The sequence below is a fragment of the Cervus canadensis genome, chromosome 4, assembly GCF_019320065.1.
Source record: "Cervus canadensis isolate Bull #8, Minnesota chromosome 4, ASM1932006v1, whole genome shotgun sequence".
In the NCBI taxonomy this organism is placed as follows: domain Eukaryota; kingdom Metazoa; phylum Chordata; class Mammalia; order Artiodactyla; family Cervidae; genus Cervus; species Cervus canadensis.
This window is the reverse complement of record NC_057389.1, coordinates 37,667,557-37,807,473: the sequence shown is the minus strand read 5'-3', so window position 1 is coordinate 37,807,473 and position 139,917 is coordinate 37,667,557. Positions and strand designations below refer to the sequence as shown.

Below are 139,917 nucleotides of genomic sequence, written 5' to 3'. Positions count from 1 at the left end.
TTCCAGCTACCCCACCTCCTCTCAGTAGATTCCTTCAGGACCATCTTCACCCTACCCCATCAGCCCACAAAATCTTTATTTAGGCTGGCCGAGGGTGAGAGTGAAGATATGGAGAAAAGTCATGTCACTTTAGAAGAACTTGCATCCTCTCACAGTCCTCCCACCTTATCCCTGGACCTGCCTTCTGAAGCTTAACAGCCAAGAATTGGACATGTTTGTCTTCCTGTTTAGTTCACTGAAGTGTGTGCGTTGGGAAGTGGGGAGTGGACAAATGTCCAGTCTGCTCTGACGTTCTCTCCTAGGCCCCTCCCCTCCCCTCTCTGTTGTTGCCACACTGCTGTTCCTCTAACTGGGAAGCCTTGCTCCCTGCTCAGGGCCTTTGCACTTGCTGGCACCTCTGCCTAGTTCCCCTCCTGTCCATGTGGCTTCCTCCCTCATCTCCTTTGCATCTTTCCTCAAGCATCACCTCTCAGGGGTCATCTGATTCCTCTGGCTGTCCTATTTAAAACTGACCTCTTCACTGCCCACATCATTCAGCACTTATTGATGCCTAGCATGTTATATGACTCCCTGGAAAAGACCCTGATGCTGGGAAAGATTGAAGGCAGGGGGTGAAAGGGACGACAAAGCAAGAGATGGTTGGATGGTGTCATCAATTTAATGGACATGAGTTTGAGTAAGCTCCAGGAGATGGTGAAGGACAGGGAGGCCTGGCATGCTGCAGTCTATGGGGTCACAAAGAGTTGGATACAACCGAGCGACTGAACTGAGCATGTTATATATTTTTATCTGTTTTTATGTTTTGTTTTTTGTCTTCCTATGCTCACTAGAAATACAAGCTTCGTGAGGGTGGGTATTATTGTCTGTTTTGTTCACTGTTATATCCTCATCATCTAAAGTAGTGCTTCCCATACAGTAGGTGCTTGAATATTTTTGAGTGTATGTTACCTCCCATGAGTGTCGGAATGCTCTCATAGCAGTGGAACAGAGTGCTCGGGGACCTCATGGCAGGGGCCCCTACCTCTAACCTGATTTTGGGAGCTGGGTCAGGGGCAGTCCTGGTCAAGGAAGGCTTCCTGTAGGAAGTGGCATCTGAAGAATGTCAGCTGGATCCTGCCTACCCAGCATCCCTGTGTTTTCGTAGTTAGTGCTTTCATATACCCCTCAGTGGAGGCAGGAGTCTGAAGGCCAGGCATCTGGTCATAGCCCAGCCCCCAGGTCCCCACCCCTCTCTAGGCTTCTGTCTATTGTCTGACAATCAGAAGCACCGAGTCAAAGACAACCCCTAAGCTCTGCCAATCTATGATTCTGCTTTTGTTCTCTCCTCAATGCACAATCCTCAGAGACAAGCTATTTTTGGAGACAGCTTCATTGGGATTAGTAAGATAAAGAGCATTGGCCCTTGCTGGTGGCCTCATTCAGAAAAGCGGCATCTGTATACGAAGCTTCCAGAACAGCTCAGGAGCAGATGAAAGTGTAAAAACCTGGTGACTGTTCTCACGTGTAGTGCCAGCTGCTACTGCTGGAAGCACGTTTGTGTTTCTGCCAAACACCACCTGAAACCCAGCAACCACTCACACCTGAAATTCACTCCCCAACTTGTTCTTTCATTTACTCTACAGGTGATTGTTGAGCACCTACACAAAGCCAGGAGCCAAAGAAACAAAAGCAAATAAAACACAGGCTTTGTCTTTTGAAAATTTCAGGCTGGAAGAGGAGATAGGACATTCTCTAAAGACACAGGAATTTTGGAAGGACACAGTGTCGTTGCCATTGGAGGCCAGTAGATAAAGGGCTTTGGGAATTCCAGGGAGAAAGGATTCGAGTTGAAGCCCTAAACTTCGATGTGATGGTGTTAGGAGGTGGAGCCTTCTGGAGGTAATTAGGTTTAGATGAGGTCGGGAGGGTAGGGTCTCCATGATGGGATGTGTGCCCTTATAAGAGGAAGCAACACCAGCACATCCTGTCTCCGTCATGAGAGGACGCGGTGAGAGGGAAGTCACTTGCAAGTCAGGAATAGGGTCCTCACCGAGGACCGGGTCTGCTGGTGCCTTATCTCAGACTTCCAGTCTCCAGAACTGTGAGAAAGAAACGTCTGTTTTTTAAGCCACCCCGTCTGTGGAATTTGCTTGGCAGCCCAAGCTAATGGATACAGGAGGCTCTAAGAGGCGACAAATGAGAACCTGGATGAAGAGGCATGTCAAAGAGGTGAGAGGTGACAGGGTGGGTGTCTTTAAAGGACTGGCCCAAGCAGTTCCATGTCCATAGTGTTGCCAGGGCAGTTTTCCTAAGACAGGCTGAGCAGGTACAGGAATCCTCACCTGACAGACTGGGAAGCTGAACCTCTAAAAGTTCCTTTCTGGGGTCACATGGCTGATAAAGGGGAGAGTCAGAACAAGACTAAACACTGCCTGGCTCCAGCCTAGAATCTGTCCTCTCCTACAGGTCTGTCTGTGTGATAGACGTGTTTCAAGCCTAGGTTCCAATCAGAACATAGCTTGGGAAGTGGCAGTATAGGTCATTAGGCTGAGTTCAAACCCTAGCTCTGCAACTGACCAGCTGTGTGGTCCTAGTGAAGTGATTTAACCTCTCTGAGCTTTAGTTCCCACACTAGTAAAACTTCCATGATAGAATCTTCTTCACACAGTTGCTATGAGGAAGAAGTGAGCCAATGCATGGAACTGAGAAGTGTTGGGTTTACAGAAAGTGTTCAACTAAGTGATTAGCTAAGTATGAGGACACAGGAAAACCAAGGGTCTCAGAACTGGCCAACACGAAAGTGAAAACCTTCTGTCTGAACCAGGGTTAATGGGTGTTAGAGGGTTCTCTTCTTGCTGCTCCGCGGCAGCATGTGGAGTCAGAGTTTCCTGACCAGGGATCAAACCCAAGACCCCTGCATTGGAAGTGCATGGTCTTAACCACTGAACCACCAGGGAAGTCCCAGAAGGCTCTCTTCTGAAGCTACTCATGTCCACACTCCAACTCTTCTGGGAGAAATCCTATTTGGGAAGGTCTGACAATAAAGACAAACCAGAAGAAAACAAATAGTGCATTCAGATCCTCTGAGCAGGGACAGATGCTATTAGGGCCTGGTGAGCAAACCTCAGTGGCAGAACTAGGTTTAGGAGCTGGACTTCCAAGAAGTCTTCTAGGCTAGGGGCTCTCAAGCTTTTTGACTACAACCCACAGAATGGAACATTGCACACGGCACCCCAGTACACGTAGATATCGATATATAGGTATCCATATACCGGGGTTTCTTATTCTCTACACTGTTGAAGGTTTGAGTTGGATAATTTATTCCTAAGGGAGTGGGGAGAGGGACTCTCTTGTGAATTGTAGGATACTTAGCAGCATCCCTGGCCTGTACCTGCTCAATGTCGGAAGCATTTCCTGTCCTGCTTTAGTTGTGACAATCAAAACTGTCTCCAGACATCTCCAAACATCTCCTTGGGAGACAAAATTGTCCACAGTTGAAAACCAATGAGGCATATAGATATAAGGAACAAGAGTTTCATAAAGTTTATACTTGCTTACAGAATGTACTCTCTTTCTCAGTTTGTATTAGTAATTAGATGGTCACTTAAAATCGTGCTAACTGTGGCCCACTCACTCAGCTTCACAGTGCAGGAACCGCGGTTTAAGGAATGCTATTCCAGGTAAGGGTTTCTACTTATCTCGGGCCAGAAGCTCAGTTGTAACTGTTTTCCAATGTCCCCTGTCCTTCCTGGAGAAGAACCTTTGCTAAGAATTGAGAAGGTGTTTCAGTTGGGAAAGTTTTATATCATCTTAGAACCCCTGTCCCACCCTCTGTAAAATGGGGGTCAAATGCCTACTTCAAAGGCTTGGGTGGATGGTAAAGAGATAATCCCTAGAATAATCATTACCTCTGAGCAATTGCTATGTGCCAGGCACTACGCTCAGGGGTTTACACACATGCTCATTTAATTCTCATAACATTCTATGAACAAGGTTACCATTACTTTATAGATAAGGAAATTGAAGCATGAAGAGGCTAAGTAACTTGCCTAAGGATACAGATTTTAGAAGATGTGGTGGTTTTAAAAAAACTTCTACAGCTGCTTCTTATTAAGAGGCAAATAGAATGCAGGGTCCCAGTGACCCTGTAGGACTTCCAAAGTCATGTAACATAATTCAGTTTCCCCATGTCTTGCTATCTTGGGATGCTTGCTCTTAGAACCCACCTGTCATTTTATGAGGAACCCTAGGCCACATCAAGGGGCCACAGTAGATGTTCTTGCCAGCTGAGGTCTCAGCCAACAGCCAGCCTCAATCACCAGACGTGTAAGTTACCCTTGAGTAAGAATCACCCAGCTGAGCTCAATCAACTCCCAGACTCATGATAACAATTAATGACTTGCTGTTTTGTATCACCAAGTTTGTTTTATAGGAACAGATAACTAGTAAGGAAGGGAGGACCTAAGATTTCTACATGGACAGTCTGATCCTGGAACCCACACTCATAACCATTACCCCTAGCACCAGCAAATGCCCATGATATGTTCATGCTGACATATATAGGGAATGCTGGGCAAGATTTAACTTACAAAGGAGACAGAGGGCACGAAAGGAAAGAATAGAGAATCAGGGCAGGAAGATTTTGTACTTTGTGGTTGGTTTGGTTTTTTTTCCCCCAACTTTACTAAGATGTAATTGAAGAGTAAAAATTGAATAAGGTGTATACATGATGTTTGATATAGGTATACACTGTGGGATGATTACCACAATCAAGCTAATCAACATATCTATCACCTCACATGTTTCCTTTGTGTGTGTGGCAAGAACACTTACTCTTAGCAGATTTCATCTATACAGTACAGTACTATTAACTAGAGTCACCATCATGTACATTAGATCTCCAGAACTTACTCATCCCTCATAACTGAAACTTTGTACCCTTTGACCAACATCCCCCCATTTCCCATCCCTCTCAGCCCCTGGCAACTACCATTCTACTCTGTTTATATAAACTCAATGTTTTTAGCTGGTCACACTCAGGGAGTAAGAGAACTACTCCTGTAAATGTAACACAGACCCACGCTACCACCTCTGGCCTCTTCCAGCTGATTTAGTATGTGGAAGTAAAACCCGATAATCTGCATTTTTCGCAAATGATTCCGCTGGTGGGTAGACCACATTTGGAGAAGCACAAGCACCCCGTCAGGAAAAGGATCAGGTTTTACTCCCCTTCCACATACACCAGAGTCTACTGTTTTCCAGGACCTGCTTGGGTAAGCACTGAGTTGGCCATCTGCCTTAAGCCTAGGTGGCTTCAGAGAAACGAAGCCTCTCCTCTGATCCTTCTGTTCCAAGTTGTTGACCTCCCACCCCTGCCTCCAGCGAGTAAGAAGCCAAACCTGGCCGGGGGTAAGGACGGTGTTGTAACAAGCTCGGGGAGCCAGTTCCCAGAAATCAGACAGCAGTTGTTACCATGTCTTTAAATCACACCAAGAGGTTTCAATTTCCTTCTCTAGCAGGCTCATAAATAAGTGGCGTTAGATTTCTGTGTTTTCTGCCACTGCCAGAGTTGCGATCGCTGTCCAGGGGCGCGGGGCTCTCCTGCGGGGCTGGCGCCGCGCGTCTCCAGCTGCGCACAAGCAGAGATGAAGCCTCCCGGGACCGCTCCTCGCCTCCCAGAGTCGGGCTTCTTTCCTGTGTACGTGCAGAGACTGGGAAACAGTACTTTAGACACCGCAGTGGCCGACACCGCTCCAGGGCTCCTTCTCCGGAGCAGGTGCTGGGAGTGGGACAAGCTCGGCGGCGAGGCGGACCCGGGCGCCACCTGTTGTCCAGCGCGCCTAAGCGAGAGGAGCGTGAAGGCACGAAATTGCTTTCCAATTCCCTGACCTCCCCAACTGACAAGTCGAAGAGAGGGAAAGTGCACCCAACAGTGAGTGGATTTACTGAACCTCCCTGTACCAGACAGGTGAGCCTACATCTGAGTCTCTTTTGGAGAACTCTGGGAGTAGTGAGGAAGATCAAACTGAGATTGCATCTTTCTACCTGGGTATACAGATGTGCCAGGGACTTCACAGAAATGTGGGACTGATGTGGGGCATCCCCTGAAGCACCAATTTTATGGGGTGAGACATGTATTAAAACATTTTAAATATAAAACTAGAATCTTAAACCGAGGGATTTGAAAGAAATTTTCCTCTCCCTGTGCTATGTATGCTCAGTCATGCCCGACTCTTTGAGACCCCATGACTGCAGTCCACCAGACCCTCTGTCCATGGGATTCTTCAAACAAGAATACTGGAGTGGGTTGTCATTTCCTCCTCCAGGAGATCTTCCTGACCCGGGGATGGAACTCACGTCACTTGCATCTCCTGCATTGGCAGGCAGATTCTTTACCACTGAGCCGCTGGGGAAGCCTTGCAATTGTGCTCCCCAGACATGCCAGGTTCTGCATTCACTCTCTCCTGCTGGTAGAGAGATTTTGGTGGGTAAGCCTGAAAAGCTCTAGATTAAGAAACAGGCGCTGTTGAAGAAGCAGTGGAAGGTGCAGTTAGATAGGCCTTGACTCCATAGAGGCCTCCAAGCAGGAGGTGAGGCCCAGGTGTCCAGGGAAACTGCTGAAGCAGGGGAGCTACAGCCCACCTGGAAGGATTTGGAAAGGCGAAGGGAAAGGGACTGGGGGTAGTGGGGTTAGGGAGGACATTCCTAGAGAGAGAGAGAGCAAGAACAAGACCTAGCTGGTGGCCACTGTGTCAGTGGAAAAAGTGGGCCATTTGGCTGGGGTTCTGGGGGCTTCTGAAAGCCCAGCAGGAAATATTTTTAAAATTGATAATCTAGTGAGAGTGTGAAGACAAGGCAACATCATGCAGTGGTAGGCGGTGGTCTTGGTGAAGATGTTTTGGAAGGCAGTTTGGCAATATCTGTAACATTTTAAGGGAATGTTCCTTCAACAGAGCACTTGTAGGCCTGTGACCCACAGGGAGACTCTTACAAGCCCACAGGGATGTACAAGGATGTTTACTGCAGCTTTGTCAGGGGAAGGGAAAAAATGGAAACTATGTAACTGTCCATCCAGAGAAAAACGCTTAAATAGATTATGCACATCACCGCTATGAAATGCAGTGTGATGGTTAGAAGGAATGGGGTCATTGGCTGAATACTGACATAGAAAATCTCTAAAATGAGGTGGACACTGTGGAAAGGGCAGGTTACCTAACCGTCCGTATAGTTTCATTCCATTTATGTACGTTTTAAAGCTATATGTTTGTGTGTGTGACTCTAAACAGGAAATGGGAATGAGAGTATGTACTAGAGAGAAAAAAGGAACAGAGAAAGGTTTTTCTTTTTATTTCATATATTCCCTGTCTTGGCTTTTTTTGTATATAGGATACACACAAACACACACACACGCACACATTCCTAAAGTGCTCTAAGGTTTTTTTTTTGTTTTTTTTTTAATTGCAGTCAAATACACATCACATAGGGCTTCCATGGTGCCTTAACTGGTAAAGAATCCATCTGCAATGTGGGAGACCAGGGTTCGATCCCTGGGTTGGGAAGATTCCCTGGAGAAGGGCATGGTTGCCTCTTCCACCTCTCCAGCATTCTTGCCTAGAGAATTCCATGGACAATATATTTACATTGTTGTGTACCAGTCTTCAGAATCATCTTGCAAAACTGAAGCTCTGTACCCATTAAACAGCTCCTAATCCACCCTCCACCTCCCTGCCCTGCCCCTGTCAACCACCATTCTGTTTTCTGTTTCTATGAGTTTGACCAGTCTAGACACCTCACGTACAGTATTTGTCTTTTTGCAATTGACTTATTTAACCTAACATAATTTTCATCTATGTTGTAACATGTCAGTTTCGTTTCTTTTTAGGGATAAATAATATTCCATTGTATGTATATACCACGGTTTGTTTATTCATTTATTCTTTGATGGACATGTAGGTTGCTTCCATCTTTTGGCTTTTGTGAATAATGCTGCTATGAACATGGGTATGTGAATACCTCTTCAAGACTCAGATTTCAATTCTTTTAGATATGTATCCAAAAATGGAATTGCTGAATCATCTAATAATCCTAATCTTTTGAGGAACTAACATACTGTTTTCCATAGTAACTGCACCATTTGACATCTGCACTAACAGTGCCCAAGTATTCCAGTTTCTCCAAATCTTCATCAACAGTTGTTAGTTTTTTTTTTTTTAACAGTAACCATCTAAATAGGTATGAAATGGTATCTCATTGTGGGGTTTTTTTTAAGATTTTTTTTAAATGGAACATTTTTAAAGTCTTTATTGAGTTTGTTACAATATTGCTTCTGTTTTTTGTGTTCTGGTTTTTTTGGCTGAGAGGCTTGTAGGATCTTAGCTCCCCCAACAGGGATTGAACCTGCACCCTCTGCATTGGAAGACAAAGTCTTAACCACTGGACCTCCAGGGAAGCCCCTCTCACTGTGGTTTTGGTTTGCACTTTCCTAATGGTTAGTGATGTTGAGCATCTTTTACATGCTTGTTGGAAGTCCTTTGCCCATTTTTAAGTTAAATTATTTCTTTTTTATGGTTAAATTTCAAGTAAGTGTTTAAGTCAGTTTTACTGGGTATAGTTTATATAAAAAATATTGGAGATAAACTAGGAGTTTGTGGTTAACATATACACACTACTATGTATAAAATAGATAACAGGAACCTACTGTATACCACAGGGAACTATATCCAGTGTCTTCTAATAACCTATACTGGAACAGAATCTGAAATATATATATATATATATATATATAGTTTACTCCACTGTACACCTGAATCTAATACAACATTGTAAATTAACTACTTCAGTTTTTTTAGTAGTTTAAAAATCTTTTTAGACTTACTCTTTTTTTTTTTTTTTTTTTTGCCCTCTTCCAGGTGGATCATGCTGCTAATCGTACCCAGTTTGGGGAGAAAATTCACAACTTTGGGCTGATCCAGGAGAAGCTGGCCCGGATGGCTATGCTGCAGTATGTGACTGAGGTGAGTGCCACCCCCTGTCCCCAGAGCCCTTCTTCCCAGATGGGTCAGACTACAACTCTAGACTTACTCTTTTTTTAAGTGTATGGTTTGATAAATTTTGACAACTGTATGCATTTGTGTGAGCAATACTGAAATCAAGATCTAGATTTCAACACCCCCAAATTTCACTCATGCCTGTATGTAGCCACTCTCCTCCCACTTTCAGTCCTAGAAATCACTGATCTTCCCTACAGTTTTACCCAGTGTCATAGATGTGAAATCCTCCCTAGAGGAACTAAATATGGGAAAAGTGAAAGTCACTCAGTCTTGTCTGACTCTTTGCAACCTCATGGACTATACAGTCCATGGAATTCTCCAGGTCAGAATCTGGAGTGGGTAGCCTTTCCCTTCTCCAGGGGATCTTCCCAACTCAGGGATCTAACCCAGGTCTGCATTGCAGGCGGATTCTTTACCAGCCGAGCCACAAGGGAAGCCTGACTCTTATTCCCCTCATCAGACTCTGTGTTTCTCACAGTGGAATCTTATGAGCTACTTGGAGGTTTTTCTAGTGTCTGAAACACAAAGCCTATATAGCGTTTTTATCTGGCATTTTTGAACTTCATCCCCTGGAAAACTCCGTAAAAGCAAAGGCGAGACGGATGACTTAACATCTTATACATCTCCTTTGTGATGGCTGAAAATATCCTGTAAACACATAGCAGTCGACCTCTGCTGGGGAGACCTTTTCAGCACAGCCAGCAGCTGAAGATCTTTGTGTGTGAACATATGGATGTTTGCCTTCTGTGGGGTAAATAGCTAAGAGTGGAATTGCTGTGTTGTATGATAAGTTTATCAAAACTGCCATACTGTTTTCCAAAATTGCTGAACCATTTGCATTCCTGTCAATGTGTAAAATCTCTAGAGGCTCCACATCCTCACCAACAGCTGATAATGCTAGTTTTTTCAAATTTAGTCATTCTAGTAGGTGTGTAGCTTCTATTGTGGCTTTAATTTGCATTTCCCTAATGACTAATGATATTGAACATCTTTTTATGTGCTTACATTTTTGGTCATAGGTCTAAATTGCTCATTTTAGTTTTAAATCTTACTGACTTTTAAGAGTTCTTTATATATCTTAAGCCCAATGCTTTGAATATACATGTGCTTTGCAAATATTTTCTCCCAGTTTGTCTCATCTTTTCATTTCCTGAACAGTGTTCACACTTCTTATTGTCCTATAAGTGTTTTTTGAATTTAAGAATCGAGCAAACCCAGCAGACAACCCTGCATGCTTGATGAGGTTTTGAGGAAGGGAAAAGTTGCTCTTTGGGCAAAGGAATGCAGAGAGAGGAAAATTCATCCTCCTTCGTTGGGAGGACTGAATGGAAAAGGGGAAAGACAGTTGCTGCAGGTTCAAGGAGTGTCCAAGGCCTCATTGCTGACTGTTCTGCAGAGTGAAGGTGGAGCTCTCCAACAGGACCAAATAATGACATGAATAAATATATAACTACAAACAGGGGAAGGTCTTAAAAAGGCGAAATGCACAGTGTTCTGAGAACTGAGGACAAGCCCCCTGGCCTGGTGGGGGTGGCTTTCCTGAGAGAATGAAGCCTGAGCTAAGCTTTGAGGGTGTGGGAAGGGAGCATTCCAAGCAGAGGAACTCCATGCTCTGGCAAGAGGATGCTTTCTGAAAGGCCCAGGTGGAATGGTGCTGGCTGAAAGGCAGACAAAGACCAGGTCAAAGTCTGGAGGACTTGGGATGTTTTTTGTCTTCATCCTAAGAGATTGGGATCAAAAAAGCAGATGATGTGATCAGATATGCATTTTGGAAAGATTAATTTGGCTGCTGAGTGGAGAATTAATTAGAGAAGAAATGAAGAGTTATAGTGTTCAATCAAAGGTAGTTGGTTCATCTCTCTAAAATGGCTACAATTTAACAAACAAAAACCCCAGAAAATAACATGTGATGACAATGAAACAGAGAAATTGGAACCTTTGTACATTGCTGATTGAAATGCAAAATGGTATAGCCCATGTGGAAAATAGATAGGCAGTTCCTCAGTAACTTAAACATAAAATGACCATTTAACCTGACAATTCCACTCCTAGGTATATACCCCAAAGAACTGAAGACAGGGACTCAAAACTTTGTACATGAATGTTCATAGCAGCATAGAGCAAAAGGTGGAAGTAACCCAAATGTACCTCAGTTTATGAATGGATAAACAAAATGTGGTACAACTATAAATGGAATATTACTTAGCCATAAAAAATAACTAAAAGTACTAATACATGCTACAACATGAATGAACCTTAAAAACATCATTCTAGGTGTAAGAAGCCAGATACAAAAGGCCGGATGTTGCATGATTCCATTTATATAAAATATCTAGTGTGAGCAAATCCATAGGAACAGAGATCAGATTAGTGGTTGCCAGGGCTAGGAGATGGGGAAGTGAGGAAAGACTGATAATGGGTCCAGGGAGGCCTTTGGGGATGATGCAGGTGTTGTGGAACTAGATAGCAGTGATAGTTGCACAACACTGTGAATATACTAATGTCACTAACAGTAAATTTCATGTGTATTTGGCTACAATAAAAAATTTGGTTTGTCCTCATCTCCCCTTATCTATGCAAGAAGGAAACTGATTTCATTATGACCTTCTGGTCCTTATTTAAAAAATGTTTATTTGCCTGTGCTGGGTCTTAGTTGTTGCACTCTGACCTTTGATCTTTGTGGCATATGGGGTCTTTAGTTGCAGCATGTGGGATCTAGTTCCCTGATCAAGGATCAAACCTGGACCCTGCTTGGAACACCAGGGAAGTCCCTGATCTTAACTTTTAAAGATCCTGTACCTGCTCAGTTAGTGTACTTTGCACGCTGACTACCTATAGGATGACTTAAGTAGAACACTGAATAGGCAATAATATTAGACCATAAAATGAGAAAGTACTCTTTTCAGTTTCTTTTAGTCCTTCTGATTACATCATATTGAAAGTCTGACTTTGATGCTAGTAAAGCCCAAACACCGCTCCAACACTTTCCCCCTCTCTGTTTCTCTCTTCCTCCCGCCCTCTCTTCTTTAAGTAAAGAAGTACCATACCTTAGGCCCTGGGCTTTAGGCAGGCAGCCTCAGAGCTCAACTTTAATCATATTGTTTCGTTTTCATTGCATTTACTTCTGCTGAAAGCTTCTCTTTAGAGCAAGTGGCACTAGTATTTCAGCTATGCAGATGACATAAAATTGTTTCTTTTAAGTGGTGAAGTTATTTTTTGTTCAGTCAGAAATTATTTTTAAATATACATAATGTATTTTTATTATCTTAAATATACAGAAATAATAGAGGACCCCAGAAATAGCAAAAATTACATTGTGACTGTACTAATGACGGAAGTTTGGGAAACAATACACTGTTCAAATACTGCTGTTACTTTTCAGGAACTGGAGCCCATCAAACCTGTGGAAATTCTAGGCTGCGGACAAAGTTCTGGCTAAGGCTCAACTTGTAGCAGCCCCCACCCACCCCTTACCCTGTCACTGTGTCACTATAAGGGAATAAGTGAGTGAGCCAGGGAGGCCTGCGGCTTGGAAATTAAAGCTGGGGAGGCAGAATCTGGCTTTCCTCCCAAGGCTCTTGGAGCTGATCTCGAGGGTAACTGGGGACTCAGCCATGATTCTCTCACAGAAGTCCTCAACAGGGGAAGGATGGATGCGTGGTGACAAGAATCAATCAACTTGATGTGTTTCAAGACTATTAATTTTTTTTTCTTTTTGCTGTGCTACAGAATGTGAGATCCTAGTTCCCCAACTAGGAATGGAACCATGTCCCCTGCAGTGGAAGCTCAGAGTCCTAACCACTGGACAGGGAAGTCCCCAACAATCAGTCAATCTTGTCAGTCTCACTACCTCCCAAACCCCAACTCATCCTCCTGAAGTGAGAGGATCTTCAAGAAACAGGTCTTCACGAGTTATGTTCACAGTGCTGGTCTAGCTATCCTCCCACAAGGATGCTGCTGGCAGAGTCCACTCCTCTCTAAGGAGCCTCCATAAGCACTCAGACTTCTTTACATCATTCGTCCATTCAAGGAGCCCCTCAGAGCAATGATGACTAAGAAGCTCCCAAATGAGCACTATTGCTAAATCTAAGACCTAGAAGGCTATTCATTTTAAGATATAATAAAAGCAGCTCTCTGCATTTTAGTTCTTAGAAAAATCTTCCTAGATAAGAAAAAACAGTCTGAGGAGTTTCTAGTGTCCTTCAAACTGATGCCTTGAGAGCCCTGGGACTTTAGTGTAGACAACTGGATTAAATAGCACACCAGCTCTGTAGCTTCCTGGGGGGAAAAGGAGTGGAGCGGAATCTATAAAAAATGCTAAAACATCGCTGGCGTAAATAAGTGGAAAAGTTAATTGGTCCCATTCCTGCTCTAAAAGACAGTTCTTGATGTGGACTTTTTTTTTTTAATCCACTCTTTCCTTACACAGACCTAACTTTGTGCAATACATGTGTTTGGTCAGAGTCAACAAAACATTAGTAATCACAGCAAAGAGAATATTTTTAAAGTTCTACTTCTGCCTGTGCCTGGGACCATTCTCATACAAATGTTTGTTCTCCCTTTAAAAACAGAATTTAAAAGAAAAAAAAAAGATGTTCAAATAGTGATTATATTTTGGCACAAAGTGTATTGCAAATCAAGATATAGCTTTGTATAACTCCCCAGCAGAACCTAGCCAAAAGAAGCCCTCTCCAGCTGAACTCAGTTCCTAGGGTAGAATCTTCCTGTTTACAAACATGGAAGAGATGGGCAGTAGTTTAAGGGACAAGATTGGAAGGTCAGGCATGGAAGGGGTCCTTGTTGGACCCCAGAACTTCTCATATGTATCATTAGCACATAGCCTCACGAGCAGCTGTGTCCTTGGGCTTTCCTAGACACAGGAGGGGGAGGCCCGAGTTCTACACTCTGATCCAGAAGGAGCGTTGACTTTGGGTAAGAGATTTCCACCTAGGAAATAGGTCCCGATCTTAGGGTATCCCCTGTCCCAAAGTCAGGAGAGAGAGGAGTGGAAGGTAGACAGCTGATGTTGCTTCTTTCTTTTCCTTTATGCCTACGTGAGAGAATAAGTAGTTTTCTTCCTAAGTGCCTGGTGGTAAAAAGTGATAAATTCCTTTGAGCCAGGCAAATGGGATAGAACTAAAGCATGCCAAAAATAAGTGAAGTTAGCCTCACCATAGCTGAAATTTTGACACTAAATAATGCATAGTGTGGACCTGTTTATGAGGTCTGGGTAATTTGTTAAATAGTCTTCATTTTGCACCCTTTAACCTGCCTCCCCAAAATTTGTCTGCTTCAGAAAAATCACAAGAGAGAGTTAACAAGAAAATAAATATGTGGGAACAATAAGAGATGCTCCCCTGAATTTTTTTCTTAGAACATTAATTTTGCTTTGCCAGCAGAAGTGGACCCCACTGGGTGGTTAATCTATTTCTATGCATTTGTATTTCTATAAAATCAGTTCCTTCTCATCCTCACTAAATCAAATCTAAAGGGGGAAGTTTGACAGTATACTTGAGGTGATAATGTGGGCAAACATTATCACGTAGTGCTCCTAGGAATGGAAGTGAAGAAAATCTCTTAAGGGGGAGGGTACTTCAGCCACCCCTAAGCTAAGGAATAACAAAAGCTGACTCTCCTTGGTAAAAGGAGAAAGGAATAGAGAAGTTGAGTACAATGAAATATTTTGATAAATTGTCCAGCTCATGGATTTACACAATGAAGTATTAGTCAGCCCAGGTGGCCAAACCACAGACTGGGTGGCTTAAACAACAGAAATTTATTTTCTCATAGTTCGGGAGGCCAGAAGTCTAAGATCAAAGTGTTGTAATGTTGGTTTCTCCAACGCCTTCTCACCATGGCCTGATGGCCTTTTCTCTGGCCTGCACATCCCTGTGTCTCTGCCTCTTATAAAGTCATCAGTCTTATTGGAGTAGGGCCCTACCCTTATGATTTCATTGAACCTTTATCACCTCTTCATAGGCTCTATCTCCCAATACAGTCACATTGGGAGTTAGAGTTCTAACCTATGAACTGGGGTGGTAGGGGGTGGGGTGGGGGGGACACAATGCAGTCCGTTACAGTGTATGGAAATTTTCTGGAAGGATACGCAGCAAATTGTTGTTAATATCGCTTCTGGGGAATGGTGCTGGGGTTCCAAGTTAGTCCTATTTCTTCTATAGGGATTTTTTAAATGACACTATTTTAATAGTTGGTGATGATGATAAAAGGATATTAATTGGAAGAGGTGCCAAATTTTAGCCTGCCCATTACACATACAGAGCCCCAACTAGCCCTGAGTGCAGAGAAGTGCCCCACGGCTAAGAAAGCCTACTTGGAAGGCATTAGCATCCCAAGTGGTCCCCAGTCCATCACTGCTGGGGCAAGTGATGTCTAAGGAAAGAAAGGACTGAGTGGGGAAATAGCACCATCCTGTTGTCAAGACCCACAGGCAAGAGTACCATCCATAGGACCCCAGCTCCGGTGGTAAAGGCCCAGCAGAGGAGCCACAGGAGCGGGGTGGAAGGGGCATTTGGGGTCTGAAGGTTCTTCACAACACCCTCCAACCTCTCCACTCACTTCTCATCCCACATTCTTCCTGTGAAGTCAGCATTGCTGGTTGGAAATAACATCTCCAGGGCTTATGCAAGAAATCTGAGGAATAAATGAGAAGTTGCTTTCATTCCCTGAATTTGTATAAACCTCCTAATTGCTTCCATGTCTGTGGTTGTTAGCCACTAATTATTAGGTGTTTTGCTTCTGTCAGCATTTACACAAACTATTCCTTTCTGTGAGACATGATAAGCATTTAATCAAGGTTGAATTAGAGGCATGTGTACCAGAGGGAGGGGGAGAGGGGTTTTGAGGGGGTGGGAGGGTGGATGGGAATGGTGAGGCTGTGTGTGTGGTTTTGAAGCTGTGAGCCAATATAGAAGAAAGAGCACTGAACCACAAGACACTAAAACAAACCACAAGGCACTGAAACAATAATAGTAACAGCAGCTGCCTTTTTAAAAAAAAAAAAGTTGAAATATAGTTGATTTATAATGATTTACAATGTTGTGTTAATTTCTGCTGTACAACAGAGTGCTTTAGTTATATGTATATATTTTTTATATTCATTTTTATTATGGTTTATCATAGGATATTGAATATAGTTCTGTGTGGTATACAGTGGGACCTTGTTTTTTATCCCTTCTATATAATAGTTTGCATCTGCTAACACCACCCTCCTACTCCATCCCTCCCCCAACCTCCTCCCTGCTCAGCAATCACAAGTCTGTTCTCTATGTCTGTGAGTCTGTTTCTCTATAAGTTCATTGGTATCATATTTTAGATTCCAAATATGTGATATCATATGGTATTGGTCTTTCTCTTTCTGACTTACTTAGTATGATAATCTCTAGGTCCATCTGTGTTGCTGAAAATGGCACTATTTTATTCTGTTTTATTTTTTTGTTGTTGTTCTTTCTTATGGTTGAGTAGTATTCCATTGTATATATGAACCACATCTTTATCCATCCATCTGTTTCCATGTCTTGGTTAGTGTGAATAGTGATGCTAGGAACATAGGGGTGCATGTATCTTTTTGGATTAGAGTTTTGTCTGGATATATGCCCAGGAGTGGGATTGCTGGATCATATGGTAATTTTGTTTTTAGTTTTCTGAGGAAACTCCATACAGTTTTCCACAGTGGCTGCACCAACTTACATTCTCACCAACAGTGTAGGAGGGTTCTCTTTTCTTTACATCTTCTTCAGCATTTGTTATCTGTAGACTTTTTAATGATGGCCATCTGACCAGTGTAAGGTGGTACCTTACCGTAGTTTTGATTTGCATTTCTCTGATAATTAGCAATGTTGAGTATCTTTTCATGTGCTCATTGGCCTTTTTTTTTTTTTTAAGAAATGTCTATTTAGATCTGCCCATTTTTTTTATTGGGTTGTTTGGTTTATTTTGTTGAGTTGTATGAGCAACAACAATTGCCTTTAACTGTGCACTTGAAATTGAGCCAGGCACTGTGTTGAGTCCTCTGTATCCTCTGATGCTCACCAGAAAACCTTGATGTTGCCCTTACAGATGCAAAGCTCAGAGAGTCAGCCACCAACCAGCAAGAGGTGTGTGTCAGTGAGTGAACTGACTACATATAACAGAACACAAGTAGCAGTGGCTTGAACAACTCAGAAGATTTTTTTTCTCATGTGAGAAGTTTGGGAGTAGTTAACCCAGGGCTTGTGTGGCTGCTCCTTACCACTGGGGATGGAGGCCCTGTGTCCTTTCTAGCGTTTGCCTGTGTTGTCCTTCTAATGTGGACACCAGGTCTCTCTTCTGGACAGGAAAAGGAAAGGGACAAGAACAAAAGGCACATACTGCTGACTCTGCCCCCCTTTTATATAAGGAGATTTCCAGAAAGTTCTATCTTTATGTGCTTCTACTGTATCACGTGGCCTTTTTTTTTTTTTTTTGCAAGATGGCTATTTGTGTGCCTGATACTGTGCCAAACATTCACATGTATGTATTCTTCATAACAGCCCTGTATGAGGGCTCTTTACAACCCCTGGGCTCTGGTTTTATCCTTGCTGTTTTATAGCTAAGCAATCCAAAGTAATCACTTTCCGTCTCTGACCCCCAGTTTTCTCATCTGTTTTATGAAGGACCAGACAAGAGAAGGAGTTTTTAAAGTCTCCAGACCCTTACAGGGACCATGGATAAAACCCAGGAAGAAGGGTTGTGAATTTGGATGGGAAAAACCATTTCATTCTTATTTTCTCTAACCTCTAGTTGAAATTTAGCATTTCCTTCTATTATGACTGTAGACAACAGACCACAGTAATAGTAGCAGATTCTGTGACTTTTTTTTGCCAAAGGAAATCACATATATTTTAGAGCCTATTATAGTTGTTTCAGATATGTTAAGATGTAATTTATGTTCATCACTACCTAAAATTGTGGTCATTATTAGACCTCCCATATTTGATATGTTAATTAAGAGGCATACATCTATATAGATCTACCTTACAAATTTTGTTTTTAATGTTTTAGTAACTTTAAAAAATGGGGCTTCCCTGGTGGCTCAGTGGTAAAGATTCTCCTTCCTGTAATGCAGAAGACACAGGAGACTCACATTTGATCCTTGGATTCCGAAGATCCCCTGGAGGGGAGGGCATGGCAACCCACCCTAGTATTCTTGCCTGGGGAATCCCATGGACAGACAAGCGTTGCAGGCTAAGGTCCATAGGGTTGCAGAGAGTCAAACATCACTGAAGTGACTGAGCATGCATATTTCAAAGTGATTTATTTTCTTCATAATTGTGTGTATTTTGCTTTATGCCTTTAAAAACGTTTTCTGAGAAGGGATCCATAGGCTTCATCGGACTGCCAAAGAGCCCATGGAACAAATAAGACAAAGCTCCCGAAATATGAGAACTCTGCCTCTCTGGCTGTAAATGAGACTATGCCACCAACTATCATGGTCATCCTGAACAACTCCCTTAGGTGCTCCATTTCCTCAGTTTTCTCTTCTGTAAAATGGGAATAATACTAGCCTTATCTAGTTAAGAGCTACTAAGAGAACAAGAGAAATCTGCATGTGAGTACACACAGATGGAGAGCTTATGCCTGTTCAGTTGTGCAGAGTCAGCTTCTGAAGTGGTAATAAATGAGGGTTATTAAGTTGTTCAACTTTAGACCTATTTCCCAGAGATGCTGATTTTTTTTCAATCACTTCTAGATAAGTGTCCTGAGATAGTCATATAGATTGGGATTGAACTAGGAAAAAACTCAATAATAAGGGAGAAATTACATCTTTATTGCACTTGGATAGAACTACTTAAGAACCCAGGAGGTAAAATGAGATTTTTCCCAATCAGTCATATAACTCCAATTATCCTAGGCTCTGAGAAATTAGGAGCCTATGAGCCATGGAATTTTCCAGGCAAGAATACTGGAGTGGGTTGACATCTCCTTCTCCAGGGGATCTTCCCGACCCAGGGTTTGATCCCAGGTCTCCCACATTGCAAGTACACGCTTTTACTGTCTGAGCCACCAGGGGAGCTGGGCTTCCCTGACAGCTCAGTTGGTGAAGAATCCGCCTGGGTTGGGATGATCCCCTGGAGAAGGGAAAGGCAACCCACTCCAGTATTCTGGACTTCCCTGGTGGCTCAGATGGTAAAGCGTCTGCCTACAATGCAGGAGACCTGGGTTTGATTCCTGGGTTGGGAAGATCCTCTGGAGAAGGAAATGGCAACCCAGTCCAGTACTCTTGCCTGGAAAAGCTCATGGACGGAGAAGCCTGGTAGGCTCCTCCATCCATGGACTCGCAAAGAGTCAGACACACCAAGCCACTTCACTTCACTTCAGTCAATAAACCATGGCTAAAAGAAAAAAATCACAGATCAATCAGTTGTTCCCTCTGTAATCTCTAAATACAGGGGTAATTGGACAAATGACTAGAAAGTTGAGAAAGTTGGTTTGTTTCTTTCATAGTCTGTGCCTTTAAAATATCTGAGTACTTACCAAATATTTATTCATCCACGAAATCTGCTGAGGTGATTATAATTTATGTTTTAAGTAGCAAAGTAAATATCTACAGATATCTTGTTTGTTAAACAATATTTTAGAAATGAGCTAAAATTATGTTCAGGGTGTTAACTTCATGCTTTCATAGTCTTAAACTCAAAGACACAGTGTACTGGGGGGTAGTCAGCTTAGCCAAGAAAGATGGTTCCTAAACAAAGTGATATTTTGATCAGTTTCCCCAAGGACTTTTGGAAATACCCTGGGATGTTTTTGTTGAAAAGGCTCTCTGGTTTGAACAGTGGAAGTTGCCCTTTTTTTTCTGGCTTTGAGAGAATGGAAGTCTGATTCTTCTGTCTTAACCATACAGAGAAGGACTCAAAAAAAAAAAAAGGACTCAGCTAAAAGTTAGAATTGAGGAACATTTTTCTACTAAAATAGAAAAAAAAAAAAGCCTACTTCTATATTTAAAAAAAAAAAAAACAGAAAAAACTCTGGTTTTCTTATCTTGATATTAATGAGAGGTCATTCACTCATTCATTTACTCATTCATTTGTTTATAAGTGTTCCTTGATTGCCCACCTTTAGCAAGGCACTGTGCCAAGCACAACTGATGTGGCCCCTGCCCTCCTGACACTTAAGACTAATGTTGATAACATCAAAAATTTTAAGAGACAGGCTCTGTGCTAAGTATTTTACTTATGTGAATTCACTAACGCTTCCCAGTCACCCTAGAAGGAAAATGCTGTTACCCCATGTTACATTACAGATAAGGAATCACAAGTGTAAGGAGCTTGTTCAGGGTTACAGGGCTAGTCAGGGACTGAGCTGGGATTCAGTCTTGGCCAATCTGATGCCACAATCTGTGCTCTGAAACGGGGGTTGGCAAACTACAGCCCACTGGCCAAGTCCAGCCCAATGTCTGCTTTTGTAAATAAAGTTTTATTGAAACAGACAAGTTCTCATTCATTTACATGATGCCTTTGGCAGCTTCCATGCAACAGTATTAGTCCAGTAGCTGCAGCAGAGACCACATGGCCCATAGAGCCTAAAATATTTACCTGTCCCTTTACAGGAATGGAGAAGGCAATGGCGACCCACTCCAGTACTCTTGCCTGGAAAATCCCATGGAAAGAGGAGCCTGGTAGGCTACAGTCCATGAGGTCGCTAAGAGTCGGACACGACTGGGCAACTTCACTCTACAGGAAAGAGACTGCTCTAAAACTCCAACTCCTGCTGCTTCCTCTCCCACAGAAATAACAGGAGGTAAGTAAAATAATTGAAAATAATTTTTTAACATACCATGATTAATGAAATGGAACCCTGTGAAAGAGAATCACTGGAGTGGTGGGGCATGAGCTCTTTAAAATGTGAGTCCCCAGAGAGGGGACCTCCAAGCTGAGATCTGAAATCTGGGACAGAGCTTCTCACTGAGGAACGAGTAGCTTATTTAGCTCCCCCTATATCCACTACATCTGCAAAGGATGACAAAGAAGCCAGTCTCCTTTCTGGAGTTAAAAGATTGCTTCCCCCTTTAAATGGGAGCCTGGGAGGATTCAGTGAGGGGAATGATCGATGAAAATGTTCAGCATGGTACTTGACACCCAGCTGACACTTACCAAACAGCCCTCCTTCCTTCTGTCTCCCATCCTTGCCACCTGCTGAACCAAAACTGGTCTGCTGCCTAAACTTGCAAAGGTTTATACATCATGAACACAGTGCTTTATGCTTTAAAATGGACATTGACATTTAATATAGTAAAGTGAGGGTTGGAAGTATGTGTCCTAACTCAGAATAAATTGTTTGGTCCAGTGGATGAGTCCCAAAGGGGAAAAATGTGCTAGCTAAGTCATTCCATTTGTGGTTGGGGCACAGATTCTCTTTCTTGATCCAAATGGCCAAGGCTGAGGGCAGAAGGGGGGTTGGGTGAGTGGGTGCAGGATGCTTGCCTTGGCAGTCTTCTGCATGAGTCCCTCCAAGACTGTCAGTCTCCATTTTATATGGTACCTTCATCCATCCATTACCAACATTAAAGGCCTCATCTTTAACCGGGCTCTGGGCCATTTGCTTGACAGTGAAAAACTGCTGAGTTTTCCTGCCAAGTGTATATCCATATATTTTTTATAGATATAAATTGCCTTCAAAGCCACTTCTCCTCTTTAACAGTTAAGGTTACTATATCTGCCCACCCCTTTGGTTCTTTAGAAAAACACAGACTTTGTGGTTAGACCTGGCTTTATGTCCTGTTCTGCTCAACTAGCTGTGTGACCTTGGGGAAAACTTTTAACTTCTCTGATCCTCAGTCTTGTCATTTGTAATAATAATATATATTACTGTCATCCATTTATACAATATTTGGGCATTTCTTATGTGCCAGGCACTGTGCTGGGCTCTATGGATTTCACAGCAAACAAGACAGGTGAGATCTAAATCCTTGTGGCTCTTACAGTCTAGTAGAGGGAGTTATTATAATCAAGTAAATAAATGCTTAAGATTGTTACAGATGTCATCAGTGATATGGAGGGGATGGGGTGATGTAATAGAGTGAGCTACTTAAGTGATACTGAGGCAAGACCTGCAGAATAAGAATGAGCAAACCATGGGAAGAGCTGTAAATGACATCAGGCAGAGGGGAAAAGGTCTGGAGGTAGGGAAAATGTGTTTTAGGAAGACAGAGTAGTCAGTGTCCAAGAGGGGCAGTGGTACAAGACAAGGTCAGAGAGGTGGATAGAGACCAGCTCACATGGGCCTTATGGGTCATGACAAGGAGTTTTAGGTTTTATTCTAATCAGCCTGAGAAGCCAATGAAAGTAATTGAGACATGTATAGGATTCACGTGTTTAAAAGATCAGTCTGGTTAACTGCATGGTTAAGGGATCATAGGGAAAAAGGGTAAAAACAGGGAGGCCAAGGTTGTAAGGATTACCTACAATTACAAAGGTAAAATAATGAGCACATCTCCTGACACTTAGAATTTCTCTATGAATGTTAGTTAGCTGTTTTTCTGAAAAATCTAAGCCTGTCTTATCTAATACGGTAGACAGTGGCTTCATGTGGCTATTGAGCATTTGAAATGTGACTAGTGCAATCATGCAAATGTATTTTATTTCATATTAATTAAATTTAAAAACTAGTATTTGACTCAGTCACTTGGGAAGTACTTTTGAAAAACTTGGATATATGAGTCTATATTTTAGCTGTAAATTTTATGAAATCTGAGTACAGATTCAACTATTTTTGATGAAAATTTAATGTCCAAATTGAGATGTTCTATAACAGTAAAATGCACACATGATTTCAAAGATTTAGTATGAAAAACAAAATGTAAAATTCAGTTAATAATTTTCATATTGATCACATGTTCAAATTTTGGACATACTAGGTTAAATTAAATATTATTTAAATAAATTAATTTCACTTATTTTACTGTTTTTAAAGCTTTAAAAAATTTTTAGATTAACATATGTTACTGAGTCCAAGATTACTACTTCTTGCCATACAACAAGCTAATAAATCAAGAGGTGAGATGTTGGGACAAGAAATAGAGACTTTATTCAGCAATCCAGCAGACTGAGAAGATGGTGGACTAGTGTCCCAAAGAACTATCTTCCCTAAGTTAGAATTCAGGCTTCTTTTATGCTAAAAGGAAAGAGGGTGTGGCTCGATGTTGCAAACCTTGGTGCCAGAATCCTTTGTTCCTGCCTTCCCTCTGCAGGTCTGTTTGGTAACAATGTGCCTGTAAACCTTCAACAAAACAAATGTCATTCTCTTCTGTGGTCTTTAGAGGAGCAGTGTTATATCTTTAAATGTCAGAGCCTTGAGAATGGGTTCTCCTGTATACTGCAGGCTATGGGCAACATTCTTTTACAAACTGCAAAGTCAGAATGACTAAGCATGGGCCACAGAGCACACATGGGTTAGAGCTAAAGAAATAGATCCAATATGGAGCCAGGTTTGTTCTTGTCTGTTACACATAAGTGTCTCACGTCTATTACTATTGGACCATGCTGATGAAACAGACAGAAATCTAGAAATTTAAACACACAGGATGTTAACTCTTGATTATGTCTCCTATCTAGAAATCTCAATTTGAAGATTAGAACTGGGCAAAAATAAAAAGCAATAGCATCTTTTGGAAACACTAAGAATACAGGATCTGCATGTTGATTATATATTTGATGTGTATCTCATCTTCAGGGAATTCTTTTGGCTTCCCTGACTATTCCTGGATATTGGACCTTACTTTAGCAAATTCAAGTACTCCAACTCTGGGAGAAGGAGCCCAGGTCTTAGGGAACCTGCAGGTGTAAAGCTTAATCCCCAGAGCTGGGCTCAGTAACCTTGTGATATTAATATATCCACTTTGAGCAGGAAAAGGACCGAAGCAGTCTAGCATAGATTGAAATCTCTAGCTCCAGGGAGCATAGATGCATAGAGCCTCCTAAAGGTTCAGGACAGTGTGTTCATAGTAAGTCACTGGGAGAGGTAGGACTGATTTCCATCTCTTCCTGCAGATTCTCCACAAAGCAATTAAATAAATTGCTTTAACTTAAAGTATAGTTAAAGTTTGTACCAGGGTCTGTATGTAGTGCTTTAGGTTTGTTACCCCATTTAAACTTCATGAAACTTTCTGAGGTAGGTGTTAAGGTTTAGTGACTTGTCCAAGATCATATCACACAGCTGCTAAGAGGCAGAGCAGGGATTCAAACCCAGGCAGCCTGACACCAGAACCTACACTCTTAGTCACCACACAGGCAGCAATCCTGTTGACATACCAGTGACCCAAGGGACCACCCTTGAATATAAAACTTCTCTAGTTCCATCACTTGTAGCCATTGCTGAGACTTGCTTACCCCTTGCTAGTCCCTGCTCTGCTCCTTATGATTGAGAGATGGGTGTGTGCCACTAAGAAATCACCCAGTTGCTCCCTCCAGAAAGAAAACCAAAGAGTAAATGATTATTTTGCTATTCTCCAGATTTATCACTGTACCCACCACAGGGTCTAGTATGCTGCCTAGCATTCATTCACTATTCATTCATTCATGTTCAGCTTTCATTCTTTCAACAAACTTAGGTGATCAGTTCCCTGTCTTGTGGGATATGAATGGAAGCTTCACAAATACTATCACTATTAGTAATATTACGGGTCATCATTAGTAACACTAATAATCAAGTTATATTACTATTAGTAATTGGTCTTAATAATGGTAATACTGTAACACCTTCATTAATAATAATATTTGTGGAGCACTTGCATGCTAAGTACTATTAATATTAATATCACTTAATTATCACTTAGTAATTTTTTTTCTATCTTGAGCACTTAAATTTCTGTGTTTAATTCTCTCAACAATGGTATAAGGAAATTCCAGAAGCCTCAAAATACCACACAGCACATGAGAGCACTGGGTTATTCAGTGTTTTGGCCATAAATTCCTGAAATAGGGTCATTCACCCATGTGATAGCAGGATGTTCACTGACCCCTTACAACTGTAAACAAAACAGACATGGTCTCTGCACTGGGAAAATCACAACAGAACCACCCTCTGGATGGAAAACACTTAGTTTCCTTTTACAGAGCAGGGTTACTAGAACGAAGAGACAAAATCTCTACAGTTTCCGGAATTGATTGGTGGGCTTGCATCTCTAAAAATGTTTCTTGTCTCATGCTCTATACCTCTGCAACAGCCAACTCTTTCTCATTCCCCAAAATGCTCCAAAGGTTTTCATGATGTCCTCCAACCTCTCTTTTTTGGTCCTTTTTATCCTCTTAATGAATTATTCCTCCTCCAACAGACTAACTCAGATAGCTTCTTAGGGAAGATCTACCAAACAGGTCCAACTGCTTGTTTGTTCTTGGTATAAAAAGAAAAGAATGGAGTGCTTCTGCCTTTAGGCCCAGTAGTGCCTTCCTTCATCCCCAGTCTCCCAGGCTTCGCCTCTAGCCTGTGAGCTCATGAGGATGGAGGAAGGCAGGGACAGTTTCTTATTAGGTGTCCTATACCCAGCTATTGTCACAAGGCCTGTCACATATTATTATTGTCTCTAATGTGCATTAAATATTATGTGCCAAGCCTGTGGGTCCTTGTCTTCTAGATTATATCATTTTCTGCCAAAAAACTGAAGAGGGAGTAACCACTGTTTTGTTGTTGTTCAGTTGCTAAGTTGTGTCTGACTCTTTGCGATCCTATGGACTACAACACGCCAGGTTTCTCTGTCCTTCACCATCTCCCGGAGATTGCTCAAATTCATGTCCATTGAGTCAGTGATGTTATCTAACCATCTCATCCTCTGTAACCCCCTTCTCCTTTTACTTCAGTCCTTCCCAGCATGAGGCTCTTTTCCCATGAGTTCACTCTTCACATCAGATGACCAAAGTATTGGAGCTTTAGTTTCAGCATCAGTCCTTCCAATGAATATTCAGGGTTGATTTCCTTTAGGACTGACTGGTTTGATCTCCTTGCAGTCCAAAGGACTCTCAAGTCTTTCTCCAACACCACAGTTCAAAAGCATCAATTCTTCGGTGCTCAACTTTCCTTATAGTCTAATTTTCACATCCATACATGACTACTGGAAAAACCATAGCTTTGACTAGATGGACCTTTGTCGCAAAGTGATGCCTCTGCTTTTTAATATACTATCTAGGTTTGTCATAGCTTTCCTTCCAAGGAGCAAGTGTCTTTTAATTTTGTGGCTGTAGTCACCAGCTGCAGTGATTTGGGAGCCCCAAAAAATAAAATCTGCCATTGCTTCCACTTTTCCCCCACTATTTGCCATGAAGTGATGAGACCGGATGCCATGATCTTAATTTTTTTGATGTTGAGTTTCAAGCCAGCTTTTTTCACTCTCTTCTTTCACCTTCATCAAGAGGCTCTTTAGTTCATTTTCTGCTATTAGAGTGGTATCATCTGCATATCTGAGGTTGTTGATATTTCTTCCAGCAATCTTGATTCCACCTTGTGATTCATCAAGTTCAGTTCAGATTGCTCAGTCATGTCTGACTCTTTGCGACCCCATGGACTGCAGCACACCAGCCTTCCCTGTCCATCACCAACTCCCAGAGCTTACTCAAACTCATGTCCATTGAGTCAGCGATGCCATCCAACCATCTCATCCTCTGTCATCCCCTTCTCCTCCCACCTTCAATCTTTCTCAGCATCAGGGTCTTTTCTAGTGAGTCAGTTCTTTGCATCAGGTGGCCAAAATACTGGAGTTTCAGCTTCAGCATCAGTCCTCCCAATGAATATTCAGGACTGATTTCCTTTAGGATAGACCACTTGAATCTCCTTGCAGTCCAAGGGAGTCTCAAGTCTTCTCCAACACCACAGTTCAAAAGCCTCAATTCCTCGGTGCTTAGCTTTCTTTATAGTCCAACTCTCACATCCACACATGACTACTGGAAAAACCATGGCTTTCACTAGACAGACCTTTGCTGGCAAAGTAATGTCTCTGCTTTTAAATATGCTGTCTAGTTTGGTCATAGCTTTTCTTCCAAGGAGCAAGTGTCTTTTAATTTCATGGCTGCAGTCACCATCTGCAGTGATTTTGGAGCCCCAGAAAATAAAGTCTGACACTGTTTCCACTGTTTCCCCATCTATTTGCCACAAAGTGATGAGACCGGATGCTATGATCTTAGTTTTCTGAATGTTGAGTTTTAAGCCAATTTTTCACTCCCCTCTTTCACTTTCATCAAGAGGCTCTTTAGTTCTTCTTCCCTTTCTGCCATAAGGGTGGTGTCATGTGCATATCTGAGGTTATTGATATTTCTCCTGGCAATCGTGATTCCAGCTTGTGCTTCATCCAGTCTAGCATTTCTCATGATGTACTCTGCATAGAAGTTAAATAAGCAGGGTGACAATATACAGCCTTGACATATTCCGTTCCCGATTTGGAACCAATCTGTTGTTCCATGTCCAGTTCTAACTGTTGCTTCTTGACCTGCATACAGATTTCTCAGGAGGCAGGTGAGGTGGTCTGTTATTCCCACCTCTTTAAGAATTTTCCAGTTTGTTGTGATCCACACAGTCAGAGGCTTTGGTGTAGTCAATAAAGCATAAATAGAGGTTTTTCTATAACTCTCTTGCTTTTTCTATGACCCAATGGATGTTGGCAATTTGATCCCTGGTTCCTCTGCCTTTTCTAAATCCAGCATGAACATCTGTAAGTTCACGGTTCACGTACTATTGAAGCCTGGCCTGTAGAATTTTGAGCATTACTTTGCTAGTGTGTGAGATGAATGCAATTGTGCGGTAGTCTGAACATTCTTTGGCATTGCCTTTCTTTGGGATTGGAATGAAAATGTATCTTTTCCAGTCCTGTGGCCACTGCTGAGTTGTCCAAATTTGCTGGCATATTAAGTGCAGCACTTTCACAGCATCATCTTTTAGGATTTGAAATAACTCAACTGGAATTCCATCACCTCCACTAGCTTTGTTCATAGTGATGTTTTCCTAAGGCCCACTTGACTTTGCGCTCTAGGTGAGTGATCACACCATCGTGGTTATCTGGGTCATGAAGATCTTTTTTGTATAGTTCTTCTGTGTATTCTTGCCACCTCTTCTTGATACCTTCTGCTTCTGTTAGGTCCATACCATTTCTATCCTTTATTGTGCCCATCTTTGAATGAAATGTTCCCTTGGCTCCATCCCAATTTTTACATATGAGGTACATTTATATATTACGCTTAGAAGCATTAAGTAATTTGCCCCAATGTCACACAGCTAGTCAAATGGCAGAGCTAGAATTAGGATTCAAATAATCAAATCATCCACCTAAAGCATTTTTCACAGCATATAACACCTAATAAGCATGTAATTAATAAAGGCTAGCTACTAGAACTATCATCCAAAATTGGACAGCTATTAAAAAATGTGTAATGTTTCTGTTGAATTTATTTACGTACTTAGTTTGCTCTGAAATTTACAGTCTATCACACCAGAATTTAACAGGACTTCTTAAAGATCATAAGACCTAACCACTTAACTTTTTTAAGGGTTACTGTATTTAAAAAAATATTAAAAGGTTTCTAAAATTCTGATACATTTTTAATATTTACTTTTGGCATATTAAAACTTTTGATTTACTCAAAAACATAACCGTATGTATAACCTCATTCAGACATAAATTCAAAAAGCAAATGTGATACCCTTCTTGAAAAGGTCACTTCCAGCTTACTCTGCAGTAGGTTCTGTGAATTATAGAAAACTAATATTCTGTTGTTATCATTGGTTATGTATCTGGCTACCTTAAAGGAATATCTCAGTTCTGTATTCCTAGCGGGCAATGCGTGGGGTCTAATTAACATTCAGTAAACATTGGTGATGGACAGGGAGGCCTGGCGTGCTGCGATTCATGGGGTCGCAAAGAGTCGGACACAACTGAGCGACTGAACTGAACTGAACTGAAACATTGGAAAAGACCCTGATGCTGGGAAGGGTTGGGGGCAGGAGGAGAAGGGGACGACAGAGGATGAGATGGCTGGATGGCATCACCAACTCGATCGACATGAGTTTGAGTAAACTCCGGGAGTTGGTGACGGACAGGGAGGCTTGGCGTGCTGCGATTCACGGGGTCACAAAGAGTCGGACACGACTGAGCGACTGAACTGAAACATTTCTTTAATGAATGTATAAGCCAACAGTTCGCTTTTGGTTCCAGGACTGCTTAACACTCTCGAATATTACTGAGGACCACAGAAAGCTTTTATGTGGGTTCTATGTATAACTGAAAATATTGTAATATTAGTTTATTAATTAACTTAAAATAACAATACACCCATTATATGCTAACATAAATAATCTTTCTATAGATAACTAAGTTTTCCAAAACAAAAAATGTATATACAGTGAAGAGTGGCATTGCCCTACATTTTTGCAAATCTCTGGCTTAATAAAAGACATCTGGATTCTCGTCGCTCCTGCGCTCAATCCATTGCACTATCACAGGACACATATCCTCTGGAAAAATTCATTGTATATTCATAAGAGGAGGATGGAGAGGGCATTAACAACTTATCAACACTGTTTTGATCTAGCTGTAGACCCCTTTCGACAAAAATACACTTTGAGAAACATTGTAAGGAAAACTATTTTTGAACAAAGTTCATGCTTCAGGACTCTTCTGTACACAGCACAGCTGGCATGAGAGAGGTCAGAGCAGAGGAGTAAAAGGAACACCGTAGAAACAGCCTTTCTCTTTTTCTTTTTTCCTCCAGAGCCCAGTATTGCGGAGTCTTGCCGTAACCCAAGATGGCAACCATCTCTCATTTTCAGTCCGTACAATGACGTCATAGAGCGACAATGCCGCACCCTCTCACTGAGGTTTTACAACATTTCCCAGGATGCTTTGCCAATGGCGACGCTATTTACCGGCGCCGACGGAAGAGCACCTGACTGAGCGGAAGTAGAGATCTCTGAGGCGAGGAAGGTGAGGACGAGAGGTACTGTGAAGCTGTGAGTAGCCACATGGGTCTGTAGTCTTGGCGGTGAGGGACACAGCCAGGGGAGGAACGTTTGGGAAGTGTGGGGGTGGCCCTCCTTAACTCAGGAGCCTCAGACCCTTCGTTCTTATACTAGTCCTGGGAGCAGGGAAAAACAAAACGTTGCTGTGGAGGCACAGTCTCCGTATTAAAATCGTATTGTTTTAAGTTTTCTTGGGACGAGATAGGGGCGAATTCGGGTTCTGCCGCAACCCAAGGGTCTTTGGCGTGATTTTACTGCGACCGGAGGAGTGGCGCCGCTGAAGGTCTGACTCAGCTTCTACAGCACTAGTTCTCAATTGGCTGCACCTGAAAGTCACCTGGGATGCCGTTTTAAAACTACAGATGCTCTGGCTCCACGCCAGACCGGTAAATCAGAATCTGTGGAGTATACAATCTGGTCAACAATACTTGCTAAAGCGTTTCGAGTGTTAACGTTGTGCATACAGGGTTAAGAACCACGCTTTTCATGGCTAATTCTGACTCCTTCGGGAATCCTGATTAGGGCTACCTGAGCCAAGGTCTCTCTTCCACTGTAACCTGCGTGGACTGTATCACATGCAAGTGGGTGAAGTTGATGATTGCTCTGTTGGCACGGATTGTATTTTGAGGTCTACCAGAAACTTATTTTTGAGCTTCGGTGCGGTGATGCTGGAAAGACAGGTCACAGTTTCTTATTTACGACCTGGTTATTCATTCGGAATAAAAATTAGAAACGCGTTGTTTTTCTTGCCATTGTTTTCGCTTCTACCATTTTTTTTGCAACCTTGAAAAACTGGGAGCAGTAGAAGATGGAGGAATCACATTAAAATCAGTGTCTCTTATTGGCTTGTAAGAAGTTCTGAAAAGGGTAACAGAATTACATTTGGCATTATTTGTGGGCTTATGAAAGCCTTTATATATATATATATATATATATATATATATATATATGACTTTATAATTGAATCAATGAAAAGAAGTTAGGATGTGATTTGAATTTTGATGCAGAAGTTTGTTTAAATGTGGTAGTTAGGATTGGATAGGCAGGTAGATAGCATTACCTAACCTATTTTCTCTTTTGCAGTTTCAGCTTCACCTCCCTCACTGATTCAGCATGGGGGATAAGTCAGAGAACTGTAGGGTTCCAGAGGATCTGTTAACTGGTTTGAAAGTTACAGATCCCCAGGAAGCAGAGTGTGTTAACCCTTCAGTATCCAGTGCCAAAGAGCATCATTCCCGGAGCGAGCTGCTCAAGGATGTCGAGGCCCAGCCCCAGGAGGACCAGGGAGAGGAGGAGTGCTTTCATGACGCCAGTGCCTCATTTGAGACGGAGGAGCCAGGAGTGGACAAGATTGAGAACAAACCTGAGGATGATATGAATTCCTCTGAACTAGATGAAGAATATCTAATGGAACTGGAAAAGAACATGCCAGATGAAGAGAAAAAGGTAAATATTATGTATTGTGCATGATTTGCCATGTAAACTTTTTTAAAGTGCTAAATTTGATTGATACTATATCATAGATTGTGTCATTTGTGGTAAAAACTGACTTGCCCATCTGTGTCCTTATTGCTTTAGTAATGATGGATCTGAGATAAATCAGTGACATGGTGGGGCTGCATTGAGTGTGTCTGCTTAGCAAAGAAGTTTCTACTTCTGTGAACTTTGAGTTCTTATGTTCATCTTGTGTGATTATTATATATATACCTTTTAACTTTAATGACCTTATCGATGGTTGGCTGCTGAAATTCCTGTCATAGATATTTTTTGGTCAGACTTTAGAATTTGGCATGTTGCCTGTTTGTTAATCCTTCATTAGCAAAAAAAATAACTGCCTGAATATCCTGGTGTTGATTTACTTACAGAGGGCAGTGACTGGGACCTGTGTCATTTACATTTTGTTCTTGAGGAACAGAATTGTGTGTGATAGTAGCTCATTTGTTAAGCACCAATAATATGCCAACCACTAAGCTTAAAATGTTGCTTGTGTTTTCATTTAATCTTTACTACATGCCTATGAAACGTATACTGTTAACATCTCTATAAGACAGCAGTTTAGGGTAGTACAGTAACTTGCCTGAAATCACGTATCTATTAAGTAGCAGAACTGTTTCTCAATCCCAGATCTCTCTGATTCCAAAGGTAAAATATAATGCTGAATTTAATAACAAAAACAATTGTCTTCCTACAAAGCAGATGCACTAATAAAATGTATACTATCCTGCTACTTTGCCCTTGGACTAGTGACTGAGCAAGCATTTATTTTGGGAGACAGAGGCTTGGGGTCTTCCATATATTCTTCCTTCTGATCTCATAAGCAAGGTGGCTTAAAGAGGTACTGTAACATCTGAGTTTGTCTGCAGAGAAAATGAGTGAGACTTGTAGCTTATGCCTCTGAAGCACTCACTTGCTGAACAGGTTATGATGCATTGGTGATGGGCTGAGATGGTAAACATGCAGTGTAATAATGCGAGGGGGGACGTGGCAGGAAGTGAGGAGAAGCATCTTAGGCACTTTTCATGATCAAATCTTTTGGTTTTGACAGGCATGCATTAGCTTTTGTGCTAGTGTGTGCCACTAGAGAAGAACGATAAAGGGCAAAAATGAGCCAAGTTCATAAACTACCTCCAGCAGAAACGGCTCAGAAAATTAAATCAAATACTATTTCAGTAACATTAGAGAAATGATTTTCCAGAAAGTATTTGGCTCAATTTTCATAACACTGGTGTAGATATGAAATGACCATGTTCAAATCTAAGCAATGCTTTTCTGATACCTTAATGTAGTTTGCCCTGCTATGGTGAATTTTCTCCAATGCCATTGGTTTGGTTTGTTACATACTATGCTTCCCATTCTCGTTATAGCAAAACATTTTTTGTCTCCTGGCCAGAAAATTTTAAGTTCTATAAATATTAGAAATAATTCTTTTTATTACTTATAAATCAAATATTCTAAACAGCAGAATACTTTTAAACTTTTTTCCTTTTAAAAATTAAGATATAATTTACATGTTGTATAACTGTTTAAGTTCTAATGTGTACTACTCACTGAGTTTTGACAACTGTGTATACCTGTGTAACTAACACCAGTTGAAGTATTCGCTTTCTTTTATGATACTTTGATAAATATCTTTGTGAAATTAGTATTAGGAAATCAGCTAAACAGATGAAGAAATGTCTCTGTTGCACATAAGGTTTAGTTTTATAAGTCATTGGGAAAAGGATATATTTAAGCTTGATTCTTTTAAAGTAGATGCAGTTCAGTTGATTCAACAACAAAAATGAACACAAAGGGCCACATGGGAAGATGTTCAGCCTCAGTAATAATTTTTAAATGCAAATTAAAGCATATCTTATTTCTCAGAGCATTGTTCAGATGTTGGCAAGAAAAGGAAGTAGGAACTAATGTACTAACAGTGAGAGTTTGAATTGCTACATCATTTCTGTGGTGTACAGATAGCAAATTTTTATATGAGCATTTCTTTAGATCAGGGCTACCATGGAACCTTCTGCAGTGATGGGAATGTTCTATATCTCCACTGTCCAATATGGTAGCCACTGGCTACCACATTTTAACAGTCATCTGGCCATTAAGCAGTTAAAATGTGGCTAGTGCAGCTGACAAAATGAATTTAAAAATTATTTTTTAAATTTTAGTTAATTTAAATAGTCTCACATGGCTGGTGAGCACCATAAAGTACCACGTTGCAGGATCATGCATAATTTCAGAAAACTAGAAATAATGCTGAACAGACGGTATTACTTTAAACAGTTTTGGCATGTTTATGTGTGGTGTACAACGTAGTCATTAAAAAGAGGTAAATCTTCATATTGACATGGATTAATGCCTGAATGTTAAATGAATTAAGCAGGTGTTATAATATGATTTGTAATAAATATGTATTTGGTGTTTGTCCGGTTCCTGACGCAGAGATCCTAAGACCTTTGAAACTTCCTAAGTGAAAAGAGATGAAAGTTTATTTTGTTATTCATAGCAAGGCTCTTTCAACCACACGTGACTTAATGTTAATGAGATGACTTTGGGAAAACCCCTAAGGATGAGGTCTGGTTGTCACTTTGGAGCTCTCAGCCCCACCCCCACTTCACCCCACCTCTGGGGAGGGAAGAGATGCTGAAGGTTGGATTAATCACTAATGATCAGTGATTAATCAATCATGCTTACTTAATGAAAGCTCCATAAAAACCCCTACAGGATGGAGTTCAGAGAGCTTCAGAGTTGGTGAACACGCATAGATGCTGAGAGGGTGCACATCCATAGAGCCTGGAAGCTCAGAGTGAAGGGTTGCACAAACCTTGCCTTATGCATCTCTTCCATCTGACTGTTCCTGAGTTATATCCTGTATAATAAAGTGATAATCTAATAAATGAACTCTTTTTCTGAGTTCTCTGAGCCCCTCTAGCAAATTAGTTGAACCTGAGGAGGTGGTCGTGGAAGCTGTCCATTTATAGCCCATGGGCCAAAAGTAGAGGTGACAGCAACATCATGGATGGGCTTAGAGGGCGTTATGCTAAGTGAGAGAAGTCAGAGAAAGACAGATACTGTATGATATCACTTTTATGGGTAATCTAAAAAATAAAACAAACTGGGGAATATAGCAAAAAAGAAACAGACTTGCAGATACAGGAAACAAACCAATGGTTACCAGTAGGGAGAGGGAAGGAAGGAGGGGCAGTATAGGGGTAGAGGAGTAAGAGGTACAAAGTACTGTGTATAGAATAAGCTATGGGGGTGTACCATACAGCACAGGGAATATAGCTAATATTTTATAATAATGCTAAGTGGAATATAACCTTTACAATCATGGATCACTGTGTTGTACATCTCTATATATAACTTGTATAATATTGTGCATCAGCTATACTTTAGTTTAAAAAATATATATATATATATGTGTATATATATACACACACACCAAAAAAAAAACCCAGCAGTGACAGCCTGGACTTGCAGTTGGCATCTGAAGTTGGGATGGAGCCAGTCTGTGGGACTCAGCCCGTAACCTGTGGGGTCTGGCACTGTCTCCAGTAGATAGTGACATAATTGAGTTAAAGTGTAGGACACCGGCTTGTCCACTATAGAGTCGGAGTTGCTCGGTGTGAGAGAAACTTCCACACATGTTCTAAGTGAGTGTTGAGAGTAGAAGACACATGCAGGTGTTTTCTTTATCAGAGGTTATAGAACAGTGATTTAAGTTAAAAACCTGTGTGAAAATAGTTTATACATGAAAATGTGCTTATACAGGAATGCTTGAAAGCATATACACCAAATTATAAAAAGTGAGTAGCTCTGAAGGATGTGGTTATTGGAGAATTTTCTTTTATATTTAGTACAATTTTATAATGTTTGCAGGATTTTTTTTATGGTAAGCATATGTTACACTTATGACCAACATCAGAAAAAGTAACTCCAGTTTGAGTATATAAATAAAATTTCAATTCTTTATAACCAGGGCAGACTTTTTACTAAAATAAGCACATAAAGCTGACCTTTGGGGATTTGGGAAAGATTTGCTATCATAGGATCTGTGTATTGCCAAACTTATCAAGTATCAATACCTGAAGTCTGTTATTCAAGCTGACTTGACTTGCCCTGTGGCTGAGAAGATCCAGGCTCAAGTGGGTGCCAATTCTCAGCAGAACTCATAGATCAGGAGTAATGGAGGAGGGAGAGGCAGTTAAGGTTTGTTTAAAACCAGCAAAATCTCTTCAAGAAAGCACTGGTGTGTATATTTCAGAAGCAATCTTGACTAATTGTGAAAACCTAAATGTAGACATGACTACCCAGAGGGATGGGATTTTAGCTCACATTTGAGATGTACTAGATCTGCAAAACAAATAAATGATTTTTAAAGGCTTGACTGAGGTGGACTTACCTGGTAGCAGATGAGAATTATTACTATAATAATATTATGATACAAAGATGCTTATAGTTTGGAAAACTATAGAATATATTTCTTTGTGGTGGTATTGATGTAAGAGAATCATTTTTTGTGGGCTGCTTATCAAAATGGAGTTCTCTGGGTGTTCTTACGCACACGCTAAAAGACCACTATCATGGAACGTTGCACACTGTCTTCATTAAATAGCTGAGTAAGTAAGATTTTCTGTCTCCCATGAGGGCCAGTAATTGGTCTTACAGATTTCAGAGATTTTATCATTCATTTATTCAAGAAATATTTTGCATTTCTTCCACATGCCACGCATTATTTGAGGCATTTAGGAATACAGCGGTGAATAAAACACTCATCTCTCATATTCTAGTTGGGCAGTATGGGTGGAGGTGGGGGGAGTGATAAGATGAGAAAGGCAGGGGCCTGGAAGGGTGGGCCCGACTATTTTTTTAATTGTAATATAATTGCTTTACAGCATTGTGTTAGTTTCTGCAGTGCAGCGGGAATCAGCCGTATGTGCACGTACACCCTCTCTCTAGAGCCTCCCTCCCACCCCCCACCCCTCCTCTGGGTCATCACAGAGCACCAAGCTGAGCTCGCTCTGTTCTGCAGCAGCTTCCCGCTGTTTCACACACGTCAGTGCTGCCCTCCCAGCTCGTCCTGCCCTCTCCTTTCCCCTCTGGGTCCACAAGTCCGTCTGTATGTCTGCGTCTCTATTCCTGCCCTGCAGGTAGGTTCAGCTGTACCATTTTTTGCATATATGTGTGTTAATATACAGTATTTGTTTCTCTCTCTGATGTACTTCACCCTATGTTACAGATGCTAGGTTTATCCACATCCCTACAACTGACTCAATTTCACTCCTTTTTATAGCTGAGTAATATTCTGTTATGTACCACATCTTTTTTATACATTCATCTGTCAGTGGACATTTATCTAGGTTGCTTCATGTAGGCAGGACTACTTTAAATTGGTTGGTCAGGGAAGACTTCTCTGGGGAGGTGCCATTTCAGGAAAGACTTTGTGGGAGAAAGGAGTCGAGTGTGTGAGGATCTGATGGGAAAATATTCCATATAAAGGGAGCAGTTAGTGTAAAGGTTGTAAGGTAGCTGTAAGCTTGATGTATTCTTGGCACGGGCTTCCCTGGTGGCTCAGATGGTAAGGAATCTGCCTGCAATGCAGGAGACCTGGGTTCTATCCCTGGGTTAGGAAGATCCCCTGGAGAAAGGAATGGCAACCCACTCTAATATTCTTGCGTGGAGAATCCCACGAACAGAGGAGCCTGGCGGGCTACAGTTTATGAGCATGCAAGGAGTGCAAGGGCCAGGAGCTGGAGCAAAGTGATCAAGGAAGAGAATGGGGTGATAAGTTAGAGTCTGTTGATGGAACACCTTGGGAGCCATGAGTAGGGAATTTTAATTTTTTTCTGACTGCAGTAGGAAAACAGATGGGTAATTTTAAGCCAGAGGAAAGATGAAAGTTATTAACATTTTATTAAGAGTATTCTGTTGGTCATGAGGACAGGGATGGTGCAGAACACTGAGACCAGTTAGGGCCTAATCTGTAGCCTGTGAAAGATGATGGTAACTTGAACTGTGGATTGAGTGAAGATAAGTGAATGCTTCAGGATACGTTTTGGAGGAGGAGTTGACAAGACATACTGAATTCCGTTGGGAGGGCTGGACAGAAAATAAGCATGATTCCTTGGCTTTGACTCCTGGGTAGCTGGTGATGCCCATTAAAACTAGGCAGATGATGGAGGGCTTTTTGAGTTTGTCAGGTCTCTGGTGATTTCATTTTTGTGTGCAAATGAAAAAGGTTTTTTATTTTTAAGCCTGAGTGCAGATTGTATCCTTTTAACGGATTTGTTCCCTGTTGCCAGTTGGTTGCACATCGAGTTCATTTACAAAAAGTCTGTTGCTTGGTGAGCATGGACTTGGCATGTTGTTTCTGCAATTTTAAAACATTTTTCTTAGGTTCTGAAATTGTAAAGGATTGTTTTTTCCTTTAGGGCTGTTTAATCTTTAACCAGGAACAGTTAATGGTTTAGTGCTGAAGTTCTTTATTAGTCTTTGCCCCGTCACTCCCACATTACTTTATCCTTTTGATTACCATGTTTCTCCTGCCTCATTGCATTATTTTTTTTAAATATTATACTTGTTTTACTTATTTGTCTGTGCCTGGTCTTCGTTTCTGCATGTCGAATCTCGTTCCCTGACTCGGGATTGAACTCAGGCCCCTTGCATCGGGAGCACCGAGTCTTATCCATTGGACCACCAGGGAAGTCCCCATTGCATCGTTTTCATAGTCTTATCAGTGTTGTTCTAACCGTGGGCATGTTTACCAGGAACAGTTCTCTTGGTTGCTTCCAGAAAGTTTTCAGTAACTTTTCTATAGTGCCCTGCATATTCTGTTAACCTCATGAGAAAACCCTTTCTGATTTGTTCTTTCCCTTTTATTTCATTTCTAATGGGCATCCTTTTGAACTAAGGTTGCCATATTTATTAATTTTATAGCGTTTACCAGTATTAAGTTTAATGAATGCTGTTGACAAGTGATTAAATAAAATCCTACAATTTAAGAACTGGAAGGGACCTTAGATTTCTGATCCTGATGTTAAACCAGGGGAAATAAGGGCCGTTTACTCTAAAACATTTGGAAGTTATTTGCTGATCAAAGAGTTAAAATGGCATTCAGTGTTTCTTTTGTTTACTAAGGAAGATCTCATTGTGTAGATCAGTGGTTCTCAAACTGAATTGTGTCTGAGAGTCACAGGAACCTTGCTAACCATGCAAAGCCCTGAGAGGTGTCTGCTACCACAGAATTGTGAGGTAGCAGCCAGGAACCTCCTTTGTTAACTATTGAAGTTAGTTGATTGACAGTGTTGTGTTCGTTTCAGGCGTACAGCATGGTGATTCAGTTGTACTTTTTCTCAATTATATTTCTTTATAGGTTATTACACGATATTGAATGTAGTTCGCTGTGCTATACAATAAATCCTTGTGGCTTATTTTCTATGTCATTTTGGTTCAGGTAGAACTGTGACTGCACTTTGGGAGACAGCTTAGATGAATGCAGATGACTAAGCTTCCAAAACAAGAAGTATTGACTAACCAGTACACTGACTTCATCTAACATCAGAAGAACTTACTAATAGGATTTTTTTTTTTCCTTGATCTTGTGCTCAGGGTTCTAAAAGATTAAAAGAGTGGACAGAATTTAAGCAGTACCAAAGTAAGAAAATTTTTTCTGTTGAACTGAGTTTTGGGAGATGGGATTTTCTGAGTTAAGAAACAGGAAACTATTTCCAAGATCAGTTGTCTTTCCTCAGAAGGATAAGACTTAGTGAGAGGTTCTAACTACAACTGCAATCTAGAGATTCTCCCTCCAAGCTCCTAGTAAACTAATAGGAATGACTTGTGGAAAGAGCAAATGTGTAAAGCAAATGATGTCTTATTTCAAAGAAAACAAAACTGAAGCTTCTGTTTCCTTTTTAATGATAAACCATTCCCTTCGGATAATTTGTATGTCGATGTATCTAGCCCTTTCAGGGTAAGGTTTCCTCTTAACCATATAAATAGGGCTGAAGCAGAAAGTTTTGTTGTCTCTGCTTCCACTTTCCAGCCCTTTAGCAAGTATGTAACTTTTTTTATTCCTCTTTTTTAGCCAGATAAGATTGATCTCTGCTTACTGTGCTTTAAAAGTTTGTACTGTTTTATTTTGTAGCAATTACTTTACAAAGCTGCAGGGGGAAGCAAAGAGCTCCTGATAGATTTACAATAGGGAAATTAATCTGCAGATAGTGAACCTCATGTTTTTCTCCCTGTTGTCTATAAACACATATTCACTACAGAATTATTTAATTAAGAGAAGTTTTTTTTAATGTACTTAATGCAAGTTTTTATCATTTAATAATGATGGAAGGGATATACACTTGTAAATTCCAAGTCAAGGATATTGTATTTATGTTTTGTTCACTGACCTAAAGTATAGGAAATATCCCTAGCCAGCCACTGCATCAAGAAGGTCTCTGGTGAAGAGTGGTGGTTTTGTGATTAATAAGGGAATGGTTGAACACCTTCTGATATTTTTTCCAGGTTACACCAATATCTAAAGTTGTGTCAGTTGGAATTTTGTGGATTCTGAGTTACAGAAAGCCATTCCCTACACTGAGCTTAAAGAGGAATTCACCTGTTTTTCCCCCAGTAGTTAATAGATTTTTACATTTAGATCTGCAGTCCAGTTGGAGTTTATTCTTATGTGTAGTGTGACATAGAATTCCAAATTTTTCATTTTCCAAATAACTACCAGCTTGTCCCAGGACTGTTTCAAAAGTCCATCTTTGCCTCAATGATCTAGTTATATTTTAGTGTTAACTGAGTTTGTTTCCTTTCCCAAATGCTTACCCTCTTCCTGTTTGTCAGATTATCGTTTAAATTTAGGTTATAGTGGCATTAGAACCTCATTTAGACTCAGATTGGATTACCAGAGATCTAAGTAGTAATACAATTTAAAAATAACTGGAGAATTAATTATTTTAAAAGTATAAAAACATGCTGTGGAGATGGCTTTCTGCAGTATAATATTTCAGTTCTTTCATAAAGGACGGTGCCCCATGTCATGAAATTATTTTACCCTATGACCCAAGAAAATAATTTTCTAGAAAACAGAGTAAAAGATCCCATGCATCTATATATTTGTAAGGGCTAAGAATAAGGGAGACCTGGATTCAGTCTCTGGGTTGGGAAGATTCCCTAGAGAAGGGAAACCCTCCCCACTCCAGTATTCTGGCCTGGAGAATTCCATGGACTGTGTAGTCTGTGGGGTCACAGAGTTGGACATGACTGAGTGACTTTCACTTTCAAAGAATAAGTACTTGCAGATTGAATTCATCCATCTTCCAGGAATCCATTTTGCTAACTTACTGGAAAATGAACTTGGATTAACTGTAGAAGAAAAACCCAAGACCAGTGGTACAAGTCCCTGATTCACAGTGAGGTAGAGGTCTATTTTTAACGTAGGTCTCAGGATCTTTATAGATCAGATCTCTGGGACTTGATGACATGTTCTGAAGTAGTGTCATCTTCCTTTCGGGTGCCCTAATTCTTGGTAGCAAGGGAATTTAAAGTCACTTTTTCCTCAGGACAGTGAAACGTGTAAACTTTGTGCTTATTACCTTTCCGCAGCAGTTTCTGTGTCTTGCTCAGTTATTCCTTCCTGCAAACAATTTGTTATTTCCATACAGTGAAAGACAATATACTCTTGTAGTTAAAAGTGTGAAGGGTTAAACAGATCTGTCTTAGTAGCTCCATCATTTAACTTGGTATAAGGTGGGATAATAATACTACCTTTCTTACAAAGTTGTTGTAAGGATTAAATGACTAGCACATGAAAGCAATCAGGAAGTGTTAGTTGTTAGCTAAGTTGTAGCTAAAATTCAATGTGAGTGTAGACTGCAAAATACTTGTCCTCTTTATGTATTTTATAACTACTGTTAGGTGCATATCGATTTTTATAGCTATTATATTTTCCTAACTTGACTCTTTTATCATCATGAAATGTTCCTTCTTTGTCTCTAGCAGTAATTCTTGTTTTTAAAACTATTTAGTCTGATACTTCTATAGGCAGTGCTATAGACAGTGTTTTCATCCCTCCCAAAATTTATATCTTAAAAGCTTACTCCCAATGTGACGGAATTAAGAGATGGAGCCTTTGGGAAATGATTAGGTCGTGAGGTTGGAGTACTCATGAATGAGATTTGCGTCCTAATAAGAGATCTAAGAACCCCTGACCATTCTGTCACATGAGGCTGTAGTGATCCTTATGATCCAGAGAGCAGGCACTCACCAGATATTAAATCTGCCAGCCCCTTAATCTTAGACTTCCAGCCTCCAGAATGCTTGTTGGTTATAAGCCCCCCAGTCTTTGATACTTTTGTGATAGCAGCCCAAACTAAGACATCCACTCTCTTTTGTGGTTACTGATTGATATATTTTTGATATCCTTAAACGTTCACCCTGTTTGCATGTTTGAATCTGAAGTGTGTCTTAGAGACAGCATGTGATTGGATCTTCTTAATTTTATTCTGACAGTCTCTGCCATTTCATTAGTGTTTAGTCCATTCACATTATGCTTATTGACATGGTTAAATATATATCAGACATTTTGTCTTCTATACGTCTCATGTCTTTTTTATTCCTTTTTCTTTTACTACAGTCTTTTGTGTTAGATAATTTTTTTAATGTACCATTTTAATATTTCTGATTTTTTAGCCATCTGTTTCTTAGCTAAATTTTCTTGAAAGTGAAAGTCTCTCAGTTGTGTCCAACTCTTTGCAACCCCATGGACTATACAGTCCATGGAAATCTCCAGGCCAGAATACTGGAGTTGGGTAGCCTTTCCCTCCTACAGGGAATCTTCCCAACCCAGGGATCGAACCCAGGTCTTCCACATTGCAGGCAGTTCTGTACCAGCTGAGCCACAAGGGAAGCCCTAAAAGAGAAAATAATGTATTTATAGAGCATTTGGTGTATTTCCCATTTATAATACCCTTCATTTCTTCATGAACTTTTACTGTCCGGTGACATCTTTCAGTCCAAAGGACTTCCTTTAGTTTGTCTTGTAAGGCAGGTATGATAGCAGCAAATGCTCTGTCTTTATCTGTGAATGTCTTTATTTAGCCTTTATTTTGAGGTGTGGCTTTCTTAAATATCTAATTCTTGATTGACAGTCTTTTTTCTTTTACCATTTTGAATGTGTCAGTGTGTCATTTTACTGCCTCTGCCCTTCATTGTTTCTGGTGAGAAATCAGATATTGACAGTTTTGTTGTTCCCCTATACTTGATAAGTTGTTGTTATCTCGTTGCTTTCAGATTTTGTCTTTGAGCAAATTTGACTCTGGTGTCTCTAGAGATAGATCTGTGTACTTGGGGTTCACTGAGCTTCTTGAATCTTTAGATTAACTCTGTTCACCACAGTTTTGAGATTTTTAGTCATTTTTTCAAATACCTGTTCTCATTTCTGGGATTCTAATCACATAATATTGTGACGGGTCCTTTTTTTTTTTTTTCCATCTTTTTTTCCTGCCCTTAGTTCTTCAGATTGGATGTCTATTGCTCTAACTTCAAGTTTTCTTATTCCTTATGCCAATGCAAGTCCGCTGAGCCCATCTGAATATTTACAGTTACTGAATCTTTCATCTTTGTTTTCATTTTGTTTTTCTTTGTAAATAATGTCTGTCTTTTTTTCATGGTTCTGTTTTTTAATCATTGTCATCATGCTCATTAAGTCTTTAAACATACTCCATTTTTTCAACAAATTATAACTTTTTTGTTTTTTTATCATCTTAAAATTTTAAAAATTTTTATTGGAGTGTAGTTGATTCATAATTTGGTTAGTGCATATATAAAGCAAAGTGAATCAGTTGTGTGTGTGTGTGTGTGTATCCATTCTTTTTCAAATTCTTTTCTCATATATGTCACCACAGAATATTGAGTAGAGCTCCCTGTGCTATACAGTCAGTCTTTGTTAGTTACCTATTCTGTCTTTAGTGGTGTGTGTATGTTGATTCTAATCTCCCGATTTATCACTTCCCCCCTGTGGTTTTCCTTTGGTAACCGTAAGTTTGATTTAGAGATCGGTGGGTCTGTTCTGTTTTGTAAGTAGATTCATTTGTATCATTTTTTATTAGATTTCACATGTTAGTGATTTCATATGATATTTCTGACTTAACTTCACTTAATACAATCTTTTGATGATGGCCATTCTGACCAGTGTGAAGTGATAGCTCATTGTAGTTTTGATTTGCATTTCTCTAGTAATTAGTGATGTTTAGCATCTTTTCATGTGTGTCTTTTTGGCTATCTGTATATCTTCTTTAGAAAAATGTATATTTATATGTTTCACCCATTTTTGATTGGGTCATTTGGGGTGTGTGTTTTGTTTTTTTTTTGAACCACGTGAGTTGTTTGTATGTTTTGGAGATTAACCCCTTGTCATTGCATTGATTAAAAATATATTTCTTCTCATTCTGTGAGTTGTCTTTTCGTTTTGTTTATGATTTCCTTTGCTGTGGAAAACTTAGTTTACTTAGGTCTCATTTGTTTATTTTTGCTTTTATTCTCATTACTGTAGGAGGTGGATCAAAAAAGATATGCTGTGACTTATGTTGAGCCTGTGATTTCCGTCTAAGAGTTTTATAGTTTCCAGCCTTACTTTTAGGTCTTTAATCCTTTTCATTTTTGTCTATGGTGTTAGGGAGGATTCTAATTTCCATTTTTTTTTTTCATAAAGCTGTCCAGTTTTCCTAGCACCACTTTATGGAAGAGACCATGTTTTCTGCATTGTATAGTCTTGCCTCCTTTATCACAGATTTGTTGAAAATAGGTTTATCTCTGGATTTTGTCTCCTGTTGCACTGATCTTTATTCCTGTTTTTGTGCCCGTACTATGTTGTTTTGATGACTGCAGTTTGTAGTATAGTCTGCAGTCAGGGAGCCTGATTCCTCTAACTCCATTTTTCTTTCTCAGTATTGCTTTGGGTATTCAGGGTCATTTGTGTTTCCATACAAATTTCTATAATTTTTGTTTTGAGTCTGTGAAAAGCGTCGTCAGTAATTTGATAGGGATTGCATTGAATCTGTAGCTTGCTTTGGATAGTATAGTCATTTTGATGGTATTGACTCTTCTAATCCAAGAACACTGTATATTTTTCCATCTGTGTCATCTTTGATTTCTTTCATCAGCCTCTTGTAGTTTTCTGAGTACAGGTCTTTTTGCCTCCTTAGGTAGGTTTATTACTAGGTATTTTATTCTTGATGTGATGGTAAATGGGATTGTTTCCTTAATTCTCTTTCTGATCTTTTGTTGTTAGTTTATAGAAATGCAAGAGATTTCTGTGTATTAATTTTGTATCCTGTGACTTTACCAGATTCCTTGATGAGCTCTAATAGTTTTCTGATGGCATTTTTAGGATTTTCTATGGATAGTATCATGTCATGTACAAACAATGACAATTTTGCTTCTTATCCAATTTGAATTTCTTTTATTTCTTTTTCTTCTCTGATTGCCATGGCTAGGACTTCCAAAACTGTGTTGAATAAAAGTGGGAAGAGTAGACATGCTTGTTCCTGATCTTAGAAGGCATGGTGTATGTGTGCTGTCATGTCTGACTCTTTGCTGTCCCATGGACTGTCCCCATCAGGTTCCTCTCTCCATGGAATTTTCCAGGCAAGAAATAAGAGGGGGTTGCCATTTCCTTCTCCAGGGGCTCTTCGTGACCCAGAGATCAAACTTGCATCTCCTGTGTTGACAGGCAGATTCTTTACCACTTGTGCCACCTGAATGATCTAAATTTTCCACCATTGAGAGTGATGTTAGCTGTGGGTTTGTCACATATGGCCTTCATTTTGCTGAGATGGGTTCTCTCTGTACCCACTTTCTGGAGTTTTTTTTTTTTTCTTTTTTTAATGATAAATGAGTTTTGAATTTGTCAGAATCTCTGCATCTATTGAGATGACTGTATGGTTTTTCTTCTTCAGTTTGTTAATGTGGTGTATCACACTGATTGATTAACATATGTTGAAGAATCCTTGCATCCCTGGGGTAAATCCCGTTTGATCATGGTGTATGATCCTTCTAATGTATTGTTGGATTTGATTTGCTAATATTTTGTTAAGGATTTTTGCATCTGTGTTCATCAGTGATATTGGCCTGTAATTTTCTCCTTTTAGTAGTTGTCTTTGTCTGGATTTGTTATTAGGATAATGGTGGACTTGTAGAATCAGCTTAGGGGTGTTCCTTCCTCTGCAATTTTTTGGAAGCATTTCAGAAGGATAGGTGTTAACTCTTCTCTAAATGTTTGATAGAATTTGCCTGTCAACATTTGTTGCAAGTGTTTTGATCACAGTTTCCATATCAAAACTTATGATTAATATGTTCATATTTTCTGTTTATTGTTCAGTTTTGGAAGATTGTACCTTTCTAAGAATTTATGATCTTTTTTGTATTTTTGTGATGTCTACTGTAACTTCTTTTTCATCTCTAACTTTATTGTTTTGAGCCTTCTGCCTTTTTGTATTGATAAGTCTAGCTGAAGATTTATCAATTACATCTTTTCAAAGAACCAGCTTTTAGTTTCGTTGATACTTTCCTTTGTTTTCTTCATCTCTATCTCATTTGCCTGCTCTGATCTTTATGATTTCTTTCCTTCTACTAACTTTGGATTTTGTTCTTCTTTCTTTAGGCGTAAGGCTATGTTGTTTGATATTTTTTGTGTTTCCTAAGATTGCATTGCCATATACTTCCTTTTTAGAACTGCTTTTGCTGCATTGCATAGGTTTTGGATCATCATGCTTTCATTATAATTTGTGTGTAGGTATTTTTTTATTTCCTCTCTGATTTCTTCAGTGATCTATTGGTAGTTCAGTGTCATATTGTTCAGTGTCAAATTGTGTGTGTGTGTGTGTTTACAGGTTTTTTTACTGTAATTTATTTTTAATCTCATAGTGTTGTGGTCAGAAAAGATGCTTGATATGATTTCAATTTTCTTAAATTTACTGAAGCTTGATTTATGGCCCAAGATGTGACATATCCTGGAGAATGTTCCATGTGCACTTGAGAAGAAAGTGTATTCTGCTTTTGAATGAATTTTTCTATAAATATCAACTGTCTATCTTGCTTAATGTGTCATTTAAGGCCTGTGTTTCCTTATTGATTTTCTGTCTGCATGATCTGTCCATTAGTGTTAGTGGGGTGTTAAAGTCCCCCACTATTACTGTCCGTTTCCCCTTTTATGACTGTTAGCATTTGCCTTATATATTGAGGTGCGACTAGGTTGGGTGTATATTTGTTTATAGTTGTTACATCATCTTCTTGGATTGACCCCTTGATCATTGTATAGTGTCCTTCCTTGTCTCTTATAAGTCTTTTTTTAAAAAGCCTGTTTTATCTGATGTCATTATTGCTACTTCAGCTTTCTTTTGGTTCCATTTGCACAAAATACATTTTTCCATCCCCTCACTTCCAGTCTGTATGTGTCCTTGAATCTGAAGTGGGTCTCTCATAGGCAGCCTATACACAAGTCTCATTTTTTTTATATATTCAGCTGTTCTCCGTCTTTTGGTTGGAGCATTTAATCTGTTTACATTTAAGGTAATTATCTATCTGAATTCTTAACTACCATTTTGTGAATCATTTTCAACTTAATTTTGTAGGGTTTTTTTTTCCCCTTCCCCATTTGTTCTTTTGTGACTTGAGGATTATCTTTATTTAGTGTTGTGTTTGGGTTGCATTTCCTTTTTTGTGTGTGTTGTAGTTTTTTGGTTTGTAGTTCCCAGAAGGTTATGATATAGTAGTCTATATCAGATCAGTTCAGTTCAGTCGCTCAGTCATATCTGAATCTTTGCAATCCCATGGACTGGAGCACCAAGGCCTCCCTATCCATCACCAACTCCCGTAGTTTACTCAAACTCATGTCCATTGAGTTGGTGATGCCATCCAACCATCTCATCCTCTATCGTCCCCTTCTCCTCCTGCCTTCAATCTTTCCCAGCATCAGGGTCTTTTCCAGTGAGTCAGTTCTTCGTATCAGGTGGCCAAATTATTGGAGTTTCAGCTTCAGCATCAGTCCTTTCAATAAATATTCAGGACTGATCTCCTTTAGGATGGACTGGTTGGATTTCCTTGCTGTCCAGGGGACTCTCAAGTTGTCTTTCCCAACACCACAGTTCAAAGCATCAATTCTTCAGCACTTAGCTTTCTTTATAGTCCAACTCTTACATCGATAAATGACTACTGGAAAAACCATAGCTTTGACTAGATGGACCTTTGTTGGCAAAGTAATGTCTCTGCTTTTTAATATGCTGTCTAGGTTGGTCATTACTTTTCTTCCAAGGAGTAAGCGTCTTTTAATTTCATGGCTGCAGTCACCATCTGCAGTGATTTTGGAGCCCAAAAAAATAAAGTCCGTCACTGTTTCCACTGTTTCCCTGTCTGTTTGCCGTTACTGGACTTTTATTTTCAAATGCATTTCCCACTTCCTGCAATTGTAGTCTCATCTCACAGTTGCTGGTTTTAATTTCTTATTCGTGTGGATGAGTTTTTACATTTATTGTTTATTTGTCTTTATTGGTGAGCTTTCCCACTTGTGATTTTCTTGTTTCTAGTTATGGCCTTTTTCTTTTTTCCTTCCTTTCTCCCCCCACCCCCCCCATCCCCTGCCTAGAAAAGTTCCTTTTTATCATTTGTTATAAAAAGCCAGTTTGGTGATGCTGAATTCTCTTAGCCTATGCTTGTCTGTAAAGCTTTTGATTTCTCTGTCAAATATGAATGAGAGCCTTGCTGAGTAGAGTATTCTTGGTTGTAGATTTTTCCCTTTCATCACTTTTAATATGTCATGCCATTCTTTTCAGCAGAGTTTCTGCTGAAAAAATCAGCTGATGACTATGGAGATTCCCTTGTATATTAAAGTGATTTGTTACTGTTAATGTTTTTCTTTGTGTCTAATTTTTATTAGTTTGATTAATGTGTGTCTTGACGTGTTCCTTCTTGGGTTCATCCTATATAGTAATATCTGTGCTTCCTGGACTTGAGAGTTTCCTTTCTCGTATTAGGGAAATTTTCAGCTATAATCGCTTCAAATATTTTTTTCAGGCCTTTCTGTTCTCCCTCTGGGACCCCTAAAAAGTGAGTGTTGGTGCATTTAATGTTCTCCCAGAGGTCTCTGAGAGTGTCCACATTTCTTTTCATTCTTTTTTCTTTGTTCTGTGGTGATAATTTCCACCACTCTATCTTCCAGCTCACTTACTCGTTTTCCCTCAGTTTTTCTGCTATTGATTCCTTCTAATTTAGTTGTCATTTCAGTTACTGTACTGTTCATCTCTATTTGTATTTTAAATCTTATAGCTCTTTGTTAACAATTTCTTGTATCTTCTTGGTCTATTCCTCCATTCTTTTTCCGAGATCTCATATCATCTTTACTATCATTACTTTTCAGGTGGATTGCCTTTCTCTTCTTTCTTCAGTTGTTCTTGTGGGATTTTATCTTGTTCCTTTGTCTGAAACATATTTCTCTTGCCATGGCATTTTGTGTAACTTTCTGTGTTTGTGGTCTCCTTTCCACAGAGTGCGGGATAGTAGTTCCTCTTGCTTCTAGTGACTGCCCCTGGGAGGTCTTGTCCCTCTGGAGGGTAGGGCCATGTCAAGGGTATGTTTTGAGGTGGCTGTAAACTCAGCATAGCTTTGGGCAGACTGATGTTGTGGTGACGTGGGCTGGCACTGGCTATTGAGCGGTACCTCCCCTTTGCTCGTGGTTGTCGTTGCCCTGTCAGGGGCGGGCTCTGCTCCCTCGCTATTGGAGTAGAAGCCCCCAGATGTGTTTCCGAGGTACGATTCTGAGCTGTGGTGCGAGATAGGTGGGACTGGAGCACTCCCACTGGGAGAGAAGTCACTGAGTACTCCTCCTGTGGAGCCGATCCTCTGCGAGTGTGCTCTGTTGTGTCCCCTTTCACCCTTGTGCAGGCTCACAGGTTACACCGTGGGCAGGCCTGTGGTTGGCCTGATGTGTCTCAGGCGTTATTTTCACCAGGCCATCAGCACAGATTCACTGAAGGTGGGTCTCAGCACTGTAGTAGTCATGCCCCTGGACCTGCTGTGGTAGCTATGGAAGCAGCTCAGACTCTGGCCTGGCCCGGCCCCCGTGTGTATCTGCCCCCAAAGCCCACAGCTCTAAAGCTGGACCCATCTCAGCACTCGTCATTTATTGGGATGTTCTGTAGGTGCTGAATTTACAGAATCAGCAGCACGGATGTAAATCCGCGGTTCGCTCAGCCTGGAGCAGAGATATCATCTCTTCTTTCTTAGTCACATGGCCCCTGGGACTCAGCTGTGTTGTCAGCCCCCTTCTCCATGTGGGCTCCCTAGCTGGTGTCTTCTCCGAGGCTTCCCCAGGGCCCATGAGTCTGCCCACATGTTGTGGGCAACCCACCCCTCCTCATGCCCGTGGTGGCAGGGGCCAGCGTGAGGGGGAGCGGCTGCAGTAGTGGCCATGCCTGTCATGCACCGCTCAGCCATGGAGCTTCATTTCTATGGAGGCCTAGGCTTCTTCCACAAGCATTCCTGGTTCCTGGTTGTGGACTTCCTCGCTCCCATCCCTACAGGCTGTTTCTTCATAGCCAACAGCAGTCCTCTACCCGGGTCTGTTCTCCAAACGCCACGTTCCAGCCCCCGCCCCCATCCACACTAGCAGACCCACACTTCAGGCTGGGGTTCGCGGGGCTGTGGCTCGTACCATCCGGGTAGGTCTCACTCTGTCCTGCCTGCCACCAACCAGTTGCTGCACTCCGCTGCAAGCCCCAGAGCTCCTTTTCTGCCCCTGCTGATCTCCCTGCTGGTGAGCGGGCTTCCCCAGGTCGGGACTTTATCTTTTCCTTCAGCTCCTCACCCCTCCCCAGGAGTGCAGGTCCTGTCCTGCTTCCTGTCCTCTTTCTCTCTTTCTTCTGTCCTGCCCCTCCTGTGGGGATCTTGTTTGTCCTTTCAGGTGTCCAAGGTCCTCTGCTAGCCTTCTGCAGGTGCTCTGTGAGAATCGTTCCATTCGTAGCTGTATTCTTGATGCATTTGTGGGGAGAGATGAACTCCGTGTTCTCCTACTCTGCCATCTTGATTCCCCCCTTCTATAGCCACTTTTTGTCTGTTAGCTCTAGTATCCCTGTATAATCAGGTGTTTCTGTCAACTGCTGCTTTTTCCTGATCCTGGTCAAACTTTCTCTTTGTTTGTCTTATAATTTTTTGTTGTTGTTGATGAATCTGGGTATTTTAAGTAATATTGTTGCAACGGTAAAGTCTGACCCTCCCCCACGCCCCAGTTATTTTTGTTGTTGCTATTTTGCCTGTCTGCTTATATGTGTAGTAATTTATTTGGACTCACCTGGACTTAGCTGTGTGATTCATTCATGGCCTCCTATGTGGCCATTGATGGCTCTGTTTAGTTGGTTTTTGTTTTTGTTCTTGTGTTGTTGTTTTTTTTTTTAATTTTAATTCTGGCTTTCTTGAGGTTGTGTCTGTTTCCACCCAGTGTGGTGGCCATCCAGTACTGGTCAGAGATTATATTCAAACATATCAAACCAGTATGGCTTCCACTTACTATCAGTGGATCTATATGTGAATTTAGAATTTATAGTCCAAGTTTAGATAGCTTTCAGGTCTGCACTTCTTGTGTTTCCTTAGCACGTGTGCACAGGCTTCTGATAAAACAAGATGCGTGAATAGTTTCATCCTTCTCGAGCATGCACACCCACTCCAGTCAGCCAGGATATTTGAGACGCTTGTCAAGTGCCTCTGTGACTCTCTCTTTTTACCTTCCCATTACATTTGTCTGTCCCGTGGCTCTTTTACATTTGTCTTTGCCCAACCAGCACTGCAACCACAGATCAGTTGAACCCTTGGCTTTCCCCATTTGCTTGGATCTCACATTACAGCACCACGAGGCATGGATTATTTCACCTTCTTTAAATCAAGTCAGTCCTTCAGCAGTAAAACTGCTGGTGATTCACAACCTACCTCGTGGTGGGAAAATTACCACACTGAATGATGGGAGGGAGAAAGGGAGCAGTCCCTAGGAAGTATGCCAGGGATTTTCATGGTGATTTCCTGGAGTTCAATAGTTTTTCATAAATAAGTGTTATTCACATTGTCGTAAGCCTGTAATCCATTTCCAGGACACTGAAATGGTTGTGCTTGATCTTTTTGTCCAGTTTTGTAGTTGCTCTTAGAGGGTTTGGAAACCTTCTCATTTAGCCACATCAGAGATCTACTTAATATTGTTTTGAACTGTGTAAGTATTTTACACTTTCAAATGTTAAAATTAAATCAGAAAGGATAGGGAAAATTAACCCTTAAAATGGATTATAAACAGTAACAAATTGCTGTAACTATATCAAATTGATTACATATTAGCATAACTATTTCGAGTTAATTACATAGAGAAGGTAATTCCAATAAATTTGGACATAATACTCTGACTGTATATCCTTAGTAGAATATATTCTAAAGTTGGAAAAAAATGAGATCTTTATGTAGTAGATTATAAGTAGTGATAGTCGCATAGTATTTGAAACTTTCGTTTATTGTCGGGTAGAGCAAAATGAGTTAAGTATTTTGCTGTTGCTGGGAATCAGAGTTTTTACTGGGAATTGGTGTGGTGTGGTGGCTCAGATGGTAAAGAATCTGCCTGTAGTGTAAGAGACCTGGGTTCAATTCCTGGGTCAGGAAGATCCCCTGGGGAAGAGAATGACTACCCATGCCGGTATTCTTGCCTGGAGAATTCTGTGGACAGAGAAGCCTGGTGGGCTACAGTCCATGGGGACACAACTGAGTGACTAACACTTTTACTTTTCCACTTCCGTTTATATGAATACATACACAGAAGATTTCACTTATAGGTATTCTTTGACTCCTGGGATTTTTGTTTTATTTAAGATGTATTTTCATGAGTCTCTTCACTGGGAGGACCTAAAAGCAATGACTCCCTCATATAACACCTAGATCTTGGTTTTGAAAAAATGATTGATTCCAGGTACGGGGAAGTCCGAGTACAAAGTATTGCACTTGGAATATAATGTATGCCTGCAGCAAAGCTTACCCTTAGCGGGGATAGATCCAGGCAAAGATTCATGCAGGTCCTGAGAGTGGGCTAAGAAGTCTTGGGTAAGAAATCTGGGGGGCCTAAAGGGGCCCCACAGGAGGACCTTGACTGGCCTATTTTGCCCAAGCCTAAAGAATGTGCAATGTTCTTCAACTCATGAAACCATCTAAGCATTTTGCAACCATCTAGATTTTCTGCAGTGCTTTTTAAAAAAATTTTTATAAATTTTAAAAATAACCTGAGGTAGAATTGAATTGCCCAGTTAGAGGCGTTTTGTACAGTTTACATTCAGAGGAAGATCATGTGGGGAAGGAAGTGAAGGTAGTCCTGGGGAAGAGGTCTGGTTTGTGTTAGACTTGGGAAACAGCAAAATTTGGTTTGGGCAGTTGAAAGGAAAATCTGGAAGAAAAACAATGGCATTTCCAAGGTGGGTGCATAAGCAAAAGAACGGAATGAAGAATAAGAGATCCAACTATGTAGAAACGAGGGCTTGTGTAGTAATGGGAGATAAGACTGAGTGGGTTGGAATAGAAGTTTGTTGCAAAAAATAAAAGATTTCTGAATCTTGAATTTTTTTTTTAACCTGTAAAATAGGTAAAGACCTCCATGCCCATCTCTCAGAATTGTCTTGGGAAACAAATGAGTAGAGCTCTTAATGTGTATGACAGCAGACATCAAGCAGTGAAATCTATACTGGTAGAGTTTATAGTGAACTGAATAACAGGCTGAAAAGTTGGCAGTTGTAGTGATAACTGTTGAAATAAACTCCCTTCATCAAGGGCATTGTGTTTTTGAGGTTTTCCTTGGCAGTTCCTGTGATGATTCACAATGTAGAATAACGTCACTGTTTCCCCCTGAGCTTTCGGTGATGGGGAGGTCTACTGAGTTTCAGTTCAGTTCAGTCTCTTAGTCACGTCCGACTCTTTGCGACCTCATGAATCTCAGCATGCCAGGCCTCCCTGTCCATCACCAACTCCCGGAGTTTACTCAAACTCATGCCCATCGAGTCGGTGATGCCACCCAGCCATCTCATCCTCTGTCGTTCCCTTCTCCTCCTGCCCCTCCCAATCCCTCCCAGCATCAGGGTCTTTTCCAGTGAGTCAGCTCTTCGCATGAGGTGGCCAAAGTATTGGAGTTTCAGCTTCAGCATTAGTCCATCCAGTGAACACCCAGAACTGATCTCCTTTAGGATGGACTGGTTTAGGATGGACTGAGTTTAGAGCCCTGTAAAATTTCTTTGGTTCCCATTCTTAAGGAAATAAAATTCTAGAACAGATGTTACCCCATGAGGCCTCCCCAGAATGTGGAGGCATGTGAGAGGACTCCTAACCACATTAGACCAGAACCTGGAAGATTTGCACCCAGTAATGCCGCAGGATACCAGCCCTACCAGTTCACTTATGTGTGAATGCTCTTGGCAGTTAGCAGGCTGAGTAAGACTTATGCACTATGGAATCTGTCCTTGGATTCCATAGCATTACACAGTGTGCATGCCATCCTTTGGTTAAAGAATGTGTTCCAGCGGCAGAATAAATCCTAGTCTTTGTACTGGGATCAAGTTAGTCTCCTGGCACAGCCGGGAGACAGTGCAGCTTTCTTTTCAAAGTGCTATTTTTAGCTGTTGCCAAGGAGATATTCAGCATGATATTGATAATTGCATTAATCCTCAATTTAACACAATCTGTGAAAGCAACAGCTCTTTTCCAGTGTTTATTACTTAATGGATCACTGAATTGTGATTTATCAGACCAAAAAAATAAAATGTCTTCCTTAGAATAATTGGCCTCTGAAGTATGTTCCAGAGGCTCTTGGCCAGTTCAACTTTTAGGCCTAGTTGTAACAACACTGTGAACTTCTCTCAGGCTGGCCCGTCAGTAATTCCTTCTGGGTGTACTTTGGATCTAGGCTTTTCTCGTTGGAATATTAATGTTCTAAATTTACCAAATGATGATTAAACTCTTAAAACACACTCTTCACGAGAGCCTGATCTTTCAGTCTGAATGACTGACCTGTGTTCATAGAACATTCCTGCTAAGTTGGCGTTGGAGAACAGATTACAGATCAGAAAGTAGCTTAAAATTAGAGAGTTTGAAATTGTTAATGGATGGGCCTTGAACTCTTAATAACTTGATGAGCTGCCCTTCCCTGAAGAATTTTTATTTTTGATAGTACTGTTTTTAAAAAATATATTACAGGCCTTAAAGACCTGTGATGCATTTATTCATGTGATCCTGTAATTTTCTCTTAACTCATTAACATGCTACCCTGCATTAATATATTTTCTAATGTGAAACCAGTTTTTCATTTCACTGTTAGAACTTTATTAGCCAGTGATATATGGTTGTTTGTGTGAATTTAAGATTGATTGAATGAAGTCACTACTATTTATAGGGTTTTCATTTTACCCTAATTGAAATTATTTTAGAATTTTTAAGTGTTTTTTTCCCACCCATTTCTCCACATAACCTCCTGCCCAAACCTGTGAGCCTGGTGTTTTTTGTTTCATAATTTGTTTAGATTCTGCATATAAGAGAGACCATATGGTGCTTGTCTTTCTCTGACTTATTTCACTTAGCATAATGCCCTCAAGGTCTATCCATGTTGTGGCAGATAGCAAGTTGTCGTCCCCCCAAGATGTCATTCTTTTTATGGCTAAATAATACTCCTTTGTGTGTGTATAACCACAGTTTGCTTATCCATCTGTCCTTTTTTTCTTTTTTTGAGGTATGTTTCTTCTGTTTTGGCTGTGTTGTGTCGTCTTTGCCATGCGCAGGCTTCCTCTCATTGTGGTGAGCAGGGGCTGCTCTTTGCTGTAGTGAGGGGGCTTCTTGTTGCAGTGGCTTCCCTTGTTGCAGAGCACGGGATGTAGGCATGTGGGCCCACCCCCTGTAGTTGCAGCATGTGAACTTAGTTGCTGTATGGTGTATGGGATCTTCCTGGTCCAGGGATTGAACCTGTGTCTCCTGGGTTGGCTGGCGGATTCTTAACCACTGGGCAGCCAGGGAATTCCCTATCCATTTGTTCACTGATGGCCAGTTCAGTTGTTTCCATATCTTGGCTATTGTCTATAATGTTGCAGTTGAACATGGGGATGTAGCTATCTTTTTGAGTTAGTACTTTCATTTTCTTCAGATAAACACCCAAAAGTGGAATTGCTGAATCATATGGTAGTTCTATTTTTAAGTTTTTAAGAAATGTCCGTACTGTTTTCCATAGTGGCTTCACAATTTACATTCCTACCAACAGTGCACAAGGGTTTTCTTTTCTCCACGTTCTTGCCAACACTGGTTATTTCTTGTCTTTTGATAATAGCTATTCTAACAGGCATGAAATGATATCTCATTGTAGTTTTAATTTGCATTTCCCTGCTGATTAATGATGTTGAACATCTTTTCATGTTCACCATGTATGTCTTCTTTGGAAGAATGTCCATTCAGATTGTGACCCACTTTTTAATAAGATTGGGGAGTTTTTGCTTTTAAGTTATATGAGTTCTTTACGTATTTTAGGTATTACCCCCTTATCAAGTATATGATTTATAACTGTTTTCTTCCATTTGTTTTGTTGATGGTTTCCTTTCCTGTGCAGAAGCTCTTTAGTCTGATGTGGTCCCACTTGGTTATTTTTGCTTTTGGTGTCAGATTCAGAAAATCATCACCAAGACTTACTTCAAGGAGCTTACCACCTTTGTTTTCTTCTAGGAGTATTATGGTTTCAGGTCTTACGTTCAAGCTTTTAATCCATTTTGAGTTAACTTTTGTGTGTGGTATAACACAGTGGTTTGTTTTCATTCTTTTGCATGTGGCTGTCCAGTTTTCCCAGCACCACTTACTGAAGAGACTGTCCTTTCCCCATTATATATTAGTGGCTCCTTTATCATAAATTAATTGACCGTATGTGTGTGGGTTTGTTCCTGGTCTCTCTGTTCTGTTTCACTGATCAGTGTGTCTGTTTTTATGCCAATACCATACCATTTTTATTACTATAACTTTGTAAGTACAGGTTGAAATCAGGGAGCATGATGCCTCCAGCTTTGTTTCTCCAGGTCACTTTGTCTATTTGGGGTTGAAATAACTTTTAACTGGATTCGTTATGGGGTTTTTTTTTGCTTCCAGCATAGAATTCCCTTTCTTATGTGGAGGAAATTCCCCTTGTTGAGTGTTGGTCAGTGCCCCCCGTGTTCTTCACTGTTCTCTTGACAGCCAAGGCATGTGACTATGCTTGGCTCATTGGATGCTTCTGACCGAAACTTTAAATCTAAATTAGGACAAAGAAAGGGGAATGGTTAGGGTCTGTTGGCTGTTACTACAACCCTATCTTGGTGAGACTCTTCTCCTAGAAGACACATCAATATTTTTTAGCTTTTTTACTTCAGAGTTGCCTTGAGTCCTGTCTGTTTTATAAGCCCATATTTAAGGCCTCCCTGTGATCATGTGAGCCCCACAGTAGCTTTCCAGTAAACATATGCCCTTAAAATTTTTTTTTTTTTTTGCCTGAGATAGACAGTCCTTTTGCTTGCCTCCAGAAATCCTAACCGGGCTTCCCAAGTTTCTCATTGGTTAAGAATCTGCCTGCCCATGCAGGGAGACATGAGTTTGAGCCGTGGGTCGGAAGATTTCCTGGAGAAGAAAGTGGCAACCCACTCCATTATCCTTGCCTGGGCAATCCCATGGACAGAGGAGGCTACTGGCGGGCTACTGTCCATGGGTTTGCAAAAGAGTCAGACATGACTTAGTGACTGAACAACAAAAAATCCTAACCAGTTCGATAGAGGATATTACAGATCAGGCACCTTCCTCTGGGCGGTAGTAGGTAAATGTAGCCACATTTTTGTATTTTGATTGTCATCACCACTACCCATCTTATTTTTTCCTGTATTCCCTTGGAATAGGCCTTCTTCAGATATGTTATATCCTAAAATGAATTATTATTATCTGCTGAACATCTGGCCTATAATAGATGTTGTAAAAATTATATTCTGTTTATACCTACTTCTTAGTCTCTTCATTGAGATTCATCAGGTGTTCTGTTTCTTCCAGAGTATAGTAATAAGGTATTGGGAAAGCACCCAGATCTCAGCAGCTCATTTACAGATCTTCTCCAGAAGCATTATATTTTTTAATTTGGTTCCTAATCTTTAGAGTACCAGTTGTTTAGGATGTCAGCTTGTACTGTAGGTGAAAAAGTCTGCTAATTTTGTTTCCTCCCATTGAAGTTTTTATTGAGTCAGAAACTTCAAGAATGAAGGAAGAGATTTTTGGAGATTCTCTTTTTTTTTTAATGCTGTCAAAGGTGGCATGCTAGCTCTGCCTATGCCGGCTAACTTGCTGAGGTGTTCAGGGCTGAGAGCACACGAGGACTCGGCAAGTGTCTTTTTTGCTCCACAGACTAACATTTCATTCTGCCTCTGAGTCCCTTGAGTGCTCTACCATCTGGGTGAATTTCTGCTGATAGAAGAGGCTAAGAAAAGAGATTTCTCTGCGTTTCTTCAAGTTTCCCTGTGTTAACCTGCTAACAGCATGCTGCCTGACCCATAGTGCTCTCTGCCAGCCTGTGTGTGTCTGCTTCATGACACAGAGTGCAGTTGTAGCTAAATAAGTATTACATTATTTATTTTACGGAAAAATAATAGCTAATTTTTGAACCCTTATTCACCAGCGTATTGGAAGCTTTACATACAGTATCACATTAACCCATAAATCTATTACAGCCCTAATTTTTAGATGAAGAAATTAACACCCAGAAAGATCTGAAACTTGTCCAAGATCATCTACAGTTAATAAGTAGCAGATCTAGAATTTTAATTTATAAAGGTAAGAATACCAGTGGGTATATTAGTTTCATTTTTAGTAAATGGAAATTACTGTTCCATGCAAAAGCCGGAAACAAAGAAAACCTGTGTCAAGAATTCACTTGATATTTAGCCAGATGGTCATGTGTTTTTGTTCTGTGTGTTTGAGATTTAGATAAAACTGACCCAGTTCTCAAAAGTCAAGCTGCTGCTCATTGAATAGCCTAATGTATAATGAAAGCTGGCCTTTCTGTTCACTTATCATAATACTGTGTTTATGTCATTCTCTGATCTTTTTCAGAGAAGGAGAGAAGAGAGCTCTAGACTAAAGGAGGAGGGAAATGAGCAGTTTAAGAAGGGAGGTAAGATGTGCTTTTCGGCACTGATGCTGGCCGTCTTGACTCCTCATTCTTTTGTAGAATCTGTGAAGAAACACTGAAGGATGTTTGGAAACAGCTAGCAGCTCCGAACTGCTAACGATACTGAAGAACAAAGCTCTTTGCGTTTTTGCTTTGGGAAACTCTAATCTGGAATGTTAAAAGGCTATTTGCTGCATTGCTGTAAAAAGAAGGTCTCAGTTCCTCGCTTTGTGACAATGCTGTGAATACTGGCCCAGTGCGTCCTGTGCTTCCTAGAGAAGAGTTTTGCTTACACTTCAGTTGCTCTTTCAAGTTCCTTTTTCTGTAGATGCTTTAACTAGAGAGATGGTCCTTCTGCATTTCTTGTATTTGCTTAGGGATAATTGAGGTTCATTTTTATAATTTGGGAGAACTGTTTGATCTTATCAAATTTATCACATCTCAGAGTATGTATGCTTTGGATATCTAGGAGTAGCAACATCTTCCGTTTGTTATTTTTAGGTTAAAAAAAATTTTTTTTTTCGTATATCCTGATTTATCAGTTATCACTTCTTTTTTCTAAGAGAACTAAAGGTTCTCTGAAAGTTTTATCTCTTTATTTTTTTTTAGTTTCATCTCTTTATATTTTAGTATTAAATATTTCAAACCTGAGAAAGGAGTGGCTAGGCAATTATCTTTTAGTATCCTAACTATAATTCTGTATGTGGCAATGAATATATGAGTTTATCACCATATTCTCTCCAAGGTGTTTGGTCAACTACTGGTTTTTAACATAGTTGCTTTTAGCTCTATAAAATGTCTCTCCAGACATTTCATGGAAGCATTTTTAGCCAGGTTGACCCCATGAAAGCACAATATCTTTAATGAAAAATATATATATAGAATTGTTTTCTTCATCTTGGGCTGTTAATTTCAGATTTTAGTCTCTTTCATCTGTCCAATTTCCTAATCCCCTTTCAAAACTCTTTACTAAATTGATAAGCCAAGTGAAAGGTGAATGTATAGAATGGAAAACTATACATTCTGAGGTCATTTGGAATACAGTGATATCAGAAATAAAATCATAACAACTTCTTATATTTTCCCTTATCCTCAGATTACATAGAAGCCGAAAGTTCTTATACTCGAGGCCTTCAGACGTGTCCCTCCTGCTTCCAGAAAGACCGGTCTGTTCTGTTTTCAAACAGAGCTGCGGCAAGGATGAAACAGGTTTGTATCTTGGACCCTGTCTTTTTCAGAAGCACATGAACTTGCACTGCTTTTTGTAGGATACCTTCTCTCCAGAAACAAGCATAGGGGCTTTAAAGTTGTCCCTCTCTTTTCTTACCCCTATATTTCACTGATTTAAAGGGCATGGGAAGGATAGAAATATAATTTTGAAAAACTTAAGTCAGATTACTGTTCATATTCCTTATTAAAGTGACTGAGTGAATACTTTCACGGAAGGAAGCTTGGCACAGTTTCTACCAAACAAGGGTGGGTTAATGAATCAAACAGCCAAGTAGTACATGTCCTAGAATAGCTCCAGCTGCTTATTCCAGGCCTCTGGAACTTTAGTTAAGACTCGAAGGGACAGGAAGCAGTGCTTGAAACTAGACTTCAAGGTGCTTATCCCTGAGATTCTGATTTTTTGTTGAAAGTATGGACATAGGGAGACGCGTCCAGGAGTTGGGGTGAAAAGTACCCTTAAATGCAAAATAGGTGTCAGGGAAAATTCAAAAGCGTTTTTGTATTTCCAAAGGATTTAGAACCTGGTATCGCAGGGTGAGTGTAGAGTAGAGGAGAGTGTAGTGATATTTGTTTGATGTCATGTTGGTATTAAAAGCTAGATGGGTGATTTGTTGATATTCCTGTTTAGACAGCATAGTAAATCTTGCTGGATTGAAGTGGTGAGAGCTTGAGAAAAAACAGTGCCACTCGTTAAAGACTGCTTATGTTCAGAGCACGAAGGGTAGAGGTTTTTTTAAACACACCTTTAAGCAACCACAAAGCAGGCGTAAGATTGGGTGAAGTGGTTTTTTGTTTGTTTTGATCAGGTATCTATGTCATTTTCTTTTTGATGTTGACTGAAATTTTCTAATGCTTCTGCCAAAGTCACTTTGGATGATGAGGGTTTTTAAAGGGGAGAGTGGGGGGTGCGCTTAAATTTTTGGACATTCAAAAAGTTTTATTTTAATCCAGGCTTGTATGTTTTGTTACTGGATTCAGTGTCCAGGGTGAAGTATTAATATTTTTAGAGTGATTCATGTGACATGAGAGAGGGAATAATTCTAGAGTATACAGAGTATACAAACAGACATTTTGTATTAGGGGAAATAAAACAAGATTTAGATTTATTTAAAACAACATTCATTAATACATTCTACCATCAGTCAGAATCCACAACTAACGGTCTTTCCACTTAGCTGGAAAATTCTGATTTCACTTTTGCCCCTGGGAGACATCAAGCCACATTCATAGACTGGAAATTGTCATTGTGAATTGAGATCGAGAACACCTTCAGTGTCAGAAAATGCACCGTACCCATTTGGCTCCTGGAATTTGGGATTCTTTGTTCTCACAATTGCCAAATTAGTGACATTGCTAGCATTAGACTAGTATGAGCAACTCATTCCTGAGTTAGGAAAATGGACAGCCTTGCTAGTCTTTGTCACAGCCGAGGGGAACTCAGAAGAGACTTGCTCTGTAATTCTGACCTCTATAAGGGATAGGTTTGCTGGTGGGCTGTTTTTGTTTGTTTTATTCTTTCAACTTTCATTCTTAATATTTTAAGATTCTAAAATTACAGACTTGGAGACTTTCAGGATTAATACACTGAAGTGATTTAAGGAGCCTATTCTGAGTTTAAGGAACTGATGGGTTAACTATTTTAAGGAGAATTTCTGAAAGACAAGTTTGCAGGCTCAGCATCCCTGATGGGATATGCCCATCAGGGCTTATGTTTCGCGCCTGGAGGGGGAAAAGGCCAACTTGGATTTAGGGCAGTGTTTCAGTTCTAGGCCTGACTACACAAGAGTAAACAAAGTCCTCCAAAAAGCAGGTTCTAAGAAGAGTTACTTGGGACACAAAGAATACCGCCACATCAGCTGTGCACACATGTTACAGAGATTCACTCCTGTGTCGGAGACTTTCAAACGACAGTGTGTCTCAGACTTAACAGTTATCTAAAAGTTGGGGAAGTACTGACTTCCAGTTTTCTATACTGCAGGACTTCTTGTTAGAGTTTTTAATATGTAAATTGCTATTTTGGACATTGGAAGAGATAATGTAGTTAGTGTTTCCCAGACAACTCTGGAACCTTTTTTTGCTTATTGTGGCTAAAGTACACATACTATAAAATTGACCATTTTAACCATTTTTAGATACATTCATAGTATTAGGCAATGATTATCATATCCACTTCCAGAAATTTTTTTATGACCCTAAGAGAAACCCATTAAGCAGTTACTCCCCATCCTGGAACTGTTTTTGATTGAATCCTGAAACTCAATTTGGTAGACATTGCTCTAAAATATTCTACAAAGTATTTGGCATTTGCCATAGTAGCCATTATGGAAGTATTAAACACTTATTTGAACTAACATCTCTCTTAACATTGTAGAACATTTCCAATTTGGAAAAAAATAGACATTTTAGAGCCTAGAAAAATTAAACAGCAGATGAATATCAGAGCTAGAATCCAGTTCTTTTGATAATCTAGTTCTCAAGCTGGAATCTAGTTCTTTTGAAATCCTGTGTTCTTTTCACTATGCCATGCTTCTCAATTCAGCAAATTAAATTAGATATTTGGCAGATTCTTTTGTATTTTTGTTTGGTCAGTGGATCAATTAAGGTTCATAACTGAGACTTCATGGCAAGCCATGCTCTGTCTGTATATGGACCACCTCTGTACTTTCTGGAAAATACCACTTTGGGTGTGATAGGTAACAGTTCACTGAAGAGGAAGGACTCATTCAGTTATTCATGTATCAGTCATTTGCCCTGTTTGTTGATCACAGAGTTTTCTCACTATCAACATTCTGATGTAAAATGTTGCAGGCCAATTGCAGCAGTCTTTAAATAAAGATACTTCAGGAGGAAGCTCCTTGAATAATTTGTTGCCAGGAGGCTTTCAAGTCAGCTGTCAGCATAGTTTGAATTTTAGCTTGGAAGTGTCGTGCATGTTTTGGTGTGATTTCCTTGAAAAGCATGCATGTATCTCTCTGTAAGCAACTATTAATGATCAGTTTATGTCATTGAGCCTTTGAGCTGTTGAGACAGAATTAGGGTGACACGTATTAATGATCTATTTCCTTTTAGGACAAGAAAGAGATGGCCATCAGTGACTGCAGCAAAGGTACAGCTTTTTGGTCTTGTACATGTTAACATACAAGAGCATTACCTCAGCTGTTGTTTAATTGCTGAGTTGTGACCAACTCTTCTGTGACCCTATGGACTGTAGCCCGCCAGGCTCCTTCAACCATGGGGTTCCCAGGCAAAGAAAACTGAAGTGGGTTGCCATTTCATTCTCCAGGGGCTCTTCCTGACCCAGGGATTGAACCTTTGTCTCCTGCTTTGGCAGGTGGATTCTTTACCACGGAGTCACCTGGGAAGCCTATTACTTCAGCTGGACAACAAATACAGAGGCTCTCAGTCAGCTGTGTACTTGTACACATGCACCCTTCTGGGGCTGCTAAATGAGCAGCTTTGGGTCTTTCTTAGAGGTGTACTACTGCACAGTAGTCATCTTAGTGAAAGCGTTTTTTGAATGGATAGTTCAGTCAGTTTATCCTGTATTGGTAAATATGTGGAGAAAATTCAAACCTATCTTGGCCACAGAAATGGTATATACTTCTTGTGTGCTCACCTTTGAAATTGAAGATCTTAGCTGCTGTTGGGGCTTCTGAATCTGTGTGCTTGGATGGTGGTGGCAGTTGCTCTTAGGGAATTGGTACTCCGTTTAGATGTACTTAATCCAAACCTCCTGGCTGTCGTTTTTTATCAAGTTCAACACAGTGAATCCAGTCTTTGTCATCTGATGCCTGAGTTCCATAATGATCTTTTCATTCTACCACCTCATAGAGACAGCTCCAGACATAGGGTCATTATTGTTTTTGGTTTTTTTCCCAAAAATTTCCTGACAGGCCAGATGGTTGTCTTGTCTGTATAACCTGCTTGATATGGGGAACACACATAATCTTGTTCCTTGTATCTTGCTACTTGCATGAGTTCTTCAAACTAACATTGTTTTTTAAATTTGTATTTTATTTTCCATTTTGGATAATATTTTCTCCTTTGGATAATATTTTCTCTGAGAGAATCAGAGTTTAAAAGAACTTTATTTAAAAAAAAAAAAAAGAACCTTATATATTATCTAATCCTACTCTCAGACCAAGCATGAATTCCCTCATCTGTTTTGTTTCCTGAGATTTTTTAATAACATTAATTAGTCACCCTCTCTTCTTTATACTTGGCATTTCATTCGAGTCTCTGAATGAAACTTAACACATTAGAATCTAGCAAACTTATTCTAATCTATTACTATCTTGGGCTGGAACTAATTCTAAATGTACTGTATTATTTGGAAGAAGGTGTTTAACCTTAATCTCTGTGAGATGTGTGGGTTTGATGAGTTTAAGTTAGGAACAAGCTGTGATTTTCAGAGTTCTTTTCTTGTTAACCAAATGGTGAGAAAATGGCTTGTAAGCTGATTAGCGGGGAATACACTAGAAAACAGTTCATTTCTCGCTGTCGCCCTCAGTCTTGGGAGCCAAGTGAATGAGAGGAAGTGGGGGAAAGTGTTTGTTTTTCAGATTTGTTTTTGGTTTTTTGGTTAAACCAAAATATATGTGCTTATACTTAGTTGTTATGGCTACATATGGTTTATTGAATCCATGCACAAAATACATTAACAGTAGTGCAGTTTATTTGGATTTAGTACAGATTATTTAGATATACAGGACCTTTCATTCCCCTGCCCCCCAAATAAACACATGCCCACTCTGTGTACAAACTTTGGCAAAGGACTTAACTCATTTGGAACTCTTTACTATGAAATACTATATTAGAAACTGTATGAAAACTGTGGAACAATATTTAATGCCAGCCACCTTTATATTTTTAGCCTTAGCATGTAAGTAAAGTTTAATTTAATTCTCTTTATATGGATTGAGAAAGCAATCACAAGTTAGAGTGATAAGTTGATGTTAGAGGTTTTTATAAAGTAGTCATAGGGAATTCCCTAGTGGTACAGTGGTTGGGACTCAGTCTTTCACTGCTGGGGCCCGAGTTCAGTCCTTGGTTGGGAAACTAAGATCCTGTCAGCTATGCAGCCAGTAAAAAGAGTAGTCCTGCAAGGGGTCTCTCTCCAGTCAATATTGCATTGTTAGAAGTTATCCACTAGTTGAGAAGGGGACAGTATAGGAGTTAAAGTGTAAATTAGGGGGTTCAGTTTTTTAAAAGATGATGCAGTAGAGGTCACTGGAGTATTTTAAGAGAATATGGTGTGCTGGACTAAGGGGAGGTCGACAGTGTGTACAGCTGAAATCCTGCAGTTTGGGTTCTTTCAGAAAACCTTCTCCTGAACCAATATCCCCATCCAGCCATTTTACCATTTCTGTCATCTGCTTCATTGAAAGACTGTCTGCACGTTAAGTAGCCCATCCACACCATGTAGTTTATCTCTTCTGCCCTGCCCTGTAGTCTGGAGCCGTGTATTCCACTGCAAACTTGACACCTCCCTGGGACGTCTGGTCCCATGGCATGGCAGATGTAACGTGCCCAGAACAGACTCTGGTGCCTCCCAGTCCCCATGCATACATAAATGCATGAAAACAACTTGCAGTTAGTTTTTTTCATACTAATGAATGGCATTATTATCCATTCACTTGCTGAAACTCTAAAACCTTTGGAGTCATCCCTGAGTTATTCTCTCATTCCACATGGTTTAATTAATTAGCAAGTCCACTGGGCTCTGATTCAGAGACATTTCCTTAATCTGGCCTCTCCTTTCCATCTCCACTTTTAGCAGCTTAGTGAGCATCCTCTGTCATCTGGACTATTGCAGTGACCTCCCAGCTGTCTCACTGCTTCCACCCATACCCTTCACACTATAGCCAAAGTGAGCTTTTAAAACTGTAAATCAGATGATGTTTTAATCTGCTTGAAACGATTCCGTGGCTTCTTATCATACTTAAAAGATCTAGTAAATGAACTGTATTCCAATAAAAATTATAATAAATAGCTAAAATAGACAATCAGCAAGAACCTACTTACTCTATAGCACAGGAAACTCTACTCAGTACTCTGTATTAACCTAAATGGGCAAAGAATATGAAAAAGAATAGATGTGTGTGTGTATAACTAAATCACTTTGCTCTACACCTGAAACAGACAACATTGTGAATCAGTTGTATTACTCCAATATAAAAGCTTTTTTAAAAATACAAAATAGAAAAAGTCCAAGCTCCTGACCAGCAAGGCCTCCATGACCTGCTTGTTGTGTATTTTCAACTTCATCTCTTCTGCACCTCTACCTGTCACCAAGATGCTGAAGTTATTCTTGCTATTAGATCCTCTTTTTAGTTCTTTTTCCTATACTGTCTCCCTCAGCTTTTCAGATAGCTGGCTTCCCTCAAATAATCCCTTTTCATATTCTTTTATAAAGTCACTTATTCCCCTCTTCTCTTGAATTTACATCACCTTGTTTTATTTTTCTCTGTAGCTCTATAGCTATCTGAAATTATTTGTATGCCATCTTCTGTTGCCTCCTAGAATAGCTTAAAGCTTCATGAGGACTTGGACTTGGTCTGTTCTGGTTACCACTGTACTCTGGAGGGGCACTACCCTAGGTGCATATATTAGGTATAAACAAACAGTTACTGAAAGCATGAATGAATTAAAAAATGAGGATATCATTTGAAAAGAAAAAGTTCTAGAGCCATGATACTGCTTCTTAACAGAAAAAGGAAAAACACAAAAAAGAATAGAAGAATGTAGTATACTTGAACCAAAACATGGGCACGGGATTATTACAAGGCATTTGTTGTTGGATAAAAGAAAGGATATTATACACTAATGACCTAAGGGTGTTAGAGCAGAGTTTGAAGGAACAGTGAGCATTTAGCTAAAATACAGCCTCAGTTGTCATTGTGTGACCTCCGTAGTTGAGGCCTAGAAAACAAGAGAGTAAATGATAGACACTCTTGCCACTGTTCTCTTAACATGCGCCTTCAGATTCCCTCTCTCTTTTTCACTGTGCACTTGAGCTCTGTTGTTCTGGACTGTTCTGAAGTGCGTGAACGGTAACTAGGTGGAAACCAGGACTTGGGGTATAGACCAGGATTTGGTAAACTGCTGCCACAAGCCAAATGTAGCCTGCATGCCACCTGCTTGCCACCTTCTTTTGTTCAGCCTGCAAACTAAGAATGGTTTTTACATTTCTAAATCATTGGAAATAAAATCAAAAGAGAAGTAATATTTCAGGACACATGAAAATCATGTGAGATTCAGATTTCAGTACCCATCAATAAAATGTTATTGTGATACAGTCACCCTTACTTGCTTATGCATCGTCTGTGCTTGCTTTCATGCTGCAGTAGCAGAGTTCAGTAGTCGTAACAGTCTGTCCCACAAAGCCTGAAATCTTTACTACCTGCCCTTTACAGAAAAAGTTTGCTGACCCTAGGTATAACCTTTAACAAATAACTCTTCCTACGGAGCCACGGAGAATGATTATTGAGGAACCTTGATATAACTGAGGGTGTGTAGGCCCTTTTTCCGTATGGTAACCGTTACTTCTTCCCTTTTTACAGCAATTCAATTAAACCCCAGCTACATCAGGGCAATACTGAGGAGAGCAGAGTTGTATGAGAAGACTGATAAGCTGGATGAAGCCCTGGAAGACTATAAATCCATATTAGAAAAAGACCCATCAGTACATCAAGCAAGAGAAGCTTGCATGGTAAACCTGACTTTTTACAAATATATTTTCTCTTCCTTGTGTTACTAGTCATTGAATCTTAGGTAATCTTTTGAGACACAACTACATGCCATTTCTATGCTTTTGAGAAGCTTATTGGAAGGAATATTGCAGGAGATAGAGCTTTGAAGTGGTGGCTCTAACCCACTGTGCCCTGTACTATTTAATCTTCATTCTAAAACTGTTGTCTTGTATAAACCTTTGACCTCTAGGGTTAACGAGAACTTTATTTCATTGTTGGACTAGGGAAACCTTTTCTGCTTATAGGTATACAGTTTAGTCGAAAGTGAGCCTTAATATTATAGATAATAACTTTCTGGCTTTCTTTTCGTTACTCAGTTACCAAGTTTCTACTTATCATCATATGCGCAGAACATTTCCAGTTGAATATATCCTAATCTTTTTATCCTTCTTAAAATGGCTCTAGTTTTTGTCCTCGTCACTAAAAATTCTTTTGCTTCTAAACGTCATATTTTTATGTCAGTAGTAAATTAAAACTAAATATTACTTGTTTTCCTCTTTTTAAAAATAACTGTATATCTGTGCTTTTACCTTTAGCACCACTCTTATCGCCAATGCAGAGAGTAATGTATACTCTTAAGGATTTGCTACAAAATTGGATGTGTCTCACTGCCCCAAAATAATAGGTGTTCAAATAAGTTCAACTGACACTGGCTTTAACTAAACAGATTTCTTCATTGCCAGGCTTTTCAGAGGGCATTAGGATGAGGAGGTCTGTCCTGAACCCAGTATGTAGCAGAGATGGCAGGAGCCAGAGAGCTACAGGCATCTTTTATTTAGCCAGACTTTTGGGTTTTGTTTTTTTAGTTGAGGCGACTTGCCAACATTTAAAAATGGAAAGAATTTTTAAATGGATAAAATTAAGTGGATAAAAATCTAAGTCGGGCTCCTCTTGAAAATTGGAAAATGTGGACATGCTGGCTTCTCCTTGAACTCACACATGCTGGCAGGGGGCTGGAGTGCTCCGATTACATGGCTGAGCACACCAGTGCTATTGCCTTAAACCCGGTCCATTACTTATTTATGTTTCCTGTCAGTCCCCGGAGGGCACCTGAACCCCTACTCCACAGGATCTCCTATTTAGGTCACGGGACTGTTACTCCACCAAGCAGACCCGAAAAATGTTGACTCATCTCCCTGCATTAATATCAATATCTTAGGTCGTTTGGGTTTTATTTTGCTTTGTTTTTATACCCTCTTGAGGTGAGTTCCTTTAGCCACAACAGGTCTTTTATTTACCTAGAAATGGAGTAATCGGAGAAAGGTGCATTTGGGTAATTAAAATATATATGCAATTTGAAAGCAATTTTAATCCTTTATCTGACTTTTAATGTATCTCTTAATGGTGTTAGGATTAACTTAAATTGGACATGAGGAAAGGGAATAGAGTTCTTAAAATCTTGGCTAAATTCTTGGTGGCCTTTATCCTTGTCAAATTAGTGTTAAAAAGGGAGCCTTTTATTAAAGCTGGTTGTTACAGGCGTAAAGAATTTATTTTCTTGAATTATTACAACAGAGTTAATACTGGAATCACAGAGTGTGTGGAGGCAACTCCAGAGCTAAAAGTGCCCAGAGAACATCTGTGGCTCTCAGCTAGAGGGGGTCTGGTCCTGGGGGACAGTTAGCTAGGTGGGGGGTCACTGTGGCGGTGGGGAGGGTCCTGTTGGTGCCGCTAAAGGCCAGGGATGCTTTGACCACTCCATTGTGCACAGGACAGCCCCAGCAAGAAACCACCCAGTCCAAAATATCAGTAGTGCCGAGGTAGGAAAACCCTGAGCTGGATGATCGTTTTGGTATATCTGATATCGATCTGATGCTTTCTCAACAGTTAAGTTACATAAAGAAAGGACCTCAAGTTAAAAAATACAAGTGAGCAGAAAATATATATAAGTATCAGCCATTATCCCACCACCTGAGTACACCACTGTAAACATCTGATGTGTATCCTTTCAGATGTTCTCTGTGTGTGTGTGTGTGTGTGTATTTTTCACCAAATTTTTATTGAGGTCCTCCTGAGTCCACTCCAGTGATCCAGGAACTGTGCATAGCATTGAACCAGACAAAATTCCTGTCTCTGTAGTGCCCCCACAGAGAAATATTTGGGATTTTTCTATATTTAGTGGGATCATATATATGTGCTTTAACCTGATCTCATTTTCACACAAGGTTTTTAAAAATGTTTCTCAAGTTCAAAATAAAGCCAAAAGGTTTTCACAACCCTTGTTTTGGTGCTTTTTCCCTTAGAGATTACCTAAGCAAATTGAAGAACGTAATGAAAGGCTGAAGGAAGAGATGTTAGGTAAGTCTGCCTCCCTTACCTTCTCTTTACCATAAATATCTCAGAAGCTGGGGGATGCAGCCATCCATCGTTTTATTCATTAGAGGAGAACTCAACAGTGGGAAACAGCTTTGAGACCCTTCTGTGGTTCAGTACCAGTATCACGGGGCACCAGCACCTTGGGGCTTATGAGTTCTTACTCAATTTTGACTCTAAAGGACCAATGTGGTTTAGAGTGGATATCAGCTTTTCAAAAACTAAACTTCCATTTTGCTTTTCTTTATTTTTTTGGTAAGTTTTCCTGCCTTCAGAATGCAAACATAATTAACTCCCAACCCTGGGGGTGCCACCAACCTCTCTTTCAGATCATCAATTTCATAAAAACAGTTGATTTTGTTCACTGAGGAAACAACTTCAGGTTTTAAGTTCCTTAGGATGTAATCAGTATAAGCCAGTACTCTGTGAAAACCAAGGGGTTTTTTATTTTGAAAATAACATTCAGAGGCCCTTTAGTATTTGAGAAGACATGAGAGGGTAAGAATTAGCAGTAAATGGGAAAAGGGGAAAAAACTGTGTAGGTGGAGGGTCAGGGGAATTGGTTTCACTTGACCCATGTTTTAGTTAGTTCTTATATTGACATACTGTGCTTATGGTTGGGATTAGAGGGCTGTTCGTTGTAAACAGTCTGCTTGACCAAGAGGAATAAAGGTTCCTGGACAGAGACCTGCCCAGCACAGTATGCTTATAACCTGTGTGATAGCTGTCTATTTGTGACCTCCTGTACGTTTTCCTTATGAATAATCTATATCATGAATTGCAGTCGCATGGGCCAGAAGTGACTTCACTTTTTTCTTTCTGTAGTTCCTTTTGGAGAAGGAAATGGCAACCCACTCCAGTGTTCTTGCCTGGAGAATCCCATGGACAGAGGGGCGTGGTGGGGCTGTGGTCTATGGGGTCGCAAAGAGTCAGACGCAACTAACATGGACCAAAAGGAAAGATCACTTAAAATAAATTGACCCTGGCCATTTATGGCCTTTAGGCATCAGTATCAGAGAATGAGACAAATTTCCCAAAAGATCACTCTGACAGAGAGTTGATTGAGGAGGAACTACTGACCCAGTAAATCCAAGTGTGGGCCCTGCTGGGTGGACTCAGACTCCAAGGAGAGCTGCTTCAGACTTGGGCAGATCTCTGGAGCCTTCCTCAGTTCTTCCAAAATTGGCTCTTTCCTGAATTTACATTTTTAATAAAATTTGACACCATGTTTGAACCAAAAAGTTATTTTGGAGGTACTTTTTCTTCAAAGAAGGAAGAAAAGAGGATTCCTCACCTATTCACAATGATGATTTATTTTAGGAAAAAGGTATTTGCATTTAGCTGAACTGGATCTCGTGCTGAAAGAGAAGACTTGGTGACTGACTGTAGTGGTCACTTAGGCACTGATCTCTGGGTCCATTTTTTTTAAATCACCATGAAACAATAAAATGGATAGATATAAACTGAATCTTACTGCCATTGTCAGTTCCAGACGGAATTAAGTTCCATCTGTCCTTGTCACTCCGTTCTCATAAGCTGATGTTTCTTGTCTTGTGGTTTTGGCATTTACTTATGTTGTTCTTTCATGAACAACTTAAGTTGCTTGGTAAATAATATGTTAGTTTGTTGTTACACCTCAGTAGTCTGAATGACCGGACTCCTTTATTTTCTTCATGAATATGATGATAGTGAATAAAATACTGCCTCTTGTGTCATCTACCACAGGAGAGCCTTAAAGGGCGAGGTCCCTCTCAGCGTTGTGTGAGCCTCCTGGTGTGTCCCTGCCTTGTTACAGATGAACACTCGCTCTGATTCGTGCACTTTGAGGTCCTTGGAGGATGGTCCCTCCAGATGCGCAGAGCCATGTCACTCACTCAGATGTCCTGTGCAGACGTTTTGCAGTGGACTGCATGACTTTTAATTTGTTCAGTACTCTTGATTTTCTTTTCCTTTTCTCTGTGTAAGTTGACTTCCTTTTTGTTGGAAACATACCCCCCTCCTTGGGGAAAAAAAAATTCTAATTGAAACTGTGAGTGGGTAGAACATACTTGCTCCTCTCTTCTTAGCCTGTCATTTGTAAATGTCATCCTTAGAACAGGAGTGGCCATTGGCCATAGTGCCACAGTCCTTGCCACAGAAGATGATCGTGTTGATGTTAGATTAGAGGAAAGGGGTCAGTCACTGGAGTGTTTACTTGTTTGCCCTCTTCTCATTTCTGGGAAGACAGCCTCCCTGTTGTAGCCAGGGAACATAAGGTTTAAAAGGACTGCAGGGTATAGTCAATGGTTTGATGAGGTTGGAAAGATGCCCTGGGCAGAGCATCTAGCTTCTGTTCCACCCATTCTGGATCATCTGTCTTTCCACCTCAGCTGAGAATCTGTCCTGACCTGGAAAACCTAGAGCTGGACATAAAACTCATTGACTCCCTCAAAGGTCAAGAGCCATGGGCAAGGTGTTGCCCCAGTGACCCTGCCTTTCTTTCACTAACTTCCAGCTGCTCGGCACACACGGGGGCCTTGTTCGTCATCCAGTCCAGCATTCTACTTGTACCATTGCCTCCTTCCACCTTCTTGGAACATGTTACCAGTCCCCTGAGTCCTGAAGTTCCTCAAGTGTTTGCTCCTGGCCACTAGCATCCTAATGAGTGTGCATTTGTGAACTAAATTAAGAACACCACCTTGTATGATCCATGTTAAAAAGTGAGATTTGGAGCTGGAGGTAACTTGTTCATGTCATTGTAAGGGTTCTTTTGACTATCCTATGCATTAAGGGCTTCTGTGCAAGTGATTCAGGGTCCTAGAATTGGGTTGCTGCCTCACTTGTTACTGTCCCTGAAAGTTGCTGGAGCCATCCATGTGGGTGTGGAAATCCAGGCTCCTTTCCCACATTTCTCTTCCTGCTGCACTCTCTAGTACTTACCTCAGACTGTGCATTTGCCATGCGGTGTGATCTGGCCACCAGAGGATCTCAGCCAGTTTCTCGTTGCTGTTGCAGCCCCTCAGCAGGGAATGCCGGTTTTGGGTTTTCAATGCCCTCCCTGCCTTTTGTCTCATTTCCTGGTTGCTATTCCCATAGTTCCTCCTCTCGGGAGAATCACTCCTGCTGTTTTGATAGTTAGTTCTTGGTAAGGCTTCTTTGAGCTTCCACTTTCACTCAGGAGCTAATATATAAGCATTTGAATTGGGTGTAAATTTTATTTTCTGTATTCTGTGCTGTCTCTTAATTTGCCTTCTGCTCAGAGGAAATTAGGAGTCAGCTGCACACCTTAGTTTCCTGCCTCAGAAGAGGAAATGCAGTGTCAGGATTCACTTGTGTGCAGTCTGGTTCTCCTAATAAAGAATCTATTCCACGAGGCCCAGACCTCAGTGATCTGGAGGAGGTGAAAACAAATGGTCTTCCTGCCTCTCCTGACAGTAAGCTGACCACTGCACAGTCACTATCTCCAAAGAGAAGTGATGTATAACAAGTCAGTTGGTTTATTATAATACAGTGTTGCTTGAAGACACAGAAATTTAATATTTATCAGAACTGGATCCAGTGCCAAGCCTTGATCTCTAGTCATAAGTGTTCTTGTCTGAGCCCAAGCACTGTTGGACTCTTCTCTTTGCCATGGGATCTGGTCTGAGAGGCGAGATCCTTACAGATAAGGACACGTGGACACGTTCAGGCTGAGTGGTGGTACCAGGTTTGCTACAAGTGGAAAGAAGGGAGCCAGATTGATTACTGCCCAGATAAGGGGCGGGTGAAATCTGGCAGCCGGTGGAGAGTGTGGGAGATGGGCCAGATGGCAGATGGTCCTGTCTGGGGTCTGGAGAAACCGCTTGAGTCTCTGAGAGTCCAGCCTGACTGAGCAGCAGCAGGAAGTCTGTGAGCATGTGACCATGCACAGCCGAAAGCTTGCTCTCGCTGAAGGTGCTTCTCGACCACCATCGTAAACAGTAAGGGGGAATTGTGCAGACATCACCACTTGGTTCTGCCTTAATGTTGGGCTCTATTTCCTTGTGTCCCCATTGGTCCTACGCTGATTTTAGAGCATCGTCAAATTGAACTGTAGTTGATTTACAAGGTGGCTCAGCAGAGGAGAAAAAAAAAAAAAAAACCTGCAGTGCAGAAGAGGCAGGTTCCATCCCTGGGTTGGGAAGATTCCATGGAGAAGGAAATGGCAACTCACTCCAGTCAGTATTCTTGCCTGGAGAATTCCATGGACAGAAGGGACTGGCAGGCTGTACTCCATGGGGTCGCAGAGTCGGACATGACTCAACAACTAAACCATCACCACCGTTCTGTTAGTTTCAGGTGTACCGCATAGTGACTCGGTATTTTTGCAGATTATACACCATTTGAAGTTTTTACAAGATAACGGGTATAATTCCCAGTGTCTCTTTCTGCTTATCTGTCTTATATGTAGTAGTTTGTGTCTGTTATTTCCATACCCCTAATTTCAGAGCTTCTTTACCCAACAGCATAGACGTCAGCTGTTTGTTCAGTGAATAAATGGCCTCTTCCCTATAATGTTGCACTAGCTCTCTGTCAGAACCACCTGCAGACTCTCTTCTTTGGGTTTATTCTTCATTGTGCCCCATAGCATTATTAACACTGAAAGCTGTTCTCTAACTATCAGTGGCTTTGGCCGCACCCTCCCACCTTCCTTTCAGTCCTGTGGACTTGCTGCCCTCCCTTGCCCACTTGTCTCCATCCATTTTCGCCTGCACTGCCTAGTCCCTCTGTCTCAGACCATTGCAGTCCTGCCTGTCTTTGGTGACTGAAATGCAGATTCACACACACAGCTCTGCCCAAGCGGGAGGGGGTCATCTGCTTACTGACTCTCGTAGCATCTTGCAGCCCGACTCCATGTGAACTGGCTTGTGTGTGTGTGTGCTTTGCCATCAGACCTAAGCTTATTTTGGTGTAAAGACAGTGTCATGTATCTTTGCATCCCCCGCTGCACATACGTACTTGGTATATGTTGGTTAATTCAAGTCAGGTAACCTCAGGTCTTCTCTTATGTGGAGACTGTTTAATCATGTGTTTTTATTACGTGTCTGGTACCTGCCAGGGACTTTATGTGCATTATCTATTTAGCAGGCAGACTTCCCACCTTCTGTTCTGCTGTTCTAGTGATAATAGTGAAGATGTTGTGGAATGTTATGAAGGCAGAGACACAAGAATAAAAGGAAAAGGTGATGCCACGTGTGTTAGGTTGGGACCTTGGAGAAACAGAAGCCAAGGTTGGGTTAGAAATATGAGGGGTTTATTGGAGGGAGCACCTGCGAGGAGAAGTGAGCAGAGAGAGGGAACTGGACGTGACTGGGATCCCGTCAGGTCCCTGAGAGGAGCAGGGACCTGGGTCAGAGAAGTCCTGCCCTGCAGGTTCGTCCTGGGGACGCTTCAGCAAAGCCACTGGGGAGCTCACACTGCCCTCTCCGGCAGGGCTCGGTCACTGACTGAACAGCCACGGGGCCTGTGACCTTGGCGTGGAGGCGCCCTGCGCCCAGAGAAGTGCGCGCTCTGGCTGCCACTCTGGAATCAGCCAGGCCGAGGCCCCCAGCTCCTTGCGGTGCAGGCGCTTCAGCCTGACGGGCAAAGTGAGGGCCGGTGTGCGGCCCCGCCCCGCTCTGTCTGCACTGGGAATACGCGTGCCCTGGCTTCACTGCCACCTTCAAGGTGCAGGGGCCTCCTCACCACCTTCAGAACCTGCTCCTATCCTTCAGAGCCTCTGCTCTCACCCCAATCTGTCTGCCCGCTAGACTGTGAGCATCTCAGAAGTTACACCAGAGTAACTCGTACTCTTTAGATCCCAGTGCCTCCTGTAGTGGACACCAGATAATACACGCATTTGCTGTGGAGATTGTTGTTCTGGCCATGGACGTGGCCCTGCAGTGATCCCTTCCCCCGGGTGGTGGCCCCAGGCTTGGCTGACAGTCCAGAGCCTTGGGACAGGCACCTCCTTGCTTCACTCACTCTGTCAGAGGAGCCAAGGATTGTGCCAGCAGTGACATTTTATTGGGCTTCTTTAAATGTTTGGTTCCCTCCCTGTCCTCTTTCTTCAGTCCCAAGACAGACAAACTGCCAGAGTTCTGGCTGACTCACACTGTCCCGGGGAGGCCCTGTCTTTCCTGGTTTCCTATTCACGCATCCTCCTGCCCCCGCCGGGGCCTCTCTGTGCCCTCTGGCGCGCAGGGACAAGGCCTGTGCGGTGACCCTTCCTCCATCAGCAGCACCGAGCACGTGTGTTCCGGGTTGGGGAAGCCTGTCTGGAGAGTGGTCAGTCTGGGTCTCTCTGAATATGGTGAGATTTTCTGGGGGCTAAATCTCAGACTGAGTCCAAAGTTCTCTCCAAGAGTTCCCAGGAAAGGCCTTGGCATTTAAAGGCATGCATCTTTAAGTTCTTTACCTGGGATTTATTTCAGAGTGGGAGATCTCAGAGCAACAGAGCTGCCAACAAGGGCAGCAAGGTGAGAAGGAGCCTGTCCCTCTGATGAGCAGGGGTTTCTTGCTCTTTTACCCTCTTCCTCCTCTCCACTGGAAGCAGACCTGCAAGAAAAATTAGAACAGTTTAGAAATGATTGAAATACATATTCACCCATCCTAGCCAAGATTTTCCAAAACACCCTAGTTTCGAATAATCTATCCTGTTGCTCCACAAATCCCAGTCTCTCAAATGTCCTGGAAACTCCAACTTTTGTATAAGCTCCATGTCCCCCTTACATGGAGAATCAACATAAAAATCCATGGTTATGCTGTGTGTGTTCATTTAACTTTATGACATGAACTCACCTGGTGATTGACAAAGCCCGAAATCCGGGGAGGGAAACTAGGCTGTTGAGGTTGATGGAACTGTGCAGGAGAACAAGATCTCCCGTTTCCCCAGAAATGATGAGTTTGGTTTGGAAGCGGAGACTTGACTTGGAAAAGCAGGAGGCTCTTGAGTTTCAACCCAGGTTCAGTAGAAATCTGCTGAGTGGAATTAGATTCAGCAAGTGGCTCTGCTGTTTCATAGAGAACAGACTTGGAGGCGCCTGGGCCCTCCCCGCCAGGCTTGGCCTTCAGTCCCCGGAGCAGCAGCTCATCACTCAGCCCAGAGAGCCTGTCCCCTGGGGGTTCTGGCCAGCGTGGCCAGAAGCTGTGCTGTCCCCGCGGGGCCCTCGTGCTCATCTGTGCAAGCGACGGCTCAGGTGGATGGCACTGAAATGACTGCTCTGCTGTTGGTACACTGGGGGCTGAGGGTTTCATAATTTTAAAAGCAGGAGTTTCTTTAACTGCAGAGGGATACTCTGTTTTGTAGTCAGATAGGAAGGCAGTTGGAATCTCCTGCTTCTGCCAACTCCCTGTTTTTACTGGACTTTTTGCTTTTACGTTGCAGGTAAACTAAAAGATCTTGGGAACTTGGTTCTCCGGCCTTTTGGACTCTCCACAGAGAATTTCCAGATCAAACAGGATTCTTCTACTGGCTCCTACTCCATCAATTTTGTTCAAAATCCAAATAACAACAGATAACAAAGATAACAATAGCTTTTATAGCTGGCTTGGAAGTTGTGTGCTGCTTGTATTAGCAAGGGGAAAGGCCCTGCCAGTGTTTTAACTTCTAAAAGCATCTGATCTCAGAGACAGGCCGTCTCGTAGAGCCCAGCGCTCCCTTCTCTCCCTTGTTTTACGATCAGGGTGAAATGCACTTCCTGATACAGTGAGCCTCATTTGATTTCCATTTTACGGTGGTGTCTGTGCTGCTGTTGCACTGGTTCTGGCTGTCCTTTGTTTTGTCCAGGAGAAGGCCTGCTTATCGAGACTTACCTCCCTGAGCTCCACAAACACAAACCCAGCTGGAGTTTCCTGGGCCAAGCAAACCTGCCAGGCAGAGACTGCCCAGCCACGCGTGATGGGGTCCCTGCCTGCTGTCCCCTCACCCCGATCGCACACACTGCCCTGCGTGGGCTCCAGCATCTCCTGGTTTCCTCTGGTAATAAATGCTTTCTGTGACAGTCTGAGCTGGGTTGTGAATTTTGTCCCCAAAATGAGAGCTAGAGCAGAAGGTGTCCTGGCTGTAGGAGGCGGTGTTGATTTCTAGCAGTTACTGGAGTCCAGTCCTCCCAGAGCCTTAACTGCCACCTTGAAGACGATATGGAGGAGCTGAGCATCCACCATGTACTAAGATTTAGAAACCTCACCTCACAAGCTGTCTCGGGCCTCTCCAGGTTTGTGCAGATGCTTATGAAATCAGTGTTTTTGACCAAGTACCAGTCTTAGTGATTTCAACTTAAAACAACTTCGTTTAGGAATGCTGGTATATGAATCCCAGAACAAAACTGTATTCTTTTAGACTCCATGAACCCAGAAGTTTCAAAGGTAGTTTTTTCTAATCCTCAATGCTGGTGAAAAGCTTTTTGATTGTTATGATTTAAGTGTTAAAGGCAGTGACATTCAGGTTTCATGTTAGAAATGAAGTACATGTATAATTCTGTAAGTGACATGCTGGAGGCCTGCTCCCAGTGTTAAGAATTGTGCTGTTCTTTTGATCAGTTCCTCAAAGCCTCTTAGTGTGTGTTGTTAGGCAGTGGAATGATCTGCTGTATCCACACTCTGTGGTTTGCTAAGCCTCTCTCCCAGGTTTTTTGGCAGGGACAGCATAGGAGATCTTGGCTCCCCAACCAGAGGTTGAACCCATACCCCCTGCAGAAGCACTGGACCCCCAGGGAAGTCCTTTCTCCTAGATGGAAATGAAATTCTTCATGCAGTTTATAAGGCGGGAGGGGAGAAGGAAAAAGAATGTGGTTAATTTTGCTTTGCTCTCTTTATGATAAATCTGGCATCTAATTTTTCCCAGAAGGTGTGTGAGAAATCACACAAGTAGCACAGAAATCTTGGCTGAAAGCTGCCTGGTCCAGACGGCGGTACTGCACACTCCCTGCGCCACAGCGCCCTGCTGGCCCAGCACTCCACCGACCTCTGATCTCAGCACTACTCCACGCTCAGAACAGTGTAAGGAGGGGACTTCCCTGGCAGTCCTGTGGTTAAGACTCCATGCTTCCACTGCAAGGGGCATGGGTTCAGTCCCTGGTCAGGAAACTAACATCCCACGTGCCACACTGTGCTGCCAAAAAAATAAAGCAAAAAAAAAAAAAAAATTTAAACAGCACTTTGATTGATGTGGACTAATCTCTTGATATTTATCAATATTTATATAGAAATTAAAATAGAAATTTTTAAAATATTCCTTTAAAATAATTTATTTTTTTGTTAATAAGTTATTTCATAACCACTATGAAAAGTTTTGACCTCGTGGACCCTGAAAGGGTCCCAGGAACCCTTGGGGAGCCTTGGACCACCTTGAAAGTCATTTTGTCAGATTATGGTGGCCTGTATTTACCTCGTGTTATAAGATGTATGATTTATAAGTCTGTGATGCTTTTGTCACCCCACAAAAATGGTATACCAGAATAGACTTCTGAGGTAATCCACGCTGTGACATTTATTTTTATGCCAGTGACATTGCAGTGGATCACAAAAATTTTGGATCTCCTTCTAGAATTTCCTTGAAGACTCAAACATTTTTAAAAGTCTTACTTATTCCCTATCTGCTTCCATGAATAGACCGTGAGCTTCTGGAAGGTAAGGGCGATATTTATCTTCTTAATAGCACCTACTGCTTTACTAGAAACTTAGTAAACTGTTGTTAAAGAACATTCCACAAGAAGTCTCAGCGTGATCATTCTATCCAAACGTCTCTAGATTCTGTGGCCTTTCTTTCTTTCTTCAGTACCTGTGTTGGTTGGTTGGTTTTTTGCAGCTTAAAAAGACATTTGTAAAGGAGCCCCTTAAAGCTGGTTGAGCCCATGTTGTGCAGCCACGTAGAATATCCTCAGATGGTGATCATTCACCCTGGCCTGTAAACATAACGCCTCCTGATTTTTATATTTTCATTTCTGCATCTTGGATATTTACAAGTATTTGCCTTGAGACTCAGAAATCCCCAGCTTGTCCTCTGGTTTCATGCTCCCCTCCATCTTCCAGGTCACCTTATCTTCCCTATTTGTGTGTCCATACTGTCTTAGCCACCTCTTGGTTCTCAGGTGAGCAGCTTTTTCATTCATGGGAGCCTCTGCAGTAGGCTTACCCAGGGCTTGGCTCTGTTACAGTCACACTTGGGTGGTAGTTCTTCTCTGCAGAGTATACTGTGGATTTAGTTCATTTTGCACACATGGATCTGAAGTATGGGTAAATCCTGTTCTTAAAATCCAAACTTTTTCTAAGAACTCCTTTTCTACGTTTCCCTTCCATCACAAGCACTGCAGCTGGGTTTTTTCCCTATCCTTTTGCTCCTTGTGTGACCCACTGCCCAGATACCATAACTTAAGTTATCGTGCTTACTGGACTAGAGAATGTTACCGCATGCTGAGATGCTGAGGCAGGCAGTGGCCGAGCCTGCTAGGTTATGACCTGAACGTTGCAGCTCTGGGCCTGTGTTTGAGCTGCAGTAAGATGACGAGACCTCACACGCTGGCCCTCCAGAGTTTCTCAGGTAGAGTCACAGGTGTGAGTGTTTGTTTAGTCCTCCAGCACCTGGTGTAGTTGAAGACAGAGAACTGCTTGAGGAAATGTGGCTGGGCCTGGTGATTATTTCTGGTGCTCCTTGATCTCTGTGCTGGTGTCCGAGCCTGTTGCTGAGTTTCTCACAGCTCTCAATCCAGACTGCTTTAGGAAGAGGCACAGGGACTTGATGGAGGCGTGTTACTGTCAGGTTGGACTGGCGTGGAATGGGGAGCTGGCAGTGGCTGTTAAATCTAAGCCTGATTAGAAGGTGTATTCGGAAGGTTATCTGTTCCCAAGAGCTAATGAGCAGACCTGCAAATTGCCTTACAACCAGTTTAGCAAAACTTAGAATGTCAAAGGGGAAGGCTGTGATAGGAGGCCAAGGAGGATGGAAGGAAGTTAATGGCTGCTTTAATCTTGAGAAGGATCTTTAAAGGACAGGACTCAGTAACCTTCCAAGACCAGACTGTAAATCTGAGACACCACACTGGACTGGAGCCGGGAGCAGCTTAAACCCACTTCCTCGTCAGCTCTGTGCGCTCCCCTGTGGGGAAGGAGGGCCCATGGCTGCCAGAGCTGTCTCTCTGAGCCTGCAGCCCCGAGGTCACTGCCAGCCCACAGTCCTGTCCATGCTGCTCTCTGATCACTTCCGCCTTTGACCTTGCCTTACTTCTTAAGGCACTGAAATCTTCCTCTAATCCTCCTATGGGTGTATACTGTGTACCTGATAACACATTCCCACACCCTAGGAAAAATCTCCTGGAAGCAATTTCAGTGAGATGTTCCTCATCCTTTGCAGACTACCCCTCTCTGCACTTCAGTAGTAAGCAGCTTAGTCCTTCTATCATTTGGATTTCCTTTAGAAAAGGAAGCATTGATATGTGAACATTCCACCAGAAGTGGCTGGAAAGTCTCTTTCTTCAGGGAAGCTGCACAGCTAATGCGGAGAATGGCAGTTTCCAGTCACTCTCTGTTGCCTGGAGAGCAGCCTTGAGCTCACACTAGACTCCATTAGTACTCCTGAAAATGAGAAATGGGTTACTTGCTACCAGCCAGCCCACAGAGCATCAGAGTGACTGCTTAAGAACTTCCAAAGGGCAATCAAGGAAACTAATGAGGTTAGTTTATGAAAACTAGTGAGGATGTCCTTGTATTTCAGAGTATCAAAAAGTTCGGTCTTCCTGTGAGTCAGTAATTTTTTAAGGTAAAGATGGGTACATGGGCTTTATTTCTTATACTAGTCTGCCTTTACAGATGTTTGAAATATTCTAGGATTAAAAAAATACTCCATTTTCTTCTAATTTCTCAACCCTCTGAGGGCTGCAAGCTAGGAATAAACTCAGAATTTCTATCAGCCAGACTAGAATTAGACTCCCTACAGCTTCCTTTCACATTCCCGCCTTAGCTAAAGCACGGCAGAGCCTGTCACCCCACTGCCAGGGAGGCCCACAGCTAATCTGTGGTTCAGATCAAGTCCCAGCTGCTAGTTCTACCTTGCTAAAAAAAAAAAAAAAAAAAATACAGCCTACCCAGGTGGTAACCCCAAGTCAGGCACTGGGGCTCCTCCAGACATGCATTGATTGACAGATGTGAAGGGAATCAACCCAGATGCTCTTCGGGCAGCCTTTAGTTCCAGGTGTGAGGAGCCAGATCTGCAGACAGTGGAACCTCCTAGTACCAGGTGGAGTGCTGTGCCAGCGGAGGTCCGCATCTGCCACCCCACCCCGTCACACCAGGCACACAGTGCCCTCCAAGTGAGAAATCAGCAAGCACGGACGTCGTCAAGCAAACTAAAGACGGGGAGGCGGCCAGGGTTGCGAAGCAAGGGAACAGTGTGAGATGGGAAAGTGTTTACATTTCAAAGGATAGAGGCTTTGGAGGACTCTCTGGTACTTGGTCTCAAGGACCTAGGACTGTTGTGTAGGGGTAGTCTGACTGCCCAGAATAGATATTCTATCTGCAGCGCTACCTCAGGGAGTTAGCTGGGAGACAAAGTCTTATTTCCAAGAGCTGTGTGACTGACTGGATTCTCAGGGCTTCAGAGGCCAAGAGGCAGCTTTTCCAGCCGCTCCCTTTCTACTGGCGTGAAAGCAGCTCTGTGAAGCAGGTTCTGTAAAGTCGCTTTTTGTCTCACTGAAGCCCCTGGCCATGCTTTCCTAGGGCAGGGACACATCAGGTTCCTCTTTACCTCAGGGCACTGCCCATTGCTGAATCCGTTTGCCTCCATTAGATTACAGGTGTGGGCGGTCTGCTCAGTATCCACAGGCGTCAGGCACAGGCAGAATTCACAAAAGAAAGAGTATTCCCTGAGTGAACTATTCTATAGAGTTCCCTGATGTCACCTGTGTTTTTGGCCTTGGCTCAATAGGAACTTGAGCTAGTTGAGTGAGACACCTATTTTCCATACCTCATCTTGGCCAGTGTGGCCACTAAGTGATTCTTCTGTCAATAAGGTAACTGATAGAACTAAGATTAAAATCCATGTCTCTACTGAGTAAAGCAGGTTATTCAGATAGAAGCATCATCCTAATATCACCCACTCACTTTGCCTCCTGTATGTGAAGTTGCTTCTAAAACCGTGCTCCACATGCAATGAAGGGCTGGCTAATCCTAGAAGTATTAACTCTTTAGGACAATGACCTAGCTACTGGTTTAGCCAGCTCTTTCTTCCTCTGGCACAGAATGCCTGAGTTGTATTCTTTCATCCCAAGGTCATCACCCTTTGATATCAAAGCAAAGGCCATGAAACTTCTTTGTGAATAAGCCAAAGATTTGGCAGAGTGCTGTTCACCAGAGAAAAGTATGCTTAAGAAACATTTACAGTATACTCTCTTCAAAGCACTGAGGGAAGAACCATTACTTGAAAGAGTAGAAATGAGCTGTCACGTATAAAAGCAAGAAAACGGCTTACTTTTATGTGCAGTGACATGCCAGCATTCCCAGGGAGACACTCCAGTGGCTTCCTTCTTACACTCATTTAGGTAAACTGAAATGGGAGAATGTTTGCGGTTAAAGACTCTGTGTATATACTCTGGAATAACAGGCAGCCTTGTAAAGGATTGCTTTACTTAAATGAAAAAACAAAACAGAATTTACCTGACTAGTTTCTGGATCAGCCTTAAAAAATCTCAGCTGTCTGGTAGGTGTCCAGAGGCTAATTTTTCCTAACAACTGAGTGTTTCTGGTCAAATACTTGACCTCAGATTGGAGGTACTCGGCTTTTAAAGAAGCAACCATTTATCCATAAGAGTAAAACTACTTGAAATTAAGACAAACCCAACAGTAGGTGTTTAGTTACATCCAGCTCTGAATGGTAGATTATTTGTTTCTATCAGAAAACAGTAATGTTTGTGCACAAGTTCCTTATTAAGCTAGTTTCCCTTCCTCTATCCTTGGTCATAAAGACATTCCATAAAATCTCCCAGTGATTAAAACTATAGGTTGTTCTCCTAAGGAAGCAGTGCTACTTAAAAACAGCTTCTAGAGAACAAGTGGTTGAATCTTAACAGTTTAAAAATAATCTTTAAAACCTAACTCCTAAGCAGTAAACAAATAGTTTTTAAATAACTAAATTTTAAAAAAATCAAGACTTTATTGAATATATGTTACACAACATTCTTTAACATTTAGGTCTCAGCATAGTTTAGATGAGAAACAATTGTCATTCAAGTCTACAAAATGAAATAGGCTTGTGAAGATTTGAAATACAGATGAAGGTAGCATGAAGCAAAGCTTAAATATTAAGCGACTAAAGCAATGAAGGTGAAGAAGCAAACATGGTATGTCTAGATATTAAATACCACCAAGTTTCATTTTTTAAAAAATGAAAGTCTGGTTTATAACAAACACCACTGAGAATTGCCATAAAAAATATTTAGATAAAACCTGATCTCTCCCAGTTCTTTTTGCCTTTATGTTACTTCCTCATCATTTGCATCACTCTGCAATTAGAAGTTTTGATTATGCAAAATCTGCTATGATCTGGGAGTTATCAGGTTCTTGAAGTGAGCCTTGAAGTGGTACTGCTGGGTTATGGATCTGAAAGAACAAGAGAGACCCCAGCCTAAGCTCTGGGCCAGAGCAGGGCGCCACTTGCGTTTAGAGCTCCCTGCTGCTGCAGTTCCTGAGCTGACTCTTTCAGACTTGATCAAATGTACAGTGACTTCATGATAAAAAATTTTCCATAAAGACAATCTTAGAATGGAATCAAAACTCTTAGTTACAGCGTAATTAGGGTTGGCATTAAACTCGCTAGAAGCAAGACTGCCTACCTTTTCTAGAGTTGTAAAACAGATCCTAGCTGATATAGTAAATGTTCTAAAACTTACCCAGAACTTTGTGTTAATCCTGAGTGTGGGGTTAATAAGTAATTCCAAACACATATAGTAAGATTATGCAAAGTTTGAGCATTGAAGCCAAATGCTCAGTTATCATTTATGTTGCTTCAAAATGAATTTTGTATTTTTATTTTTGGCATTTTTTTCCTTTTGTATTAAGTAACCACTATGGATTATCTTTCTGGTTTAAAAAATAAATCAGTATTGCCACTAAAAAACTTCAGGTATATTATTAAAAGTACGGCACCATCAAATATAAAATGCCTTAAAAATGTAGTACTAACAAATTCATCTGGTTTTCTCAATGTTTTCTCCATTCATTAAAAATGAAAAAGTAGGGTTTTTTATAATGTGTAATTTTCATAGATAAAACATTATGGTCTCTGTGAATAAGAATTCATACTTTATGCATGAAAACTTCACCGTCTTTATGGTTCCTGCTTCTTGTTCCCCAGGATCAAGTCCCATCGGACAGCTCTGAGGAATTCTTGCACTTAGAAAGAGGGGCTCTCTGTGGAGAGAGGTCAATATCAAAATTCAGATACTACCACCTTTTGTGAACTTGATAAAATCAGTAAGGACAGGGAGAATAAAGCCTTTCCAGCTCAGCAGGATTAATAACTAGTTCCTAGAGAGTATGTTTTCACTCCAAGATTGACACTAGCCTATCCACTTGGAGTCAGAATTTGAAAGGTAAGAATGTAGTTATGAAAATGTGCAGAAAATATTAAATACTGGTGGCAAATAAATACATCTTAATATGTTCTAACAAGCAAATGTATATTTAAGATAATATAGTCCTGCTTTATTAAAGAAAAGATCCAAATTTTCTTGGTGGGGTATAGGGACACTTTACCATCCTTTTAGTAGGATGTTAGATAATCTTTTCTGAGCTGATTAACAGTAAACCTTGGAGAAATCAGTTTTAATACAAAAAATAATTCAGCATTTCTGTCATCATCCCGTGCCTTTTAGGCGTGTCCAAACTGTACTGAGAAGAACTTCACGTTCAAAAGAAGGTACTGTCAGTGATTCTTCACACATAGAATTCAAGAGTTCTTTGTGTATTTCACATCACTTTCCTCCTCATCTCATGCATAATTTATTGCAATAGTTTTTTTTTTTTAATAAAATATTCCCCTAATACCTTTTCTTCGGTTTAATATAGCACAATTTGCAAGTGCCTCTTTATAGACTGTTGGTTTTAACCACTGCCTGAACATTTACTTCTTAGTGCAGCTTTAAAAATCTGAGTCTCCAATTTCATTCAGTCCTGATGCTCTGGTGTTCTGTCATTGTGGTACAGGTCCATGAAACCAGCAGCCTGCTAATGTCTTTGTGCTGAAATATAGTAAAGAAAAGGAAGAAAACGTAGTTAAGCACAAGTTAATTATGATAAAAATGATGTCCTTGTTTTTTCAAGCCCTATATAGATTGTGGGATCACACCTGATTTTTTACTTAAAACCAATTTAATTTGACCAGTGTGCATTTTTTTGAGAAAACACCTTACTGCCACTGTAAACCAGCAGAAGCATTCCTATTCTTTCTAAAGTATATCTGGCCAAATTCCAACACAAATAAAATGGTTGTCACCTTCACATAGTCAATTTGCACTTGAGTATATTTTTCAGCACTTATTTGTGAATGTTTGCCTCATAAAAGGGGGATTTTAGCTTTGTTCTTTACACTGCCATTTCACAAGTAACAATACAAGTCTGCAAGTCAGCTTTGCCACGTGGATCATGAAACAGCAGTAGTCTTCCTCTAGCACAGACTACCTACAGGATTAAGAAGCAAATTTATATACAAAACCAGGTAAAAACTGCTGCAGATGACACTGTCTACACACATGTAAGAGTGAAACAGAGAGAGAGGGGTGGAGGATGCCTCCCCAGGATAGACACACAGCACATCCAAAGGCATCAGCAGTACTGTTTTGCAGCTAGAAGACAACTGGTTCCATCGACCATAGTGTCCTTGTTACACCAGCAGACCAGGTTATCAGCAGAGCCACTCTGCACTGTACATCCAACAGAAAGCCCAGCTCTGAACAGAATATTTATAGAGGATGAGGCTTATCAAAATCACTGCTAAGGAGCATGACCAGAAGGCCCAACATTACAACCTCGCTTCGATCTCAAGAAGTGGTACAATCCCATTGAAACCCTCTACAGTTCCCTTTCCAACCTGGAGGCCTAAGTACCAGTAAGGGTTTGAGTTCCAAAAGAGGTAATCTGTGGAAAGAAGGATGATTTTTTGTCAAATGTATTTTTAAACCAGATATGGTATCTTCAGTGGAATAATAATAGACAAAGCGAAAAGGGAAAACCATCCCCCATCCTTCCCAGTATCTGACTTCCAAACATTTCAGAGTAGGTGTAGTTCTCATTTTTTGATAGCATTCTTGATCTTATGTAAACTTCCCAGTGCTGCCATGCTTCATTCACTTACTGGATCAAGGCTTATAAATTTCACAGGGCATTCTATCACATTTCTTCTCAAGCAATAGAAAGTTACTTCTAGCCATAAATACTGCACACATCAAAACAACAGTAGTCCATGCTTACTAAAGCAATGGAATCATTAACATGATTTTAAAATCGGACATTGAGCTAAGAAAAGTTCTTATTTTCTAAGACTATTACACTAATATGATAATAATAAATTTAGACTCATGGAAATTTGGAAGTAAATATCCCCATTTTATAAACTGAAAGAGAAAAAAAGGTACAGAGCCAATTCTATTTCTGTTTATGACTTTCCCAATATTTGGCTTCAACCTTAGGCCTATTCAAGTTGGCAGGAAAGCCAAGGATTGAAGCTTACTACTCCTCCTATGGGAGATGAAGAAAACTGAAAATGCTATTCTCTCAAGGGGTCACCAGTACCTCAGACTCCTATATAATATATAGAGTCCAAAATATCCCAGCCACAATCTCTGATCCAAAATGTGCCCTTCTGACCTGGTTTGCAAATTTCAGCTCATACACAATGATACAGCCCAATTACAGTTCTTCACTAGCTTCAAACAGCAGAGTTAAGTAGCATTAATTCAAGAAAGCAAAAAAAAAAAATCCTAAATTCAAAAGCAGCATGGCAACAAAAATCCCTAAGCCCTTCCTTCAGTTCAAAAGCCCCAAAGAAGCTTTTTGTGCATTATTCAAGGAGGTTTTACTAAATGTGAAGAAACAGATTACAGCTGTACTTCAGCATTATCTTTTGCCACCATCTTGAATTTTGATTTGCCTTATGTAAATTACAATGGTTTTGAGGTTGATTTAATTCACTAAGTGTATGTTCATATACAGATATATATTCTTACATATTAAGTAATGACTAAATAGTTAAAGTAATGAATATGAAAGAGACAAAAGGCGGAGAAAAGACAAGTCCGCTAATTGACGTTCTGTGGAGCCTCAGTCGCTACTTGACATAATTCTGCAACTGGCCACCCAGCCTCTCCCACCCTAGGAGGTAACTCCTCTCCATTCATGCATTGCTCTGAAGGCGGCTCTCCTTTCTTTTAACAAAACAAGTAATACTGACTGAAAGCTATTTTCACTCACAAAAACTATCACCAGTCTGAGGTACACCCAGCTACCAAGGTCAATGAAAACAAAGGAAAAAGAACCAGTGCATTCTTTTATGTCTAGCCTAATCTACTTAGGGAATGGTAAGTGATGACATGATGCCCTCTTCACTTTGTGGCAGGGCTTAACACAGACAGACCTGCCCGTCTCACTGTTAACTTCAATGCTCCCAGTCTGAATCCACAGTGGTCTGTCACACTAAGGGAGCAGCAGGACTCGTCACTGTCTGATGTAATAGCTGCCATTTGTTGAGACCTATGGTAGAAAAAACCAAGTTAACAAAAATAGAGCATTTGAGTTCTTTTTCATCCATTTACCAAAAAAATAAAAATAGACTAAAATTCAGTTGAATTTTCTTAATGAATTTATTCTAGATAGCTTGCTGGCTTCACACAATGGGAAGCGCTGGTAGACTTGAGGTGTGTACACACAAGTCTTGGCCAGGAGAGGGCACTCTCCAGCCCAAGTCAGTTGAGCCACAAAATGCCTTAAGGCTCATGAAAATGTTGCCTGCCAAAGCTAACTCACGGTTTAATTCTCCTGACAAAAATTTTGTACTAGCCTAACACTAGCCTAGTGGTGAAACAGTCCTGATTGTCTCTGTATTCAACAAGGGCCAAAGCTGTCATCCCTACCTGTATCATATCATTAACAAGCTCAGAGACTGCTTTGAAGAATCGCCAAAACTGCCTGAATCCCTTTCTCTATAACGCCAGTGGCACCTCTGCGTACCATTCAACAGCTGAACTTACTGTGACGTCTCTGAGGCTATCAGAAGACAGACCAAACACTAAGCGAAGGGTTACTGTTAAGCCTTCTTTTTTATTAACCTATTTGCTTGTTTCCTTTTTTCTCTACTTTAAGTACAGTATAAGTAAGAAACACTCATGTATCATATCAGTGTAGGCAACTCTGGGATCACTGATTTAGATAATGTTCAGTCCCTATAATATTTTAAGTTCTAAATCAGAAATAGTAGCTAATCAAAACCTTAAAAAAGGCTTTTCTGATACTGTAAAAGAAACTTTACACACCTTATCTATAAACATGCTTACTGAATTTTAACTCAAGAACAGATTTCTTAATAAATGAGGTTCAATAATGAGGTTATTTACCCTTTTGTTTATGGGAAAACAAATATACTATTAGCTATAACCCAACAGCAATCACACAAGTAGAAATATGAATGCACAAAGAGTTTTCTTTTGAACCTCTCCCTCCATGGGTAAAACTTAGGTTTCAACAATCATTCTAAAGAATCTCCTTTTCACTTCTAGGCAAGAGGAGGGTCAAAAAAGCTGCATCAAAGAATAATCTTACCCTATGCATTAATCCCACCAGTGCCCAGAAATGCTGTGTAAAATATTAACATGCAAGACCCCAGTCTACAGAGCCTGGCCTGTGAGTGTTTTGTGCTAAGGCTGAGTTTCCCCTCAATGCTTTTAGGGTCTCAAGGTTTTTCTTTAGAATTGACCACACAGGATCCATTAGGAAGAACCAGGAAAACCTGACAGTGAGGTAGTAAATAGAAGAACTTCATGAAAGGCAGGATTTCATTGGAAATTACTTATTTTTGTCCTTTTTAAGAGAAAAGCTTATATGCTACAATCGCAACTATTCCCTGGGATGCAAGCAAAGGCATAAAGGGGCAAACCAGAAGAGGGTAAGGATTTTCCTTTTTTAGAGCACATGAAGAAATGAAGAAGAGGAGGTCACGCTCTTAGAGCAAAGCCCAGAATTAATAACTAAAGAACTAAAATTATATACATCCTGCCGCCTCTCTTAATGCAGTGTAGCATGATGCAACATGAACCACCAGGAAAAACATTTTACAATAGACATTCTGGTTTTTCAGCCTCAACACTGTTTTTCTAACTGGTTCTTTTTTAGGGTTTTAGACAAACTGCATAGTTCTTCCCAGCATTCCAAGACTCCCACCAAGATGTGCCACTCCCAGCTGGACTCCCTGCTAAAAACTAAATGGTGAGGGGAAATCACAGGTTGGTAAACAACAGCACCTCAAAAATGAGCTGTGGATAGAAATGACTACCCTCTGGAAAATACAACCACAGCACACACAGATCAAGGCCTTGGAATGTGAGGTATTTCCCTGCTAGAAATGGGAAACAATCTCCTACTCAATCATACCAGTGGCACTAAGAAGGAATGTTCAAGTTAATGTCCACTTTTTTACCAATTGGCAAAATTTTAAAATAATAAACACTGAGGTTCCAGGAAAACAAGAAAACCAAAAAACGCTAATTTATGCTACTTAAAAGCTGACAAGTACACCTCTGTGGTTCTAATGCCTTTGGAAAGTCTTCCTAAGAGGACCTCTGCCCCACTGTGCCCCCCAGCTCAGACACTGCTCATGCCTTTGAAGGCCTTCTGAGATGGTGACTGGTCATTAGCACACAAATGTCTGAAGCACAGTTACTCTTCCTCATTCAAGAGCTGCAATGTTCACGGACTTCTCCTCACTGTAACCTCCGTGACCTCCAACCTAGTTGCTCTTCACAGGTGACTGTTGAGACTACTCAGATCATGCCACTTTTAGGTATCTGATCATACTATGATTAGTGGGATTTTCAGATAAGAAAATGGCAACCCACTCCAATACTCTTGCCTGGAAAATTCCATGGATGGAGGAGCCTGGTGGGCTACAGTCCATGGGGTCGCAGAGTCGGACATAACTGAGCGACTTCACTTTCACTTTCAGACAAGAAAATTTAACACTTTTTAAAAGAAGTTTATACTGCATGTATGTTGCAGAAAGATACTATCCAAAGCCACCAGAATGAAATTTCTATGCCACATACAGAAAGTGGTAGTTGTAACAGCAAGTATTTAATGTTAAGTCTTACGGCCAGGCACTTTATGGCACTGATCATTTAAATTCTCACAGTTACCTTTTGAAGAGGTGCTATTTTTCTCCCCATTTCACAGATCATGACACTGAAGTAACCTGCCTAGGATCACACAGCTTGGAAGTGGCAGATCCAAGTCAGGCTTTGCCTAGGAAGTCTTAGCTCAAGAGCCTGTACTTTCCACCATGTGCCTGAAAAGTGAAAAAGAACGATCATTTGCTCAATTAAAAGACTGATACCAAGCACTATTAGTGCAAAAATGTTAACAAACACTCCAGCTCACCTGCATCTGTCAAGTTATATTCTCATAAGTATCCATTTCTATCATTTACACTCAACAGGATGATCCTCTCACATTTCTTAAAAAAAAAAATGAAGTCTCCCCAGGCAAGCGGGGGTGGGGGTGGGGGGACCCTATTGTAAAGTATAATAGGGAAAGTACCTGGGGAAACCGGGCGAGGGTAGGAAGGGGATGTACTCCTTCCAAGGTTTTTCAGTAGCTTTTGTGCTCACTTAGGCAGCACATTTATCAACTTTTTCAGTAGCTTTTAAGCAAATCTTTGTGCTGCAGAAAACTAAGTGAGGGATACTGAGGATTACAAAATTATCTTAAATATTTAAACAACAAAAAGCCCTTGGTAAAACTTGATGTGCATTATAATTACAAGTTTTTTTAGTTTACATGAAAAAAATTATAATACAGCCATAACACTTTGGCTATGTAACTAGGGGTACCTAGTTTTACTTCTAGATAGCTGCACTGGGTAGAAAAAAATCATAAGGAGGTTTAATTACGGTTCTGGCAATAAAAGCACTCTAAGATTTCTAAGTCAATAAAAGGAAGTTAACTGTCACATTCTTATAAGGAAAACTCCATACTTAAATAATGGCTGTGTTTTCAACTTATTTTTTAATGAGATCTTACAAATATCAAAAACTTACAAGAATATTTATGTTAAGCTTAAAGACAAGTAATTTTAGAACTGGCCAGTTTTCAACATCAAAGTTTTATGAAATTGTTTCACAAACCAAAATGTCTAAAACAAAAGGCCCACAAGTTAGACTACATATACTACAGCCATCTAATTTATTCAGTGAACAGTGAGAATTTGACTGAAATTCACTCTTTTGATAAATCCTGGTTTCATTTCCTTTACACATCCCCACAACCAGTCTTTATGCTAGCATGACACAGGATCGTATAAGAAAAAATTCAAGTTTGGCAATCAGTTTTTTCAGAGATTAATTAGATGCATTAAAACCTAACTCTATCCAAGATGAATTTTAAGACAGGGTATAAAAATTCAGTATTTCCTACCAGAGTGTGGTAAACAAGATGATCTTAGAATTCCAAACAGAATTATCTACATTTGTCAAAGAATATCTGTTTTTTCATTAGTAGTACTGACATAAAAAGTGTAAAAACAGTACCCATATTATGAAAATATGGTAAAGAGTGTGATGACATGTAAAAAAAGTTTTGGAAACTAATTCCAGTACTAAAATCATTTAAATGATTTTCACATTCACAAAATTGTTTGTCATTAGGAAGTGACGGTTTTAACCCAAAACCTACTCTGGTAAATAAAATTACTTAAAAATTTTACCAAGAGGTAGTTATAGTTCTTAAAAGTGGGCACCAGTAGGTGCAGTGCAGGAGTGTAGGTTGGTGAGGAAGGAATGCTGGAAACCAGGCTGCCAGAACAACGCCATCCAAACTTAGACGATTGCTACCCAAACCAAATTACAGAGGGATGGTAGTGACGACTACTCAACAGTGTGGGTGCGCTCAATGCCACAGAACTGGTTAAAATGGTAAACTGGGTTAGGTATACTTAATGAGTTTTTAAATACCAAAAAAATAAAATCCCAGCAAATTACAATGCTCTATTAATATAAGAGAAGAAATGAGTTCCACCTACAGTCACAAAAAAAGTAAACAGGAAAAAGGCCCTGTTTGAGTCTACAAAGGTTAAGTCTCTTACTTGACTAGGTAAACAAAAGAGCTGAGCTGTTTCTCTTCTCATCTCAGCATCAACTCTCCATGGTAAAAACACCAAGACATCCTGGAAAACTAAAGATACATACATCATCTATATCCCTAGGACTGTAACTGCTAAAGCTTTCATCTTTTAACATTTCTGTTCACTCTTTGTTGAAATAAGGTACACAGTAAACATACACAAGCAAATAGAGTCTGAAGAGCCTAGTAACTAAGTCAGAACGAGGTGAAAGTAACTGAGACAGCTTAGCTGTTTTATTTCTCCTGACAAGTGGCATGGCACCAGCCTCCTGTTCTATTTCTGAATTCTATCAGGCATTTTAACTGTTTTAATATCAACCATACTAGTATAGTCCCAAAGAAAAAAGTAAATTTGTCCCAACTTACAAATAGGGTCTTCAGAATTCTCTGGCAAATCCCCTACTGGAGACCACCACTGGATACAAATCAGAACACTGTCCTGACTTTACATATTACCAACTTTTCTAGACATTTGCCAGCCTTTTCTCTGCTATGAGTAGTAACAAATGTGAACCAGTGCAGCACAGAGTGTAGAAAAATTAACAACTTAAAAGGGAAAATCTAATTTTAGATCCAAATTATTGGTTCCTTAAGGTATTCCAGTTCCCAACTCAGTTACTCTATATAAAAAAGATGTACATGTATATAAAGGAATGTGCATAACCACTAGTAAGTACCACCGGCTCAAATAGAGGTGCAACTCACTATTTTCACATTAGATATTCAGACAATGTATATATTCATTTAGTTGATTTTAAGTTCCATATTCCTTTGCCTGCAGTCCACCCTCATATCTATATTCCACCTGTCTTTTCTACTCATTACTATAAACTTTACTCATAATATCCAAGTAGGGACAGTGTCAAGTCCCGCAAATGGGCTTCAGACGAGTGAATTCTACTTTCTCTGTTTCACTGATAACAGATCTCTGGTTCCACATCTAGAAAGAGCTCCTTGCAAATTTAAACCAGACCCTTTCTGATCTATAAATTCTAGAAAACTAAAACACACTCTGATGCTTTACATTTCTGAAGATTTCTAGAAATAGACATCTTTAGCCTTCACAGCTTTTACTTTGCCTAGTTTTTCACCTTTGCTAATCTTGTTCTAACCAGTCTTCTTGGACCACTAGAGACTTGGCCTAGTATTCTAAGCCTAGTATTCTCTCTGCACAGGGGAAAATACCCACTTGGTTGTCTCCATAGTAAGATTGCTCCCCTGGTGGTTCAGACAGTAAAGAAACCACCTGCAACGTGGGACCCTGGGTTCGATCCCTGGATTGGAAAGATCCCCTGAAGGAGGGCATGGCAACCCACTCCAGTATTCTTGATTGGGAAATCCTACTAACAGAGAGGAGCCTGGCAGGCTACAGTCCATGGGTTCACAAAGAGTCAGACACGACTGAGCGACTAAGCACAAGACAAAGAGTAAGTGTCCTTTTTTGTCATTAAAAAGAAACTTAAAAATGACTACAATTACCCAATTCTATCTCCATCTACAGTGGACCCTGGATAAATATATCTTAGCTGCTTAAAAAAATTCTCTTTGAAAAAAACAGTTTAGCATGCAGCTATTGGTATGCAGTGTTTAGAACATACAGTACATCTTAAAAGATTACAGAATTTTTCAAACTAGTTTCCTTATTGAAAATTCAGATGAAATATACCAGACTGCTGGTTTAAAGCTGAGGGCTTACTTGGCATGATTAGAGATCATGCACAATTGTGATTATGCTTCAACTTTTTCCTCAAAGGTATGGATTGTATCAAATTAAGTTTGACTTTTATATTCAACAATCATGATTTTTTCTTCTTTTCCCCATGGCTTCTGAAACAAATTTAGTTTATCCCACAAGAGCACATTTGCCTGAGCACTTGACTACATTAGCAATATCCACTGTCAAAAACATGTTAAGATAAAACTCACCTGGATCATTTCACGAGACGTTGGAATGACATAACTTAGGTGACTTTGCCTAGTTTAAAACTTCCTAAACCTTAGATTTGAAACTTTCAAAAAATAACTGAATGAACAAATTCACTAATCTGAAACAAATACTCTGAAAACCTTTAAGATACTTCCTTAAAACCCCTCAATCACACTGAACTTCTTTCAGCCTATTATAATCAAAGAATTTAAAAAATACTAGTTATTTCTGTTTGCAGGAAAGAATATGTTCTATTCAAGTGAAATATCTTTTTTTAAATTGTGTGTTTATTATAATCAAAAAGCATTGACTGAGTTCCCCAGAAGAAATTCTACTTGTAGAAATCAGTACCTTACCTTAAGGAAGCTGACAGACTATTGATCTCAGTCTCCATTAAAATCCTTTCATAATTCCATAGGAACTACAGTATTTCAAACTGATTACTTAGGAATCCACAAAAAGTTGCTCTCTTTAAAAGTTCCAAGTTTCCAAAAGTGTCAAATTGACATTATATCATACTTAAAGGTTAAGTTGGATGCATACAATATGAAAGCAACTTATAAATATTGGGAGAAACTTGCCTCCAAAGGCCATCAGATTTTTCACTAAGAATACAAAAGCTAAAAATGGAAAATAAGAGATCAAATCTTAGGGACAGATGGACCATGTAGAAAATAGTTAGCTAAGTTACAAGCCCCAAAAGCAATGATACCTGAGGCAGAAGAGATCAAGCAGAGAAGAGTCTTTGTAATTACCCAAATGTAAAACCAAAAAAAAAATGAAGCATGCGATGAAATAGTAAAGCTAAATATGAATTAAAACCCCTGTACTTATAAAAAACTGGCTGGAGGACAGGCTCAAATCTAGAAGCTTATCAGACCTCTAAACTACAAAACCTCATTTTAAGAATATATTGGTTAGTCCCTCATTTGAATTTTATCTAGACTCAGATTATATATTCCCTGATAGGGCAAATAGGAAAATATAGGTGATTTTTTTTTCATCTTCTCTATATACTATTACAAAGAATAATTTTCTACCATCCTGAAATTGTTCAAAGCTTTTTGAGAAACACACACAAATAATTTGGATTTAGTCGATTTTATTTACAGCTTTTTTTTTTTTTACATTTCAAAGCATTACACAATTACAGTTTCTCATTTTCTGACCTGCAAACAGATAACCTTAAACGGAAATTTTTTTTAAAAATTATCAAACTAGGTACATCCAGAATGCAACAATTACATATATGACAATTAATTCACAAAGTGTAATTTATCGGGACGTATCCTAAGAATTTAGGAACAGCCAGTCAGTCAGGAGAAATCTGACCAAATTTAGCAATCAACTATTTACATATCCAAAGACAAACCTATCTAAACTCCCAAACCAGAAGTTTGAAAGTTTTTAAGTCCCCACTGGACAAGAGAGAGGGTGCGATGATTCAGACCTAGTCAGCCTTTACAGTCTTAATCCTCAGTACTGGGCTGCTTCCCCAGTCTGCAACTCAACAGCAAGCATCGCAGTTTGTCAGACATCCAAGTCAAACTCCTGTGCCATTATGCACATAGAAAGTACTGGTTAATTAAAAAACAAGAAGTCATTAAATATCCTCACTGTTCCCCCCAGCTCACCAGCCCTTAAGATCCCAGATATGCAACCTGTGTCACACAGTGACAGGCGATATTTTATATATGTATGCATCTATGTACACACATACACGTACGTGTGTGTATACATATACACATACACACAGTACTAGGTACAAATGGCAATTAACAGTCCCTGCAAAAATTCATTTTCAGTTCAGGCTATGGCTCCAATGCCTGGGATGGTTTTAGACTTCAAAACTGAAAAATACTGCTAAAATCTCCTTTCCTAAAGACAAAATTTGATTGCTTGTTCAGTTTAAGCTTCTGTCTAAAAATGGCTATAAGGTTAAGTATAAAAAAGCAGCCAGCTGAGTGCAGTCTCTCTCGGGTTTGGCCAAGCTGTCTTATAGAAGTTACCCCCTCACTAGACTAGAAAACCTGGGCGCCTCCCAAAGGTTCTTGCCTACCTTACTGTCCATGTTCACGTTTCAAACTGTGTCAGCAGAGCCCGCACTTCAGGGGTCAGCTGCTTGGCAGCCTTAGCTGCCTCTGTGATAGCCTTGCGATACAGGCCCTTTCTCTTCTTATTAAAGCGTGACTGGAAGTTTTCTAAAAAGGGGGAGAGTTGCGAAAGAGCCAGAAAAGATGTTGTTGGAGACCCAAACCATGAAATACGGGCCTCCTGTCGGACTAAAAGACCGCTATCTTTCCGGCTCACAGTTATGGTAAGAATACGGGCTGGCCACCAGGGGAAGCCATATATCTTGGCCCAGACAATGTCCCCTACACATATGGTCCTGCCATCTGGTGTGACGCACTTAGAGACGTTTTTGGAAAAGACTTTCATTTTCAAGGAATTACTGAGCTTTTTCTCTTCCTTTGAAGAGGAGGAAGTGGAGGTGGAAGGTGCATGCATACAGCCTGGAGGAAAATCAAAACTTTCAGAAGAACTACACTCAGAGTTGGAGGATTTCAAATCATCTGTGCTATCAATGCTACACACTGAAGCACTGGAAGAGTCAGATTTCTTTTGATTTAGGGTCATGTAAACAGAGATACTGCTTTTGCTGCCCTTTCTGCCCAGGGTCTGCGGTTCCTCCTGCTCACCAGGCACAAGCACTTCAGTTGTGTCCTGAACCCCACTGCTGGCCTCTTCAGGGCCTTTGGAGGGACTCTGACTTTCTGAAGGGGCCTCACCTGCTGAGCGGGTAGAGGTGCAACGGGACTGGGGCTTGGGTGCCATCTTGCTGCTTCGCATTTTCTCCAGCCCGGTCTTCAGAGAAGAGTCATTTTCTTCATTCCTGTATCTCTGGGGCTTTAAACGAACCCGGGGTGGAAGAGAGCCTGAGCTAGGGTTCTGGTATCGACGTGTGAAATGGACCTTTGAATGCGCACTTCTGGATGTAGAGGTTTCACTCTGCTTCTTCTGTGCCTTTTCTTTGGCAATTTTCAGCACTTCCCGAGCTTTTGCATGATCCATGTTTTTATTCTGGAGCACTTTTTTAGTATTTAACTGAGCTTTTGATGTATTTGCCTGAGCAGAAACTTTGACTACTCTGCCTCTGCTGTGAGTAATATTTGAAACCTTAACCACAGCATTTCTTTTCTGGCTTTCATTTTGGTTTCTCCCATCCACCTTATGGTCAGTTTTCAGTTTTTTATTCACAGTAGTTACACTTTCATTTCTCCGTTTTTTATCTTCATATTTAGAAGAGTCACTTGCACTACCACCTTTTCTAATTTCTTTTTTATCAGCAACAACACTGTTTTTACACTTGTCACACAAAACTTGCCTGGGTCGTAGTTTAATAGCATTCATTATTGAAGTAGGTTCTTCCCTGTACATTTTTCGTTTGGGTCGCTTAATTTTCCGGGGAGGCGGCTGAGGTATTGATTGGTTATATGTGTCCCTGATAAACAAAGGGGGAGGATAAGGTGCTCCTTCATGGAAGAGAGGTGGTGGTTTGGAAGTCCACAGGCTTTCGGCCAAGCTGAGCTCAGGAGGTGGGACAGGAGAAGGGTCGTTGAGAACAGCACCATTCACTTCACGCTTGACTTCTGTCCCTTCTTGGAATGTATTACTTTGGAGCTGCATGGCTTCGGGTTTATCCTTATATTCCCTTTTGGGAAACACTGTCACAGGGATCCCATGGGGCCCAAACCTTTGAAAGAAATGAAAGGAAAAAAAGAAGCCATTAAGTTAGTATCTACAATTCCATTTCTTGAAAGACCACCTACTGTTTATGTGACCTTTCTTGAAAGCTATTTCACTTTAAAAAACAAACCAAAACCTACAGATGGACCTCCCCACAAAAGTCCCAGAGCATACCATTTCATTTTTTTGGTCTTACATTTTGGCATACACTCAACAGGAAATACTCAATAGTTTGCTCTAAGAAATGCCATGATAGCTGCTGTTATTTAAAATAGATCTTTTCAGTCTTGAATCAGTAAGGTGATTCTGTCAGATAGCTTAATATTTAATGTCATTTGCTGTAACACTCTCTCAACTAGACATGTCCAATAAATGCAACTATAAATGTGTAGTATATGGATTTTCCTCTGGTTATATAATAGCTTTTAAAAGCTTCACAAAGCAAATTTGCCCTTACCAATACCAAAATACTGAATCAGTAAAATCCTATCTCAACTTTATTGTTTAAACCCTAAAGATTCACAGGTATTTGCTTCTCTACTGTTCTACCCTAGCTCAGCTCCTTCATCCACCCCACCCTATCCCCAAGGGGGTGGGGTTGGGGGCGGGGAACAACACGGAAATATTAGAAATTCAGGTAACCTCAAAAGCAGAGAGCTGTAGAACTATGGCTTTTGAGCTTTTAAAATCACATCCCACATTAAGAAATATTTTCACATTGCAATCCAATGCAATGTTTATGCATGTATACGTGCACGCATACATACAGGAATGCACACAACTGAGCAGAAGCGTCACTACTTAACCTTATAATATGTTATACATAATTGTATTTTTTTCTACTCTGGTCTATTTTCATTTGTTTTGATGCTAGTCAGATGCACTAAATGGATTTCAAAATTCCCTTACAGATCCAAACCCAGTTTGTGAAGCACTGGTAGAGAACAAAAATCTCTACAATGATCAATTTCAAATAAAACAGGGGTCAAATAACCTTGCTTCTCAGGTGGACTTACTGTGGTTTAATATGCCTGAGCTAAACATCAAGAACCCTTACATCTAAACTTGATACTTACTCAGAATCCTGCACATAAAAATAAAATCACACTACCAATTTCATCAAGTACATGTTAACATGCTAATTTTAAGCACTAATTGAGTAAAACAGTATTAAACACAATACAGTTCTAATGCCACTCCTCTAAAGCAAAAGTACGCAGAACCCAAGAACTGGCTTCAAATAGTCAGGTAGAACCCCTGACCTTATTAGATGCAAATGTTTTTATAGATCTGTTTTTCTGGAGAATGGATGAGTCTCAGTTCTCACATTCTCTAAACCATCCTTATGTCCCTGAAAATGTACTGAATTCTTCATTGGAAAGAAATCTTTAGATTGAGTTCTTAGGGCTACAGATACCTAAACTTGGGCAGGGATACAGGAGGAGCCAACACCAGGACATTTGGTTCCAAGGCCTGAGTGGTTTTCTTCCTGAAGTCTTTTGTTAGCTTGACTATGACAAACCAGCAACTTTTAGCAAATATAAGCCACAAAGGAAGAGGAAAGCCTTCTTTACCTAGGGTGGGACAAGTTTGGGTCTGTGCTAATCCACAAAGGGAGAACAAATTCCTCACTATGTCAGACTTTGCAAAATTAGCTTTCAACTGTACACTTCAATACAAAAAAAAAATTTTTTTTAAGTAGCTTTCTATTCCAGTATAGCATTTTGTACCCAAGTGTTTGATTCCTGACTACTTAATCGCAACGTACTTTGAGTATTTGGCCTTATACGTAAGTGCTCAACACTTTCAAGATGACAGGAAGGCAAAGTATTTTTGTGTTTTATTCTGGAGCTACATAAAAAACTTAATGAGGTGAGACCACTATTTGTATTAACAACAGAATTCCCTAATTTGTATTAGAAGCCATCATTCTGTCCCATTATACTTTCACTTATTTCCATATTTGAGAAAAGAACAAATCTTCTTCCTTTCATTAGGGATAACTAAACTGCAATCATCTTAGTTTTTGGTTTTATTTTTAACAATTTTGTATTCTCAGGCAGTACTAAACCCCTCTAAATTCAGTTTTTGCTTGTATAAAAGAGAATAGCACTATTTCCTACCTTAGAGAATTCAGGGAGGTTAATAGGTCAATAAATGTTAACCATTTTTCAAGTAATTTGATCTTACTTTCAACTAATAATTTACTTGAGTTTCAGATCCTTTCTATATCTCTTATGTATCATCTGGCCAATTACTTTAAAGCTGTTTATATCAAATAAGCTGTGAAATGTGATATGTCCACCTTCATGGAGTTTTTAATAAGAACATTAGTTTCCCCACTAGATTTTTTGCCTTTCTTCTTATGCATATATAATACAAGTATTACATATTTTTAATAACATAGGGAGGCACTTAATTGTATAATGATAATGGAAATTGCAGGCCAAAAAAGAGAGAGAAAAAAAAGAAAGAAGCCTAACTAGTAATTGTGGGTAGTGGATTGGCAAATATTTTTTAACTGATAACAAAACTTCCAAAAACAACCAGAACAATAAATTAAGAGGAAAAGGGCATCAATGTCCTACTCCATCTTAGTGATCATTTTGGTTACAGTTCCAGGAACAACACTTAATACCATGGCTGTTTTCAAACTGAGTGTGGAAAGGCTGGTTGCAAAATCAATTTTGTGAGTCATGTCTATGATTTAAATTTTTTTTTAAGTGTAAATATATTTAACTGCAGTGCATCTGTCTCATGTATACGTGTATATACAGGGGTCACAGATAAAATATATATTACTATGCTCAAGTGTGAAAGCCAATGACTTATGAAACTGTAACCTTAATAAGAATATAAAGTAGCAACAAAACTATGGTCTCCTAAAAACCCTAAAATCTGATTTCTCAAATACATTGGGGAAATCTATAACACACCACCACTCAACGGTGTTTGAAAAGGGAGATTCTTAAGCCCTGCCCCAAGACTGAATGTGAAGACTCTCCTAGGGTGGAACACAGGATCTAAATTTTTAGCAAGTATATCTGCTTTACCTTTTTCTAAGGTGAAGATATTTATGTCCCATGTGAATGCTCACCAAAGAGTGACCTCAGCAGAGGAAGATTTTAATGATCAGTGGAGAGGAAGAAAGCAGACTAGTATCCCTTGCATGAGCTTTTTCCAAAAGAACTTTTTACAGATACTTCAAGAGTTGAGTAAAAAGATTCAAACCATCTCTCCTCTTTCTCCTCCCCTTCTTTGTGCAGCATGAGGATATTTATTAACACATTAGCAACAACTCATTCTAACTCTTATCCATTTCCAATCTTTAGTTCCCAAATCTTCTAAAGGAAAATTATTCAGGTATTATGGCTTAATTTAAAATAGCTTTTGGATATAAAGTAGACAGGATACCTCCCTGCCCTACTTCTGCAGATTCCTGTGAATCTAGTTCAGAACTAGTTTAAAACTAGCCATCATCTTAGTAATCTCGGAGTAATCAGTATCAAAATTCTGAGGGCAATACTAGGGCTTAATAGGTACTTTGTGTCAAAGCAAGAGAAAATCACTATGAAAAAGAATCTTCAGCCAATGTAGACGTGAAACAAATGCTCAGAAAAGAAGTTCAGGCAAGTTAGTTGAGACAGACTCCAGTGTCCCATTTGGACCAAACCTCCCTCCAATCAAGTGTATGAAAGAAAGACAAAGGGGATCCTTTCTCTCTCAAAACTCTTCTCTTATAAAAACCTACAGTAGGAAAAAATTATACGCAATTAACCCATTTTTTAAAATATCTAGAGGTACTCATTTCAAGCAGATGTTTTCAGAACATCTACCTCCCTCCTTAAATTACCAATAGGTTCAAGCATAAGCGAGCCGATTTTGGTTCACACTGCATCTCTGCAAGATTGGTTGTTAGGTCAAATGAAATTAGTTCAATAGTCATCTATGTGCAATAGAAAATTTTATAAAAATAAAATACAATGTACATCTATGCCTCAAAAAATTTAAAATACAAGCCAGCACATCCACTTCTGAGTATTTAGCCAATAACCGAAAAAAAAACCAAAAAGGGTTCTCAAAGAGATTTGCATACACACATACATAGCAGCATTCACCATAGGCTAATGATGGAAACAAACCAAATACCTATTAACTTAGAAATGGATAAACATACAATGCAGTATTACTCAGACTTAAGAAAGAAATCCTGTCACATGCTACAACATGTATTATCCTTGAAAACATTATGCTAGGTGAAATAAGTCCATCACAAAAGACAGTATGATTCCACTTATAGTAGTCAAATTCACAGGAGTTACGTAATGGGTACAGTAATGGTACAAAGTTTTAGTTTTGTAAGATAAAAAGTTCTGAGGATCTGCTTCACACCAATATGAATGTACTTAACAATGCTGAACTACATACACTTAAAGAGTATATTTTATGTTTTTACCACAATTTAATTTTTTTTAATTGTCTACTGAAGAGGGGCAAGTTTGATGAGAAGCAGTATATTTCCATGGTGATGAAGGAATTATTACTGCAGAGGAAACAGTACTATGATGGAGATGACAGGACAACACCCTGACCCGAGTAGACTCAAAGAGAACATCACAGGAGGGCACGTGCCCACAGACGTGGTGCCCTGAGCACACAGCACTGCCTGTGTAACCTGAGCCTCTGATGGGCAAGCGACAGACAACTAAAAGGAGGGCAGTCCCCATTTCCTACATTCTCTATTATACTGCAACTAAACGCAGTACATTTACTCAAGAAAAAAGTTTTAAAGGACATTTTTGGGAAAATTAAAAAAGTAATGAAACACGAGCTACAAAACAGATGAAGATTCTCTTATCAACATTTCCTGAATTTGAAAACTATGCTGTGGTTATGTATGAAAATATCTTTGATCTTAGGAAATAAATGCTCAAATATTAAGAGGTAAGGGAGAATGATGTATGCAACCTACTCTCAAACAGTTCAAGAGAAAAACATGTTTATATAATGAATGATAAAGTAAATGTGGCAAAATGTTAAAAATCAGTGCAGCTAGATAAAAGAGTTTAAGTTCTCTATTTTGAAATTATTTCAAAGTTTAAAAATTATTCTAAAAAGTATAATCTTAAATTTAGTTTACACCTCAGTTCCATCAAAACTTTCAAGCAGGGACTTCCCTGGCGGTCTAGTGGTTAAAACTCCATGCATCACTGCGGGGGGCACAGGTTCGATCCCTAGTTGGGGAACTAAGACTCTACATGCTGTAGCACAGACAAGAAAAGGAGGAAAAAAATTAAAACTTCCAAAGAAAATATGTAAAAAAGAAATATTGTTCTCCTTAAGCATAAATACCCACAAACTCACCTCAAGTACCGCTAAGCACAGAATCTATTCAAATACAAGTACTAATTAGTCAGATAGTACAAAACTAATCCCCAGCCCTAGGGTCAACTACAGTAGGTGAGACAGAATGCAAGAGTCGCTGCTAAAGAAAGGTTCTAGACCAGAGGGAAAGAAAGCACTGAGGGAGGATTAGTGACTAGGCGGTGAGCCTTGCAGCAGACTACACCTGGAAGGGCCCAAGCAGATTCAATGAGAGCAAAACAGGAGTGGCAGAGTGGTTGCCTGTTTTTGAATGTTGGTAACCAACTAAAGTTAGTTTTTAAAAAGCAAAAAACTGAGCAGGTACAGTAAAAAGCCAACAGGTGAAAAGATGCAGCACAGGAATTACCCATCAGCAAACTGAGACCCCTTCCATAAGAGACAGTTCAGAGGCTTATGCAAGCAATAAAATACAGATAGTCCATATGGTGGAAAAAGAGGACATGTTGAGGAGCATGTGTATGAGGGAGGGTTAGTTAAGAGTGTGACGGATGAAGAATACAAGTCTCCTAAAAAGACAAGACCAGTGAAGGCTTCTGATTACATAGTGATGAGGCCAAAAGTACAAATCACTTGTTAAAAAGTTCAGCTGTTCTAGTCTCATCCCACCATTTAACAAGTAAAAAGAACACAAAACACCTTCCTTTCCCTAAATTTGAAGTTTATCTTCATCAAAAGTGAGCTCTTTTCAATTATGTTTTAGAAGCATGTAAGAAGGACTAAATTTCCCAAATGACACTATAACTTTCTCTTCATGACAAAGCCCATAACTCCCTCAAAATCCATCTGCCCCAAGGGGTTATTGGGAAGAAAAAATTGAGACACATCCCTCATTATCCATCATGAAAACTCCTAGTTATCTCACTCCTTCACAAAATATAAATGTCATCCTTCCTTATTAAAATGGAAAGTTATACTTCACTAATATTACTTGAAGCTTATAGACTTTTTCAAGTTATTTGAAGATGCAGATTATACTGCGGGCCACAATGCATTAGGTTGGGTGGCTATTCAAGAAAACTTATTTAAATGACTGTAACAGCTGCTGTCATCTTAGTTCTGCCACTTAATAGCTACTTCATAAAACTATGAATAGTTAACAACTATACAGTACTTACTCTGTGCCAGGCACTTTTCTAAATTATTTACACCAACTGATTAATGATCACAATTTGTAGCTGATGAAAAACTAAAGCAGAGAGTGTAATGACATTCCCAAGATCACACAGCTAGTGAGCAGTACAGCCAAGATACAAATCCAGGCAGTTGCCCCCAAAATCAGAATCCTAACCACAACTACTACTGCTCCCCCTCAGTTCATCAAGCTACTTAACCCCCCCGTCCTCACCTCTAAGGGAGTGGAGGAGCTGACAGGCCCACATACTGTTTTCTGAACCCCATGGAGATGGACAGGCCTGAGTTTTCCCAGCTTTCAAAAGATAATAAGCACTGATTCATCAAGCATATTACTAGTTCAGTGGTGACATGAAACAACTTCACGTTAAATGGGATAAATACGTAATATCCTCATATAATTTCAGTCAGGTTAGGTTTTGCCACCAAAAAATTTAACAGAAAATTGGTTTCAGAGCTTTTTCAATATTGTAATTGAAGTAACTTGACAGAATTGTCAAGATTAAGAGTATACGTAATTACTGTACAGTAGGCATAATATACGGTAACTATTACTATAGTAAAATTAATAGATATCTGGGACTTCCCTGGTGGTCTAGTTGTTAAGACTCTGCATTCAACTGAAGGGGGCATGGGTTTGATCCCAGGTTGGGGAACTAAGATCCCTGGTTGGGAACCTGTGCAGCCTAGCCTAAATAAGTAAATAAATATTTTAAAAATATATTCAATTTGGTTAACTGAGTGAGTGGATATTTTTAATTAAAAGCCCCAAGTATTATAAACGCAATCTGCAGGGACTGTGGGTACCCAAATGAGTGAGGAGGGAGGGAAGATGACTTTAGCAACATAAAAACAAAACATCCACATATTATGAACAAGAATGCCAGGAAAAATTAAACTGGGGGTGGGGAGCATGGGCAGGCTGCATAAGTTTTAAGAGAACATCTCTGTAATCCTAAGAATCTACTCCATCTTCTATAAAGTCTGTGTAATTCCCTTTCATAAATATAGTTTTTGGAGGAAAAGAAAGAAGAGGTTAATTGTGAATAATTTAGAGTTTAACCTTCCATTCATATACCTTCAACTAATCCTCTGAAATAGGGATCCCAAACCTCCCGGATCTAATGCCTGATGATCTCCCATGAAGCTGATATAATAACAATAGAATCAAGTGCACAAGAAGTGTAATGCACTTGAATTATCCTGCAACCGCCCCCCTACCCAAGTCCATGGAAAAACTGTGTTCTGTGAAACCAGTCTCTGGTGCCAAAAAGGCTGGTAACTGCTGCTCTAAAAACTACTTACCTGGATATTCTGGAAATATGGGAACTATAGAGAAAACACACTTCAATCTTTTTCAAAGCAAAAATGGTCACAACATCTATTTAGTATTCAAATTATTTACCTCCCTAACAGTAAATTCTTCTTTTAAAATAACCATCCAAGAAAATGATAATGACCATGAAGTGGCAAAATATTTTTAAGAGCTGACAAATCTTGACTTCACTTTTGTACAACATCACTTAGAGAAAGATACTTGAAAATGAACATTGGTATAAAAGAATCTTAATTATCAACATAAATACTAATCAGAGTTTTCAGACACTTGGAAAGAATTCCCTTGGTCCTGGCTCTAAGACACCAATACATAGTCTTAAGTTCTGTTTCCATTATGATTTCTATGTACTTCTGTTATTTCTTCTGTATTATATCCAATAGGCTCTACCACACAGAGGTCTAAGTTATTTCTCAATGGATAGACTTTTAAAAAGCAACTAATCAATTAATTTCACTATTTCTATTTTACCACAAACAGGTTGTCGAACAACTTACTATAGGTTAGTCTTTAAAGTCTTTTCCAATTCAATCATCCAGCACTTAATCAATGCTGATCTTGTGCTCAACAAGCTTCCAATCTGACATTTTGTGATTCCTCCCATGAAGTGGACTCAACTGTTGCCAGGACCAGGCCAACCAAGGCAAAACATTTAAGACCTAGGACCATATATGAAGAAGAAACCCCAGTTTCAAAAATGCCCCAAAGAGTTCACTACATTGAACTAACTGAAAAGCAGTTCACATTTTAAAGTCAAGCAGCTCCTTTTGGTGGAGTGAGAACAGAGCGCTCTGCCTTTTCTACCTACCAGGGTAACTCCCCACCAAAACTGTAAGCTAAATGGTAATAGGAAAAAATAGTTAAATGTATTAGAATTAGAACAGGGCTGTCTGTAAATCTTAAAAAATTGTATGTCATTCAAAAATGCATCCTCGAGGACTTCCCTCATGGTCCAGTGGTTAAGACTTCGCCTTCCAATGCAGGGCAGGGAGGTTCATCCCTCCTTGAGAAGTTAAGATCCCATATGCCTCTTGGCCAAAACACCAAAATGTAAAAACAGAAGCAATATTGTAACAAATCCAATAAAGACTTAAAAAAAAAAAAAAAAAAGGTTCCTCAATTCCTCAGTGCTTTCCTATTCAAATCACAAAATGTGGTTCTCACAAACCACTATCAGCTCTTCATCTTATTCCATGAGCAAAAAGGTGTCTTCAATACACCTACTAATTCCTACCACTTACAGTTTTAGGCAATTAACTTAATCTCTGAGCCTTAGTGTCTTAATCTGTGAAATGAGGATTAATAAAATTTAACTTCATTGGACTTCCTAGAGTAAAATGAAACAATATATACAAAGTACCTGGCACAGTGCCTAGAATGGGAGTGGGAAATACATAGTAACTACTGTTAATTATAGAAAGTAAAGCTTGGCAACCTTCTTGCTGCTGCTGCTGCTACTAAGTCGCTTCAGTTGTGTCCAATTCTGTGCAACCCCAAAGAGGCAGCCCACCAGGCTCCACCCTCCCTGGGATTCTCCAGGCAAGAACACTGGAGTGGGCTGCCATTTCCTTCTCCAATGCATGAAAGTGAAGGCCTTCTTAGATGGTGGGAATAAACAGAAAAGAGATCTCAAATATTATAGGAATTATGTGTTTTAAAAGGTTAAAAAACCCACAATTCTGTTAAGGCTACTTGGTCCAAAGGTAAAGAGACAAAAATTGACTTCTTAAACTTCTAGTGGGCAACCAGACTTAAGGAACAATTTGCAAGTCTAATTACCAGTTCTACACAAAGGATCTGGATCTGCCACCCAAGTGGCCCATGTATTGCTTACTTCGTAACTACATTCCTATCAAATTACCCAATAACTTTAAAAACAGGTTTAACAAATTTATGGTCCTACTATCTTGGCAAAACTACCCCTCAAAGTCAGTTATCTCCAAATATGCTCTAAGAATCATCTGTATCAGAATCAGCTTGTTAAAAACAAATTGGTGGAGTGAAGCTCAGGAATCTTAAAGCACATTTGTTTTGAGAAAAACTGCCCAAAAGATTTTAGCCAAAACACTCTCTATTAAATCCATCCACAGTATAATTTTAACCTCCACTTTCCTGCATGGTCTGCCACTAAAGCAAGCTCTGTTCTGCTGGTGTGCCTGAACTAATGAGGGAATTTAGAATGGGACCAATAAATATCAAGAAACAAGGATGTACTTCAGAGGCATAAGTTAACTACTAAAATATCTTTCATTTTTAATCAATGTGAAATTAACTCAGCCATAACAGAGAAGATGAACACAAATTCTTTAATGGTCCCCCACAGAAAAGCTGATCTTAGGAAGAATAAACCTAGTTCCATCAAGAGGTTTGCTTTAAGACAGCACACAGTGAAGTGTGGTCTTATTCACACATAAAAGGCTGAAATTTAACTTCATTTTATTGGAGACCCAACTCCAATAAAACATGCCTGGCATAATCTGTGTGTAAACATCTAGTTATCTAGTCCGTAAAATTCATTTTAAATACTATGATATTACAAGATTCTTTACATTCAAACTAGACTTTTAATGTTCAATAATTAATCACTTCCAAAAAAATCACTGCAGTCCAACCAGCAATGAAGAGCTCGCTCTCAATACAATATATATTCACAAGTACAGCAGTGGCTGTCCTAAAGCTGCCTGGGTCAACGTGATTGGCACTCATCTCTACTATTTTACTATGAAAATTCTTTATCAACACATTTGGATACAAGCAGAATAATCAAAAATATTTTTAAGTGTTTTAAATATGCACAACTCAACACAATCATTCAAGCATACTACTTCAGGGCCTAAATTCTCAACCTGTACACTTAGTATAAGCTACTCATACCACTACTCACTGCTTCACCAGAATGGCTGTATATTTTCCCACCAAAAGTAGGGCTATTGCACCATACGTTTCATGATGTCTGTAAAGAAAAAAAATCATTGTCTTGGTTTATATTTCCTTAAAAAAACAAGTAAATCTATAAACTGTCTTAAGAATTTAGTGAAATATGAAGTTGTCTAAAGAAATCACCTGTTCTTGTTAATGCAACCTGCAAACACACACAAGTCAGTATTTGTAAAAGATCATTTCCAAAATACAACTAGCTACAATCCTTAATACCTTTAATTTATATCAGTGCCCAAAATATTGGGATCAGAAAGATTTTTCAGGACTTCAACGTGGTTTTATAACTTTAAAGATGTGAAGAATAGTAATGAACAGTTTAAAGATCCCTCTCATAGAAAGAAAACACAGGTCTCATATGTCCCTTCAAAAGGCTCAGTGATAAAGAATCCGCCTGCCAAGCAGGAGACTTGAGTTCGATCCCTGGATCAGGAAGATCTCCTGGAGAAGGAAACAGCAACCCACTCCAGTATTCTTGTCTGGAGAATCCCATGGACAGAGAAGCCTGGTGAGGCAAAGAGTCAATCACAACTTACAGAAAGACTTCTTTTGTTTCAAGTATAGATTGAGAAGCCTGAGAAACTACATGTTCAGAAGCTCTGGCTGAAGGCTTTTGTCCTCAGCAAGTTATCTTGCCTGGTTAAACTTTTCTATGTTTGGAATTACTCAAGTTGGAGGTGTGTTTAAGGGAGAGGCCCAGAAGTCAGCAGGCAGGCAAGAGATATCGTATCATTTCTACTGACCCAAAACAAGGCCCGTGGGGGCCTGTAGGGGGCTACAGTTGTCCCATCTGTTTACTCCTGAGGGAAAAGAACTATTTTTAAAATGTTATGGAAATGCATCCAAGGGGATGCAATTGGAAGAAACTCACAATGTGGAAAATTCTACCAAAAAGGCTATGAATTAACAAATAAACTGCAAGGGAATAAAAATAATGGCAGGAGAACTACAGATGAAAACCTTAGGAAACTTAACCAATTGCAATGGATAAACTTTACTTGAATTCTGATTTGAACAAAACTTAGATGTTAATTTTGAGATGCTGACTGCATATATGATGATGTAAAGGAACTACTACCATATCAGATGTACAACAGTAGTACAGTTAAATTTTTAAAGCCCTTATCTTTTTAGGGATCTGTACCAAAATATTTATGGTAAAATGATATGTTTATGATTTGCTTGAAAATAACCCAGTGGAGGTGTGCGTATGATAAAACAAATCTGGCTAACAGGTGATACATGTCAGAGCAAGGAACATCCACTTACCATAATACCATGGATGTTCATTTACCATAAGAAAATTAAACAAATATTGTACAACCAATGATTATTCTGTCTAAAATAAGCATTAAGACAGTTTAGCTAGCAACCTGAAGGAATGCTTATTATATAATACTATATAATGGTAAATGAAGAAACAAACATACCAAAGTCAAAATTTCAAAAGCATAAGGTTAAGGAAGAAAAGACAATAGGAAAACCAAACTAAATTTGGGAGTTACTTGATTACTTTATCTGCTAGTTATTAGACTACTGTCATTAGACTTTGCTAATGAATTCAGCAGTAGACAGGGTTAATTTAAACTACCTAAGAGAGCTGAGGATAAAATAGTGGATAGGCCTAGAATAAACTAAATAATGCAAGCCTCAACTTAAAGCCATTCAGTTTCAAATAAACACTACACAAAATCTGTTTTAACTAGATATTCAAATATCCTCATTTTTAGGGTGACCATGTTTTTTACTTGCCAAAGCAAGCTACTCTGAATAAAGAAAGGAGATTAACAATCAAACCAGGTACAGGAAACCAGGTACCTGTATAGGATGGTACAGGAAAACCAGACCACTTGGTCACCCTATTTAGGTCTATAAACTGAGGTGTAAAGTTTGTTTGCTTATTTGTGTGTAAAGTGAATCACCTTAAGTCAAAATGAATTAGCCTCATAAAGACTAGAGACTGAATCCCAGACAGGCAAAGAAATTTGCCCAAAGTCAAGGTGTTAACTGGAGAGGCAGATGCTAGAAGTCAGCACCCATGTACCCTGAAACTCTGTCCAGATCAATGTACCATTCAGCACCACTTTCTTTTCTTTAGGTTTTTTTTTTAATTACATGTGTCCTGCTCCTTTTCCACAAAAAGATTCTCTTCAAAAATGTCTTCTTCAATCAAATAACTCTAAAAATAAAGCAAAAAATAATTCAATGACAGGAAGGTAAAGAATGTCAAACAAATGCTTACAAAAAGCAAACTCTTGATCAATCCATATATATATAAAATCCTGTACTCTAGATCAGACACTCTTTCTACATGAACAACTCTTCCAACTTTAAAAGACATTTCTGTGCCACACATGTCAGAATAAAAAAATTAACAACTCTTCCAACTTTAAAAGACATTTCTGTGCCACACATGTCAGAATAAAAAAATTAATAAAAGCATTAACTGGCCCATTGGAAGAAAAGCACACATACAATGATGCACCTAGTAGCCTGCCAAATGTTAATTATTTTCTGATATCTCACTGAAGAGGCAAGAACCAAGGCCTCAGAGCTTACTATGTTCCAGTATACAGCTATGAAAATGGGGAGTCTCCAGAGCAGGTTCTATGGCTATGAGCTGATTAAAAATATCTGCCTGGCTCCAACATACACAACCTCTGTATTATCCCATATAGCTATTAACAGAAGGATAAGCATATATTTCAGAAACATGCACTTCTTTACTTATTACTTAACAGGAAATTTGCCAGCCCAACTGCCTTTCTAATATGAAATTAGAAAATGCACAGACTTTATAATCATATCAACTACATCTGAATCTTTGACATTTACAAGCTAAATAACCGGCCAAATTGATGGAATTTCCTCCCATATAAATGAAAAATACCCCCATAATTACGAAGATTAAAGCATAAGGCTCAAAGTCTGTTACTTAACAGGTACTCAAAAAAAAAAAAAAAAACACCAGGGAAGCTCTTGTCTTAATTTTTATATTGGAGTACAGTTGATTTGCAGTGTCGTGTTCATTTCGGGTGTAGAGCAAAGTGATTTAGTTATACATACACATGTCTATTTTTTTTTTTTCATATTCTTTTCCCATATAGAGGAAGCTGGTATTCTTTCTACCTAAAGGTTTAGCTCAATGGCCAAATAGATAACAACTTATTTTTATTTCTCTTTTGGTCATGTGGCCTTGTGGGATCTTAGTTCCCAGACCAAGGATGGAACCCAGGTCCAGGCAGTGAGACTGCAGAATCCCACCCACTGGACAGCGAGGGAATTTCTGATACAAACTATTTTTAAAGCAACTGATGACTATACTCACAGTCTTGGTAAAATCTGTAAAGATTTCTCTCCTGGGTCATCAGTTAACCCCAAAACTGCATGAAAGTATGCAATCAAAGTAAGCATAGATTACAAAATAACATTGGCAGATCTATTTTTCCAAATTATATTATGAAAGGATATTCAACTAATCAATCATTGATCCAATAATCCCTCAAAGAGCTACATTTTAAAAACTGTTTTATTTCCTCACCACTTCCATAATGTGTATGCCTCCCATGTAAGCTTCCAGGAGGGTCAGATTGTGTCTCATACATATAGTATTCAGAATAGGTAGAAGGGTGCCTTACATAAATGTGCTCAATAAATATTTGTGGAATGAAAAGCTAATATGGTTCCCTTAATGGCTTTTTAAAAAATACTTTAATGACAGGATCTTTTAATTTCAAAACATTAAAATGTAAAAGGTTCATAACAAGAGCTACAAAAGAAGCTGCTGTTCATTAGAAGTACTGTAGGTAAAATAGAACTGCAATTTCCTATGAAAGAAAATTTTAAAAAATAAACAAAACACCTGGACAATGAGCACCTCAAAACAGGAAAGCACTATGGATTCCATTTCCAGACACAACTTACCTTTTTGGACCTTCCTTTTGCAGATTTGAAATCCAGATTCTCACACAATCACTGCCCTTCACTTCTGTTTGATTCAATAGCATACACACTACTGACCATACATTCTGTCTTGCTAATAAATACATCAGTAGAAAGCACACTGGTCTTATTCTGCTTTCTGTTTTATGAAAACAAAAGTGCAAAAGTCCTAACTCAAAATTCTTTATAAATAGAAAACTAAAAAAAATTTTTGAGAAGTGTTTGCAGTAAAGGCTCCCATCTTTTCCCATACTTCTATTATGTATGTCTTCCCCAAACGAGGACGATTCTTGTGTCTTGATGGGAGGGCAAGCAGTTAAAAGTAAAACACACTAAAATAAGCCATATCTAAACAGGTGAGATGCCATCAGAGTGTGTGCTGTTGCAGGAAACAGAATGGAGAGCTATGAATGGGAGTCTCTGCACTTCATATCTGCAAAAGAAGAGAATAAAAAGGTTAACTTAATTCTAGACTCAGAACACAGTATCTTCACCTGTCTAAACCAAAGCCCCAAAACAACTTAATGTAAAAAACGAAAATGTGCTAAAGAGGTTTATGGGTGAACTCAACCATTCAAACTGTATCCACAGTTTTAGAAGTTAGTGTTTGAACACTTTTATACCACATCATCTTGATATTAAAAGTTAAACAATAACGAAAATCCCATCTCTTCTTTAAACTTCTCTTAAAATTTATCATAATTACCCAAATGTGCTTCCGTATTGAACAGTTATACAGGGGGAATGAGTTCTAACATTAAGAATAACAATCAAAGGGCTCACTTTGAATAAATGCTCTTCCCTTTATAAGGAGTGACAGTTAACCTTCCCGGAACCCCAATGCACACACCCCTTTCTCCAACCTCATTAAAGATTAATTTCAGAACGCAGCAATGTCCCCCACCCTGTACCCCGTACTCTGCGAAAATCCTTCTGCGTTTTGCATTAACCCACCCGACTCAGTGTGGGTGAGCCAGTGTCAGGTGTGAAAGAAGGCTGGGACTGGGGGCGGGGTGGGGGGCGAGACCCGGGAGCCCCTCAAGCACTCGCGCCTCCCACCTGGCGGCACACCTGCCTCCAGGCGCCCACCTGGGGCAGGGATCGGCCCTTCGCGGCCCCGCGCGCCGGCCCCACTCAGAGCGCGCGCCACGCGCCGCGCGGTACCCGAGGGCGGCGCAGGCGGCGGGGCGCCTGAGAGGCGGGAGCCCGGTGTAAAGGGGCAGCCCGGGCTCGCTCCCTCTCCGGGGACCCAGCGGGCCGGGGCGTCCCGGGGGGCTGCTGGGGGCGGGCACGGTACCTTTTGGACAAATCCATGAGGACCCCGGAGAAGAGCTTCTCCCCGAGGCGGAACGACACGACAAGCGCGTCCTCAATGATGTGGTCCAGCGTGACCCGCACCTCCGAGCCGGGGATCAGTTGCGACACCGCGGAGTCCCCGCCTGCCGGCGGCACGAGAGCCGGGGCTGCTGGCTGGGGCAGCGGCGGTTCCTGGCGCTCCTCGGGAGCCGGGGGCTCCTCCGGCGGCGGTGCAGGAGAAGGTGGCAAGCTGGGCCCTTCCTGAGGCGCGGCTGCCGCCGGCTCCACTACTCGAGCGGGCAGCTTCTCCTCAGGCTCCAGCTCCAGCCCCGCCGCCTCCGGGCTGCGGGCGAGCTCCCCCGGCGGCGGTGGCGGCGGCGGGAGCGGCGGTTCGTCGGCCTGAGGAGAGGACTGCTGCCCGTCAGCCTCGCCGTCCGGCACAGATGCTTCAGTGGCCGTGACCGGGAGGGGGTCAGTGCCTGCCTCGCTGCCGGGGATGGGCTCCATCTCCGGCTCGGCCTCGCCGGCGCCCCCCTCCCCGGGGGACGCTGCAGTCGCTGCCGCCTCTGCAGCCACGGCCGCCATTTTCTTCCTGGCTTCTCCCTCCTCCAACTCGGGTTGTAGCGGCGGCGGCGGCAGCGCTGCTTGGTTCCCTAGGCCTTCCCCTCCCTCCAGCAAACAGTTTTGTCCCGCCCTTACCCCGATGCTCGTTATTGGCACCGCGCCATTGGTCCTGTCCTACACCCCTCCCGCACTTGTGACATTTCATTGGTCAGATGGGGACGTCTATCATTCAATCGGTCCAGCCTTCTCATACAGAGTAGGAACTTCTCATTGGCCAGACGAGTTGTCAAATGTCGAATCTTAGAGGAGAAGTGGGGGGGCGGGCTCAAAGGGGGCGGGGGAAGTCACAAAAGCTGAGCCTTGTACCTATCGCCTCTTTCTATTGGATGGAAGAGAAAGTAAAGTCTTATGGTTGGCCTACGCTCCTGCCCATTATCAACCAGGTTTTTTTCGGAGGTGGGATAAAGGAGGGAATCACGTGGCGTGCCTGTTCTTTCAAAGGCTACAGAGGGGAGGAGTAACGAGGTAATGAGGGAGGGGAACCGCTTCCCAAGAATCTCTGCGCAGAGGTCCTTAGAATAAATGTTATTTCTAGGAGCGGACCTGCTTGCTGCCGCGTGTGGGCAAGAGAAGCTTCTTTGGGAAGGACAACTAAAGTTTGAAGATAATTCTACAAACACTTTTTGAGCTCCTACTATGCTAGGCACTGTGCTAGTGCTAGGGATAGATGTGAAAGACATTCTCCATAACCTCATGGCAGCCGCTTCAGCTCCCACACAAGGAGTGTCTCCTTGAGTACTCTCCACTTTCTAGGAAAAATGCACCTACTTTTTTCAAAGTAGGAAAATGCTAATGAAAACAGGAAGAATACCAGGCACACTGGATTAAGCTGATGAATGTTTCAGAGACTAGTTCTGAGGCACTGCTGGACTTGCACATGAACAGCAGTTTTTCAACCCAAATTCACTGGAAAGTGGTCGCACCTGGTTTCTTGCTTCAGCCTTTATCGTTGCCTCGTGTATGCTACAGGTGCAAAAGGCCCCTCTCTTCAGTGTCCTAATGCCCCTACTTGTCTATTCCCACTTTAAGTTTCTTGATTGGTTTGTTTGGAAGACTCTACTGAATCCGTTTCTCTCAAAGTGTACCTCAGAGTGAGCCTTTTCTCCAGAAGAGATGGTAGGCACTGAGAATGCCTACAGGAGGAAAGGGAGAAAGGTTACCAAAATTAGGAGTGAAAAAGGGAATCCTAAAGACTCATCACAGCCAATACTTACTAAGCATCCCCTATGTGCCAGGCACTAGTACAAGCACTTAGTATAACACCTCATGTAATCCTTAAAATACTCCTATAAGGCAGATACTGTTAATGTTGTTTAGTTGCTAAGTTGTATCCAACTCTCTTTCCACCCCATGTAAGTGCACCAGGCTCCTCTGTTCATAGGATTTCCCAGGCAAGTATACTGGAATGGGTTGCCATTTCCTTCAGGGGAGCTTCCCAACCCAGGGATGGAAGCATGGCTCCTGCCACATCTCCTGCATTGCAGGCAGATTCTTTACCACCGTACCACCAGGAAAGCCCAACTGTTATTATACCTGTTCTACAAATAAAGAAACTGAGGCACAAAAAGGGTGCCCAAGGTCGCTCAGATAGTAAATTGCAGAGTCAGAATTCGAAGGTTTTGTATGTTTTTTGGAGGGGGGCTGGGGGGTAGATACATTAGGAGTTTGGGATTAATAAATACACACTACTATATATAAAATAAACAACAAGGACCTACTGTATAGCACAGAAAACTATAGTCAATAGTTTATAATAACCTATAATGGAAAATAACCTGATAAAGAATATATATATATGAGTGAATCACTTTACTATACACCTAAAATTAATATATTATCAACCAACTATATTTCAATTTAAAAAAAAAACCTGCAGTTTTACATTGAAAGGATTGAAAATGGGAAAGAAATATCGCCATATGCCCTATTTAAGGCCCTGGAGCTCTTGGGAAAGGCAAGTAGGAAATCCCAGTCAGGGCAGGTTCAGCATCTCCAAAGTAACAGAAGGAAATAAATGTACTGATCCACTCTGTACCAGAGATTTTCCCCATAAGCTCTCATTTAAAACCCTGTGAGTTAAACCTTCTCCCTGTTCTACAGGTGAGGAAACTGATCCCTAGCCAGGTTACAGGTCTTCTTAGCCATCACACAGATGGCTAGCAACAGATCCTAGAGAACTCAGGTCCTTCCAAGAGCATGATTGTTTCACTCATTCATTGAACAAATAATCTGTCTCCTGCAGGCTAGATCTTTTGCAGGAAATAGCCATGGATCCCACCTTACAGAGTTTTTTACTATGATTGCTTTTCTATATTTCAACATAATCAGTTAAACATAACATATATTTCTATGAAACTTGGAGACCCACACTGAGTTCCCACATTGCATAATATCCCACAGGAAGAAAAATACAGTTCAGGTCCTAGGATGTGATTACCTCTTGCAGTAATTCACTGCAAGATGCTGCAGTAAATCCTTTAAATTAAGGATTTATAGCAGGTAGTGGCATACCAAGTAACCCTTCTAAATCACCATTTTCAGCCTGCAACTCAAGAGTCTCTACTGGCTTCCTAGCCTCTTCTGCTTGTCCTTCAAGGCTCTCTCTGTTCCTATTTTATCTTTTGGGGTCTGTTCTCCCCTGCTCTTCAGGCTTTCTAATACTGGGGAGATCTTTCATCCATTTATTCAACAAATAAATATTCAAGGCCTACTACATGTCAGTTGGGGATTCCCAAGTGGCTCAGTGGTAAAGAATCCACCTACAATGCAGGAGACCCGGGTTGGTTCCCAGAGTTGAGAAGATGCCCAGGAGAAGGGAATGGCAACCCGCTCCAGTATTCTTGCCTGGAAAAATCCCATGGACAGAGGAGCATGGCAGGCTACAGTCTGTGGGGTCACAAAGAGTTGGACATGACTGAGCAGTCATGCATACACTATATGTCAGTTACCGGGCTAGCAGTCAGAAGGCATGCAGAAAGAACATGTAAGCATCCTGAGACTTATTTTTCTAGTTAGGGAGCTAGAAAATAAGCAATGAATAAATAACATGATTTACAAATTGTGAGCAATACCATACAAGAAATAAACAGGGTGAGGTGATAGGGAATAGCTAGAGGAGGGGCAGAGAGTGTCTCTTTTAGATAAGGTGGTCAGAAAAGACCTCGGTGAGGACAAGACATTTTAACCAAAATGCAAAGGATTAAGAAGGAGCCAGGGACTTCCCTGGTGATCTGGTGGCTGGGACTCCATACTCCTAATGTAGGGGGCCTGAGTTCAGTCCCTGGTCAGGAAACTAGATCCCATATACCACAACTAAGACTCAACAGAGCTAAGTAAATAAATATATTTAGAAAGGAGGAGGAGGAGCCAGCTGTTGACATTGCTGAAGGAACATTTGGGTCAAAAGGAACAGCAATTGCTCAAGTCCTATGACAAAAGAGGGCTTGGTTCACTCCAGAAACAGAAAGACCAGTGTGACCTCCCTGGCGGTTCAAATGGTAAAGAGTCCACCTGCAATGCAGGAGACCCTGGTCCAATCCCCAGGTCAGGAAGATCCCCTGGAGAAGAGAATGGCAACCTACTCCAATCTTCTTGCCAGGAGAATCCCATGGAGAGAGGAGCCTGGTGGGCTACAGTCCATGAAGTCACAGAAGTCAACCCTAATGAGCAAGAAATCTCTCTCATTCAATGTGGTTGAAGAGGAATAAGCAAGAAGATAAGTTAGTGAGATAAGGCTGGAAAGGAAAACAGAAGTCATTATTTTATGTACTTCAAATACAAAACCAAGGATCTGCCCTCAGGGATTTCCAGATCTACTGGGAATCCAGCTTTTACATGTGCTGCTCTATCCTAGTCTGCACTGCCTTTAGCCTTCTCCTGGCATAGGGTCAGCATAGAGGAGGCCCTTGGTACTTTTAGGATGGATAAAGTGAAAGTGAAAATCACTTAGTCATGTCTGACTCTTTGTGACCCCATGGACTGTATAGTCCATGGAATTCTCCAGGCCAGAATACTGAAGTGAGTAGCCTTTCCCTTCTCTAGGAGATCTTCCCAACCCAGGGATCGAACCCAGGTCTCCCATATTGCAGGTGGATTCTTTGCCAGCTGAGCCACAAGAACATGGGAGTGGGTAGCCTATCCCTTCTCCAGCGGATCTTCCCAACCCAGGAATCGAACCAGGGTCTCCTGCATTGCAGGCAGATTCTTTACCAACTGAGCTATGAGGGAAGCCCCTATAGAATGGATAGCCACATGGCATTTGTTGCTGAATTGAGAGAGGTTTTGATGAATGGTTGAAAGATTGGTCTGTTTATGCCACTAGAGCAAAATGCCACAGACAGGGTGACTTATAAACAACAGAAAGTTGTTTCTTATAGGTCTGCAGCCTAGAAATACAAGATCAAGGTGCCAGGACAGTTCAGTGAGGGCCCTCTTTCAGCTTGCATAATTCTTGTTGTATGCTCACTGGCAGAAGGGGGCAAGAGTGCTTTTTTGGGCCTCTTTCATAAAGGCATTAGTCTCTTTTCATAAGGGCCTTGTTTTAGTGACTTAGTGCTCAGTCACATCTGACTTTTTGCAACCCTCTGGATTCTTTTTTTTTTTCTTTTAACCCTCTGGATTCTAGCCCACCAGGCTCCTCTGTCCATGGAATGTTCCAAGCAAAAATACTGGAGTGGGTTGCCATTTCCTAGTCCAGGGGATCTTCGCAACCCAGGGGTTGAACCTATATCTCCTGCACTGGCAGGTAGATTCTTTACCACTGTGCCACTTGGGAAGTCCAGTCTAGTGACCTAATCATCTCCCCAAAGTCCCACCTCTTAATACCATCGCCTAGGTGGTTGAGACTCCATCACGTGAATTTTGAAGGGACACAAACATTCAGACCATAACAGATGAACAGTTGTTTGGTTGGACAAATTGTTGAAAGGATGGGTGGATTGAGAGCTGAGTGGTCGGGATAAGAAATCCAGCTGACTAATCAAGCGGATTCTCACTGTCTCAAACAGACTTTGATCTCTGAGTTCTCCAGAGTACTACCATTTGTGTATGTGTTCAGTCGCTCAGTTGTGTCCAACTCTCTGTGAACCCACAGACTGTAGTTTGCCAGGCTCTTCTGTCCATGGGATTTCTCCAGGCCAAAAACACTGGAGTGGGTTGCCATACCCTCCTCCAGAGGATCTTCCCTGCCCAGGGAAGATAAAGTAAAAACCCAAACACTGGGGTGGTGGTTCATGAAGACGGATAAATATGGCTAATTATGTCTTAGTAGTTTTTGTTTCCTGGGCCTGGTCTCTCGGGAAATCAAATTACAGACAGACAAAAGCATGGGTCATGGAGACTCAGGACAAAAGGAAGTAACTGTCAGCACGTGGTCGTGAAGTCATAGTGGCTGAATAAATTGCTCCTCTTGTTCTAGGCCTATTTCTGTCCAAGTAACCAATATTTCTCTTCCAAAATCAGATTGCCCACTCCCAGACCCAGATTGTGATGATAACTACTGACAGACATGTCACTGGCTCTCCATGTGTCTCAGCGGTTCTCAATGTATTAAGGGATCTCAGAATCCGCTAAAAAGTTGTTCTACGTACTGTGTTATCACATTTATATAAAGTACAAAAACAAAGAAAACAAACTTATGCTGTTACAACTCAAAATAGAGGTTATTCTTAGCAGGAGAGAGGGGACAGTACATCTAGTGACTAAAAGGGAATATGAATGGAGTTTCCTGGGACTCTGATATTTTTCTGATTTTCGTCTACTCACTAGTGATAAGGAATGTTCAGCTTATAAAAATTCATCAAGCTGTGCACATATGTGCTTTTTTGTGTATAGATTTGTATTACTGGTAGTGTCTTAAACAACATATTTATTTTATCAGTGTCTTGGGTCAGAAATTCGGGCAAGGCTTAGTTGGGCCCTCTATTTAGGGTCTCTCTCAAGGCTATAACCAAGATGCCAGCAGGGGCTGCGGTGTCATCTGAAAGTGTGACTGGGGAAGGGCCCACTTCTAACCTCACTCTCATGACCCTGGCAGGACTCAGTTCCTCAGTGGCTGCTGGCCAGAGGCTGCCCTCAACTCCTTGCCATGCGTGCCTGTCTGGAGAATAGTTTGCGATTTACAGCTTGCTTCATCAGAGCAAGCAAATGAGAAGAGCCATGGAGAAATGGTGCAAGGGAGACAGAAGTCACAGTCTCTTATAGCCTAATCTCAGAAGAGGCATCCTGTCACTTCTGCTGTGTTCTGTCCAAAAGCAAGTCACTAGAGCCAGCCCAAACACAAGAGGAGAAGATCATACAGGGGCAGGAGTACCAAGAAGGCGAGGATCACTGGGAGCTGATGGTCACCTCATTTAAAGGTTTTAAAAGATGAAAAGAAAAAATATTCTAGATGTTTCCCCAAACCTCCCCTCACCCCAACACACTCATCCACAGACTCTGCTGAAGCCTCTTATTCAATGCAGATGCTTTCCACACCATTATTACCTGCCCCTAGTAACAGAGCCTCACCTCAGACTGGCAAGTGGAAGGGGACATCATACTAAAAAGAATAAATCCTGGGACTTCCTTGGCAGTCCAGTGGCTAAGACTCTGAGCTCCCATTGCAGGGGGCCAGGGTTCGATCCCTAGTCAGCAAACTAGATCCTATTCAGTGAACTAGATTCTACATGCCACAACTAAAGATCCTGCATGCTACAAGGAAGATTGATCTTGCATGCTGCAAATGAGACCCAGCACAGCCATATAAATAAATGAATATTTTTTAAAAAAAAAAGTAAATCCCAATATTGAGGAAAATCCCTGTAAAGAGAGCCATCATCTATCCAGCTATTTAGTGAGCACCTATTATGTGCCAGGCTGAGACAGCAGCCAGATGAGCCTGGGTGAATCAAGCACATCACAGGTGGGCACCATCCTGAGTCATCTTCCTCCCTGGTCTCAGGTGTTCCTTCCCGTGGTCCCTGCCCCTCTCTGCCATGTCAACATAGTTCCTTCAAAAGAGACCCTAAGGGTACTGCTTGAGAGGGAGTGGTTCTAGGCTGAATGTCTCAGTTTGTCTGGGACTGAAATATTTCCTGTGACACAGGATGTTCAGTGTTAAAGTTGAACAGACCTGGGATTTCCCTGGTGGTCAAATGGTTAAGAACTAAAATCCTGCACGCTGCATGGCACAGTCAAAAAAAACAAAAAACAAAAAAAAAACCCAAATTAAAAAACAAAACAAAACACAAGTCAGTCAGGCCTAGCTAGGCAAACCCTAATGGTTGGCCAGACTTCATGCTTCATATCTTACAGAAATGAACATTGATCTTTGCAACAACCGAGCAAGAAAGGGAGCCTCAGAGAGGTCAGAGAAAGCTTCCAAAGCTAGAGACTGGGCTTCACAGTCTCCAAAGAATGCACTCTTGGCAACTTTGATCTTTTTGCTGTTTCTTCTGTTTCCTTAGCCATCCCCTGGGACAGGATCCTTGGGTAAATGGCAAATCAGTGTGCATTTTTTTTGGTCTAGCCTTCTAGTTTCAAGCCGACAGGTTAAATCTGACCTTTAAAGTAGAAAATCTAAAAAAACAAAAACAAAACCTGACCTTAGATTCTAAACACCTCTGATTGTACCCACCCCCTCATAATAATTCCAAGAACATTTATTTACTTAATATTCCTCTAGGTTGGGTTCTCCCCTCATGTCAAATGTGGTAGCTAGTGGATTATTAGATCCTTGTAAAGTAAGGACTTAATTTTATAGCTTCCTTAGCACAGTGCTAGGCCAAGTAATAATGTCTAATATTTATCAAGTACTTACTTTACATCAAGCCTTAAATCAATTAAGCCCTATGAGGTATAATCACATAATTATCACCATTACAGATTAGGAAACTGAGGAATAGAGAGGTTAAGTAAATTGCCCAAGGTCACACAACTAATAAACATAGGCATCAAAGAGTAACATCTATTTGCTTGTTGATTACAAAGAGCTCCCTGTGCCTTTTCTGAAAAAAAAACTATCATTTGCTCTGACAGACTTAGGTGAATCTTTCTGAAAAACAGGTGGAAACCTCAGCTAAAGAGGTTCATATGATATGACATCCATTCTTGAAAAAAACACAAACCCATTTTGATAGAATTACTTCTGTGTTATCACAGTTTCTCTCTGTCTTGGTTTCCTCATCTCTGCCTCAAATGATAACGATCACCTCTAACTCAAAAAAACAATCATCTCTACCTGGATCAGGGCTGTGAAGCAGCAACTGTTCTTATTATCCCTCCCAAAGGTCTGAAGGCCTGGGTGGGAGTGTGGAGGTCATTTGGTTCATCCAATGTAAGAGTTGGGCAGGACTGAGCACGCATACAATATAAATTCAGAGCTGGAGGCTGCCGGCCAGGCCCTAGTCCTAGCATTCAGTTCATGGCTACTTGTTTCTAAGCAGCTATTTCCATACTTATCCCCAGTAATTTCTCTCACTACACAGGTGCTGGGCTTCCCAGGTGGCTCAGTGGTAAAGAATCCACCTGCCGATGCAGGAGATGCCAGTTAGATCCCTGGGTCAGGAAGAACCCCTGGAGAAGGAAATGGCAACCCACTCTAGCATTCTTGGCTGGGAAATTCCATGGACAGAGGAGCCTGGTGGGTTACAGTCCATGGAGTCACAAAGAGTTAGAGATGACTTAGCAACTAAATAGCAACAACAGAGCTGTTACATTTGCAAATACAAACATAATAGAATATTCAGTTTTATGTTGCTTTGGTTCATTTTTATATCAAATTCCTACTTTCTGTTTTATTTGTATTTGTTTTTAAAATAGCAGAGATTCTTCTTAGGAAGGAATGTGCGTACAGCTATACATAGAAAAAAGCCCTTGTGACATCAGTCGTGTGCATCATTTGACCTCTCCCAGAAAGCGCAGTGCTTCAACTCAGTGATAAAGAATCAGCCTGCCAACACAAGAGATGCAGGAGACATGGATTAGATCCCTGGGTTGGGAAGATCCCCTGGAAGAGGGAATGATAATCCCATGCAGTACTCTTGTCTGGGAAATCCTATGGACAGAGGAGCCGGAGGGCAGGGGTTGGGGGGTGGGGGGTACACTTCATGGGGTCTCAAAGAGTCTGAACCCGACTGAGCACAGTGTCTGGCATACAGTAGACCCTCAAAAATATTTGTAGCAACCTCCCTGGCAGTGCAGTGGTTAAGACTTCATGCTTCCCCTGCAGGAGGCATGGGTTCAGTCCCTCATCTGGGAACTAAGATCCCACATGCAGAACTGCCAAAAAAAAAAAAAAGGTAAGATTCATAAACGAATGACTAAATGAATAGTTATTTCTAGGGAGTAGGATCGCTGTGGGCTCTCTTTTTCTTTTTGCCCATCTACATGTCCCAGTTATCTTAATTTTCTCATTTTTCTACATAGAACATGTTATTTCTTACAGAAAATGTTTAACATCTGTCTTCCGCAAATAAATGAGTGTAGAAAATAGATCCTGGGTAGTCTTGTCATAGGAAGATCACAAACATGGGCTGTCTGGATTGCGTGTGCAGAGCCTCAGGCATGACTCAGAGACTTGAGACTTGATGGGAAGAAGGCACAAGAGTTCCGGTATGAGAACCCAGAGCCTCCGCCAGCCTGCGCTTTCCATTCTCCTTTGGGTCACAGCACATCATATTTTGCCCTCATATATTTACTGGGTGAAAACAAGAAGCAAGTCCCCAAAGGGTTTTTCAAGGACTGTGATTGATTCGTAAGGAGCTCTTCGACCTTGACTGTTTCTGTGGCTCAGCGGTAGTTACAGGGGGCGCGGCCCCCACCCTCCGCCTGCCCCCGAACGCTCCGCGGCGACCCCTTTCCGGAAGTGTTGGCCCCCGTGTCCAAATCCGAATTCCTTCCACACTCAGCCCTTTCCACCAGGTTTGTGGCTGCTGGGGAAGAAGGCAACAGTCAAGCCAATTTAGTTGTCGTCCTCGCTTTGTTTGCTTGACCTTGAGGCACTTAACTCAGCAGCGCTCCTGGTGGGCGGGAGCCCAGTGCGGGGAGCTCGGCAGGCTTCTGGAATGAAAGGCTGAGACCTTGCAGGGCTCTTGGAGCCCGCGCTCCGTCTCTTGGCTCCGTCACCATAGTGACTTCTCTCTGAAGCCTCCACCCTGTGGTTTTTGCTCGATATTCATTCATAACAAGGCCACCTCTGCGTTTTCCACCCACGGGGGAACAGGCGCTGAGTACATTCACAGTCATGCAGCTGACACGCGGGGCCTTTGAACCGGGAGGGGCAGGTGGCAGGGCGGTGGGGAGCCGGGTGGACGGGAGGCAAGCCCTGCGGTGCGGAGGGAAGGGTCAGGGCTGGGAAGGGGTTGAGACCCCTTCTGGTCCTGTCCCCTCAGTTTACAGAGGAGAAAGGACTCACCCACAGTTTCTTATCATCAAGGGAGGTCAGGGCCCATGTTCTCATCCCAAATAACTTCTTGGCCTGTTGTGCCAAGCACTGGGGTCATACATCCTGGGACTGTCACTAAAGGTTGCCAAATATATGGTAATCAGATTGTGATGAGCCCCTGGTGAAAGGCCAGAACTAGAATTCCTGGAGGGAGACAAAGCATTTTGATTTCTAGTACAGATTTGCAAATAAATTAGCTCATTTAATCCTTAAAATTAGCCTGCAAAGTGACTGTCATTATTTCCTTTTAAATTGAGAAACCTGAAGCTTCAGAGAGTGGTTGAATCGGTCTACTCGGAGTCAGAAGTGAATTTGAATGCTACTCTGCAATTTACTAATGATAAAGAATGGTACAATAGCTCATTAGTTCAGCAATGACTTCAAATTCACTGAGATCAAGTCCAGCCATTTTCCTGCTGTGTGACTTTTGACAGTTACTTCACTTCTCTGAGCCTTTATTTCTGCATCGGTACAAACATGATAATAGAACCTACTTCATAGGTCATTGTGAGGATTTAATAAAGTAATGAATATAAATCACTTAGCACTATGCCTGACAGTCATAAGTGGTTTTTGTTATTCCAAAATTACAAAGTACTCTCCTGCTAGAACTTCTGGTCACAGACAAAAACAGAAAGTCTACAATCTTCTTCCAGACTCACCCAGAGCCCAAAACCTTTGCTGTGTGTCAGCCAAGGAACAGAGTACTTGAAAAAAGGACATTCCATAGAGAGGAAGTTGAATTTGGAAGATGCTTTTCATAGCTTGATTTTCAGTTTTCAAAAGATTTAGACAAGGAAAGAGAAGGAAAGAATGGAAATCTGTACCTCCCTATAGCCTTGCTGCCAATACTTTCAGAGCTGTGCTGCCCAGCAGGGTGACTGCCAGCTTTGTGTGGTTACTGAAGACATGAAATGTATCTGGCCCAAACTGAGATGTGATGTAAATATAAAATATACACTGACCCTTGAAGACTTGTGGGAGAAAAATTTTATAAAATATCCCATTGTAAACAGCAGGATTCTACTGTATACCACAGAGAACTATATTCAACATCCTATGATAAACCATAATGTAGAAGAATATATTAAAAGATGAATGTATATTTATATATATGTAGAACTGAGTAACTTTGCCATATAGCAGTAATTAACACAATAAATCAACATCAATAAAAATAAATTACTAAAATTCAAAAATAGAGTATCTTCATCTTCAATTACACACACACACACACACACACACATATATTTTTCCCCCCGCCCCCACCCCCGGCCCCCACAGTGCCATGTAGCATGCGGGATCTTAATTCCCTGACCAGGGATTGAACTCACATCCCCTGCAGTGGAAATACAGAGCCTTAACCACTGGACCTCCAGGGAAGTCCCTGGAATGACATTTTAAGTCAAATACATTATTAGAGTTAATTTCATCCATTTCTTTTCATATTTTTAATACAGCTACTAGAAATTTTTCAGTTATATATGTGATTCATGTTGTATTTTTATAAAACTGAGCTGGTATAGAAAATTCTAATTCTAGCTCAGGTGACCTATGTAGAACATCTCCTCACATTTCTCTCCTTTAATTGTCACAACAGTATTATCTGAAAGATATTGTTATCTATATCGCACTAGTAGAGGACAAACTTAGGGATACTAACCCTTCATTTTGCCAGATAAAGTCACCAAATCACTATTATTATGTACTATATCATTTCATAAAGAAAAGACTTCTTTAGTAAGAATAAAATTGAACATTTCAACTATATAAAACAGTAAATTAACCCCCACAACTGTCTCCCATAAGAAAAAAAAAAAAAAGCAGGCATTCTTATTATTTTGCAGGCACTGGGATAATATATACTTTATATGATTCATTTCTACAAAATCCATGAGATTGGTACTATTATCTTCATTTAACTGATGAGGAAACTGAGGCTCTGAGAACCATTTAGCTTATAAATTGGGGTTATAAGAACACAGGTTACAAGGTCCCCAGAGAAAGAGAACCAGGAATGGCTTTCTTGATATAAAAGAAGCCATTTTGGCCTAAGCCATTTTGTAATCAGCCTGGCTGCACTGCTTGCCCTTGAACAGGTCTCAGTAATCCTTGACTTTAGAAAACAAAGAAATGCAGGAGCAGGGAAAAGGCAAATAGTAGTGCAGTGGTAAGTCCTAGTTCCTCCTCAGGGGATATACATAATAATATATCTTTTAAGTTATGCATGAACAAAGGCCCCCACCCTGGTGGGGAATGAAATGATGATGTTGACCCTCCCGACTTCAATTAACTAAAGGGTAGACTGTGACCTTGGCCCCAATGCTATCGTGAATCCTCCTCTGCTCAAAACTGTTCAGGACTTTGCATGTCCATGGGGTCAAAAAAAGTGTCAGACCTGACAGAGCCATTAACACTTTGTTGTTTTTTTTTTAGCTTAAAACTGTGCCAGTTTTGCTGTTGGGGAGACACTGCTTTGAGAAAGATCCCCAGTGTTCTCCTCACTCGCTGCTAGTTACAATAAATCCTTCCTTCTAACCCCATCTTTGGTTCAACATATACCAAGAGCCAAGAGGCAAACCCATTTTTCAGGTAACAGGATTTGAACATTAAATGACAAAAATAATACATCTTAGAAATGAGTATTCTGTCCTTTACTTAAGTGAAAACAGCCCATGGATGGGGAAGTACAGTGCCTCACAAGCCGCAGAGCACTCCTTTTAAGGGATTTTGGGCAAAAGAGCATCAGATGAGGCAATGTGGAAACAGGGTGTGATTGACCAGGAGATCAGGGAGGTCCTGTTTTCTAGGGTAAGGTGAGCCAGCCTTAGCTAAGTTGGAGGACTGTGATTAGTTTCCTAGACAGTCAGGTGTTTCCAGATAGTGTGGGCTGACTTAGGTTTAGATTTATAACTTGGATCAGGCCACTGGCGTGCTGTACTTAGTCGCCCACCCGGACTCTTTACAACCTCATGGACTGCAGCCCGCCAGGCTCCTCAGTCCATGGGGATTCTCCAGGCAAGAATATTGGAGAGGGTTGCCAAGCCCTTCTCCAGGAGATCTTCCCAACCCAGGGATCAAACCTAGGTCTCCCACATTGCAGGTGAATTCTTTACTGTCTGAGCCACAAGGGAAGCCCCAGGCTCCATTTTGTGGGTCCTGATATATGAATGTGACTTATCAATTCACCTCGTTTAATCAATACTCTCAGTTGTACTAAAGCATTGATGAAAACTTAAGGTGTTAGCTCTGCTCTGCACCACTGCTTTCTGTGAATGCCGGGATCAGGCTGGATCTCTAACTGGAATTCATAGGCTAGGATAACCAGGGTTTTGGTACCTGAGTTGGTTATTTTCTTCATCTCATTTTTGGCATTCTGAGGCAGGAGACAAATGGGCCCCAGGCTCAGCAGCCAGAGTTTGTCCCCCTGGGGACAGATACTCCCAGATGAGGATAGCTAAGTCCTGCCCAGATAAGAGATAAAAGACCACATACTCCTCATTCCCCAAATGCAGGAGACCTTCCCAACGACACACGCACAGAAAGACTCCTTGAAGGTCAAAAGGGAGGGGGCATCACCTCATAACAAGTGATGTCAAGGTACACATATGCCTCTTGACTAGAATCCATCTTGGCTAAGAGATGCACAGGTACATACGGGAGTATCCTAAGATATGCCAAATACGCTCAGAACTAGGAAAAGCAAGGTGACTGGCCAAAGGAAACCCAGAAGAAATACCCCTTTAAGAGTGATTCAAATCACCGCAAGGGTGCGACTGTCTTTCTGAGCCTGCCAGTGTGTCTATCCACTCTTACACTTTTTTTCCTCCTGATAAACACTTTGTTAGTTTCACTACTTTTCATCTCTATGTGTAAATTCATTTCTACACAGCTGACAAGCCAGGGTCTTGTCCCTGGTGGTCTAGTGGCTAAGATTCAGCACTCTCTCTGCAGTGGCCTGACCTCAATATCTGTTCTGGAACTAAAATCCTGCTTCAAGCCCCCACAGGCTGAGGCCACCTGAGATCAGCTCTAGGCAAATGAGATCATTTGTCTGGTTCCTAGAGGCTGCATGCATGCATTTAAAGCCTTTGAGAGAACACGGCACAACAGGGAGACTATTAGAATGATCATAAGCAGGATACCACCCAATATTTGGAGGGTACTTTGAGGCCAAGGCCCCCATGATGCAAACCAACTCAGATCAGATAGGTCAAAGAAAAACCCTGTTGACGGAGTCACCTTCTTAAGTAAAATGGTGTGCTCAGTGATCTTACACAACCGAGTCTCAGCTTCCCTAAATTATTAATCCAAGTGCAGCAAGTGGTGCTGGCCACAGTAAAGATACCTCCTTGCTCATCTAAAAGATAATCGAGGGCTATCTATTATCAAGAACAACTTTGGTCAGAGTCCAGGGGTTTTTGTTGGACAGCTATTGATTTAGCAGTTCAGGCACTCAGACCTCTTTCAAGTTTAAAAGTCTGCCACTATTTGGCACTCTCCTCATTCTCCCCCTCATGAAAGAAAGTCCTGATAGCTTGTAAATACTTCTTCCTCTTCCTATGGTGTGTCATGGAACATAAGTTATGAAAAAGAGATTGTGGGAGAACCAAATGGCCACTCTGAATTTCCCAGAGCTTGGAGATCTTATTGATATAAAACCTTTTGAGGTGGTCCAGTGGCTAAGACTCTGTGCTCCTAATGCAGGGGGCCTGGGTCCAATCTCTGGCCAGGGAACTGGATCCCACACGCTGCAACTAAAGATCTCGAGTGCTGCATGAAGGCTGAAGATCCCATGTGCCACAACTAATACCCTGTGCAGGCAAATAAATGTATTTTTTAATATTTATTTTTGTTTATTTGGCTGCACTGGATCTTAGCTGTGGCACATAGGGTCTTTTTTTAAGTTGTGGTATGTGGGATCTAAAATGATTAGGAAATGGGCAAATTTAATTCAGATGACCACTTTGTCTATTACTGTGGGCAAGAATCCTTTAGAAAAATGGAGTAGCCCTCATAGTCAACAAGAATCTGAAATGCAGTACTTGGGGGCAATCTCAAAAATGACAGAATGATCTCATTTCCAAGGCAAACCATTCAACATCATAGTAATCCAAGTCTATGTCTGAACCACTAATGCCAAAGAAGATGAAGTGGAATGGCTCAGTGAAGACCTACAGGACCTTTTAGAACTGACACCAAAAAAAGATGTCCTTTTCACCACTGGGGACTGGAAAGCAAAAGTAGGAGGTTGAGACCTACCTGGTGGTGGTTTAGTCACTAAATCATGTCCAACTCTTGCGACCCCATGGACTGTAGCCTGCCAGGCTCCTCTGTCCATGGGATTCTCCAGGCAAGAATCCCACTGGAATGGGTTGCCATTTCCTTCTCCAGACATACCTGGAGTAACAGGAAAATTTGGCCTTGGAGTACAAAATGAAGCAGGGCAGAGGCTAACAGTTTTGCCAAGAGAATGCACTGGTCAGCAAACACCCTCTTCCAACAACACAAGAGAGGAATCTACACGTGGATATCACCAGACAGTCAAACACTAAAATCAGATTGTTTATATTCTTTGCAGTAAAAGATGGAAAAGCTCTATACAGTCAGCAAAAACAAGACCGGGAGCTGACTGTGGCTCGGATCATGAACTCCTTATTGCAAAACTCAGACTTAAATTGAAGAAAGTAAGGAAAACCACTAGGCCATTCAGGTATGGCCTAAATCAAATCCCTTATGATTACACAGTGTAAGTGACAAATAGATTCAAGGGATTACACCTGGTAGATAGAGTGCCTGGAAAACTATGGACAGAGGTTCAAAACATTGCACAGGAGGTGGTGACCAAAACCATCACCAGGTAAAAGAAATGCAACAAGGCAAAATGGTTGTCTGAGGAGGCCTTACAAATAGCTGAAAAATGAAGAGAAGTGAAAGGCAAAGGAGAAAAGGAAAGATATACCCATCTGAATGCAGAATTCCAAAGAATAATAAGGAGAGATAAGAAAGCCTTCCTCAGTGATCAATACAAAGAAATAGAGGAAAACAATAGAATGGAAAAGACTAGAGCTCTCTTCAAGACAATTAGTTACCAAGAGAACATTTCATGCAAACATGGGCACAATAAAAGACAGAAATGGTATGGACTAACAGAAGCAGAAGATATTAAGAGGTGGCAAAAGAACTGTACAAAAAAGTTTTATTCACTCAGATAACCACGATGGTGTGATTACTCACCTAGAGCCAGACATTCTGGAGTGTGAAGTCAAGTGGGCCTTAAGGAAGCCTTGTTCATTTTCTACGAACAAAAACCCAGCAGAGGTGATGGGATTTCAGCTGAACTATTTCAAATCCTAAAAGATGAAGCTGTTAAAGGGCTGCACTAAACATGCCAGCAAATTTGGAAAACTCAGCGATGGCCACAGGACTGGAAAAAGTTAGTTTTCATTCCAATCCCAAGAAGGGCAAGCAGGATTTAGAAAAGGCAGAGGAACCAGAGATCAAATTTCCAACATCCGTTGGATCATAGAAAAAGCAAGGGAATTCCAGAAAAACATCTACTTCTGCTTCATTGACTACTCTAAAGCCTTTGACTGTGTGGATCACAACGAACTGAGATGGGACTACTAGACCACCTTACCTGTCTCCTGAGAAACCTGTATGCAGGTCAGGAAGCACCTCTTAGAACCAGACTTGGAACAATGTACTGGTTCCAAATTGGGAAAGGAGTAAGTCAAGGCTCTATATTGTCATCCTGCTTATTTAACTTCTATGCAGAATACATCATGTGAAATGCCAGGCTGGATGACTCACAAGCTGGAATCAAGACTGCCAGGAGAAATATCAAAAGCTTCAGATAGGCATATGACACCACCCTAATGGCAGAAAGCAAAGAGGAAATAGAGAGTCTCTTGATGAAAGTGAAAGAAGAGAGTGAAAAAGCTGGCTTAAAATTCAACATTCAAAAAACTAAGATCATGGAATCTGGTCCCATGGCAAATAGATGGGGAAACAATGGAGAGAGTGACAGACATTATTTTCTTGGGCTCCCAAATCACTGCAGATGGTGATGGCAGCCATGAAATTAAAAGATGCTTGCTACTTGAAAGAAAAGCAATGATGAACCTAGATAGCATATTAAAAAGCAGAGACATCACTTTGTCCACAAACGTCTGTATAGTCAAAGCTATGGTTTCTCCAGTAGTCATGTACAGATGTGAGAGTTGGACCATAAAGAAGACTGAGCACTGAAGAATTGATGCTTTTGAACTGTGGTGCTGGAGAAGACTCTTGAGAGTCCCTTGGATTGCAAGGAGATCAAACCAGTCAATCCTAAAGGAAATCAGTCCTGCATATTCATTGGAAGGACTGATGCTGAAGTGCCAATACCTTGGCCACCTGATGCGAAGAGCCTACTCATTAGAAAAGACCCTGATTCTGGGAAAGATTGAGGGCAAGAGGAGAAGGGGGTGACAGAGGATGAGATGGTTGGATGGCATCATCAACTCAATGGACATGAATTTGAGTAAACTCTGGGAGATAGCGAAGGACAGGGAAGCCTGGTGTGCTGCAGTCCATGGGGTGAAAGAGAGTCAGACACAACTGAGCAACTGAACAACAGCAAATGTGGGATCTAGTTCCCTGACCAGGGATTGAACCCTGGCCTCTTGCATTGGTAGCTCAGAGTCTTAGCCACTGGATCACCAGGGAAGTCCCCTAAATAATTTGTTTTTAATATGATTTCTAGTATTGGTGTCCTTAGTAGGGGAAGTGTGAATGCAGTGACTGTGGCATGAAAATCTTCCCATGCCTTTCTCTGGTATTTCTGGCTCAGTTCTTTAAGAGTGTTTTTTTTTTTTTTTTTTTTTTTTTAAGAGTGGTTTTAATGATAGCGTGTTTAGAAGGGAGGAGAATGGTGGAGAGAAGAACTTCCACTTATTCCCTCTTTTTTTTTTTTTTTAATTCCCTCTTTTTAATAGGAGTTGCTTGAAGTTGGAAAACTATCTACCATACCAAGGGCATAGTGGCTATTAGTAAATGTTAACTGATTTTTCTTGAGTTATGATGGATGCTCTTCTGGTCAAGGCAAATAATTCTGCCTGTTGTGCTGAATTACCTGCAGGAAAGGTCTGCATTCAATGAGCTCATATTGAGTAGTGACCTCATCACCAGCTTGATATTTTCACTGTTTATTTTCAGTAGGAGACCCATCCACACAGAGAATTAAATCTGGGTTATATACGCCTATGTTCTTTAGATCTGGATGTGGGGTACCTAATTGGAAAGTGACTGTGTCGCAGCCATGTTTTTCTCCTACACCTGATAAGGGAAGCCAAGCCAGGCAGTGTCTGAGATGTTAGATGGAGACAAAAGCAGAATCTATAAGCAGTGGGTCTACTTGAGAGAAGATGCTGATCTTAGAACAGCATGATCGCTTCTCAGCCTTTTGGCTAAGATCAAGTGTAGAACAACAGCATGAGATGTTTGAGATAAACATCAGTTCAGACCTGTTGAGGCTATTATTAACCGAGTTGCAGCTGTGACTGCCGTAAGCTGATTTGGGTGAGCCCTGGCTCCCACGTTCAGCGGCCTGCTGTCGTATTCGGCAGGTCTCTCCTCCTCCTCTCCTAAAGCCTGGGACTTCCCTCATAGTCCAGGGGTTGAGAATCAGCCTTCCAATGCACAGGACATGGGTATGATCCCTGATCAGGCAACTAAGATCCCACATGCTGGGGGGGACAGCTAAGCCCCTGTGCCGCAACTAGAGAAGCCTGTGCACATCAACTACCGAGCCCACGAGCTCTAAAGCCCGTGAGCTGCAAAAAGAGAAGCCGGAGAGCTGCAAGGAAGACGCTGCAGAGCCAAAAATTTTTTTAAAAATTCCTAAAGCCTGATTATTCCTTTATGGAGGACTACAGTCAAAGACTTGTCATAGCTGGGTAGACCCCATGCCGGGGATTTTGGAGGACTGTCTAAAGGTCAGTAGGTACTTGTTCATGTTTGTCTTCCCCTGATGATGGTTCTAGTGTGGTTTTGGTGAGTTCATAAAGCAGGGAAACTTTTGAGGAAAAATTAGGAATCCAAAGCCTGCAATATCCTGCCAGGCCTAAAACTTTTGTGTGTGTGTGGGGTAGGCCTGGGAAAGTTTTGTATTCATTGTATGCACTTTAGAGAAAAGTAAAATCCCCTAGCACTTTAAATCATGTCCTAAATAGCAAATATACTGATTGCAAAACTCAAGTTTTTTCTTTGAGGACTTGTGAGCTTTGTTTGGAAACTGTTAGAGTAAATATATTGAGTCTAATTTAGAGACTTCCTGTGTGGGAGAACACAACACATCACCCACATATTGTAAAATTGAGGGGATTGTAGGGTGCTCAGATCTTGCTAGAGGGATTGGGAAAAATACGTGGAAGCCTCAGTAAATCCTTGAGGCATTGTGGTCTAAGTGTATAGCTGAGTGTTCCATGAAAGACAAATAAATGTTGGTGATTCGGGTCCACAGGGATGCTAAAGAAAGCTGAGCTTAAGTCTACCACTGTGATCCATTTAACAGTTGGTGGGACCTGTGATAATAGGTCTTTGGATCGGGTACCCTTGGAAAATGAGGAATCGCAATTTTATTTATCGACCTTAGGTCTTGGACAAATTGCCATCCTTGTCCACTTGGTGTTTTAGTTGGGAAGATGGGAGTATTACAAGGTCTGGTGCAAGCAACAAGTAATCTTTGTAAAATTTAAGATTCAACAATGGAGATGATTCCTTGTGTAGCTTTTGATATTAATGGATATCCAATCAATTTAGACAAAAGTTTGGTAGATTATATTTTTATGAGTTTAGCACTCTTGATTTTACTAAATGTCTGATGATAAAGTTGCCGACAGATTCTGGGGAACTTCAGATAACTCTGGAGTCTCATAGGGTGAAACATCTTCAACACTATTCATTGCAGATTATGGCATACATAATAATTGTGGTTTGGGTGGGCCAGGGAATTCAAGGGTTATTTCTCCATTGGGTGTGATCTTTATGTGCCCTTGTAATTTTTTTTTTTTTATTTTGGTGGCTCAGCTTGCAGAATCATAGTTCCCTGATCAGGGACTGATCCTGCAGCCATGGCAGTGAAAGTGGAGGGCCCTAACCACTGGACTGCCAGGGAACTCCCCTTACCCTTGTAACTTATTTTTAGAATATTTATTTATTTTGCTGCATTGGGCCTTAGTTGTGACACTCGGGATCTTCCTTGTGTAATGTGGGACCTTTTGTTGTGGAGTGCCGGCTCTCGAGTTGTGGTGCACAGCCTTCAGAGCTATCAAGCTCAGTAGTTGCCATGCATGGGCTTAGTTGCCTCGTGGCATATGGGATCCTGGCTCTCCAACCAGGGATGAAACCTGCGTCCTCTGTGTTATTACAAGGTGGGTTCTTAACCACTGGACCACCAGGGAAGTCCCTGCCCTTATAATTGAGATCAAAGATCTTGGCCCATTAAATTCTAAAGAGGTTGAGTCACAGAGTAGAAAGGTATGATTGTTGGAGATTGGTCCTATGGTCATCTGAACCTGTTTTGATTCCAAATTGTATCTTATTTGAAATCCTATTTTATATTATTTTCTTACTCTAGAGATAGGCTGTTTTTAAAAGATGGGGGTTGACTTAGGTTTAGATTTGTGACTTGGGCTGGGCCACTGGGGCAGCCTCCATTTCGTGGGTCCTGATATGTGAATTTCCTTTATGAGAACCCACATCTGGTCAACCAAAGCCAGTTCTCCATCAGTTCTACGTCCCAATAATTGTCCCAGAAAGTGACTACAGTTTGCATTTGGTTATAAATTTGATGAGCTGTTGTGGCTTTTGTTTTTCTTTTTAGAATCCCATTATAGATTCACATCCTTTCCTTCCCCACCCACCCCAGTCTGTACTTGAATTTGCAGAAAGGTAATTACAGTTGAAGTGACACGTGTACTTAAGAGGAAATCAACACCTCTGCCTTCATCCTGCGTGAATATAGAAGAGGAATTTCTATCTAACTAGTCTCCTGCATTTTCCCTTCTGCTGGCAACTATCAGGAAGCTCTGGAGAAGGCCGGGCTGTAGCTGGGCTGCTTGTCCCTTTCATACCCATGTCTTACCCACGTCTTTCCAAGCAGTGCCTGAGGCCCTGGGAGACCACTCTGCTTCTGCCCTCTTTCTACCTGACAGGGGATTAGAATTGAGCTGCCCATGCTTGAGTTGCAATTGATTTCTAACTTGTCCACCTCCTGGTTTTCAGCTCTCCAAGCTCAGCTCTCAGGGAGATCACACTGCTGAAAGCTGAGGAGAAACCTGCTGTGGGTGAACCTCCAAATTCAAATCCCAACATTGCAAATTTGCAGGGTGGATGATTAGGGAGACTGGCATCTTAAAGCAACAAGTATAAAGGGAGGCCATAATAATCACATCTTTGAGTCATACTGGGCTTGTGATTATAATAACTATTACTTGCTAGATGCTTTGCAAATAAGAAATCATTTTGTTCTCAGAGTAACTCTTTTCATCATACAAATGAGAAAACAGGCTAAGGAAAGTGATTTGCCCCTGGTCACACAGTTGGTGATAGCTAAGCCAAGCCTGGCCTAACAGACTCCAAAACTTATTTATAATTTTTTTATTTTGGTCATACATCACAGCATGTGCAACTTCCCCCACCAGGGACTGAACCCATGCCCCGTTCAGTGGAAGGGCAGGGTCTTAATCACTGGACCAGTAAGTCCCAGACTCCAAAGCTTAGCTTCCCTAAGGTCATGTCATGGCTTGTAAGAGATAGAACCAGAATTTCAATTAACACAAAAATGAGAGACCATGCCTTTTCCCAGAGAACTTGTAGAGATGAAAGAAATGGTGATATCAAATGTGAGTGAAGGTGAGTGAGATGAGCTTTCCTTTAGGCACTCAAGCCTCTGCAATTTGATATTTTCTTTTTTGAATAGCAACTTGATAATATATATAAGGTCCTTAATTTTTTCAATTTCTATGTAAGTGTTTTTTTTTTTTTTGTAAGTGTTTTTTTTTAAACTTTATATACAAAGAATTTTATCACTATGCACCATGGCTCAGTTGGTAAAGAATCCACCTGCAATGCAGGAGACCTGGGTTGGGAAGATCCCCTGGAGAAGGGAATGGCTACCCACTCCAGGATTCTGGCCTGGAGAATTCCAAGGATTATATAGTCCATGGGGTCAAAAAGAATCAGACATGACTGAGTGACTTTCACTTTCACCTTATTAAAGGGGAGGGAAAAGGAACAACCTAAATTTCACTAACACAGTTTGGTAAATTAATTATAATATGGCCACTCAGTGGTATATTATGCAACTTTAAAAGTTGTATTCAGATTGCTGCTGTAAAAAATGATATTTGAATTTGGAATGAAGAGTTTACCTTGTTCTTGGGTCTCAGACATGTGAAGAACAGTATATCATTGAGAAATTCTAAGAAAGTTTTGAATATTCACCACTCAAAAATAAAAGAATATTATCACCATTAAAAAAAAAGTTGTATTCATAAATATTTGCATTAACATGAAAAGTGTTTATGATATAAGTCTTTGGATATAAAGTATTACAATAATATTTAAATGCATAAAAACTCCTGGGAATAAATATTCTAAAATATTAATTAATATTTTACATTTGAATGTTAGAAATAGAAGGCATTGTAATTTTTCTTCTATTTTTCTGCATGATTAAAATTTTCCATAAGAAACAAACTTGACCAAGGAGGTGAGACATATATGCTGAGAATTATAAAACATGAATAAAGGAAATTAAAGATGATTCAAAGAAATGGAAAGATATCCCATGCTCTTGGATTAGAAGATTTACTATTTTTAAAATGGCCATACTACCCAAAGCAATACATAGGTTTAAAGCAATTGCTATCAAATTACACATGGCATTTTTCACAGAACTAGAACAAATTATCCTACAATTTATACAATTAAGGAAACCATAAAAGACCTAGAATTGCCAAAGCAATTCTGAGGAAAAAGAACAAAGCAGGAGACATAATCTTCTTGGACTTCAGACAATACTACAAAGCTACAGTAATCAAAACAGCATGGGACTTCCCTGATGGTCCAGTGACTAAGATTTCATGATCCCATTGAAGGGGGCCCAGGTTTGGATCTGTGCTTAGGGAACTAGATCCCACATACTGCAACTAAAGATTCTGCACGCCCACAACTAAAATATCCCACATGCCACAACTATGACCTGTCACAGCCAAATAAATTAAAACCAAACAGCATGGTATTGGCAGAAAAACAGACATATAGACCAACGGAACAGAATAGGGAGCCCAGAAATAAACCCACACCCCTACGGTCAATTAATCTTTGGCAAAGGAGCAAGGATATAAAATGGGAAAAAGATAGTCTCCTCAGCAAGTGGTGCTGGGAAAGCTGGACAGTTGCATGTAAATCACCATGCACACACACAAAAAACCTCAAAATGGCCTAAAGACTTAAATATAAGACACCATAAATCTCCTAGAAGAGAACATAGGCAAACCATTTTCTGATATAAATCACACCAATATTTCTTAGATCAGTCGCCCAAGGCAATAGAAATACAAAAATAAACAAATGGCATCCAGTCAAACTTACAAACTTTTGCACAGCAAAGGAAACCATAAGCAAACCTGAAAGACAGCCTATATAGTGGGAGAAATATTTGCAAATCATGCAACTGACAAGGGCTTAATTTCTAAAATATACAAACAGCTCATACAACTCAACAATAACAAAAAACAACAGGATCAAAAAATGGGCAGAAGACCTAAATAGACATTTC

At 40.8% G+C, this 139,917-nt stretch overlaps 2 protein-coding genes across 18 annotated transcripts; one reads left to right on the top strand and one right to left on the bottom strand.

Annotated features, from left to right (window-relative positions):
• The first annotated feature begins 29,793 nt into the window (after positions 1-29,793).
• Positions 29,794-77,977, top strand: TTC1 (tetratricopeptide repeat domain 1). 4 transcript variants are annotated; one of them, XM_043464823.1, is made up of 8 exons: positions 29,794-29,967; positions 31,086-31,448; positions 58,644-58,704; positions 59,798-59,910; positions 63,001-63,037; positions 67,494-67,642; positions 69,926-69,980; positions 77,359-77,977. In XM_043464823.1, exons 2-8 carry the CDS (start codon positions 31,116-31,118, stop codon positions 77,490-77,492), a joined length of 882 nt encoding a protein of 293 aa, XP_043320758.1. In that variant the 5' UTR covers positions 29,794-29,967; positions 31,086-31,115; the 3' UTR covers positions 77,493-77,977. The 4 variants fall into 4 exon arrangements, with proteins under 4 accessions (XP_043320758.1, XP_043320760.1, XP_043320757.1 ...); XM_043464825.1 differs by having other exon boundaries at positions 29,880-29,980; XM_043464822.1 differs by having other exon boundaries at positions 29,891-29,993.
• PWWP2A (PWWP domain containing 2A) lies at positions 76,382-115,720 on the bottom strand. 14 transcript variants are annotated; one of them, XR_006268938.1, is made up of 7 exons: positions 115,044-115,720; positions 98,058-99,022; positions 88,591-88,706; positions 86,007-86,200; positions 85,263-85,370; positions 83,434-83,508; positions 76,382-76,949 (listed from the first exon to the last, which is right to left on the bottom strand). XR_006268938.1 is itself a non-coding variant. In XM_043464816.1 (4 exons), the coding sequence occupies exons 1-4, from the start codon at positions 115,625-115,627 to the stop codon at positions 76,417-76,419; spliced, it is 1,737 nt and encodes a 578-aa protein (XP_043320751.1). In that variant the 5' UTR covers positions 115,628-115,720; the 3' UTR covers positions 76,382-76,416. The 14 variants fall into 14 exon arrangements, 7 of the variants coding, with proteins under 7 accessions (XP_043320751.1, XP_043320754.1, XP_043320753.1 ...); XR_006268936.1 differs by having other exon boundaries at positions 85,263-86,200; XR_006268939.1 differs by lacking the exons at positions 76,382-76,949; positions 85,263-85,370 and having other exon boundaries at positions 83,493-83,508.
• Positions 115,721-139,917: the final 24,197 nt, after the last annotated feature.

Bases quoted from the DNA above. Each gene is read 5' to 3' on its own strand.
- TTC1 (XM_043464823.1), top strand. From the start codon at position 31,116: ATGGGGGATAAGTCAGAGAACTGTAGGGTTCCAGAGGATCTGTTAACT. The intron at 59,911-63,000 runs GTTTGTATCTTG...ATTTCCTTTTAG, and splicing joins CTGCGGCAAGGATGAAACAG to GACAAGAAAGAGATGGCCAT. The intron at 67,643-69,925 runs GTAAACCTGACT...TTTTTCCCTTAG, and splicing joins AAGCAAGAGAAGCTTGCATG to AGATTACCTAAGCAAATTGA.
- PWWP2A (XM_043464814.1), bottom strand. From the start codon at position 115,627: ATGGCGGCCGTGGCTGCAGAGGCGGCAGCGACTGCAGCGTCCCCCGGG. The intron at 99,023-115,043 runs GTACCGTGCCCG...TTTCTTTCAAAG, and splicing joins CTCATGGATTTGTCCAAAAG to GTTTGGGCCCCATGGGATCC.